General features: G+C 34.2%; 2 protein-coding genes across 3 annotated transcripts; both read right to left on the bottom strand.

Annotated features, from left to right (window-relative positions):
- Window positions 1-64,644: 64,644 nt before the first annotated feature.
- On the bottom strand, window positions 64,645-128,189 carry LFR (ARM repeat superfamily protein). 2 transcript variants are annotated; one of them, XM_089786380.1, is made up of 8 exons: window positions 127,841-128,189; window positions 98,529-98,698; window positions 86,247-86,389; window positions 67,828-68,078; window positions 65,849-65,957; window positions 65,477-65,615; window positions 65,243-65,370; window positions 64,645-65,120 (listed from the first exon to the last, which is right to left on the bottom strand). In XM_089786380.1, exons 1-8 carry the CDS (start codon window positions 128,103-128,105, stop codon window positions 64,865-64,867), a joined length of 1,461 nt encoding a protein of 486 aa, XP_089642506.1. In that variant the 5' UTR covers window positions 128,106-128,189; the 3' UTR covers window positions 64,645-64,864. The 2 variants fall into 2 exon arrangements, with proteins under 2 accessions (XP_089642506.1, XP_089642505.1); XM_089786379.1 differs by having other exon boundaries at window positions 98,487-98,698; window positions 127,841-128,185.
- Window positions 74,492-76,112, bottom strand: LOC149550815 (uncharacterized). Its single transcript, XM_089786381.1, has 3 exons — window positions 75,689-76,112; window positions 75,179-75,584; window positions 74,492-75,043 (listed from the first exon to the last, which is right to left on the bottom strand). The coding sequence occupies exons 1-3, from the start codon at window positions 76,100-76,102 to the stop codon at window positions 74,550-74,552; spliced, it is 1,314 nt and encodes a 437-aa protein (XP_089642507.1). The 5' UTR covers window positions 76,103-76,112; the 3' UTR covers window positions 74,492-74,549.
- Window positions 128,190-144,179: the final 15,990 nt, after the last annotated feature.

The raw sequence follows: 144,179 nt of genomic DNA, 5'->3' as shown, positions 1-144,179 counted from the left end.
TCCTCTACCAATTCCATCATTGATATATAATGGAACACTGATAACGTGGCCATTGGCCTTGTCACCAAACTCGTTAATGAGCTTAATCTCATGTTTCAAACATCTGAACATCTCACGGGAAATATTTCAGTGATGGGACGTACCATTGAAGGATATCATAGATAAATGGTATCCTGAGTTGATACCTCATAAGTGCTCTTAGCAACTTCCCTAGAATTGGCATGTAACGTGCAGACAAAACGATCGATTAGAGATGTGTTAAATCTGAAAATGAGGTGAATACAAAATATAAATTTTTTTTTTTGAAAGATTGAAGTTAGCATAGACACTCAACCTGTATAACATGTCACTGCGAATTCAGGATTCAAATGATAGTAGTAGGTAATAGTGCTCTAACCTTCGATGATAAACTTTGAATTTGTGGTGTTCAATGTGCATCTTTTCAAATTTATGTATATGAATCATTACCAATCTCTTTGAATTAGGAAAGATAAGTGGTTCTATGAAAAAATGATTTTATTCATTTGAAATTCGTGTGAGAAAGGGTAAATAATGAACTCCACTTCTCTGGAATGTGCCGCAAGACTCTATTCAATGAATTTTCTCAGTAATGTGGATTGAGTTAAGATTGTGTAGAACTAGTTTGGGGTTGATTAACTAGCAGAACTTATCCTTGTATATTTATGGCATTGTGATATATAAAACTTAGTCAAGAAACTAGATACTGATGTCTTTGAGCTCATAATAACTGGTGGCATACTTATTTAAATTCTTGGAAAGGAGCTACAGGTTCAATGTTTGTGAGGTTGTACTTTTAGAACTGCATATTTTTGTCTGTTGGTAGTATTACCTCGATCACTTACGCAATATGATAGAAGGAAGATTAAAACTAAAATTCTATAATGGCTTGAATCGACCAAAAATAATAGTGATAGGCTTCCTATTGATTGTCATTGAGAAAATAATTGAATAATGATGTATTTTTCACCATCAACACTCTAGAATTTGTTAAAATAGAATAGTTTAAATTTAGTTCATCAGTAGTTGATATAAATTCTGAAACTATTCCAAAATTTTACCACTGTAATTGATGCTTTTCTCTTAAAGGAAATTGTTACTTGTACTCTAGTAACAATTGAATTGATTTTATGCAAAGAGAATAGGGATATACTTAGTGCTTGACCACATTAGCTTAATATATTTAGAGAATATATGATTCCTTATATAGTTTTGCATAAGAAATTAGTATACAAGCTTAGAATAGTGTATATAAATCCAGTTGATTCAATCTATTGAATGACAAATATTTAAGAATAGACAATGAGTAGGACGATTTGAGATCTAGGTTAATTGTCAAAACTTAGTTGGCTTGAAATTTTGATCATTGTGTGATTAGATGGAAATTACCTTGTGGAAAAAAGTATGCTTAATCTTACAAACACTTTATGTTCCAGCAAGCATTTTAATTTGTGCACTTATGAATTGATAATAAGAAAGGAACAATTGATATTATGGGGATTGATTCTCAAAATGATGGGTACCTTAAATTGAAGACATCTTTTGAAATGCCTCTGTAGATAGCAGATTTGGATTTTAGATTTCCTTATGGTTGGATGTTCGTTGCACTTCATTGTGAAATATGGTGGTTTTTATGATTTGAAATGTACTTTGGAAAAATGTAATAATGTTTCTAATGTTTCTTTATGAGATGGATATGATTTCTTTTAACACATTTCCATTACCTCTCTTGGTTTTACCTGTTTAGATTTTCTAGTTGTCGGGCTGGGTATCTTTCATGTCAAGAAAGATTACAGGGAAGCTTAATAGCTTTGTGGTAGGGTGGTAAAGCACTCCTACAATATTCTCACCCTTATGTTTCTTAGATAGGTTTTGGAGCTTATGTCAAAAAGGTCGATATAATTAGTTCATCTTGGTATTTTGGTAACTGAATTATGGATCTTCTTGATTGAGTATATATGTATATGTATCGTTTCTACTAAGTTTAATAAAAATAAATCAACTAATGTTGACTTGTCAATATAACAATGGCTTTGACTCTCCTTGACTTCCGCATATTATGGGGATTGCTGATGTGGCATTGGTTTTGCAAGGAAAATTTGTAATGATGTCTCTAGAAGATATCATAAAACATAGAATGATGATAAAACATGGTATGATGAGAGTTAAAAAATAACCATATGACAACACATTCACAAGGCCGGTGAAGACTTTGTGATTTAAAGATAGAAAGCATGATTATAAGAAATAAAATATTGCAGAATGTGATTTCAAAGGCAATGACAGACAATTTCATTATCAATGGAAGCAATACATGCTGAAATGGAAGCTCAATAGCAGCAAAAAGACTAATGGAATTTGTAACAGTTCAAGCAAACTCTTCACAAACTCGCTATTTCTTGTGTGTCCAAGCATAACTCCCTACTCTCTCCACAATTATCATTAGAGATGAAACCTAAAAAGAAGATGTATGTTTTTTAAAACCATTTAATGAACAAAACCACTTCTATAACTTATTTGCAATTGAAACCACCACAACCTAATCAAATCGCTCAAACGTTGTCTTTTTGCTATAACTTCTATAGCACTCCTCTGAGTTCATTTTTTAAAACTTGTAACTATTTTTCTATTTATCATCTGAAATGAGTGGGGTTAATATGACTTGTGGATAAATAACTTCATTAAAACCATAACCACCATGTCATCCACGTTAACCCAATATGGTGGCGTTTGCAAATATTTTAGTTACCCATTAAAGCAACAAAGAGTTAATTTTTAATCTAAAAAGATAAATTTTAAAGCGATTTGTTTCCGGTACCCAACAATTTTCATAGTAGATTTGAACCCAAGACCTCCCCAATGAGAAGCTCACAATTTACCATTGCATTGTAGACTCTTGCCTTAAAGTGAATTTCCTTTTCATTTATGATATGGAAACTATAATTCAAATATTTGGCTTTCTAGAAAATATACACGAAAATAAGATTCATCCAAACTAAAGTTGATTTGTCTAATTAGACTCATTATTTTAACAAAATAATTAAACAACTATAATAAAATAATTAATTTCTAATTATAAAAACTTATATTAATATTTCTAAATAACATTATATAAAGACATAAATAATTAGTCATATTTTTAATAAATAATAAATTTTCTTTTAGCTATTGCTTGATGAATAAAATAAGTGTTTTTAAGTGACATTATGATTCTATCTCAAAATTATCATTCAATGGACATGCTATCTCCACAATGGACTTGATTATTAAAATATTAAATAATTGAAACCACTTTACATGTGCAAGTTAAGTTTTGTCTCTAAACTTATCATTATTGGATTGTGTATGAAGAAAATAAGTGTTAAAAAATATTTGAGTGAGATCATCAATAAGAATATTTATAATTTTATATTAAATATGAGTACAAATGATAAATATAGAATTTTGCTATTACTACTATGTAAAGAAGGTGAGAGTGGGATAGTTCTTGATATTTTTTATTTGTAAAACTAGATAAATGAGAAGCCATGATACTGCAATATAGTCATGCTAGCTCAAGAAATGTGCTTGAAATCACAGATTAAAAAATAAGTTCCATTAAATAACACTAAAAATTTATAAATCATAATATAAGAGTCTAATTCAACCACCAACTAAAACATCAAAAATTAATATAGAAAATGTATAAACTTGAAAATTGTCATCTAGTTTAAAAAAATAGTATTTACATAAAAGAAATTAAAAAAAGAAGAAGGATTCCTAATTGGTATATTAGAGCTCATTTAATATGTCACAACAATACTGAAAATTGACAATCAAGTAATAACAATTTTTTCACATTCAAATGAAACAACAAGATTCTATAATATTTGTATTCAACATAAAACTATGAATCATATAAAAGATTTATAACAATTGGACAAATACAACATAATTATAAACCTTATTTAAAAAATAACATATAATGTTTTCCTCCTAGTATCTTGTCAACATTTTGTTTTTAGGTTGTTTGCCTTTAAGAGGAGTCCCCTAGTGGTGGGGACCCTAGCAAAAGTATCACTTGAACAATTATTTGCAGCAAAGGAAAAGTCATCTGATAGTCCCTCATTCCCCATGACTCAAGTGACTATTCTCATGATGCAGGTTACTTTCCATATTGCTAGTTTGTTGTCAATGGTCTATTTTAAACCTTGTTGTATTTAGTTGTTTTTATTTTACCTTAGAGATGGTGCAAAGTACAACATACTTATTTTGTTGCCTATATATATGTGCATGTGCGTGTGTATTTATATGTATGTGCATGTGTATGTGTATGCATATATATATGCATGTATAATGTATATATATATGTCTATATATATACATATATGCACACGCGCGCGTGCACGCGCACACACACACACGTGTGTGTGTGTGTGTGTGTGTGTGTGTGTGTGTGCGTATCTATATATAATTTCTTTTTTAAATGCAAAAATATTTGAAGTATACAAGTTGAAGCACATCATAGCTAGTTACAATTTTGATGATGAGATTTGAACCCACAACTATTTGGATCTAAATCTTAATGTAGGGCTTTAGATGAACTCATCCATCTACATTCAATAAGTCCCATAAACCTAACTTGTTTAATTTTCATACTTTATGACAAAATTAGTCCTACTTATTGATGCCACTTTGAATAAACTTGAAACTTTCAACTCCACATTTTAAGGAAGTTGGTGGTATCATGAATTGATGCAGTAAGAATCTGAGGGTACCCCTATTGGAGGTAATCCAGATCCCTACAAATAACTACACAACATAAACACAACCCAAGATACGCAATCTGATACCAAATGCAACTCTTTATTCATAAAATAACTGTTTACATGCAATGTGCCCAACTATAAAGCCTTCCAAGTTTTGGCCAAATACAATAGAAATTACAAAATAGTTCTGCAAGATCCTTCAAGATCCAATCCCAACACTAGCTAGTCTAAATCCACGCTCTAGTAGAAACCCCCAAGGAAGATCTCAACTTGTGCTCATAAGTTCACCAAGCAATCTCCTTGCTTTTGCAAGCCTCAACTAATAGCCCTTCTCAAAATTCACTCTTCTGCCACATCCTCTTCTCCAAGCTGGATGATAATGACCAACGAGTCCACAAGACCCCCTACTTCTACCCAACTAAACTATAGGTTGGCCTAGCCAATTACAAATTAAATAAACCCTTACATTAAATACACCCCTCAAGCCACAAGTCGGCTCACAATATAAATTAAATACATATAGCCCACATTAAATGCATAAGTTAGCTGACCGTAGACAACTCAGTTAACATAGAACCAAGACCAAATTGAACATCAGCGAAAACCACATTGAGTGTCAGCATTCTACTAGACATAATCGAACTCATTCATTGGCCGAGCACTAGTATGTGTCGATTCCTCTAGAAGAAACCGAGCCCCTTCATTGACCGAGCTACCTAGTCAATACTACAACCAAGCATAACCAAGCCTTGTAGTATGAATTGAGATCCTAGTGTATGTCAAGTACCATAAGCATCACCAAACGTCTTCATTAATTGAGTTACTCAGTTAACACAAAAACTACCAACTACCCAGTAATGATCGAGTACCACCTCTTCACTGACTGAGTCCTCCAACTCCAAAGCCAGAACACCCCAACATGAAAGATAGCTAGACAAGCAAGGATGCTCCTACATCAAACATGCTAGGTTTGAAAAGATATTCTTAATAATTGGAAGAAAATCTTCTAGGATTCAACATATAAATCCCAAATTGGTTCTTCACATACATATCCTCTAAGTCCTCAACATGTACACTCTTTCTCTTGTTTTTTTGCTTCACATCCATCCTTGATGTCCTACATATCTGCCTTCTAAATTGATCTCTAACCCTCTAAAAACCCTTCAACTCAACTTGACTACCTAAACTTAGGTTCTTCCTATCAAGTGTTAAAGTTTGTAGCTGCGATAGAGATCTTTATCTCTCAAAATTTGGATGATATTACCGTTATTGTCATCTTCAGCTGAAAATGACACTTAAGTTTAATTTGTAATATTAAATGTAAATGACATGTGTCATTTACATGCATTGAGGCATGCATATTCAAAGAGTCATAATTAATTATAGGAGTTATGAGAATCTCAAGAGACCTTTGATTATAATGTGAAGAGTATCTCCTATTGTTATATATTCACATCAAGCAAAGGATATTGTACACTTGAACATTTCATTATCAATAAAGATATATTTGTGTTGTGTGATTGGGATTTTTCCTTCATTCTAGAAGGGTTTTCTCAAGATAATTTTGGTGTTTATAGGTTTAGTTTTTTCTCCTTCTTATTGTTGTTTCTCACCATTGATTTCTGTGCTAAAACTTAACATGGTATCAGAGCCAAGTTAGCGCTCATTCAAAATGGCAATTTCCTCCTTTAATCAAGCGTTGAGTCTTGTAACTTAATGAGTTTTCTTAGATAATTTTTTCTAGTATTTTGATGCATTTATTCCAGAATTAAAGATGAGTGGGTATAGAGATGTAGGTTCATCTTGGCATTTCATTCAACCCTTTCTACCATTTTTCACTCTGCAAATTTGTTCGTTGTGCCCTTATTCAATGAGGGACTGTGATTAAATCTCTGCATATGCTGGCTTGCAAGATAAAAGTGGAATCTATTCATCATTGCCCTGATATTGAAAAGGATTTTTTGAGTCTCTCCTGATGTTGCTAGCTTCTATGCATATTGTTCTTATTTGGCCATGTTTATTTTGATCTTTGTCATAAAAGGAATTTATTGAAAGTCCATACGATTTATGTTTTTTTTTTTTTTTTTCAGGTGTAGGGGGGTCTTGTTTTTACAATCAAATTTCACCTGTCTTGTTTGGTTCTGCTTTCTTATATGTTATCGTGAAAAAAAAAATTAGTTGCATGCATATCTGTACTTAATTGATTTTCTCTCTCAATCTGAGTTTAGAAGTTCTCCAAATTGAAATAGAGGACAAGTTGTAATTCAAAATAATGGCAAAGCAAGTAGTTGCTACAATTTTATGCTACACTCCAACTATACCGACATTAATCTAGTTAGACAATCCTTCTGGAATCATATTTGGAAAGCTTGTGTGACTCAACACATTTACCATATTTCTTGGCATCGAGTGAACGCTTGTGATATGCTAGCAAGATGGTTTGGTCATTGTATGTCTCAATCGGTATGCTTCTTGCATTATGGTTGATAGTCTATGTTCAATTATGAGGGCAATTGTTTTCTTTTAATGTTGCCATGTGCTTATTATAGCTGGAGTCTCTTGATGTGGATAAGAAACCTCTTAGTTTTGGCACTATTATTTTGCTTCTATGATATCGAGATTCATAAGTCATAAATTATAATGGAAGCTAAGCAAACCAAGTTAAGTATTTCTTTGTCGAGCCTATATATATATATATATATATATATATATATATATATATATATATATAGTGTTGCCATGTGTTTATTATAACTGGAGTCTCTTGATGTGGATAAGAAATCGCTTAGTTTGGCTAGTATTATTTTGCTTCTATGATATCATGATTCATAAGTCATAAATTGTAATGGAAGCTAAGCAAACCAAAGTATTTCTCTGTCGAGCCTGCATATATATATATATATATATATATATATATAGATATATATATATGTACATATATATATATATGTACATATATGTATATATGTACATATATGTATATGTATATATATATATATATGTATATGTATATATATATATATATATATGTATATATATATACATATATATGTACATATACATATATATATATGTATATGTACATATATATGTACATATATATATGTACATATATATATATATATATATGTACATATATATGTACATATACATATATATATATATATGTATATGTACATATATATGTACATATATATATATATATATATATATATATATATATATATATGTATGTATGTATATATATATATATTTATATATATGTACATATATGTGTGTGTGTGTGTGTGTGTGTGTGTGTGTGTGTGTGTGTGTGTATGTGCATATATACATATATGTACATACATGTACATACATACATACATACATATATTTGTTGGAATTCATTTATGATGAGATGCTTAAAGCTAACTTTTTGTCCTATTTCGTAGGAAACTTCCAAACTGAATGGAATTATGGGATGAATAATTTTTTAGTTTTTCTCAGTAATTATTGGTTAGAACCTGTGTTGATGTCGTATTGTAGTCCTATATATAAATACTGGTTATTAATCCTGCATGATAAAAGGAGATCATTCTACATTAGATAAGTATCTTGAGTATGTTGGTAATGTCTTCAAAGTAATTTTTTATTTTTTATTTTCTTAGAATGAAATTGCATGACAATATATTTGTATATTTTCAAAAATAGAAGGTGACTCAAAAAGCCACTATGCTCCAATGACACTTATCAAGTTTGTGTTAGCATCATATCTCCTTTATTGTTTCCTTGTTGTTGTTTATCATTAATTTCAATCCTTCTTGATTAGTTTAGTCCTCTGAAGGTAATCATGTCAAATATGTTGGAAACATTTAAAATTGCCTAATTTGGCAAAATATTGTTTGGGCCCACTTCTTACTCTCTAGTATCAATGAAGTTTATAGAGATCTTCTTTAGCATCCATATATGGAAATATAATCAATCCCATAGATGTTAGAAGTTGTTTGACAAGGAAAAGCGTTGATGATGGATTTTCACTGAAAAACAATCCATGTGAAAGAGATAAGTGTTTTATAATGTTTATTTCAAAAATAAAAAATCTTTTCTCTAATTTTTATTATAGATTTATTTAATCTCTATTGTATAAATACATTCAGATATGAAGCTTAGAACTCCATAAGGAGCTTGTGATCTAGAGAGAGGCTTCATAATTAAAGAGGGAGTGCTTATGAAATCCCCTTCATTCTCATATATGCTTGTGATGTTTGTGGTATTTACAAAATTTGAGGCTTAATTAGAATAAAGTCTTAGTTTATTATTGCCTATTTTATTCTTGTGTGAATAAATGAGATTGTAAAGGTTAGCTATGACAACTCTTTCGCTATGCGATAGTGAACATCATGTTGAGAGAGTCCATGATGTCATCACGTTGAGAGAGTCCATGATGTCATCATGTTGAGAGATTATGTGACGGGAGTTAGATGTCATGTTGAGAGATTCCATGATAGTTCATGTTGAGAGAGTCCATGATTAAAGGCTTAGCTATGAGTCTGATGCAGGAGCATCCTAGGATTTCCTATAATCTTGAATGTTTGAAGAGATTTTGGTCAAGTGTTGAGGAGCATCGAGCTTGGATTTTGGTGGAGTTATGTTTTCATGGTTAGGGATGTTTTGGAGACACACTGGGGAACCTTTCCTCATGATTTTATAGATATTGGATGGATTGAGTTGAAGTTTGAACTGTTTGAACCTTGCTACTGGAACTGTGTTTTTTCTAGTTTCTGGGTGCCTATTGTAGAGCATATAACTAATTATCCTTAATGAATGAGAATCTTCACACTTCAAGGATTGAAGAGAGACTATATAAATTCCTTGTTTCAATAGCTCAAGTCCTAATTCATTATAGGTTGGGAGATATGGCAATTCTCCTAGAGTATCAATTTTTGGCAATTTTGCATGATAGTCTATTGTACGTGACTTTCAGGATGGATACACACTTTTCCTTGGGGAATCAACCTTTTCAAATTTAAGGGTTTTATAGGACCTATATTTCTACCTATGGTTCAAATCATGAGTTCTAATTCAATTGGAGCTAGGAGATATCACAATTTTACTCGAATATCAATTTCTAGACATTTAATTGTTGTTGCAAGCCGACTTGTGGCATTTAATTTATGTATTTGTATTTAATTTGTGTTCTGGGCCTACTTGTCACTTAGATTAGTATAATTAGGGGTCTTGGGGATTATTTTAGTCATTATTGAGTGGGGATGGAAGGAAGGATAGATGCGAATTTGAAGAGCTAGAGCTGCGATGTAGGAACTAGAGGATCTCTTAGCGGACCTATGGGTACAAGTGTGGATTCTTCTTGGTTTTCTTATCTAGTTGTGTATCTAGACTAGTTGAGATTGGTTGTAAGAGTGGATCATATTGGATCTTGTAGAACTAATTTTTTAATTTTCTATTTGTATTTGGCCCTAACCTGGAAGGCCTTATAGCCGGGCATATTGCATGTAATCAGTTATATATCTATGAATCAAGAATTTTAATTTGGTATCAGATCTTGCATTATTATTTATTGTTTTTGTGTTTCCACTGTGTGGTTGTATAGTTGGGGGCTAGGACATCTCCTTTGGGGATTCTCTTTCCTTGCACTGCATTAGAGTCTTACAAATCTTTTCATGTTGAGTGATTCCATGAATGAGTAATTTTTATAGGTTTTCATGTTGAGAAACTCCATGAATTATGTTTTGAATTTGTATGATCAGAATTTATCATTGACATTTTTGGTTGTAGCTTTGTGTAACTGTTCAGCTAAAGATCTCTCTTGCTAAGAGGCAGTGTTAAAGTTTGTAGTTGCGATAAAGATATTTATCTCTCAAAATCTGGATGTTATTACCATTATTGTCATCTTTAGCTAAAAATGACACTTAAGTTTAATTTGTAATATTAAATGTAAATGAAATGTGTCATTTACATGCATTGAGGCGTGAATATTCAAAGAGTCATAATTAATTATAGGAGTTATGGGAATCTCAAGAGACCTTCAGTTATAATGTGAAGAGTCTCTCCTATTGTTATATATTCGCATCAAGCAGAGGATATTGTACACTTGAACATTTTATTATCAATAAAGATATATTTATGTTATGTGGCTAGGTTTTTCCCTTCATTCTAGAAGGGTTTTCCCGGGATAATTCTGGTGTTTATTGGTTTAGTTTTTTCTCCTTCTTATTGTTGTTTCTCACCATTGATTTCTGGGCTACAACTTAAAATCAATCTCTTCATTTTGCAAAGGTATTAGGGAATGCTTCCTGACACCTTTCACAATTGTAAACACATTCTTGACACAATCATGCACAACCATGCAATCATACTGCCAAGGTCTACCAAGAAATAAATAACAATTGTTCATGTCCACAATATCACACAACACTTGATCCTTATACTTCCCAATCTAGAAATCAACAAGGCACTACTCCCTCACTTCAAAAGCATGCTCACCTTGCAACCAACCAATCCTATAAGAACAAGGATGTCTTACTCTCTTCAAACCAAGTTTCTAAACCATCTCCTCAGCAATAAGGTTGTTTGTACTACCACCATCCACAATCAACTTGTAGACTTTACCACTAGACTTACAATGAGTCTTGAACAAATTATTCCTCTAACAAGATTCCAATGTCCTCTGACCAATCAATACTCATCAAACTAGAAAACTCTCTCCTTGCTCATGTTCACTGGTAGGGTTTTCAACCTCATTCACAACAACAACTCATCTGTCACTAGCTTGAGGACAATTATAAGCTCTATGACCTTCTTCATGAAATCTGAAACAAGTAACCTTAAACTCACCTCTACCTGTCCTTCTCTTCTGATCAACAGGTTTTGGCTCATCTTCTACACTCGGTTCAACCTTTGTTGAGTAGTCCTATTTTTCCTTCCCTTTGGAATTACCTTGACCTTTCCTCTTAAACTTATCTTCTGCCTTCAGGGCATATTGATAAGCATCCTCAACTGAATCAATTTCAACATACCAACCTCATCTTAGATATTGAATCTCAAACCATTAATGTATTGAGCTACCTTCTCCTTTGACAGTTCTCTATGTCCACAGCGAATAGTCAAATTTTAGAACTCCTCGGTATAATCTTTCATAGTCATATCTTTCTGTTTCAAATTTTGCAACCTTTTGAAAAACTCAGGTACATATTAAGCAAGAATGAACTTAGCCTTCAACTTAGTTACCATCAACCTCCATCTAGTGATCTTCATTTCACCTTCCTCATCTTTGTCTCTTTGTAGTTCCTTCCAGTAAAGAGAAACATGTCCTTTCAACTTAGTTTGTGCCAACCTTACTCTGAGTGGATCCTTAATATTCTCAAGCTCAAAGTAGTCTTTCAATTCACCAATACAATCAATCAGGTCTTCAAGATTCAAAGTACTCAAGAAATTAGAAACCTCCATCTTGTGCTTCAATTTCAACTGAGACTCAAGCCTAGCAAATTGACCAAAAATATTTCCCATAGGTCTCTCCACACGATAAACTCTTTCCTCACCACTCAATCCAATAGCTTCAAAGTCTTCAACAACTTCCTCATAACCGTCTTCAGTGCCCACATGCCAAGGTAAACCACCTATAGCACTTATGATCTCAACTATCATATCACTCTTCATCAATGCCATCTTCTCTGAGAGCCTTGCTTCCACAACATCGCAAAGATCATTAATCGCCCTAGGGTCCAATCTTCTTGGAGGCATCTTCCAAGATTATTTCAAGCCCAAAAGCAATAAATCCACAAGTCTAGAAGATCAATCAACTGCACAAGATCAATCTTCTCTTCCAGCGTTCACCCAAGTCCTAATGCAAATTGCCTCAAATTCAATGTTCGGTCTACACACTCAAGAACAATTGTGCTTTGATACCATTTGATGCAGTGAGAATTCGAGGGTACCCCTACTGGAGGTAATCTGGACCCCTACAAATAACCACACAATAGAAACACAACACAAGATACACAATTTGATACCAAATGCAACTCTTTATTCATAAAATAATTATTTACACGCAATGTACCTAACTAAGGCCTTCCAGGTTTTGGCCAAGTAATAACAATTACAAAACAATTCTACAAGATCCCTCAAGGTCTAATCCCAACACTAGCTAGTCTAGATCCATGCTCTGGTAGAAACCCCCAAGGAAGGTCTTCACTTGTGCTCGCAAGCCCACCATGCAATCTCCTTATTTTTCCAAGCTTTAGCTACTAGCCCTTCTCAAAAAGGTTTTTCTACCACATCCTCTTCTACAAGTTGGATGATAATGACCAAAGACTCCATAAGACCCCCTAGTTATACCCAACTAAGCCACATGTTAGCCTAGCCAATTAAAAACTAAATAAACCCTTACATTAAATACAACCCTCAAGCCACAAGTTGGCTCACAACATAAATTAAATGAATATAACCCAAATTAAATGCATAAGCTAGCTAACCACACAATTTGATTAACACATAACCAAGACCTAACTGAGCATTATAGAAAACCACGTTGAGTGTCAACATTCCACTAGGAATAATTGAGCTTCTTCATTGACCGAGCACCAATATGTGTCAAGTCCTCTATAAGCAACCAAACCCCTTCATTGACTGAGCTACTCTAGTCAACACTACAACCAAGCATAATTGATCCCTATAGTATGAACCGAGCTCCTAGTGTACATCGAGTAACATAAGCATCATTGAATGTCTTCATTAATCGAGTCACTTGGTTAACACAACAACTACCAACTACCTAGCAATAATCGAGTACCAGATCTTCATTGACCATGTACTCCAACTCCAAAGCTAGAACACCCCAACATGTAGGATAGCTAGACAACCAAGAATGCTCTTGCATCATGAATGCACTGCCTTTGTCCTTATGCATGGAAAAAGTAAGTAATAAAATAAAAACTTAGGTATTTGACAAGAAACAATAACATTGTAAGTTGGTGGAACAATTTTTAGCCTTGCCCCATTTTCATAACTTAGATGTTTGAAAAGTAGTAGCTAACATTCTAAGTTGGTTGAGCAATTTTTAGCTTCACCCCATTTTCACCCACTTCCTAACAAGTAGGATATTTTTCTTCTTCTAGAAGATTCTAAATAATCCTCAAGAAAATTCACTTTTCCTTGACAAAACCTCCTCTTCCTAAAAAATAGAAGCTTAATTACCACATGAGACCCTGCACTAACTAAAAATAAATTACACTTTTGCCCATTTTATAGGCACCACAACCATACTTTATACATTAAATATATCTTACATCTATGCTTTTTGATTGGGATTCCAAAATGAACTATCAGTGCGACATATATTAATTGCATAAGGCATAGTCCATGCAAAGCCTAAACTAGGAAAACATAAACATATATCAAAATAATGGTATTATCTATTGAATAAACAACACAAATATTATTTACAATATTGAATTATAAAAATAAATGAAAGGAAAATATGAGAGAATTATATATAAAAAATTGGATATTATGAAAATTTAAACCCTATAGTTTTTTTTAATTTTAAAATAAAAATAATATTAAAGCAACCAAAAATAAGGGGGTAGACCCATTACAAAAAACAAGACCACCAGTAGATTAGCATGTCATTAACAACACATTGATAGTAGAACATGCATTGAGAAGAAAACATGGTTAACAAAGAAACATAACACAAAGAGTTTTTCCCAACAAGGATGGTCAAATTCACACCCAAGACGAGGAGGGTGAGAGGTCTTTCTTCACCTTCAAATAATTGTCCAAGAAATATAACTTTAGGCCCTCCAACAAAATATTTCACTAGAGAAATTGTTAGAACAATGGCCAAAATGTTGAAGAAGTTAAGCATTCTCAACAATACCATGGCGTGACACAACAACAAAGGTGGAGGGAGTAGAAGTGCCCTGCTGAAAAAAGGGAAAAGCACCAATGATGACAGTGGCTTCAATAAGGGAAGATACAAGAACACAACTTGGAGCAACATCAACAATGTGACTACAATTTGCAACAGGGGCACTTTTAAGATATTTTTTAGTAGTTTCTTCTTTGTAAACAACTTGTAAATCCCTAAAGGAGGATTCAGAGAGGGTGTCAAAAAAAATTGTCCAATACTTATTACCAGAAGCCTTCCACCAAGAAGCAACACCTTTATAGTGAAGAAGAGCATATTTAGAAGCCATGTGACTAGTAGAGAAACAACACTAACATCAAAAGGGAAGGCTCTCATAATCCAATGCTTCAGTCAAGACCTATCCTCAATCATAAGCACCACATCCCTAGGGAGTGGCTTGGTCACATCCAAATCAACCAAGATACGAGTGAAAGTAGAATGTAATAAAGTCAATGTTGCTTTGTAATATATCAAGAACTGACCAATATAATGAAGTTCCCAAAAAGCTCAAAGCAAGACATCTCCTATAAATGAAATGGGAGACTAAGAGGGAAAACCCACACTGAACACACATTGAGTGGTTTAGTGAGAGGGTTTAAAGAAAATTTCCATGGTGACGCAAAAAGAGAATGATTCCTCAAACCCACAATTTTCTCAGGATCAAATCTCAATCTTCATAGGAGAGAAAGAAGCAATAAAAAAATCCTTAGCACATGAATAAAAGCTTAAAATCACTAGAGACTAAGGGTTTCCAAGAGTTGGTAACCCAATAGTATAAGTCTAAGAGAGAAGGCCGCATGCATGCAAATCTACCAACCCATGTTGTTGGTAGAAGCCAATATTCTTGCTACTTTAGGGCCGCAAAAAATCACAAGTGAAGCTTCTGCACAAGAAATGAGATGAATTCTCTTCTTTAGAGGGGAATATTTTACAACAACATAACTCTTACCATGAGAAGCCACAATAAAGTGGATCGTTGTTTTTTCTTTTTCAATTTAGTAATAATACAACGACTTCTACAATCATAGATCATCACAGGCGTCTAAAAGAGTTTAGGTTGGTTGATAAGACTAGCTATATATACCTCTATATATATTACGCCGAGAGTAATCGTTCTCGAGGCGCCTATTTTTATTTAATCCCAAAGTTATTTTAATCGAAGTTGGGATTAATGAAAATAAAAATAGGCGCCTCGAGAACGATTACTCTCGGCGTAATATATATAGAGGTATATATAGCTAGTGGCAGTCGCGGCGCAATAGGAAAAATATTTACTTTTTATTTTTTATTTTGATAAGGTTACTATAAAATTGTTAATTAATTTTTAATTAGAGTTGTATGAAGTTAGTATAAAATTATGCTTCAAAATATTTTTAAAAATTTAATATAAGGAGTTTAATATAGATTAAAAAAATATTTTTTATTTTTTGGATATTGTAATGTAAAATGTTATAGTCATACATAGATATATGGTTAGGGACAAAGTTACCATTATAGTTAATGTTAACCTTAGGGATAGAATTAGGGTTAGGGTTAGCATTAGAGTTAGGGTTGGAGTTAGGATTAGGGTTTGAGCTATGGTTAAGGTTAGGGATAGAGTTATGGTTATGGTTATTGTTAGAGTTATGGTTAAAGTTTAGATTAGAGTTATGTTTATGGTTAAGGTTAGGGTTAATGTTATGGTCATGGTTAAGGTTAGGGTTAGAGTTATGGTTATGGTTATGATTAGGGTTAGTGTTATGGTTATAGTAAGGCTAACGTTAGGGTTAGGGTTAAGGTTTGACTGAAGGTTAAGGTTAGAGTTTAAAGGGTTAGGGTTTGAGTTAGGATCAAAATTAAGGTTAGGGTTAAGGTTAGAGTCCAATTATGGTAGAGTCAAATCCAAAGTTAGAGTTATGCTCATGGTTAAGGCTAGGGTTAGGGATAGGGTTAGAATCCAATTATGGTAGAGTTAGAATTAGGGTTTGAGTTAGGGGTAGAGTTATGCTTATGGTTAATGTTAGGTTTAGAGTAATGCTCATGGTTAAGGTTAGGGTTAGAGTCATCATTATGGTTATGATTAGAGTTATAGTGGGGATAGGGTTAGGGTTAGGGTTTGAGTCAAATATATCTTTTAATTTAATATAAGGAATTTAATTTAGATAATTTTATTTTATTTTTGGGATATTGTAATGTAAAATGTTATAGTCATACATAGATATATGGTTAGGGACAAAGTTAACATTATAGTTAATGTTAACTGTAGGGATAGAATTAGGGTTAGGGTTAGCAATAGGGTTAGGGTTTGAGCTATGGTTAAGGTCAAGGATAGAATTATGGTTATGGTTATCATTAGAGTTATGGTTAAGGTTCAGATTAGAGTTATGTTTATGGTTAAGGTTAGGGTTAGAGTTATGGTCATGGTTAAGGTTAGGGTTAGAGTTATGGTTATGGTTATGATTAGGGTTAGGGTTCTAGTAAGGCTAGGGTTAGGGTTAGGGTTAAGGTTTGAATCAAGGTTAAGGTTAGAGTTAGGGTTAGGGTTTGAGTTAGGATCAAAAGTAGGGTTAGGGTTAGGGTTAGTGTCCAATTATGGTAGAGTCAGATCTAGAGTTAGAGTTATGCTTATATTTAGGGTTAGGGATAGGATTAGAGTCCAATTATGGTAGAGTTAGAATTAGGGTTAGAGTTAGGTGTAGAGTTATGTTTATGGTTAGAGTAATGCTCATGGTTAAGGTTAGGGTTATGGTTAAGGTTTGAGTCAAATATTATTTAAAATTTAATATAAGGAGTTTAATTTAGATAAAAATATATATTTTATTTTTGGGATATTGTAATGTAAAATGTTATAGTCATACGTAGATATATGGTTAGGGACAAAGTTAGGGTAAGGGTTTGAGCTAGGGTTAAGGTTAGGGTTAGGGTTAGATTATAATTATGGTAGAGTTAGATTTATGGTTAGAGTTAGGGGTAGGGTTAAGGTTAGTGTTAGGATTAGAATTAGGGTTAAGATTAGGATTAGAATTAGGGTTAAGATTAAGATTAGAGTTAGGGTTAGGATTAGGGTTATAGATAGGGTTAGGGTTAGGTTAGGGTAAGGTTCTGGGTTACGGTTAGGGCTAGGGTCAGGTTTAGGGTTAGAGTATGAGTTAGGGTTAGAGTTTGAGTTAGGGTTAGGGTTATAGTTTGAGTTAGGGGTAGACAGAGCATTATAATTTGGGTTAGGATTAGGGTTAGGTTTAGGGTTTGAGTTTGAGTTATGGTTAGAGTTAGGGTTAGAGCTAGAGCTAGAGTTAGAGTTAGGGTTAGAATTAGGGTTAGGTTTAGGGTTTGAGTTACCAATAGAATTAATTTTACAGTTGGGTTAATGTTAGAGTTAGGGTTAGGGTTAGAGTTTTGAGTCAAGGTTAAGGTTAGAGTTAGGGTTAGGGTTAAAATTAAAATCCAATTATGGTAGAGTTAGATTTACAGTTAGAGTTATGGGTAGGGGTAGGGTTACGCTTACAGTTAGGGTTAGAGTTAGATTTAGGGTTAGGGTTAGGTTTATATTTAGAGTTAGGGTTATATATAGAGAGAGTTATATCAATGTTAAGGTTAGGGTAAAAAGATTGAGTTAGGGGTAAGGTTAGAGTTAGGGTTAGGGTTAGGGTTTCGATCAGGATTAAAGTTAGGGTTAGGGTTAGAGTCTAATTATGTTAGAGTTAGATTTACAGAAAGAGTTAGATTTAGGGTTAGAGTTAGGGGTAGGGTTAGGGTTAGGGTTAGGGTTAGAGATAGGGGTAGACAAAGGGTTAGGCTTAGGGTTAGGGTTAGGGTTAGGGTCAAGGTTAGGGTTAGGTTTAGGGTTAGAATATGAGTTAGGGTTAGAGTTTGAGTTATAGTTAGGGCTATAGTTTGAGTTAGGGGTAGACAGAGTATTAGAATTCTAGCTACGATTAGGGTTAGGTTTTGGGTTACGGTTATGGTTACGGTTAAGGTTAGAGTTAGGTTTAGGGTTACAGTTATAGTTAGGGTTAAAGTCCAATTATGGTAGAGTTAGATTCAGGGTTACAGTTAGTGGTAGGGATAGGGTTACAGTTATAGTTAGGGTTAGGGTTAGGGTTAGAGTTAGAGGAAGGGTTATATTTAGAAGTTTTCTTATGGTCACAGTTATAGTTAGGAGGGGAGTACGCGTTGGGATTTTAGATTATATTTATTATTATATAAGGTGCCCTATATAATAATATGTATATTCCCACGCTCATGGATAAGGTTAGGGAAAGAAGTAGGACCATGGTTATTAGTGTTAGATTTAGAATTTCATTTAGGAGGGCATTGTGTGCTATTTTTTCCCCCTATATTCAACCCATCACTGATGTCTGATCTGAGAGACCTTAAATGGGATAGGTTCTTTGCAGAGGGTTAACATCGCTAAAGTTGGCGGCTAAAATTTTGTGTTGGCTCAGTTTCTTCATTGACCATGCTGGATAATTTTTTCTTGGTCAGGTTGATTCATGCTGCGAGATTCGATAACTCTTATTTCTTCGCGAGCTATCTTCCCATCTTCCCAAAAGTGCAAGATGTTGCCGTGCATTCCCATTCTAACGTTTCTTTATACGCTAGTGTCTTCGAAACACTCTAAAGCCTAGAATTGCACAAGATGCTGCCATGCATCTCCATTCTGATGCATCATCATGCTACATTGTTTCTTCAATTCTCTGAAGCCCAAAATAGCATCATGCTACCACGCATTGCCTTTCCAACATTTCCTCACTCCACAATGCTTTCATGAGTCTTTGAGACCCAAAATTGTGCCACATGGAGGGGGTTCACACCTTTTGTGCTATCTGCTTCGTTCGTTGGGAGGAATCTCTTCACTACATCTTAGTCATCCATTGGAAATAAAGCCAATCTTGATCGACGAATGTGACTTAATCCTTCATTGGGAGGAGTTTCCTCGTTGCATCTCAGTCATCCTTTTTGAGGGGAGAATCTACATCGATGGTTGCGACTTAATCCTTCATTGGTGAGGATTCACAATGCATCTATGCCATCTATTTCGAGAGGAAGACCTTCATCGATGACCGTCATTCATTTTTGGGGAAACCAAATTCCCCCTTGTGATCAACCTTGCATTTTTTGTGGGAGGTTAACACATCATGTTATCTCTTTTCATAGTTTTCTGCCAGCGACATGAATGTCTTTCCTCTTCTTTCCATGAGTCTCCATTCTAGCGCTTCCTTACGCTGCATTGTTTCTACAATGCTCTAAAGCCCAAAATTGCATCATGCTACCACATGTCACCTTTCTGACATTTTCTCACTCTGTAGTGCTTTCGCGAGGCTCCAAGACCCAGAATTGTGCCATGTAGCGGGGGTCCCCACCTTTCGTGCTATGGTTACAATTTAGATTTTAGGGTTATGGTTAGAATCAAGGTCAATTCTAGAGTTTATAGAATATTTAGAGTTAAGATTAGGGATTAAATATACATGAGGGTTAGCATTGGGTTGTATGATAATTATAGTTAGGATTGTAGTTAGATATATCATTTAGATTAGGTTTTAGTTAGGGTTTAATTAGACTTAAGATTAGGGTGAGGATCAAGGTGAAGTCTATATTAGGGTTCATATCATGGTAGGATTGAAACTAATGTTAGGGTTAACATTGAAATTATGATTAGGGGTAAGGTATATTTGGTCATGATTGTGGTTTGTGCTAGGATTAGGGTCTAAGCTATGATTAATTTTGTGATTGTACCTTTAGGGTTAGGGTTTTGTTTAAGTTTATGATTATGGTTACAACTATGGTTTATGGTTCAAGTTTAAAGTTGGGAATGTGATTAGGATCAGGGATTAGTAAAATTTTTAAGAGTTTGGTTATAGGTTTACACCATGGTTAGGACCTTGGGACTGGATTTAGAGTTTAATATCATGGTTATCCCTATAGTTAGGTTTAGGATTTTGATCAATATTCTGGAGTTTGTTTTTACATTATGGTTAAGGGTTAGATTTTAGGGTTAGGACTATAACCAATATTAGTGTGTAGGTTTTTGGTTTAGATTATGGTTTGGGCTGAGATTTTCTTTATGATTAGAGTTTAGAATATCAATAGGGATATGTTTTAGTGCTATAATTATAGTTTAATGTTGGATTATAGTTAGATTGTACATCATTGTTGGGGCTAGGGCTAAGGTAGGGGTTGTTGTTAGGGTTAACTAAGGATGACAATTAGGATGGTTTATCTTTTCAAGTAGAAAAAAAAACTCGTATTGATTCAAAAATAAAGAAATTATACTTCGAAAATATTTTTCTATGTCATAATAGATTCATTTATTTTAATTATTGTATTAGTTAATTAGTTGTTTGATGTTTCAAAGTAAACATGGCTTATTTTATTTAAATTTAAATAATATTATTGTTTTGAATTGAATTTAGCTTAATTGTTAATGATCATATTTATATTTCTAATATTAACTCCAATTTGATCAAAGACCAAATATATTTTTGGTATTTTTGTAAACGAACTTGCTTAACACTTCCCTATTTCAAAGTTAATAAAATATCATTTCTATTGTCTTAGATTTGAGAGTAAGTATATTAAATAAGTAATAATAAATGAACATTATGATTAATATATTTCTAAAATAAAAATATATTACTTAAAAACTTGTTTACTTTGAATGAATAAAGTACTCATTTACTTGTAAATTTTAAAAATAGAAATTAATCTACATATATATAAAATATTTATTCTTTTTCCTATTTGCATACAAATTAATTAAAATCTGAACTTTAAACTACATAAATATTTTTAAAATATATATCCATCAATAAATAGTTTAGAATAAAGTAAAATCTAAAAATTAGACACATATAGAATCTTTTTAATTTCTATATACATGTTTTTCTAATTTATTTCTACAAACATGCAACTGATATTTCTATTATCCATTTTTTTCCATTCTAAAAAAATCTAGATGTAAATAGAATTTTTTTAGATGCATGCAATCTTTCTAATTTTTTCTACATACATATATTAACATTTCTATTTTATATTTTGTTTTTACATTATGGTTATTTCAATCAAAATATGTAGATGTAAATAGAATTGTTTTCAAAAAAATGTATTTAAATTTAAATAATATTATTGTTTTGAACTGAATTTAGCTTAATTGTTAATGATCATATTTATATTTCTAATATTAACTCCAATTTGATCAAAGACCAAATATATTTTTGGTATTTTTGTAAACGAACTTGCTTAACACTTCCCTATTTCAAAGTTAATAAAATATCATTTCTATTGTCTTAGATTTGAGAGTAAGTATATTAAATAAGTAATAATAAATGAACATTATGATTAATATATTTCTAAAATAAAAATATATTTCTTAAAAACTTGTTTACTTTAAATGAATAAAGTACTCATTTACTTGTAAATTTTTAAAATAGAAATTAATCTACATATATATAAAATATTTATTCTTTTTCCTATTTGCATACAAATTAATTAAAATCTAAACTTTAAACTACATAAATATTTTTTAAATATATATCCATAAATAATTAGTTTAGAATAAAGTAAAATCTAAAAATTAGACACATATAGAATCTTTTTAATTTCTAGATACATGTTTTTCTAATTTATTTCTACAAACATGCAACTGATATTTCTATTATCCATTTTTTTCCATTCTAAAAAAATCTAGATGTAAATAGAATTTTTTTAGATGCATGCAATCTTTCTAATTTTTTCTACATACATATATTAACATTTCTATTTTATATTTTGTTTTTACATTATGGTTATTTCAATCAAAATATCTAGATGTAAATAGAATTCTTTTCAAAAAATCTAGATGTATATAGAATTCTTTTAATTTTTTACATACATAAAATCTTTCTAATTTTTTTCTACATACATAAAAGAATAATTTCTATTTTCCCCATTTTATCTAAGGAACCGAGTAATGTCACCAGTTCCTTGCTCAATGACCTCTGAGCCTCCCTTACCAATAGCTCTGAACCCTGCATCCCAAAAAAAATTATTTCCACGAATGTGAGAACGATTACTCTTGGCATAATATATAGACGTCTCTTCACATTCCACGAAATTCCACGAATATTTTCAGGAAACTGGAGATTGGCCATTAGGCTGATAATCTGCATTCCAATGCACCCATTAAATACACAATACACTGTTTGTTGTGGAGGAGAGCCAACCAAATTGAAATTAATTAAAATTGAAATCTAAATCAAAGTAGAATATTATAATTAATTTTGAATTTCAATTTACATCTACATCTAAATCTAAATGAAAATGTAAATAAAAAATAGAAATCTCACCTACAAAAATGTTACTCCAAAACTTCAATTTACTCCTATTCAAAAAGTCCAATCTAATCCTCCAATAACCTCCACCTCTTCCTTCCTGCAAAAACATAAAATGAAAATGAAATGAGGAGCCTTGGTTTTATAACTTTTGAGAGGCTCCTCATATCCCCCAACAGACGTCTCTTCACATTCCACGAATTTGTTTCAAATTCCCCCACTCCCCGCAAAAAATAAGCATTAATGTGCATGCAAAATTATATTTAACAAAAAAAAAATCATATTGAAATTATTTTGCCCCTATTTTTTCGGGCCCTATTTTTTCGGGTCCTACTTTTTCGGGCCCTACTTTTTCGGGCCTATTATTTTGGCCTCCATTTGGCTTCCTATTATTTCGGCCAGCTATTATTTCGGAAATTCTTTTTTAATATTTAATTTGGAAGTTTGTAACTGCTCCCAAATCTTTTTTATTGACAAGGAATCTTGGCATATTCCCGTGCTGCCATTGTAATATATTATAAATCAAACTACTTTTGTAAATGAAAATAGTAATCATTAAATTTATAAATCACTATTTTTAAAAAATATTGATATGGCGGCATTGCCATCCATATGAAATATTATAGAAAACAAAATACAACATTAATCTATAAAAAACATTGAAAAATATGAAAAAACAATAATCTACACAAATCATATCTAAATATATAACATGCAACTATATATAAATTATGCATGAAACATGCAAATGTAAATTTGAATACAACGATGTAAAAGCTAAGAAATCTAATTTTAAAAATAACTTACAACTAAATGTAAATAGTGTAACTACAATTTTTAATGCGGATAATAATAAATCAAACTACTTTTGTAAATGAAAATAGTAATCATTAAATTTATAAATCACTATTTTTAAAAAATATTGATATGGCGGCATTGCCATCCATATGAAATATTATAGAAAACAAAATACAACATTAATCTATAAAAAACATTGAAAAATATGAAAAAACAATAATCTACACAAATCATATCTAAATATATAACATGCAACTATATATAAATTATGCATGAAACATGCAAATGTAAATTTGAATACAACGATGTAAAAGCTAAGAAATCTAATTTTAAAAATAACTTACAACTAAATGTAAATAGTGTAACTATAATTTTTAATGCGGATAATAATCAAAATGCAAAATAAAACTTAATATAAACAAAAAATAAATAAAAAACTTACTTAGCTTTTTGATCTACTTGGTGATCTTCAAATGTAGAATGCTTTTCCAAATGATTTATCTCCCTCTTTTCTTCTCTCAACAAAAACAATGAAGCTTTACTGAAAACTTGTCTTTTGCAAATGTATTCTTTTACAAATGAAGAGAAAAATGAGAGGAGATGAGTGTTTAATAATGAGACAGAGAACTCTTCATCTCCCACGGAAAAAACTCTTCATCTCCCATTAAGAAACTCTTCAATTTCCACTAAAAAAACCTTTCAATTTCCACTACTCCACTCAAATTCGAAATTCAAATTAACATTAAAAAATTAAATTTTTTAAAAATACACATATCAAATGTGTACACGTCGCTACACATCGTCGTTGATAATAATTTTAAAAAAAATATTTTACGCGATGCATTTCGCATGCGTTTCATTTCAAAAAAAAATTTAAAAAAATTTAACTGAGGTGATTAAATGTGTTTCATTTCAAAAAAAATTTTAAAAAAATTTAAATGAGGTGACGGGCCACCACCCCCGCCACCCCATTCTTACACAGCCTGCGGCAATAACAGCCGCTGCTGTCAGCGGCAGTTACTGCCGGCATTGACATGTGTCAGTGCCAGCAGTAACTGCCGCTGACAGCAGCGGCTGTTACTGCCGCAGGCTGCGACCACCGTTTACATAATGTTTTGTTCTTTTTTGTTTTTTCGTTTTTTAAAATTTCTTTTTAAAATTTTTTTTATTTTTATTTTTTAATTTTTTTTTATTTTTAAAAATTTTTTTTTAAAAAATTTTTTTTTTATTTTTTTAAATTTTTTATTTTTTTTAAAAAAAACTTGACTTTAAAAATAATTAATTTCGTATTTTTATTTCATATTTTAAAAAAGAATATATGTAATTTATTAAAATTTATAGGAGCCTATTTTTTCGGACCCTATTATTTCGGGTTCCATTTGGCATCTTCTTTGCCAGCTATTATTTCGGAAATATTTTTTATTGTCTTTTATGTTGGACATCTATTATTTTGGCCTCCATTTGGCTCCCTATTATTTCGGCCAGCTATTATTTTGGGAATTCTTTTTTAATATTTAATTTGGAAGTTTGTAACTGCTCCCAATTCTTTTTTATTGACAGGAATCTTGGCATATTCCCGTGCTGGGCATTTGTGCTGCCATTGTATAGAACGCCTCTCAGCGTAAATATATAGATAGGATTTTTCTTTTTTTAAATGTTAATTTTCATTAGATAGAATGTTACATAGACACAAATATTTAATGGATAAATAGTATCTTACTAAAGATGTTTTAGCTATTATCTATAAATATAGAAAATAAACACTATCTCAACACCACCACATAATATTTATTTAGAGAAGATAATTACAATAATAATTTTATAAAGACTTCCTTGAAATGTAACAACTCTCTAAGTCTTGATTAGATAGTTTGACACATTTGTTAATGTATAATCCTTTCATAAATATGTTATAAATTTGACCTTTATTTTCACAAAACTACAAGTCTTGGTTTTTAATTAAGTCATCAACACAATGATGATGTGCTTCTAATGTTAAGATCTGACTTAATATGTAGGACTTTCATCTACCTTGAAATTGGTTTGATTATTACAATGTATAACAATTGGACAATCATGCGGAAGTTTTGCTTCATCATGTCATATCCAAAATCATAATGCTTCTTGAGGTACCTTGGATGAACCAACATATTCAAATTTTGTACATGATAATTTGACATTATTGACTGCCTCTTAATACTCCAAAAAAATAGTATTGGACCAAGATGAGAATTGATTTTGTATAATTAATGTTACCTACATATCCATCATCTATATAAGCTACTAGAATAAGGACTTCTCAATATTTTTTTTAATTATAAGTTAATAAATGTGTTTGATGTATTCTAGAGTATTCTTTCTGCTACTTCCTAATGTTAAATATGCAGGTTTACCATGTACCTAGATAAAATGTCAACTACATGTGCAATATTGGGTCTAATTACAGTGAGATACAAGACACTTTCATCAAATTTCCTATACAATTTTCCATCAATATTTGGAATGATCTTATCGCTCAATTTTAATTTCACTTGGTGTACTAGATTGTTTACAATCAAGAACATTAAACTTTCATAATATATTAAGGGCATATTTGGTTTGAGAAATAATACTCCTTCCTTCTTGCCAAACTTGTATACCCGAAATAAGTTCATCCTTTTTCTTTATTAAATTCATAAACATGTTTGAGTTGATCTTCAAAAAATTTATGTATCATGTGTAATTTTATCTAATAAATCATCTACATATAGTACAATAATATAAACTTTACTATCTTTATACTTTCCATACACATCTAGATTAGCGTTGCTTCTTTTAAATCTCACTTCTATAAGGTACTCATTCATTTTGAATTTGCACACCCTTAGAGCTTATTTAAAATTATATAATAATTTTTTTAAGTCCTATTGATTGTTTCATGCAAATTTCTTCCTCAATCATCACGCATAAATGACTTTTTATATTCATTTTTAAAAAATCAATTACATGATAGCTAAACAAAATATTGTACTAATGGAAGTCATTTTAGTGAGCAAAAGTTTCAACATAGTCAATACCTTATTTTTGTGAAAAACCTCTACCCACAAGCCTTGTCTTTTGTTGTTCAATAGATCCATTTTGTGTGAGATTTGTTTTCTAGGCCCACTTGTAACAACCAAATTTTTACCTTTTGGAAGAGTTAATGATTCCAAAGTTTCATTTTTTTACCAACAATTTGTTCTTATCTTGCATAGATAATTCTACTCATTTTTTAAACTCCTAATATCTACTTGAAGTGTTAATTTTTATTACCCTATCATTAAAGCATATTATGTAGAATTTTTGAATGCTTTTAGTCTTCCTTGTGTCTTCACATCACCTTCACTTGATACTATAACTTGCATTCCTTCTCCTCCTATCAAATATGACACATCTTGATTTGAATTATTATTATAAGTATACTTATCTTCTTCAATCACGATTATAAATGAGGACAATGTATGAGAATTATCATTTTTAATATCTTCATCAAACTATAATTTCTTCTTTCTATAGATTTATCTTTTTGTAGTAATATATAACCTATATCTATTTTAATTCTTCACTATATGAGATTATTATGCACTTCCACTCTTCCTATATATATATATATATATATATATATATACACACACACACACACACACACACACACACTTCTTTTTTTTTTCCTTATTTCATTAGGGATGTGGGAAGAGGCATTCATCTAAAGACTCAAAACTTTAAAATATTGCAGATTTCTAGCACTCCATACGTCCTCTAGTGTTATCTTCATAACTAGTTTTGTAGGCTTTCCATTCAAAATTCATGTTACAATGAGAATTACTTTAGCCAAAAAAACAAGCTTCTATATTTCTAGAGTATAGTGTACATATAACATTTCTATAATAGTCCTATTTTCCTTCTGCAACACCATTTTGTTGGAGTGAGTAGGAAATAGTTTATTCTTGTTTTGTACCATGTTATTTACACAAGTGTAAGGAAGCTATAAATTCATATATTTACTACCTCACTATGTACTTATAATCTTTGAACACATTCCACTTTGTTTTCTATAATAGGATGGTTGCATCATTTTTGTTATGGTTTGTTTCCCAAGTCATGATCTGAATTTGATGCCTAGGCTTCCACTTTTCCCTATAGTTGGGTTGGGTGATATAGTGGGTGTTGGGAATTTGTCTTTTTTCCTTGGATCCTCATCCTCTATGTTTCTTGTAGGCAATTCTCTTTCTAGTTTTGGAGGTTGAGGGATTTCTTCTTCTAGGACTATGAATGATGAAGTTCTCCACCCAAATAATGTCACTGTTGGTGGGAAAATATATGGTGTGCTGCTAAATCTATTACCACTACAAAGGATAAATCTTGATCCATTCTTTGTGCCAAGACATACCCTATGGGTACATGTAACCCAAATATGGTGGACAATATGGAGTTCTACCAAAGTCATGGGTTGGTTGGAAAATTTGCTAGCTTTTAGAGCTTTATCCTAGATCTGCACCATTGGGTAGCAATTTCTTAGAGACCTTTACTATTTGGTAATATTGAGAATTTCCCCTATCTAAAGCATTTTTAATATTGCTTCTTTTACTTTTTATGAATAACATGCTTTGGTTACTAAGAGTGTGGAGGATTCACTCTTTTAGACAAACCCTCGACAATTTCCTTGAATCCTCTTACTAAACCAAATAGTATGTGTTCAATGTGGGTTCATATCCCCAATATTTCCCTTCATTTTTGGGAGAATTATTTCTTTGAGGCTATCAAATACTCTATTGGTCATTTCTTAAAGGTAGATGAGCCTATGAAAATGGAGATCCTCTCTACCTTTTTTTACATTCAATTTGACATTGATATCTCCACATTCCTTCCAAGGGATGTGGTTCTAATGGTCAAAGATAGACCATGTACCTTGTTGGTGTAAATAAGTATTTACTCATTACACTTTACTTAATTTTACTTAGGTCAATCCATTATTTTATTATTTCTTAGGTGAGACACTTAGGAGTTTGTTTACTCTTATGAGTTGTCATGTTGACAACACTGGAGTAAGCAACTCTAATTCAACACATGGTGTCTACAACATTGGAGTTGGCATAATTAACTGAGTTTTCATGTAGGCAACATAGTTATTAGCACTCCTATTTTAACACATGGTGTCTACAACATAATTTTGCATGCTACACCTTTTTAGGCTTATCCTCTCATCATTTCACTTACTCCTGTTCTTAATGGAGGATAATCCACTCCTGGTGGACATGTGCTTGGTTGTAAGACTTATCAGTATATTGATTCCTAGGCATTCTAGAAGCATTCCAGAGGCCTTTATATACAGGCACTCCTAGTGTACTTACACATATTGAATTGAATTGAATATCGTTATTTTGATCATACTCTTTGATCTACTATTGTGTTTGTGCTTGATTTCCTTGGTCTTGGGTGAATTTTTCCCTAAGAAAAATTCTTACGTGGTATTAGAACTATACCAAATTCTTACATTGTATCAGAGATGAGGGAGATTTTCTTCACATAGTTGTTTGAGACCATTCTTGCTTCAACACCTTGACCCAGATTTAGAGAATCTATAGATATTAGGAGCATCTAGAGCCAAAGTGGACCTCACCATTGCATCTGGAATGTTGATTCGATGAAAATAGACTATAAATTCACCTATATTGGGCCATAATCGAATTTGAGGCAAATTTTTTTGCAAACTGGCACTCGAATGCTTGATTTGTAGAATTGGTATGATCATTTCAGATCTGCATATTTTATCATTTGAATCTCAGCTATTTTTTTTGGCCATCAAACTAGTAGGAGATATTTTTTGCAAGCAAAGATTAGAGCTTGCTGGTGCTAATTAGATATTGGCATCATATTCAAAAGGTCAAAGAACCGCCAAATTGACTTTTGTTTCATCAAAATTGGACATCTGAGGTGAAATCTAGAGTCAATTGATTCTTGGAGGTGTGACAACAACAATTTAGGAAAAATAACATTAGAGGTGATTTTTAAACAACGATATCTCCCTCATACAAACTCCTTTTTTGAGCAATTTTTTTTTTTGTTTTGGGGTAGAATTTCGTTATCTACACATTGGTGCAGGTGGTTTGAGATTTCATTATCTCTGTTCCTAAATTTTTTTGCAACTCACAAATCTCGATTTTTTCCACTTCAAATGCTTAGTACAAGCTCATCTGGACACATAATCAGGTTCCATTTTTTTTGAAAGTGCATAATTTTTTGTCTACTTTCCATATCTACAATCAAATTATAGGCTTGTGTGGATAGAAATACTAGTTTCAGAAATAGGCCCTAAATTGGCAAGTGGCTATAAAGTGCCTAAATCATCCATTGGAGGGGGGCATTTGATTCTCTCTTGCAATTTGGGGGGTGCATACATTCATTGATCTCATGGAGGAGTTTTGTTGCACATGTTGGCGAATTAGACCCCCATTGACAAAAAGGAACTATCACAAATGGAGTGCTTTAATCATTGATCATCTAAGAAGCGAGCATAAGGAAGTATTTCCTTATTTATGTTCCAACAAAATGATCTTTGACACTAAACAACAACCACCTATTAACAAACTTTTGGATATCATTATATTGAATATCAATTCAGATTGTTGGCCTGTCATTAAAAAGCTCATTCACCCTTATGTATGTGGATGGCTCTTTGGAAAGAATATGGAGATCCAACAGTTCCTCTATTTCCAGAGGACATTCTATCTTTAGTCACTTCAGTAATGGTTCCTCCAACTCCAGATGAGATCCCACCTCTTGATGCTCCTATTGCTACTACTAATCCAGTTCTAGCCATAGATGCTTCTAATTTAGTGCAGTAGGAAACACTATGTCTTCCTTCTTTAGCTTTATAGGATGAATTCCTTTCAAATATTGCAGGTATGTTTGTGGAGTCTCATATTGAAAATGTTAGAGACATCAACGATGATATTTTTGTTCTCTTTGTTGAGGCAAATACTTCATCCATAGCCATAGTGATAGGTCCAGAACAACAAGGTACACCTTGTCTTCCAGCTCCAACGTCAGTGGATGACTTCTTGACATATATTTTAGGTTTGTTTATGGAGTCACACATAGCAGATTTGTGAGACATCATTGATGATATACATCTTCTCCTTGATGAAGAAGATCCTTCTTCAGTTGTTGTGAGGGCTCACTTTGACCCTCTTGTCCATTCTCTACATGATCAGTCTTCATAGGTTGATGTGATTATGGATCCCTATGTATAGCAGTTGCATGAGGTCTCCTTATCATTTGAGGAGACAGGTGGTTCTTTGGGATAGGTTCTACATCCATCCTTGCTAGATCCAACATTGTTCTTTTCAATAGCATTGGAAGGGGCACCATTCAGTATTGACACAAGGACAGTTGAGTAGGTTTTAGAGACACCATTCATCATCAAGATTCTTTCTACACATAGGGAAAACATCTCATATGTACCTATGATATTGTTTCTTCCAAAGGGGAGGAACATTATTCAGCAGTCCTGGATCAACTTCTACATTGGAGCAGTTATATCTGATCAACACTCTACATTAGTGGGGGCAGACTATTTTGTCTCCTTTCTTCTCTCTCTTGTGGGGAGGGAATCTTTTCCTCCTTTTGGATTGTGTTCTTCTCATACTTTTCTATTGTATATACTTGGAGTATTTCATAATGGGGGGGTCTTGATTACTCCATCCATCCATGCATCATGTTTTTTCATCTCTCTTTTTGGGGGAGGGTTTTTCCCATGAGGTTTTTCCTCTTTCTTTGCTTTATGAGAGATTGCATTGCATTATGTACATGGGTACCTAACACGGCCTAGTAGTCGGGACCCATCTTGCATTTCATCCTAGCTTTTGTGAGCTTAAGTGCATTCCCCTAAGTTGCACTTAAGGGGGGGGGGGGGGGGGGGGGGGGGGGGGTTGTTGGTGTAAATAAGCATTTACTAATTACACTTTACTTAAGTTTACTTAGGTCAATGCATTATTTTATTATTTCTTAGGTGAGACACTTAGGAGTTTGCGTACTCTTATGAGTTGTTATGTTGACAACACTGGAGTAAGCAACTCTAATTCAGTACATGGTGTCTACAACACTGAAGTTTGAATAATTAGCTGAGTTGTCATGTAGACAACACAGTTATTAGCACTCCTATTTTAACACATGGTGTCTACAACATAATTTTGCATGCTACACCTTTGTAGGCTTATCCTCTCATCATCACACTTACTCCTGTGCTTAATGGAGGATAATCCACTCCTAGTGGACATGTGCTTGGTTGTAAGACTTATCGGTATGTTGATTCCTAGGCATTCTAGAAGCATTCCAGAGGCCTTTATATATAGGCCCTAAGGAAAATTCTTACATCCCTAATAATTGGATAATGAAGGCCTGTGTCATTTTGGCATCAATGATGCTTCTATACATGTCATCTAGTTACAATTTTTTCTCTCTCTTGAAGCATAATTGTGTTAGCACTTATTGAAAGGATGGGAATAATGACCATTTGATTGACCTAGCCTTTTATCTCTCCTCTAAATACTCTCTTCAAATTGATGTTTACTTTGGAAAGGGTGGTGCTCTTGTTGACTTGGCCTCCTCTAACCTAGTTGATCTTACTTCACCTCTTATTGCTAGTCTAATCCCCTCTGGAAGTGTGGGGCCTTCTCCAATGATTGTTTTTATAGTGATGCTCTTGCCTAGGGATGATGAGATTCTTCTTGTCAATACTTTGTTCCTTGTGTTTGTTTTGTTGATTCTCTCTCTCTTTGAGATTTCCTCCACCCTCTCCTTATGGTGGGGACCCTCTTGAAATTATTGCCTAGATGGTTATTTTTTGATGAACAAAAAATCACTCTATTGCCACTCATTCTCCTCCCCATGATGTGGACATGTTGTCTACTCATTCTTGATGTGGGCTACTAGTTGTGTTGGTAGTCTTCTATCAATGGTCTTTTTATGACTTTGTTGTCAATTATTGTTTTGATCTGTAGTGTTAGCACATTTGAATTGTGGTTTTTTAAGAGACAACACCCTTGTTTTGCTTCTTTTAATATAAAAAATAAACTTATACTCTTTAAACCCATCAAAAACTTCATTGTTCTTTTGTACAGAGAATACTAAAATTATCTTTGTACAATCATTTATGAAAGTAAGAATTCTCCTTAATGTTGCAAGTGAATGTGTTCTAATAGAACCTATTACATCACTATTTCCCAAATATAAAGAAGTTCATTTCCTTCCTGATAGAAAAATCAACTATGATGATTAATCCATTTCCTTCATAACACCCTAATAGAAAACATCCATACAAGTAGACATAAATAAATTCAAAGATCAAAGACATATTACAATATAACACTAGATATACTTTGGGAAAACCCTCATAGACGGGAGAAACCCATCCTGTAAAGGCATCAATACTCAATGAACTATTCATCAATGAAACATGATAATAGACATACACAACTTTTATGAACAACTGTCAAATATCAAGCATCTTTAGTACATCCTAAACATGTCCAGGCATATAACCACCCATCTCATGTAAATCATCACATATACACCCTTGAGGAAAAAAACTCAATAAAATGATATACTAGTCAAAATCTCAATTGCCAACCTTAAGCTTGTAAACATGTGTTTGTTTTTATAGACAAAGCCCAAACAAATACATGCAAGTGGTTTTTTAAAACCATTGATTCTACATTTAATATTGGGTACTAAGTTTTCACTTCAATAAATATCTTTCCCCATTTTTAAAAATTAACTACCTTTCAAACGTGTGACCCGTATAAAGTATATTACACAATGTTACATACAACTTTAGAAGTGGCCATAAATAATTATTTCATATGGATAAAAACATGATCTAGAATGAATAAGAAATGAATAAATATTCAATTACACAATTAAATAAATCAATGACACTTGCATTATGCGCAACACCTACTCCTAACATTTCCTTGTGAGAAATTTTCTAGGAAAACAACATCCTTCACATGTACCTTATGTTTGGAGAGATGTTTAAAAGGGTAACATAAAAGGTAAATGCTATTTAATAATTACTAATTAATTATTAAATGAGAATTCAAAAGGTGCATAAAGTGAAATCTTTAAGAAGGGAGAAAAGGTAATTCAATAAATTAAATTAAATTAACCTTTTTCTCTAACACCCTCCCTTAAGATGAGCAACAATGCAACTACAAACAACGCAAGGAAACTACAATACTGAAAGAAAACTTGGGTCCTAGCAACAAGGCCTGATGAGGTACCTAATCACAATCAAATCTCTATAAAATGCAAAAATAGAGAAAACCTTGTGGGAAAAACTCAAATCCAAAAAGAGATAGGAAAAAGATGTACAAATGAAACATCTCAAGAGAATCTCTCAAGACCATAAGTATAATGAAAGCCTCCATGATAGAAGGTTGAAACTCCATAGCCCCCTTAGAATGGCAAAACTCCTCTATCAATGAACATACCAATGTGGCTCCAATTTAATGTGTTGAGATAATAGGTGTTGCACACATTGCATAATATTGTTATATTATATTATTTTATTTTATTATGTAATCTTGCACCTAGATGGATGTGTAACATGTAAAGATTCCCATGGTATATACTTAATGAGTTGTATTGTAAAATTGTGATAATATTTCATGTAATTATTTAATATTGGAAAAAAGAATTAAATTTCTAATATTAAATGTGGGGTCAATGGGTTAGGTAGCACATGGTTTATGTAATACCACTTGGTGGTTTTGGGGACTTGCTACTATATAAGCAGCCACAAGGGTAGTTGTTGTTGGTGTGAGAAGACAAAAGGGAAAAAAGAGAAAGAGTCAAGTGGGACAAGACTTGACAGGTTAGCCAAGGGAGCATTTATGAAGGTTAAAAGTATGGCATGGGATGTGTGGATTCATGTTTATTCACATAGATTGCTTGGTTGTGACTATGGCTTTGAAGGCTTCCATGGTTGTATTACAATGGTGTTTTTGTTGAATAATACATGGTGACGGATGCTTTTGGAGGTTGGATTTTTGTCACAATTTTTGTGAGTATGTTGTCTATTCTCTTGCATGTAGATTTTAATTACATATTTATTTCAGATCTATTATGGGTTATGTGGAAATGGTTATATTCTTTGTTGCAAGTTTCTTTACGAGTGGTATCAGAGCTATGGTTTTATTAGTGTAACCCTAGATTGAATATATGGGAATGCATGGGAGGATAAAAGTAAGGGCAAGATATATGAGTTGTCATTGTAGATCTGAGCATTTTGGGTTTGATGTTATGATGAAATATTGGTGTATTTTGGGCACGTGAAATTACTAGACAAAAGGGTTTTTCAAATGTTTCATTTAAATGAGGGTTTTAGGGGAAGCTTGCAGAAATGACCTCCTAGGCAAAAATAGACCTCACCATTGGATCTGAGTTAATGCTTCCATTAATTTTGATATATAATATGCTCTATTTTTGCCATGTTCAGAGGAAATGAAAGAGTTATTTAGTTTTAGTAATTAATGGCCGTCAAATTTAATCTCGTCAGAATTTTTTGTTGCAAAAAAAAAAATCACCATAAAAATGGTAAAAATACTATCTTAGTAAAACATTCATAACTTTCTCTCAAGATATCAGAGTTTAGACATCTTACGGGCATTGGAAAGCTAATTTAGAGCACTACAACTTAGCATAGGTTTGGTTCTGTGATTTTGACATTTTTCAGATTGTAAGAGCTCAAAATTTAGATGTTTATTTTGAGCACAGATTACGGCATAACTTGGGCATATAGAGTTGAATTTTGGACTTTGAGTAGTCAATGGAAAGCTCTTGGAGAGCTCTATACATTGGTTCGGATTTGGTGCAAATTTGGCATGGTTTATTTGGTGATATATTAATCTGAATAGTTTATGGTATATATTGACTATGGTAGCATTGTGAGCTTATGACATTATATGTTTGGAGATTTAAAATTTGATATTATGAACTTCATATTGGTCTCATGATGATATGGTTATCAGTGTTTGATTTGGATATGTATGATGACTTGTTGAGTTTACAAGTTGTGTATTGTTGTAAGCGGTCTATACTTATAGATTGCATTTATAGCTTGGTTATGGGTTGTCTTTGCCCATTGATCTTTCATTATTGATTCATATTTAGATTGGTGGCTTGGATTTGGGTTATCTATGCCTTAAGTCACATTATTTTTTTATTTTTTTCATGTAGAAGGGATGAGATGTTGTTACCAAGTATAGTCATGGTGGAGGATTGTGGTTGACTATTTTATACATACATGTTGGACACTTTGAGAGTTAGATGCTCGATTCATGGATGTGATCATGGTGTCATGGATTTTGGCATGAAATGATTGGATATATAGGTACATCCTTGATGTTCATTGGTTTGGATTCCTGATTTCGTTATGGTGGTATATCTTCTTGTTTGAGGATCATGGTTATTTGGTTTCTTTTAAGGAGCTCATGATGTGCACTTTGAGTTATTTGATGGTTTGATGCCTTGGTTGATTTTCATGGTTAGATGATCATTTTTTTTATCATGATGTCATAGACAGCTTGGATAAATTTTTTAGTGGGAGCTTGTGATAGTGATGAGGTGGTAATGCAGGATTAGTTCCTAGTTTGGTTTGTATCTTCTTAGTTTGGAGATCTTGGTTTCACTTGGTATTGACACTTTGATTGTGTGTATAGACCTAGAGGATCTTCATGTAGGAGATGGATTTTATGATTCCATAAATGACGTGGTACCATGGTTGAGTGGGATTTTTTTGGCATTGATGTATTTATTGAGTGTTTGCAAATGTTGAAGGTTTGTCTTAGAACTTGTTGCTGCAGAAGCATCTTTAACATTTGCAAGATAAACTTGTTATCTTCATGGTGTGTGGATATATTTCTTCATGGTATGTGGAGATGGTTTTCTTCATAGTGTGTGGAGATGGTTACATCTTGAGGACTAATGGGTTCTTGGTAAAGGTGTGGTTTATGTTTTCATTTGACATGCTATCCTTGGAGTTAGAATGGTTTCATTTTTTTGTTGCAGTATACTTTTGATACACATTTAGAGTTTTGGCATGTTATAGTATGTTTGTATGGAGAATTTTATCTCTTTGGTTGAGATGGTAAGATCATGTTGTCATGTTTATGTTCCTGAGGCCATGGTTGGAACTTTGACATTGATCTTGGTTTAGTTTCTTGGTATTGAGTACATTGATCATAAGTTGGATACTTCATGATATTGCTATATTGCATTTCAAGTTGGCATGGATTGATTCATTATAGGTGCTCATAGATTCTTAGAGATGATGGTGATGTTGATTTCTCTTGTATTAGAGAAGTATTTGTTGGGCAGTTGATTGTTTCAATAGGAATTCCAAGGGGCATTCACCTGATATGGACTTGAGATGAGATTGTTCTCAGATGAGTCTTGGTTAGAGACTTTGATATCTTGATGAGCATTCTCATTCCCCACTCTTGGTCTACTTGGCAATTTGTTACTTGAGAGGTATAGCCCATTGTTTCTCTCAAGTGCATTATGTTTATGCTTTTCTTTTATGGATATGGATCTTGAGCTACAGTACATGATTTGGTTCTAAAGGGTTCATTTGAGAGATGGTTTAGCATTGTTTATCTCCATTTGCATATGTTGTTATGTTGGTTGAATTTGGGAGATGGTTTTATATTGGGAATATTCTTTTGATTAGGAATAGTTAATGAGTTTGATCTTCTTGTGAGAGGCCTGCATTTATGATTAGTTATATGGTATGGTTTGGGTGTTGTTGAGGCTTCTTGGTTGGGGTTTTATGGAGGAGATCATACTTGCACAATTTACATCTAGAGGTGTGTGTGGAAGGACATGATACAAGTTATGATTTGCATGGTTTCTCTTTGGTCTTAGTTATCTTCCTAGATTTTTGATTTTGCTTACATTGGATTTGAGATTGGTTAGAGATTTTGATCACTATTTTGTGCTCATGTATATCATGTGAGAGATGACATGGTTGTTCCTTTATCTCTTTCTTGTGTTAGTTGTAGAGAGCTTGGGAGACTGTTGGAGATTTTTTATGAGAGTTGTTCTTGTAGGTTATTGGTTTATGTGTTGTTGATGTCCTTGAGACTACATGGATTCACTTCTTTGAGATGTTGTGAGTGGATTGTTTATAGATTTGACATTATCTTTTACAATGGGAGCTTCTTGGTATATATGTGGTAGGTATTTCTCTTGAGGCTTGTAATTGCAGGTTACAGATTGGATATGTTGATGATGTGAGATTCACTTGGTATACCTTTGGAGGTATGCATAGCTAGATGGGTTTGGCATTTTTTGTAGGTGCTATTTCAGCTATGGATATTTTTAAAACTATGGGTACATGTGATTACCTTTGAATTAAGTTTTTTGTGCTTGTCATTTCAATTGGTACAGGATTTTATGATCTTCTAATGTGACAAGTTGGGTGGATTTCTCTTTGGATGACTTCTATGTATGTTTGGTGGCAGTGGCATAATATGAGGTGAGATCATTCATGTTTGAGAAGCTGGATACTTTGATTTTTTTGCTCGTACCAAGATGGAGCACTTGGTGTACTTTGATCCATGATGGTGGATGTGCTGGGAGGGATTGTTTCCTTGTTTCATTTATGTGGCTACAGATTGACCCCGTGCAATGTATACAACAAGTGAGAGATTGTTGAGATAATGGGTGTTGCACACATTGCATAATACCATTATATTGTATTATTTTATTTTATTAGGTAATGTTGCACCTAGATAGATGTGCAACATGTAAAGATTCCCATGGTATATACTTGTTGAGTCGTATTGTATCATCATGATAATATTTCATGTAATTATTTAATATTGGACAAAAGAATTAAATTTTCAATATTAAATGTGAGGTCAATGGGTTATGTAGCACATGGTTTATGTAATACCACTTGGTGATTTTATGGGACTTGCTATTATATAAACAACCACAAGGGTAGTTGTTGTTGGTTTGAGAAGACAAAAGGGAAAAAGGGAAAGAGTCAAGCGGGACAAGACTTGACAGGTTAGCCAAGGGAGCATTTGTGAAGGTTGGAAACATGGCATGGGATGTTTAGATTCATGCTTGTTCACATGGATTGCTTGGTTGTGGCTATGGATTTGAAGGCTTCCATGGTTTTATTCCAATGATGTTTTTGTTGAATAATACATGGTGATGGATGCTTTTGGAGGTTGGGTTTTTTCCTCAATGAGGGTTTCCGAAGGTATATCTTGTGTCACAATTTTTGTGGGTATGTTGTCTATTCTCTTGCATGTGGATTTTAATTACATATTTATTTTAGATCTTTTATGGGTTATGTAGAAATGGTTATATTCTTTGTTGCAAGTTTCATTACATGAAGGAAAAAAAGGCAGTGGACAAGGATGATGAAACCCATGTATGTGAGGTGCAGTTGGAAATCCTAGTTGATGCTCAAAAGAGAAAGGATGAGAATCCTAAAATGGAATCTTCAATGGAGGTGAGATAACAGGTGTGTTGAATCTATCATTTGAGAGGAGATGTGTATCCTCTGATATATTCTCAACAACTACAGTAGGTGACTTGATGACTATAGCTGCAATAGTAAGCAATGCTAAAGAGTAATCATATGCAAGAGATGGAATCTAAACAAGAGTTGGAGGTGTAGAAGTCACAACATTGGTCTCAGGAACAACACATAAGTTCAAGCGACCTAACTTCACCTCAGTAGACTCTCATAAATAAATAGAGTGAGTCTTTGATAGTGGAGATGGCAGACCAAAAATGTGAGAAGGAATATAGATGAGAAGCATGATCAACAATCCCTATAGCAATAATATTGCATGTCTCACTATCTCTTATGTGCATTGAATCCTGTGCAAACTCAACTATCTTCCATGTCCGACTATGTGTAATTTGATAAATAGAGAGAAGGTTAGAGGACAAAGATGAAACACAAAGTACATCATGAAATGTACCATCATCAATGTTAATGGAACCTTTCCCACATGCCGTCATAACAGTGTTGTTCCCCATCAAAATATGTGGAGTAGGAGAAGCCTCAAAAGAAGAGAACAAATCCTGAGAAGATGCCATATGGTGTGAAGCACCTGAATCTAGTTACCATCGAGAAGAATGAGGAATAGTAGTTGCACATAGTGCATGACCCTTTCCTACATCTTTACCATATGAGTGAAATGATGATGATAAAGAAGAACTGTGAGAAGTAGAAGGAATATCAATGTTACTCTTATGAAGGAGAGTTGTCAAATCATAAACCTATTTGGCATAGCCATCTAACTTCTTCCCATAGAAATTTGATTCATCATGATTAGGCTTATTACAACAAGAAAAATTTGGTCTTTCTGGCTTTGATTTACCCCCCTTAGGAGGAAGTGGCCCTAATGAACTATGAGTGCTAGAATCAATCTGAGACTCTGTAGAATAAGATTTTTGAGTCTTCTCCTTCGTCCCTGAAGATGTGTGAGCTACCAATGCATGAGCCTGTGAGCCTATGAGAGAATCCAATTGAGAGATCTTAGCTTATTCTTGAGTTAAATGATCACAAAAAACCTCAAAGGATGGCATGGTAAAGCTATTACCCAAAGCATCTTTGGTAGAATAGAAGGTAGAAGAAAAAAATCTAAAAATTTTCACGAAGTTTAAAAAGAATCAGGTAGATACACTCAATGTCAGTATTTGTCTTTCCACAACTCTACAATAAGGATCTCTGTTGATTGAACTTCGTAAAGAAGTCCTCAATGGAAGGAAACAAATTTGGTACAAGAGAGGTAAGTTATGCCTCAATCTAAAGTGTCAATGCCCTAAATTCATTCATTGTACCAAAGAAGCCTTCAAGCTTGGTCCACACAGCTAGAGGGGTATTGCACCTGTCAAGATGAAACAATAGATTGTTGAATAGTTGTAATGCAATCAACCCCATTGCCTCATCCATTTTGTTCTTGTGTTGCATGACCTCAAAAGGCCTCTGTAAAACTGGTTGCACTATGTCTAAACAAGACTACAACCCTTTTGACTAGAGAAGTTGAGTCATCGAGGTCTTACAAGTGTGATAGTTAGGATGGTTCAAAAGTTCTAGACAAGAAGAGGTCTCAGCTATTGTTTAAGGTGTTGAATGGTTTATTAATGTAGTTCTGGTTTATACAATTAAATAACAAAAACAATATGACAAAGCACCCCCCACAATGCAAAAAATTGAACCCCAACTACTAGAAGGAATGCATAAATGAGAGAAGAGCAAAAAAATTTTAGAAATGAATCACAAATACCTAGTAAAAAATACTGTTGAAATGACAGAGAATCTAGAAAGTGCTCGAGAAGATATTTTTGGTGCTTTTTTTGGATCGAAAAATGGAGCTATAACAAAAAAGTTATGCCTCCCAAAAGATAAAATTCATCAACAAACTTCAAGCACAATAACAGCTAGCAAAGTAGAAAAAAATCCAAAAATACCTAATCCATCGTCTCCGTCTTGAAACCAGTTTTTAGATGCTTCTTTCAAATTGAAAAACTACCCCTGTATGCTCAAGATATCCCACAACAATGAATAGGGGCCCCAAAAGCACTTAAGAAATACTTTTTTTATATAAAATAAATAATCAAAATAATCCACTACTTGGGTAGAGCAACGTTGGAGCGGTGGCCTGGCTGAGCTGCTGTCGGCAGTGGCTGGGCAAGAGGAGAAGCGATGGAGCTCGGGATGTTGATGGTGGCGGGAAGGAATCCAATGTCGATGGCCGGGAACCACAGAAGGTGGCCGAAGAACTGTAGTCATTCATCAAAATATATGCCTTGGCTAGAAAAAGAGCAGAGTGGGCTGAATTTTTTTAAAAAGAGGTCGTCGATTTGATTTAAATCGTAGTGGTGTGTTTGAAAACACCGTGCGATTTTAATTAAACCACAGCGGTTTTTAAACTACTTGACTATTTTTTTCTCAAAAAAAAGCATCTTGATCTACATGTAGGAGGTCGTACAGCCTTGTGGGCAATTTTTTTTGCCTCCCAAGTCAATGTTGTCCAAAATAGACAAATTTTATATGAAAATGGGAGTTTTGACACCTTCTAAATCCAACTATGAGGTCTATTTGGCTTCAAAGTGCTCCAAAAATTTCATACCCCCTATTTTCACAAGAAATACCTAAAAACACCATATTTGATCTATCAAACTTTCATTCTCCCTTTTCTCCAAATTAAATTAACCTTTTTCTCTAACAGTTTAGTGCATATATGCAATTTCTCTATAAGCTAAAGACTTCAACAATTGACGTCCCATAAGCTCATGCCACAATATACTCATACCATCATATTTGACAATAACACACATTCTCTATTCAATTAGTCATAAATTCTCAAAATTTATATAATCTATTATCAATTTTAGCAATTATAGTCACTTTATAATTATTGCACATGTTCTTGATTAAATATTTATCATTGTAGAACTTGATCTTATACCCCTGATTTATAATTTGAAAAATTGAAAGAACATTTGTTTCAATTTAGAAAAATAACTTCAAATTTTTAAACACACCAATATTGACTTGAACATTTCCTGTTCCTTCGACTTCTAAAGAGCTATTACTTTCTAATTTCTAGCTATATTTTTCTATAGATGGTGTTTTCATCTAATAATTCAAATCATTCCTTACTATGAGACGTGTTGTGTAAGACAATAATCAATAAATCTTTATGATCATTATTTTACATAGTGCAACATAGATCATTATTTTTACAATCAAAAGCTTTTGTAAACTTATTCGTCTTCCTTTCTCTATCTTCAATAAAATTCATTCTCTCTAATGTAGCTTAAACTACATTCCATCTTCTTTTATTTCGACCATCAGATGGATTATATCTAATTTCATACTTCCAATCTCTTTTGCCTAATTTTCTTGTTTCTTTTTATAATTTTGTTCTTCTTTATTACAAAGGCTTGATACTTATCACTAAATATTTTTCTTGCTTTGATTTGATTCTCTTCTTCTCGTACTAGTTTAGGACACAACTATTCGTATTTTATTTATTAGAAATATATAGTCATGTTATAAGTGGTTGATAGGAATTTGGAGGACCGTACAAGATTATTTGTACAAAATCCTTATCATCCATATCTTTTCCAAGAGAACTTCACTTTTATTTTCCTTTCATATGCTTAGACGGGGGACTAGCTTTTGTGAACTAGATAAATTGCATATCGTGAATTTTTCTGATGCGAGTTAGGATCCATACATCAAAAAAAAAAATCAAAAATCACATGTACTCTTCAAAATTTGTGATCCGTACTCTTCAAAATTCCCCATACTTTGATTCAATTTCATTCATTATGTACTTCTCAGTGCTCCACATTTTTTATATTACTTTTATCCCATTCTTCTTGATAGTTTTCTTGCCTTGTTTACAATAGATTACAAATTTCATAACAATTTTGAAGTATTAGAAAAATCTCCATACAAAACACCTAGTCATAATAAATTTGTTCATTTATTATAATTACAAATAAACAAACACCAATGCAATCTATTATTCTTAGTTCTCTCTTTTTAAAACAAGAATGCAACAAACTTCAGAATTCTCAATGAACAAATTCAAAAAAAATTAAAATCTCTCATAATTTTTTAAAATATATTTTTCTTCTTCTTTTGTTGATATTGTTTACTTCCTTTACTTATAGGTGTTGCTCAGAACCACATCAGAACCTTCATAATTCAAAATTTACACTACAAAACTCACTAATCACTATCCAAGATTTATTTAAAAATATCTCATACTAATAAACATTATGTCCAACAATATTATATGAATGAAATGGATTGATATGTAGAAGAGGTCCATGAATAAGAGAAAATTTTAATGTAACAAGATTATTTATTGTAAAAGATAATTAAATATGAATGAAATGGATTGATATGTAGAAGAGGTCCATGAATAAGAGAAAATTTTAATGTAACAAGATTATTTATTGTAAAAGATAATTAAATAGTGTTGTAATTTGACCAATGAAGGTGTAAATCAACACTTGTTAAATATTATAGCTATAAGTGTTATGTGAGACAACTTGGGAAAAATGGCATAGGCTAAGCTAGTATGCTAAGTAGGGGCATATTTTGCTACAATTAAGTTGTTTAATAGCGTGGTGAAATAGGCATGCAATTTTTCCAAATGCCACCATTGATTTTCATTTTACATTAACACCGCTATCTTATCTTGAATTGAATTTAAATGACTTCCATGAGGCTAGTAGTCTAAAGGAAAAATAATTGTATCCTATGTCATCTACGTGTTCTTTTCGATGTTAGCTCTCTCGTTATGGATATGTATTAGGAAATCGAGAAATTTGTGAAACCTTATTTCCTTAAAAATTTAGGTTCTCATATTGACCACACATATCTTAGTAAGCAACACCTTCAAAGATAAAGCATCATTTAATTCAAACTAGTCCTTTGTTGGAGAAAATGCATGTTATTTCTTCCACTTGGATATCAATAACATATAAACATATTTATTAATCATAAAGGCATTATTATACTTATTTACAAGCAAATGGATGTGACTGAAATATTTAAAGGTGTAGAGATAGTGAAAAATCATTGTAAGATTATTATATAACCATATATAATATTTTTAGAAATGTGCATAATAGTGGTGAATGAAAATGACTACTCAATAGATACCCATGAAAATAATACTTGAGTATTAGGATATACTATGTAGGGAAAATGACTCAATAGTTGAACATGTCCCAATAGTAATTAGAATGGTAATATACTTTTCAAAGTCACATCAAAATAACAAACAATCATATAGTGATTTATAACAATTAGAAAGGCACACAACCACTCCCCTATTGTTCATGGGTAACCATGTGGACGAATCCTAACCACAATAGGCCTCACAATTAGGAGATGCTTTCAAACTTGAATGTATAATAGTATAGGTCCAACCCAAAGAAATGCAGTTGTTTTTGGGACAACTATACAAACATAAAATGACTACATCATCAACACCTAGAACTCCAAACAATAGCTTTAAGCTCTTAACTAAAATTTAACTATGCTGAAATCTGGTCTAAAATATTCGATGTGCTATTTAAAATTTTGATGTACACAAGATTATGTGCATAGTACTGGATCCTCTACTATAATAATTTTATTTATTTTTAAATAAAGTTAAATATCTATCTCAAACGTAAGCTCTTTCCATCGCATCCTCTTATATATTAGGTATATGAGATATAGAAAGAGGGATCTTTGTTGGTGATACTTTTGTAAGAAACTTTATCTACAAGTATATTATAATATGTTGATTTTTTAGTAATATATTAGAAAAATTCAATAGTTTGGAGTTTCTCACCAAAAGACTTTCCCCATATAAATAATTGTGTTGTAGTGTGCATGGTTTTGATAAGAAAAGCAGGTTTTACAGGGATCTTGAAACCCAAAAGTTAAAACAAAAAACCAAGGCTGATAATAAGCATAAAATGCCCAACCAAATAAAAATAGGTCAAACGGCTGATAATAAGCATGAAAGCCCAACCAAACATAAAGGCCAAAGAAAAGGCCAATTCAACTTACATCAAAAAAGCCAGTACAAGCAAAGCCAACTAAACAAAAAATAGTAGTAAACTAACAACTAAAGACAAGAATAAATACAACATGATTACTCTTTTTTCTTTCACTCAAGCTCTTGCATCGTCTGAGCTGCTTCATAGGCTTTGTGAGTCTCCTCAGCAATCTGCTCCTAACTCTTATGGGCTTCCCAGTCCAAGCTGTTGAAAGTAATTTTAGTCACCACATCCTCTTCCCCCCTGGCTTTATCCCTATCCCTGTCCTCACTCTCGTCTAGCAAGCCTCTCGCTTTTAACATTCCAGTATGGGATAGAATGTTTTCATTGATAGAATTGAGGATGGAGATCATTTGGTTTGCTAGATTGTGATTATAGTTTTCTAGGTTTAGGATTCTCTTCTCAGCTAGACTGATTCTATCCTCCTCGTTCTTTTGCTTCCCTAGACTTGGCTCCATCCTACTATTTTCCATTTGGCCAATTTTTCCCCTAACCTCTTCCAATTCGTGGTAAAGCCATTTGATTGACTTGAAGTTGTCAATCATACTATTATGAGCATTATTCATCAAATTCATGCTCGTTTCTCTAGCATTATCCAGTATTGCCACCATAGCTGGATCAATGAGCTCTTCAAACTGGATGTGGCCCTATTTTTCTTCTAGTATTTGGGGATTCATAGTCTCCTTGACTATGCCCGTCTTGGATGTTCTGACATTAAAATTTCTCCAAGCATTTCGCTTATCCTTAATAATCACTTCTCCACCCTCTCCTCCAATATTATCCTTCTCCTGCTCCTTGGGATGAATAGGGGAAAGAGGAATAGAAGAGACATCCGGCCCTGACCCTAAAACCCCCTCTGCATCCATATGTTTTTCCTTTTTCCTTTTCTTTGCAACTAGTTCCTCCCTCTTAACTTTTGTCTCCTCCTCCTTGTCATCGTCAAATTTTAAATCCTCGCCTTCCTCATTGTTTTCTTCATCACCCCAGCCTATAATTTTAGGCCCATGTCCTCTAGGACTCTTCCTACTAAGGATTATTGGTGAGGGCGGTTTTTTCTCTGACTCTTTAGCCTTCTTACCAGAGGAAGTTTTTTCCTCCCACTCTGAACTAATACTTTCAATATCCTCAAAGTCAGAGGAAAAACTAGAACTTCCTGAGTCCTCAAAGGCATTTGCACCACATTGAGGGGACTTGCTAGTGTGCATGTTATTTATGTTTACTTCTATTAAATTTTGGCAACATTTGTTAAGATATAAGAAAACTTTCACATAACCCTCCTCTCAAGATTGATAGTGTAGGAAGTTATTTTTAAGCCAATAGGCTTATATTGGAAGCTTTGCTCCCAATTTTTACTAGTTTTCATTGGAAAATTGTCAGCCCTTTCCCATTTTTTATTTTTTTCGATAAGAATTAGTTGCTCATATTCCATTTGTTAATTGTAGAAACTATCCAAGAGCTTCCAATTTTTACTACTATCTCTATTTTTTAGCTCCTAAACTAATGGATTTTTTGTCTTTCAGAAACAAACTTCTTCATTAAATCTTGAATAGAAAGCTCTTATTCTAAGATTGCTATTAGATGATTTCAAAAAATATACTCATTCATTATATTGAATACATTTTAATTTTCATGGATCATCATATTGTAATTCAATTTTTGTTTAGTTATTCACATATTGCTTGTATACTTTTATAGTTTAGATTTTTTAGAACTACTTATTATTGATTCACTGGTTGTGATTTATGTTTTTTTTTAAAATTTGATAGATCTAGATATCCTATTTCAAATATGTAATATTTCTTATTTATTTTTTGCAATTCTAGGAGGAGTTGAGTCTAAGCTATGTGCCTTATTCCATGATTTAGATGTGATGTCAATGTGATTTATTTTGTTATACCTAGAGTGAAAGCATATATCGACAATTACCAGTGCAAGGCTGATGTGCCCAATCTTGAGATCAGATCATTTTGTTTGATAATAATATCCTGACAATATCAATAAGCTTATTGTTGTCTTTTTAATAAGTATGTGTAAAAGAGATAAAAAAAATTAATTCAAGAAAGAAATAATGTATTCTATTAGATTTTGTAATAGAAGTATACATGATACTAAATTGATGACTTTCATAGTTGGAAGACTCTATATGTCAACATTATTGTTCTTTTACTAATATTGATATCATATTATTACCATGAGAAATATCCAAATAATATAGTATCGTTATTTGTTTAATAAATATTTGAAACAAAGATACCAGATATGAAATATAACAAATTGTTAAAAAAATGGCAAAAAAAGTAGTCTTTTGAAAAAATCACTCTCGAATATATCAAAAACCCTTCTGTAGTAAAAATAAAATTTCCAGACATGGCAAAAAAACAATAACACCAACCACAGAACTAGTTGGAAGGCAGGTGCACCCCTGCATTCCATTTAGGAACAAATTTGATGCGTTAGCAGATGGCAATCGGAAGGAAAAATCTGCATGAAATATGGTGAAAGAGTATAAAGCTCAGACATCTGAAGAAGAACCCAGAACCAAACTTTCTTCTCAATCAAGGATAAGAAATTTGAAATCAGTCAGACAGTAATTTGATGAATCAACAAAAATCCAAGGGTATCAACAAAAACCTAGAACACCCAAAAAATCAACGGGGTTTGAAACCCTAATTCGGCTTCATTCCAAATGCAATGCAGCCATTCAAAAATCACATAATAGTAAGAACCAATAGGCATGGAAGACTGTCATCAATAAAAAGAAAATGAGGCAAGTGTATAAAAATAAGAATCCAACACTAGACAAAAGGAACGAAGGCATCTACCAACACCTCAAAGATCAAGAGGTATTTTTCTTCAAAACAAAATACCATAGCAAAGTAGAACAAACAACTCCATGGAAACAAAGCAATAATACAATTTAGTCCCCTCAGATTTTTGAGCCAAACAACATACCTATTGGCCACACCCTAGTGTAGATTGGGATCCTACAAATAAGCAAGAAGCCGATGATTCTAGGTAAAAAAATGTGGAATCAATTCAACAAGGAACCAAAGCAAGATCAAGATTAGTCTACATACCATCCCATCGAAAGTTGAATAGTATATCAAAAAAGTCGAGTGAAGGAAAAAAAAACCCTAAAGCAACTCTATGGAGGAGGACTATACAAACACCATAATCATTAGTAATGCACACAGTGAAGCTAAATGGAAGGAATGCATAGAAAAAGGTGTTTACGTTTACTGGAATGACCCAGATAAATATAGAGCCAATCTGGAAATGTATTTAGCAAATATCTCCCAAGCACAGGTAAGTACCATATTATCCCATGATAGGCATTATTGGTTTTTACAATGTCTAAATATAGAATCTAGAAATGAAATTTTGGATTTAACAAATTGTTATTACAAAGGATATCACATAGATTTCTTAGAATGGAAACCAAATTTCAATGTAAATGATTATAAACATAAACAGGAAACCAAATGGATGGAATGTGTAAACATACCACCAAAACTAAATGAAAAACACATTCTAAAAAGAATAGGTCAATCCTTGGGAATATTAATAAGGTTTGAATCAAGCAAACATGAATCACATATAATTAGATTTCTAATAAAAACCAATCATAATGACTCTATAAAAAAGAAAATTATAACAAATAGATCAATATATAACTTAACTTTCACTAAATACACAGGAGAAATCAACAAGATAATAGGAACTAATTTTAGGAAAACAACAATCAAAAACAACATTAAGAAGTTACCAAGGGCAGGCAAAAAAGAGGATGGGAGACTTGAGGAAAATAGGATAATAAGGTCAGCAAAGAAGGTCACAGTTAAAGATGCAGGAAAAGTAGAAAGAGAGCAAGAAATCCAAACTGAGGATGTAGAAAGGATAGAAGAGGCAGAAGAAGGATTGATGACAAATATAGACCATCAATATTCACTCGAGATATATAGGAAATGTCGAGATTGTAAAATAGAGCTGGATTCAATAGATGAGATTGAAAGCAATATCAAAAAGATAAAGAAGCTCATTCATTACATTTTGCTATTACAAAATGATTTGGAAGACTGGTAGATCATAGTAGAAGAAAATCATAAAAACATAAAGGAAAAGGTATTTTGGAGACTGAGGTAGAGGAGATACCAAACAACAGTAACGTACATTTTACACAAGTAGAGGAAGAAATTAGTAATAACCAATTAGGGAAAGAGAACCACCAAGAAGTGAAACCAGAACAAGGAAGTATCCTAGAATAAGATCAAACAATGAGGAAGACAAAGAAAAATCTATGCATCTCACTAGCAGACTTAGCTCAATGGAGTAACATAACCATTAGGAAAAAAGAAAAAAAAGAAGAGCTACAAATTCTGGCAAATGCCAAGTAATGGTAAGGACATGTTCAATTAGGATGAAGAGGATTTCAAGATAGAGTCAGATATAGGTAAAGAGGCATCAAAAACATAACATATAAGAAAGCAAACAATTATGCAAGAAGATGTATAGGAAAATCAAGCAGTGGAAATAAGGGAAGAATATGGTCTCTTGGTGGAAAGCTATATTGGGAAGAATGAAACAAAAAAAACAAGGCAAGAGGAATATAGACAAAATCCAGAAGCAGAAGAGGACCTAATGAATAATCTTCTTATCAAAGAAATCCTAGCAGAGGATCAATAGCTACTAGATGTATCAGAGATAACAATAAAAGTAATCAACCAAACAAGGTTGGAACACTTGGGCTTAGCAATGAATCAACAAGGCATAAAGACACCTATATGTGGAAAGAAAAAATAAAAAAGAGGACAAAAATCATTGAAAGAATTGAGGGAAGCAACAAGGCAGGTAAAGGATCAAACTAAAATAAAGAAAATTCTGCAAGGAGGGAAGGGGAAGAACCTTCCCAAGGAACAATGAAAATCACTACATGGAATGCTAGGGACCTAAATGCCCCTAGCAAGAAATGCTTATTAAAGCATAATCCAACAACTTTTAATACAAAGATTCTACTAATCCAAGAAACAAAACTAAGTAAAGAAGAAGTCATCAGACTGGGGCAAAGACTAGGAATATGGAAATCAAAATTTAAAACATTGTAGGGAGCCTCAGGAGGGTTGGGCATTATTTGGAATAATTGTAAAGTTAATGTGGAAAACACTATTTCTCACTCAAATTGGATGGGTAGCAGAGTGTCTAGCAATAAGACAAACCTACAGCTGATAGTAATCAATGTCTATGGACCTATAAAAACAACAAAAAAATCAATAGTCTAGAGTGAGATAACTGACTACATCAGAACATTACAGGAAGAAAACATCATTGTTGTAGGCAACTTTAATGCAATTTTAAAGAAAAATGAAAAATATGGTAGAGTTAGAACAGTGTCTAGAGCTACAGAAGATTTAAAAGAATGGACAGAAAAGAATTCTCTCATTGACATTCCAATATCTAATGGAATATATACTTGGAACAATAGGAGAAAAGACTTTAACTACATTGCAGAAAGATTGGACAAATTCTTCTTCAAAGGAGAATTAAACAAGCTGAACAGAGAAATCAAGGCAGAGATATTATCTATGGCAGGATCCGATAATTTTTCGATAAGAATCAAAATTAATGAACAAACTAAACCAAGCAAAAACCCATTTAAATGTGAAAAGATGTGGTTCATGGACAAATTTTTTATGAATAATATAAAAAACTGGTGGCAAGAAGAACAATTTTAAGGATCTAAAATGTTTTGCTTTGTGTCCAAACTTAAGAGCATAAAAGAAAAAAATCTAAAATGGAATAATACACAATTCAAAAATATCTTCAAAGAAAGGATAGATATAGAGGAGAAACTGGAAAAATTAAATAAAGGAGTTATCAAAAATGGAATGAATAATGAAACCTACCAACTTGAAAAAGAATACCTAATAAAACAAGAATAAATATTGGCCAAAGAAGAAATATTATAGAAGCAAAAATCTAGAGAAAAATGGTTGGCAGAAGGACACCATAACACAAAATACTTTCATAACAATACATTGCATTATAGGAACTATAATAACATATCAAAAATCAAAGACAAACAAGGAGAATCTACTGATAATCTAGATAGCATAGAAAATATCTTCATAGAACACTCCAAAGATATTCTCAATAATTATGAAGCATCCAATAGAACCAAGCGGGAAGAATTGATGAAAACTATTCCCAAGCTCATCACACCTGATGATAACAAAATTCTTAACAAACCATTTACGCTACAAGAAATCAAAATAGCCCTCTTTAATATCAATCGAGATAAATCTCCTGGACCTGATGGATTTCAAGCATTCTTCTTTCAACAATGTTGAGAGATAATAGGAGAAGATTTATGGAAAGCACTAGAAGCAACTAGGAATGGAGGGAAACTTCTAGCAGAAATTAACCACACCTTTTTAACCCTCTTACCCAAGAAAAATGAAAGTGTAGAACCAGGAGACTTTAGACCTATAGCTCTCTGTAACACTATTTACAAGGTATTCTCCAAAACTTCAGCCAATCATCTTAAAATCCTTCTCCCTAAGCTAATATTAGAAGAACAAATAGGCTTTGTACAAGGGAGATCTATCCTAGATGACATCTCAATCATCCAAGAAACAATCCATTCAGCAATCAAAAATAACGAAGCATGCATGTTACTAAAACTAAATATTCAAAAAGCTTAAAATAAAGTGGATTGGAGATTCCTATGTAGATCTCTTTAAGCTTTCATTTTTTCAAAACAATGGATAAACATCATATTTCAATGTATTTCTACATCAAAAATTTCGATCCTCGTCAACAGGACACCAAAGGAATCTTCAATATTTCAAGGGAGATCAAACAAGGTGACCCTATCACTCCTTTTTTGTTTATCATTATGGCTGAATCCTTCAGTAGAGCTATCAAATCAGCACATCTCCAAAACAAAATCACAAGAGTAAAATTCACCAATAATGTAGAAAATACCACCCACCACCAATTTTTTGATGACACAATTCTTGCTGGAGTAAGTACTAAAACAGAGATGGAGAACTTCAAAATTATCCTCAACAAATATTCTAAAGCTTTGGGCCAAAAAATCAATGCAGAAAAATCAATTTTTTTTTCTTAAATACAACAAGGGAAAGAGAAGGTTATATATGCAATAGATTTGGATTCAAAAAGGGTACAATCCCCTTCAAATACCTAGGAATACACCTGGAAAAAGGAAATCATAGCAACCAAGGCTGGAAACAAATACTGGAAAAAATAGACAAACAAACTGAAGCCTGGAAAGGAAAATGGCTAAACAAGGAAGGGAAAGCCACAAAAATCAAAGCAGTGCTATCAACCTTACCTACTTATCATCTTTCCTGCCTACAACTACCAAAGAACATGAATCAAAAAATTGAAAAGAAGTTTAAAGATTTCTTCTGGAATGGTTTATAAGACAAAAAGAAAGCGGCATTAATTAGATGGGAAAAGATATGTAGACCTAAAGAAGTAGGAGGTCTACCTAGAATGGAAAAATGAAGTCCTAGGAGCCAAACAAGTTTGGAGAATGTATCAAGAAAGGGACAAAAAATGGGACAGAATCCTTTACAATAAATATTTAGAAATAGAGGAAAGCACCTCAATATTTAGAACTAGGAATCCCCCCAAAGGCTCGGCAGCATGGAACTTCCTCGTGAAGTGTCGCCCCCTCATAACCAAATACATAACTTGGGATGTTGGTAAAGGAGACAAATCGTTATTTTGGGAAGATTCTTGGAATGGACATCCCCCCCTTGAAAACTCAGGTTTGAATCATAAGATCATTAATCATTTAAAGAACAAATGGGGATCCAAAGTTCAAGATTACATCATAGTAACTCAAACTTCTATGAAAACTTCCTAAGAATGGAAATCCTTATCCGATTACAGCCTAAGTCAAACAGATCAAGAGTTCCTAGAAGAACTTTTGAAAGACGATCAAAGTTTAAAATAGGGAAGATAGGCTAATATGGGCAGCATCCAAAGATAGAACTTATAAAGTCAAAGAAGGATATAAACAAATAACTAACTCACAAAAATGGGAAGCATTAAACATCCCAATGAACCTGTGTTGGGACCCAGCAGGGCTTCCCAAAGATGGCATCTTTATATGGGCAGCCATACAAGAAAGAATCCTCATAACAAACAGAATTAGAAAGATGGGAATAGAAGGACTATCAAGATGTGTTCTATGCAAAGAAGAATTAGAAACTTCTGAGCACCTCCTTTATCAATTCAAGTTTGCGAATGAATGTTGGACCTGGCTCAAATCAAAGCTTAATTAGACAGCCCCCCACCAGAAAGTTGGCGAAACCACATAGCCGGATGGCCAAAACACACTAACAAAAGTGTATATGGAAAACTGCGGAATATCACCCCAGCAATCTTAGTATGGGAAATTTGGAAAGAAAGAAACAAATAGATTTTTCAAGATAAAGAACTTAACTCAGTAAAACTTTGCAAAAAAATTGAAGCAAATATAGTGGAAGTTATGAATCGTGACTTTAGAAAAAAGATGATAGAAGAAGGCAAATTTACTGAATGGGATGTCGAAATCAAAAAATAATGGAATCTTTTAATAAATCCACCCCTAATATACAAGAAGAACAATAAAATGGCTAGGAAAGAATGTAAATGGAAACCACCCCCGAAAAGTTGGAAAAAACTAAACTTCGACGGGGCCTCCAGAGGCAATCTTGGCAAAGCAGGAATAAGATGTATACTTAGGGAAGAAATGAGAAAATGGATCGTGAAAAGAGAAAAACCATTGGGAGTGACATCATACAATATGGTAGAACTGGAAGTAGTAGAAGAAGATCTAAAGATATGCATAAAGGTTAGAATTTAAAAAATTATAATCGAAGGAGATTCACAGATCGTCCTAAATGCTCTTAGAAAAGGAAAAAACCCAAATTGGATAATAAACTCTCGATTGGAAGCTACCTTAAAATTATTGGAAGAATTCGAAGAAATAAGATTTTCTCATATTTTTAGAGAAGGCAATAATGAAGCAGATCAACTAGCAAATGTAGGTACAGATGGAGAACACATCTTAACTTTTAATCATAGTTAAATCACAAAGTATCGATCATAAAATACTAGGTGTCATGATTTCCCAAATCAGCACATATTTTAGCACTTGCCTCTATGATTACACAAATGCATCTTCTTGAAGTTTAATCACCAAGTTGACATTTCAATGACGACTTAGAGGGGAAATTTTCATTTGACGATCTTAGATATGGTGTCATTATGCAAAGTTCTAGATCCTTCACTCCGGGGGTATATTATACCATCCTTGAAACTAGCCTCCTCATTTCTACTCTCCCCTTTTAGCAATTAGGCCAATATAGCCATTGCATTATGGATACTAACATATGCCTATATAATGCCTTTGAAAGCAGAACGATGGAATTCTGTGGTCCGGTCAAGCCAGAAAGATGGAACCGGTTGTTTCAACCAATTGACAACATGAGTAGAGTAGTTGTTAGTAGGGTCCTGGGAGAAGGGGTATTCAACTATGAGCATTCGTGGCAAACAAACAGTGATCTATTAGGGCTTTGGATAGGATGTTTAGCTAGGGCAAGAGTAGCTAAATGGGACATTGTCAAATTACGCCTCAATATATTCGACCCTAGTTAGCTGGTAGGATTAGAGGAAGTTGTCTTCAATATTGATGCCAAGCTTAAAATTCCCTTGCTGGAGGCCTATATGGAATATGAATTAGGCAGCCCTGAACTCATAAGAAGCCCAAAACGCCCCTGCTTGGTGATTCGAGACAACATCCTCTTTTATAGAGTGGCTGAAAATGGAGGCAAGTGTACATTTTCTTCTGTGGTGGAGAGCAATCATCGAGGACCCAACTAAAGACTGGCTCCTGAATTACCTTTAAGCTTTTGATGCCTACATCCACCCAAAGGTTAATTTCGCTGATTTGGACATTATCAAATTCTGCCTTCCTAACTATGAGAGGTCAAGTAGGGTGAGGAACACATGAATTTCCTCTGGGTTCAAGGGCAAAAAAATTTGCAAGAAGCCACGGAGATTATTATGGTCTTCAACAAACAAAGCTAGGCAGATTTACTAAGCCAGTGGGTGTCTTGATGTCTCTGCTATGTTTCACTTTTCCCTCTTTCGACAATATAGCCTCGTAGATGATAATTTTGTAGTTTATTCAAGTTTTTGAGATATGTTTGTTACTTCTGTGTCAACGTAAATGTATTAATCTTAGACATGAAATGGTTGCATTTTATCATGGCAGCTCATATACTGTATAAAGTCGAAAAAATGTCAAATTGAGTCGTTTCTTACCAGCTAGGATAGCTTTTTGGGTTTTCTGGAATGTAAGCTTGTATTACAATATTTTGGACTATATTAACGTAAAAACTATTTAACATATATTGTCTCAAAAACTGTCTTTAACTAGCATGATCTCTGGCAACAAAATCTTCAGTAGGGTGTATGTTAATCATTTTTTGAACTGAAACACATTTAACTTTGCCCGAGTTTAAAGGCAAAGATGCAGCACGAGAGAACAAGATTTCATGACAAATAAAGACTCCATGAATTAAAATTAGAAAATGGACTCGTTAATCAAATTAACATTAAATCATCGCTTCCTCAACACTTCCCAATGCATACAAGTAAGCATGTACACTCAAACTTAACTATAAATTCAATTAATTGAGTCAAATATATTTAAATTCCCTATTTATAGGAAACCTAGGAAAGCATGGAACTGCCTAAATTTGTGCACTCAATTTTATATTATTAATAGACATTAAATCAACTTGGCTCCTTTGTGACTAACCCCTCTAGTTGTAATAATATGGCCTTTGATTAGATTTTATTTCAGAATTAACAATTGACATTGTATGGTGGTTAGTTGGTGGTGTTCTTATGTACGCAAGGATGATAATCAAATGAGGCGGTAATCTTTGGAGTACAGGAGAAATGTGAACTTTAAAATCTATCAAGTATAATGCAAGATACCCATTTGTTGGTTTCTTTATGGGGGTATGCCCCTTTGATTCATGTATAATAACAGACTATGATCCTAGGCTAGACTAGAGGTTTTCTTTCTCCATTCTTTCCTACTTGTGCCCATCAGAATGGAGACTTTTGTAATACTCATTAATTTTAATATAATTTAAGACTTTGGCCGTTTATCGATCTCTATATATATATTTGAAACAAATATATACTTTTATTTTTAAAATAAATATTTGAAACTATTATACATACAACTAATTATAAATAATATTTACACAAAATTGAGTTAAATAAATTAATAAATTGTCAAATAAATATTTCATTATGCACACATGAAATTAATTGTATTTTAGATTAATATGGTATAAAATAATAAATCTGTTATAATATTCTATGAGATAGTTTTCCATGCAAATCTCTTAAAAGTCATTCTTTAAAGAAAAGGCTAAAATAATCTTTAAAGACTAAAAGTTTTTAGATACAAGAGCAAGGATCATAGCTTTCCATTCAAATCTTTTAAATGCTAATCTTTAAACAAAAGACTAAAATACTATCTTAAAAAATGATAAAGATTTTTAGAAACAAGAGTAAGATAGTTTTTTATGCATATATTTTAAATGTCAATCTTTATTCAAAACATTAAAATACTAGCAGTTGCATGTTTTTGTGCATGCAACGAGGAGCCGATAGAAATTTTTTTTAAGAAACTAAATAAATTTATAATGAAAATGTTACTTAACCGATTGAAAAAATGGAAATAAAAACATAGCAATTATTTAAAATTTGTCATCTTTTTATTTGTTTGCTTATTCTTTAAACATAAACTATCTTAAACATTTTACATTTTGTAGAAATAGAGGGAAAATTAGAAACCTACAAAGAAGAACGAAAATTTAGAATAAGATTGATAATGTAATAGGAAACTTAATTTTCTAAAAATAATTTTTTTATCATAAGAAAATCCTAAATAATCTTTTTAAGAAAAAAGAGTAATTTAGACTAAAAACTTAAAAAATTAGAAACTTTCCTCAACATTGATAGTGCAAGAAAACTTGAATTTTTAAAAATGATTTTTTAACATCATAAAAAATTACAAATAATCTTATTAAGATAAATTTAGACTACAAAATTACATTAAGACATTTTTACTCAAAATTTTGCACATAAATTTATTACCATTCCAATTCCCTGTTTTCAATATTTTATTATCTTAGAAACAGAAATTTATGTAATAGTTAGATCAGTCTATTTCCTTTTTATCTAGGTTTTGAAGAAATATGCTACTAATGGTAATCTAATTTTTAATATTAAAATATATTAAATGTAATAAAATTAAGATAACTATTTCATTATATATTCTTTTCTTCTCAAACTATACACTTATACAAAATTTCTGATAATAAATGTTCAATATATAAAAATAACTAACAAAAAAAATTTAAAAAACAAACAAACATAATATTTGATAATTTATGAAAAATCAAAAGAAAACTATCCAAATTAAACACTTTAAATAAGATTCTATTAATATTCTTTGCCAAAGGCACTCAAAGATTTAGTAGATCAATTGAAAAATTCACCTACTAATTCATTCTTTTAAAACTCTATACCCTATAAGTTAGCACCATTTAATTTGAATGAACATATGCACAAAGGACACAATACTTAGAGTTCACAAGATCAAACAAAATGAACAAATTAATTCATAGAACGAAGTTGTGTATAACATTTGAAAGATACGGTGATTAAATTATAAGTTGTTGAATAAACCCACAAAGGAATTATAATTGGAAGATTCAAGACCATTTTTTTTTGTGGGAAATTGATCATAACAATCGAGATAAACATAATTCCATAAAGAAGTGAATGCACAGTGGTTAAACTTAATAAAAATCATGTTTCCTTCATAAAAAATATGCTTTTACTCACTTTACATCCATAGACTTTTCATGTTTTGTAGGTTTTTTCTATCTTACACATTTCCCATAGAAAATAAGAAACATATTAGAAAGAATTCAGTAGTATGCATTTTACATTTTCTCTAAACATGTTATAGAAATAGAGAAAATTAGAAACTTGTAAAGAAAAACAAAAAATTAGAAATATTTTCTAGGATTCATAATACTAAAAGAAAATTTAAATTTCTAAAAACGAATTTTATCATCTTTAAAACAGATAAAGTCTTACAATATTTCTTTTCAAAAAATAAATTTCTTAACAAAAAAATTCAACATGTAATATAACTTAAATACTGATTTGAGCATCTATATCAAGTTCAATGAATAAATATTTAAATATTTGAAGATATGAAATATAATAGTGACCTAAGTGTACAATATTTTTATCAATGTTATAAATGAACACATGAACATCTAAATATAAGAACATTAAAATCAATAAATAGATAATTATGTATAAGACATGTAATTAGATAATAAAATTACTTGTTTTAAAATATATATTTAAACAAAATAATACAATAGTCCAAAAGGCTCAATTTAACTGGGACCCTTATAAAATTAGATCCAAAACAACTATAACAAACTCAAAACTATCATTAAAATATGTATTACAACTTCAAAATTTCTTGGTCCTCTTAGAGAATATAGTCATTTTGTATACTATATTTCTGATGAATATGAATCATTTCTTGGTCTTTATGTGCAGCAATGTCCTCCCTCAGAATTTGTTATCATAAATTAAGAAGACTCAAAATGTGAAGGTAATTAGATACCTGAACAAAACAATTATTTCATAAATAATGTAAAGGAAAAACAAGAAAGGCAACAGATAATCAAAATGATCGCATGAATCATTTGGGAACAAACATTTGAGATTCAATATAATATTTTCTATATTAGACAATAAGTGCATAAAATTTATCAAAAATATTTGCCAACTTTATGAGATCCTCAATACAACTTTTATCCCTTCTATGGAAAGATTCTTTATTAATTATGAAATATTATTTTTTGATTTTTCCTATGGAAAGAATAATATTTCAATTTTAGAAATTTTCTAAAGTAATTGGTTTTAACCATATCATTGGAAAATCAATCGAAAAGTTTAAAAACCGGTGAGTCTTACAACATTTCCGTCAGAAATTTAAAAAATTGGGAGCAAAGCTCCCACAATAAGCCTATCGGCTTAAATATCTAAAAATTGATAAAAAAAAATTTAGAAACAAGAGTATGACTCATAAATTTCTAAATTAATTAATTTTATTATTTTTGAAATTTTTCATAATAAATTTATTTCCTCCTTGATTTTTGAAGTAATCAGTTATATATTTTTTTTTTTTTTTAAATATTTTATTTAAAATAAAATTAAAACATTATTTTATTTCATTTGAAATTTAATATAAAATTCTTAATAATAATCAGACTTAAAAGATATTTTCTTTTATTGATAAACACATATTTTTCTTTGAAATATTTCTTCTCAAAATAATATGTAATTTATTTTTTTCATAACTTTTTAAATATACCATAAAGTATTTTTAAGTGTTTTGTTATGTTATTACAATTATTTTACTATCAATTACTAACATTTATTTGTGGTATTATGCAAATTATCAATTATCACATAATCATCTATAATTTTTATATTTCTTTTTTACATTATTAATAGATATTTTACATTTTTTATTGGCACATCGTTGTATGTACAAAAGCAAGCAACTACTAGTACTATAGTTTCCTTGCACTCAACGCTTTCACTTTCAATGGTCCATTTTGCCTCTTCAAAGTCTACAAACTAGAGTCTTCTCCCTTCATCAATCATCTACTTTTTATTGTAGCATGAAAGAAATTTTATACATGCTTCTTGTTTTATTGAACAACAAATATTATAAAGATTGTTACCAACTCCAATAGCCACTCTTCTAAGTAAAATGAGTTGTTTTAATAATAATTTTACTAACTACTCTGAGAAAATATTCCTATTACACACGCCCACCAGCGATTTGCCAAATGGGGATAAACAGGAAAGCAACAAATATCGTTGTCAAAGGGCTACGAGACTATGGAGAACAGGAGAAAACAACGGATTTAGTTAAAGACTTCTTTAAAGACCAATTAGATTGGCATGGAACAACCATACAAGCTCAAAGAATCGGAAAATGGATTAGAGGAGGCAAAGATAGACATGTTAGAGTGACAATGAAGAATATAGGAGATAAAAATAACATTTTCAGCAAGAGGAAGTTTCTTAGAGGCACACGCATATATCTTGATGATGATCTCACCGTAACTCAGCAAGAAGAAAGGAGGAAGGAATGGGAAAAAGTGAAAACAGCAAGAGGAAAAGGAAAGTGGGCGTGGTTACAAGATGGCAAAGCCCAAATCAGCGACAAAATCACACGCAATAAATAGGAACTCGGGCCCACCCAGGAACATTTAACTATAGTTAGCTGGAACTGTAGAGGTTATCCTTGGAGAAGAGGACCTGGGTTAGGGCCGATAGCTAAAGATAATGACATCATTATGCTTACCGAGACTCATGAGCATGATGGATGTAGAGTTCCAGATTTTGAAGGATATAAGAAGGTATCACTGTGGAATGAAAAGATAGATAATGGTAAGGGGCATGGAGGCATCACCGTTCTAATAAAAGAAACTTGGAGCAGATTTGTAAACTTAGAGAAAGAAGATGTAAACAAGCAGTATATTTGGATAAAAATAACAGAGAATCAGATTTCTACAAGGGTGGCTATATGTTACTTCGCTCCAAAAGGCTCAAAAGTCTATAAAAAACATAGGTTGGATCGAGAAGATCCGTTTGTTGCGCTAAAAAAAGACATAACAGCCTTTAGCTCTTTAGGGGAAATAATGTTAATAGGGGATTTCAATGCTAGAACAGCAAACAACCAAACTCTCAATCTTAAGGAGAGTTACAATGAAAACAGAGATCCAGTTTGGCTCGAAGAAGAAGGGACACAAAAATGGGAAAGATCTTCGCAGGATAGCATGGGAAAGATTAATCATTTTGGTGCTGAATTACTAGGATTATGCTGCCTATACAACATGGTTATATGCAATGGTATGGAAAAGTGGCCTAAATCAGGAGGCATCACATGCAAAAGACACAATGGACAAACTGTTGTTGATTATGTTATATGCTCGCAAGACTATGTCGCAAAGATAATTAACTTTGACATAGAAGATTGCCCCATGGAGTTAAAATCTGATCATAACCCCATCTTGATAAAGGTGACTACTCACTTCAAAGATCAACATATTGTCCCAAAACTTTTACAGAAGAGGAAGATGATTCCGACTGGCAAAGTTTTAATGACACAAGAAAACCATGATACTTTTCAAGACTCTCTTTTGCGGCTGTCTAGGGTTCCGGGAAACCATCTAGAGTCTGAAAAACAACATTTCATGGACAAGGATAATCTTGTTCTTACTATCATTAAAGCATTGGAGGAGTGTAAAAGATCTAGGGCCACAAAAGAAGCCAAGAACACTTTTCTGGCCAATCCTTGGTTTGATGAGGAGTGCAAAATGGCAAAAAGGAATTGGAAAAAGAACATGAACAAAGAAAGTAGAAAAGAGTATAATCAACTGATTAAAAAGAAGAAAGAAGAGTATGTGAACAAGAGAAGAATAGAGTTGGTTAATCTTGGTAAAAACAACCCCAGAAAATTTTGGAAAGAGCTTCAGCAGAGAAAAACTCAGATAGTGAATAACATAACAGGAACCAAATGGCTGGAATATGCCAAGACTCTCTACAAATGTGATCTAAGAGAACACAGTATCATGGAAACAGAGACTACGGGGGAGTTATTCAGTGAAAATGATATTATTCAAGGCATCAAAAGGTTAGCTGTTGGTAAAGCGCAAGATATAGATGGGCTACAAGCGGAATACTTAAAATGGGGTGCTGAAATCCTCACACCACACATCACTAAGATTTTCAACAGTGTCAATAGAGAGGGTTTCCCTGTAAAATGGACTACAAGTGTGGTGATCCCACTCCACAAAAGTGGAGATATAAACAATCCTTCTAATTACCGAACCATCATGATCAATCCACTATTTGGCAAGTTATTTGGTAGTTTGGTAGAACAAAAAATCAGCAACTGGGCTGAAACAGAAGGCAAACGTGCAAAAGGGCAAGCAGGCTTTAGACCAAAACACTCTACTATAGATCACGGCATCACTCTCAGGCATTTGATAGAGAAAGTTTGGGACACTCCGGGGAACGAGGCTTTTTGTTGTTTCGTGGACTTTAAAAAAGCTTTCGACACAGTGCCACGTAATAAATTATGGGATAGAATGGTAGAGCTGGATGTCCCTAAAGAACTTACGTCAGCGGTTTACAGATTATATGAGCAGGTCAAAGCTAAAATCAGAACGACAGAAGGGTTATCAGAAGATTTTGATAGCAACATCGGGGTTAAGCAAGGGTGTCCGCTTTCTCCCACACTATTCGGGCTTTATATTGACAAGTTAGAAGAGTGGATAAACAAGACCAATGGTGAGGGGGTGCAGCTGGCCCACTTCGTGATAAGATTGCTCTTATATGCAGATGATCTCATTATTCTTGCTAGAACAGCTACAGGTTTGAAAGAGCACTTGAAAGCACTAGAATTTTTTTGCCATGATGTAGGAATGCAAGTTAACACTAGCAAAACCAAAATTATGATCTTCTCACTAAAGAAGAATAGGGGCATACAAGACAAGTTTCTGTTTGAAAATAGTCCCCTTGAGATTGTGGAAGAGTACAAATACTTGGGCATCGATTTTCATAACAAACTCAACTGGGATACTTGTAGATCGAAAAGAATCCAAGGGGGCTGGAAGGCGTTGTACTCTTTACAAAACAAGTGCAGGAACGCAGAATTATGGGATTGGACGACCATGAAAACTCTGTTTGGCTTGCTGGTCACTCCGGTTATTCTATACGGATGTGAAGTGTGGGGCGGTAGTATGTCCAAACAGAAATGGCGGCAAGTAGAAAGAATTCAAAAACACTTTATCACATGCAATCTTAAAGTCAAGACCACAGTTCCGTATGAAATCCTTTTGGCGGAGGTGGGTTCCTTTCCATTAGAAGCCGTCGCATTGACCCGAATGCTAAGCTATTTAAAGAAAACTCAAGGTCTAGAAACACATCGTTGGCCCAAGTTGGTAATAGAGGAAAAACTTGTGAGGCGGAAAAGCACATGGATGAAACAAAATGACAAATGGATGCAAAAATGGGACATCAACATCCAAGCTTGCCTGGATAACATTAAAGAAATAAAAAAGTTTGTCAATGAAAAATTTCGCAATATTCTGTGGACAAGACACATAGGGAGGAAAAAATCTTATTACATTAAAGAATTTAATCCCACTTCTAGTCATGATGAAAAGGCCTATATAAGGGCACCTATTAACTGGAAAGCAAAAATGTTGATGGCACAAATTAGAACTAGTTCACATCAGCTGCGATGTGAAACTGGTAGATGGCAAGTTCCAAAGGAAGAGTGGGTAGACAGAACATGTTTATTTTGCAATATGGGAACAGTGGAGACAGAGCAACACTTTGTCATGGAATGCTTGGCTTACAACGACATCAGATCTGATTATACAAAAATTCTGCAGAACAAGGACTTCAACTATTTATTTGAGGAAGATCAAGTGAAGAGAACAGTGGAGTTGATTATCAAAATTCAGAGAAGAAGAAACAAGTTAACCAAAACTTTGCAACTGACTAGTTTGGCTCCTGACTCGGGAGGGCGATTGCATGGGTCCCATAGACTACTTTAGTCTCGTGGACGTCATTAAAATCTATCATATCATATCATATCATACTTGATGGCATATGCATTCATTAGTTCGCCAAAATATAAGGTATGCACAGCTACGTACACGTTTACTTAGGATAAATAGGAGTGGGAGTCGCTCACCATGCTCCTGAACATTATCCAACAGCAACGCTTATTGTGCAGGTGGATATCTTGAAGTGGGACAAATTCAGCACACCAGACTGGAAAAAAAACAGTTTTTTGATATCCAAAAAATATCATCTCTGCAAATCTTACCACTGATCAACACACCTCTCTCATACAATTGGAAAACAGTTGCACGAACGGCTTTCCTCTGTTCTGGTCGTGGCTTCATGATTACTCCAATTACTCTTTCTATATGATTTGAATTGATTGCAAAAAGTTTAATGATATGGCTCAATTTCAATGCATGAGAGCAATGCAGCTCACTAATAAAATACTAGACCAACAACGCAATCACAATTCCAAGACAAAAGTCACAAAATTTTATATATTCTTTGTTGATGAACAAATACATGTTTTGTTCATTTTGAGATTGTGTGAAGAAAAGAAATTGCAAGATCAGCAACAAATAAAATCAGATTATTTAATTATATGGTTCAATAACAATGCTAGAGGAATACACAGCTCACTGAACAGATTACATACTAAGACCAAAACAACATTTAAAAGATTACACAATCTACAAACCCCACACTCCCCTAGCAGTCGCTAGTTTGGAGTTAACCTTTGATGTTAGCTCAAACAAAATTCTTGCAAATGTATCAGAGAGTCGTGCATCTGAGAAAGCAATTTCGGCAAATGTACTTTCATAAGCCATTAGCTGAGATTTGTTTTGAGGTTCACATGCTAAATTTTCCAATGTCAGTGCTGCTTTCCTGCATACTTCTAACAGTGGGTGAGGTGTTTGTATTATCTTCAGTAGTCTTCCTATTGCCCTGCAAACATAAAGTGCAAAGTATTATCCCTAGAAACTTAGTATACATCCAGTGCTAATAGTCTCCATGCTACCTCAGAGTCCAAATTGACTGAAGATATTATTTCAAGATAAGTAAATTACCAGCGCTCATTAACAAGCCTCAGTCGACAATCCATATTGACCTCTGCAAAGTTGTACAGAGCCGCCACAGCAGCCGCCTGTGCATCTGCTCCTAGAAAACTCAGAAGATCGACTAAGCGTTTGTATATCTGTAACGTGCACAGATACAAGACAGAAAATAATAGTCAGGAAGTGAACATGGCAGACATAGCAGACAATGAGTACCGAAGAGGTGAAACATCTGCACAACCCAACCTGAGGTACAAAAGGAATAATGAAAGGTTCGTTATCTGGATTGACTATTAGTCTTCCCAACAGCTCAGCAGCAGCACAGTGCCAGGCTTTGACTGGCGACTCCAGCATTCCCACAATTGCTTCAACTGCTTTCTTTTCACTGTTAATGGAACATACAAAGAAACAATCAACGTGCTGACTTCTGTTAACCTTTTTTCTTCATTTAACTAAGCCAGCCAAAGCATCTATTAGAATTAAGAAGCAAAGCATTTTCAAATTCCTTAAGCTGAAAAAACATTAAGGTGATTTCAAGTTCAAAGCAATCAATGATGTTGGAAGACTTGTTTTTCAGCACCATGAAAACAATATATAGAACGTAGAATAGTTACCTACGTTATGTGGGCATGTTGTGATGGCTTTGATGAACTGAAGATTCGCAAATTCAAAAATGGTGCCAGATTGACAATTGTCTCAATTGCATTTGTGACAAGTTCCTCGTCCTCTTAATTCATAGCAAAAGTTGAAAAAAAATTCAGATACCAACCAGAAAATGTAAGAAAAAGCTAGGCCTACGTTCGTATTTAAATGAGCACCTTGGTTCTCACAAGTGAATAACTTCAAAAATGTAAAAAGGGTAACATGAGAGTACAATTTTAAATACAATACATAAAATGCTAGTCATAACAATAACCATTCTGTAATTAAATGATAGTCTTCAGAAAAAACTGTATTTTGGCCGATTCTCCCATCAAATATTGCTTATACTTTATTTGGATGATGGAAGCTTGTATTACTAAAAAGGTTGTAAATGTCCTGCTCTCCCATCAGACAAAGCATTTAGCTGCAAATGAGTTGTGGAGATTGCAAAAATATAGTGCAGTAAAATTTTCTTGGCTATTTCAAATATGTTATAATTTATTTCTAAGATACAGCTGTAAGCTTTATTGGATCTTGATAAAACTGTTAGCAACAAAGATGCAGTTATTAAAATATGGTATGTGCTTCATGTCAGCAATTGATGAGTACTTGGTTTAGGATAAAGAATATAAAGATCGCAAAAATTCTAAGTGTGCCTCAGCAGTTCACAAGCATCTATTCTTGGAATGTAGTAGTAATACAAGTTTCATGGCTTCAACAAAAATATCTGGCTTGCAAGCTACTAGGCTACTCCAGATTGAAGTCTTGTTTGTCAGATCATGCCTTCAAATCAGTCTCTTATGAAAATAATTGATTGAGATCTTGATGTGTTACTAATTTCAAATTTACTATTAGGTCCCCCTGTATGGCCTCATTATCCATACTAGATAATAGTCATGGGTTGAGGGTGTCCAGGGTTATCCTGTATTTGTCAATGATGTGAGGCACAATCTCAGTATTCCCCAGAGTTCTCAAGACAACCTCATATGGCCTGCCTAGGCTATTAAGTAGAAGATCGTTTTTAATTATTGAAAGTGAAACAAAGGTACAATAAATTAAAAACACAAATTACTATCTACCCAAAGTTCCTCAATCCTTTTAAACCATGTTGCAGCAGTAAAAAGATCAAAGGGTCTAGCTCTGCCCATCACATTCATTTGTGACCTTTTAAATGAGTTATTGATGCTGGAATCAAGCAGTGCAGAAATTTATTTGAGATCAAATAAATTGACAAAATCAAATAAGTTTTGAATTAGAGAAGATACAGATGTTGGCTTCACCGGATCCATCTAATGTTGTCATTAACAAAAATTTACTTGGGTTAGGAAAGAGGACACATTCGAGTTAGCAAAAAACAAGTTGCTGGATTGGAATAAAGAAAATGATAAGGTTACACCTCCTATATAGAAGACTTCAACAGCAGAGAAATATCTTTGGGACACAAAGTCCTGGTCACTCTTCCAACAAAATAGTCAGTTTATCAGCAAAGCTTGAGATTGGAGGCTCATTTTGTCATGTCAAATTCCTCACTTAGCTTCTTGTGAGGAGAATTGGCAGAGAACTTAATATTTACTTACCACCACATTGTGTTTTCCGGTTCCCTAACAATGTATTTCCTAGTGTATTATTCCCCTCCACGGCTAAACTTCTAGATTAATATGCTAGTGTTCCTGAATACATTTGTCATACTGTTCCTATCTAGCACCACCACAGCAAATCAGGTCTACAGGTCATGTTCAATACTGACATGCAATCTTTCACTAAATTTTTTCCAACACGATGTCACTGACAAGAACATTACATTATCACAGAAATTAGATTACAGAAAATTATCAGAATCAAGTCATAATGACAGACATTTGCCACAATCTCACGTAATCCCAAACAGATAATTTTTTTTATTGTTTTCTTGTTTAATTTTGAAGTTAAAGACGGTAAAATCCATCATTTCTTACCAGTGCCATGGTCTTCCATGCAAAGAATTACAGTTTCAAGACAGTGGCGATGTTGAGCCATTACCGTCTCATTTTCTGGCATAAAAGAAAAATTGCGTATAACATTTGAAGCAGCAACAGCACATTGCTGCCTCTCTAGACGACCCTCCTCATCTAGGTTGAACAATCCCTCTTCATCGTACCACCAATCTGAACCCCTGCTTTCAGTACCATCTCCTGTATTCTCTGAAGTCACAGCATCAGGTCCTAGCCTGTCAAGCCCATCAAACAACCCATTGTTATAAAAATTCAGTAGCTGCTAGATCATGAAAACAGCAATGAGTTTCATTTCTACATCATGATTTGTTAGTAGAGAACCCATGTTCATGTTTAGTATCAAAGCTACTGAGGAACAACTAACAGATCTATTTTTAAAGAAATAAAAAGTTTGTAAATCAGAAGATTGAAAGACATGCATTTAATTATTAGTTCCTTTTTACAATTATAAAAGGACTGAACCTTAATTGGAATTTGTTTTGAAATCATATCTAATAAATTAATAGGAAATTAGTTCAAATACTTCCTAGCATAAAGCATCCTATAACCTAATTCTGGCACAAACCACCATAGTCTGCAATCCTAGTTTCCATTCGCTTATCCGAAGGTACCAGTTTGGGTGCGGATTCGGATGCGGGTACATGAACCCAGTACATGGATATGTGAAATATTCCCCGGGGGGGGGTGCGGGGGTGGTTTGGTGCGTTCAGGCATGTTTCTATACACACACACAATATACAGAATTAAATCATTTGATAGTATGATACTTCATCATTGCTCAAGGTAAATATAAAATGCGAATTGATAACTCACAAATATTCAAATAAGCCATATTATATATGTCTATGTTCATGATTCCAATGAAAATCAGACAATCATTACAACTACAAAATCAAAATGAGTTCATGATTCATCAATAAGGATTCACCAATCAGAATCATAAGGATTATCAAAAAAATCATCTTTCAGGATCATTTGAACACAAAGCGGTTCCACTTGCACTAGGTGCACCATGTCTCAGGATGTAATCATCATCATCATAAGCTGTAGTGAGTCTAGTAAGATCCTCAATGGTTACATGCAAGGGCTACATCCCAAAGCTTTGCTGCCCCATCCTTCTAGTTTGGATCCTTATATGACACAAGACATAAGTTGAAATGAATATAAACCAAGTATTCAGCTTTTTTGAACCCAACCGGTTATGCTTCACTAAGTGGATAAAGGAGTATGTACTTCAATTTCATTCAGCAGCAAGAGAACTTGCAACCTAGACAATGTTCGCAAAATGAAAAATAAAAAATGCAAAGCAAATTAAAGAATGTCAAGTACTAAATTGTAGAATAGAAGTGGTTAAAAATAACTTGTGAGAGGATTTTGATTGCAAGAGGTTGTAAATACTTATGTTTGACCATGGAGGTAACACCGCGTGATAGCTTCCGTGTCATAATGATCTTTAGTAGCTAGTGGACTATGATTCCTTCCTGAGGCAAACAAGCCAAATTTTCTTTCTGAGGCAAACAAGCCAAATTCTATCCTAATTGTAATCTACGCTTCTTCATTTGGGAAGAGTCTTTCAAAAGCTTCCTTGCACCTATTAGCAACTTCTTCCTCTATATATGGCATTAATTTCCCTGGCATAGAAAGTACTTCCTTGCTATAGTACCTCGATGATGGGGCATTTGCAAGGAGGTGCAACGGGTTGGTCATCTTTTCCCAACGATGATGAATGATTCCACCTTATTGCATATGATTTCACATTTATGGGGTCATTCTTAGGTTTTTGTATTGCAAATTTTGGCTTCTCTAAGATTGTGTCCATGTCATCATAAACATCCCCCATACAAGGTGCATCCATCAATAAATCAGGGCATAGTCACAATAAGCACTGTAAAATCCAATACATATTGCACATGATCCCACCAACAATCATCCAAGACCAATGTCTTGACCTTTTGGGCCCCCCTCTAAATATGAAGCTCCCATACACCCCATTGGTTGGAAATAACCATTTAGCTCAATGTCTCACGCACCTTGAAAAGTTGTCTCAGAACAATAGTACGAGTTGCAAATCAAGGTCTTTCAAATAACAACCCAAGTAATTTAATATCAATGTCAATAAATACTAAGCATATTTATATACAAAAAGATAATTGAACATGACATTATATTTATTAAACCTAAATAAATTAATTAAATTTAGTAATTATAATTTGCCTTCAACAACTCCAACGTCAAGAAAGTTCTAAATATTCCTTGTGACATTTCGTGGCTCATCAAAAACCTCTAGATCTCCTCCCCTCTTGGCAATATTTGTTTTACCCACTCTATTTGAGTTCCAATTTGTTGCATCACCAAATTAAGGGACTTTATGGTGGTGTACGGTGTCCAAAAAATGTGGTCATATTAGCCCTTAAACAAAGCATCTGCACACCTACAATATTTTGCATTGTCTGTGATTACCTGAATCACATTCTCATCACTCACAATCTCTATGGACTCGAGAATTCTAGGAATAAATAAACTATGCATCTTCACTTTTCCTTTTCAATCAACTGCCCTAAAAAAACATTGTTCCCTTGGGGAACACTAAAACAATTCTTGGATAGTTTCCATCCATTAGAAACAATAGAAACACCTAAATTAATCCAAGAATCTCTAATTGGTTGAAGAGATTGCTCTATATCAATCCTCTCTTTTTGCAATGTGGTGGTACGCACATTTTCATACCAAGAGCTTCTGTAACCAGCCAGTGCACTATTGATGGCCAATACCATTTCCTTCCAATATGGCAACTCACCAAATTGAAAGGAAGACTATTAGCATAGAGGCAATGTTCATTGGCTTGATCAACAATGTCTCTTGCCTCCATTTTAAATGGCATGTCCAATGGACCTATTTCACAAGTGGTAATTACTATTTCATCTAAGAATGGATTTGTGGATAACTACAAATTTTTCCTTCTAGGTAGACCAACATAAGAAGTTTTGTTTGATATTTTAACCAGTCTATCAGCCTCTTCTTCTTTTACAAATCCTACCATTCATATAGGAGACATCACCTTCTTATCTTTGCCTTTGCACATTCCTATACCTTTACTAGTAGGGCCCATAAAGCGAACTCTAACTCAAGAATATGAGCTAATTTTTGGTTTACTATCACATATATTACACTTCCAAATATATGACCCACCTCTTGCAACTTGTGAAATCCTTATGGTATGTCTCCATAAAGGAGATCCTACATCAACTTTTAATTTATCAACTCCTTGCCCTCCCATTGAACTTTCACTACTGGACATTCTTGCAATCTGATTTCCTTTTATTATAATAAGTTGAATTAACTTAAATTATAAAAAAACTAAGAAACTCAAGCATACCTGTGCAAAAAAGACACATAAAATAAAATAAAAAGCTAAATTAGTTTCTTCATCTCTTAAAACATGGATTTTTTCAGATAAATTCCATCCCAAACTTTTATAAAAATCATCAAAATCATTAAAAGAATAAAGAAAAGGGTCAAATACTTACCTTAGATGCTTAAATCTCCTTTGTGGAAGCCATTTGGCACCCAAAAAATGTTCCTCTTCAAAAAATAATCACCTCACTTTCAAAATGCCAAAATGGAGACTAGATGAGAAGAGAGCAAAGTAGCAAACAAAATGATATGCTAAAACAATGAATGACCTCTTTTAGGGTCATCTTAGGGTTTTAGTGAAAAAAAAAAAAACTAAAAAAACTCAATAAACACATGTTGTAAGTGAAATATTTTAATTTTTAAAAGTTCCTTGCTGTTTTTTTTTGTGTCTAGGCGTCTAGAGGCATCTGGATGCATTGGATGTGCTTGGAAGTGCATAGGAAGTGTTAAAGCTCTCCAAGAGCATTTGCATCCGCCTTAACCTCCAACTAGTCACTAAGTGCACCCGATTACTTAGCTATTTGGAAAGCATAAAAAATGGTTTAGTCTATGTGCATGAATAAATAAACTATATAACCTAATCACCATAATAAAAGATTGGGAAACAATTGAATTATACGAGTGTCCAAAGAATTTGGATAAAATAATTGTGGACTTTACGTATGTCATTCTACAGTCTAGTCCAAACTTTGTAGCAAGGTGGATGAAGTATAATACTGTTATAATTTTAAGGCAATTGTCAGAGTTCTATTTGAGAATACTTCTATAAAGATTATACAAAAGAATATCTTCGACCATCATAATCATTTATTGCATATCTTTGTCAACATACCCCTGAATTACAAGTTGAAAAAGACAAACAATAATAGAGTCTAGAATATTTTCCCACCATTCCTTTAATTCTTAGTTACCTTGTTTTGTCACTTTGACCTCTGGACCAAGCCTAGGTTCGAATTGGTAGGTGATTTGGGTACGGTTCGACCAGAGTTCGAAATTTTGTCCCCAAGTTCGAACTAGTCCCATTGCGCATCAAACTCGAGCGGACTTGTTAGGCACAGATCGAACCAACAACAAATTGTGCCGAAGTAGACCCTACAGAAGGTGATAAAAGTGACATTTTTTTGCATATTTTATAATATTTTGAGTTCCTTAACCCTAAAAAGTGGAAGTAAACAACCTTATATTGGCTTCTAATACTCATTTGTGGTGTGCAAATAGTTTTTTTTCTCTTCAGCAAAAGCAAATAGGTGGTTGAGCAAGAGTTTGTTTGTGCAGGGAGTTGGCATAATGGTTTGTGAGCTATCTTTAAGTGCTTGTGCCTCCTTCCTACACCTTTGCAAGATTCCAATGGCAAGAAGAGGTAAGTCCTTGTTCCATTTTCTTTTTATTTTCTTTAAGCTTCTTTTTATTTTGTTCATTTATCTTTCATTGCCAATAAGGTCTAGCCATTGTTTTCCCTACAAATTCATTCACAATATGTATATAATTTCTTGCCATAGGAAAATGAATTTCAATGGGATCTACCTGTTCCTCAATAGGCAATACCCAACAAAGAATAGATCCCCATTCTAATTCTCCTTTGTGGAAGTATGTGGATATTGTACATCCTTTTCCAGGTGGTGGTGCTTTCCGTTGGAAATGTCGAAAGAAATAGTTCATATTTTTGTGTGGTGGGCCATTTGTGTGGAAACCCTGTGTTACATCCCAATTTTTTACCTAATTTAAAATGTTCATATAGCCATTGAGGTTCACATGAAGTCAGTTGACAATTAAATTTGTTATAATCTTGCGAAACGGTAAGATGATTAGTCCTTATAATTTCATGTGAAGATAAAATGCTAGTTGATTATTTATTATGAATTCACGGAATTGAAAAGGCGGTTAGTCGTTATGATTATTTATAATTAAATAACTTGTTATGATAATATGATTTAATTGTGGAGAATTTCCTTGTAGGAGGCATGTCGAGAGGTGGAAGCATTGTCAGAAAATAATTGGGCACAGGAGCATCACCAACACTAGGCAAATGGGTATGAATCGTGAATCGTCATAGTTGAGGACTTAGCGATTTGAACATCAAGATACAATCGATGAAACCACATGAGCTATTAAATAAATAATTTAAAACATACAATAATTTAATTAAAATATAATACGTACCTCCAAAGATTTTAAATGATCTTTCACTATATTATTATAATATATACCTATGTACTTACACATAGATATAGATAAAGTGAAACCATAATATTATTTTCTTTATAATAAAATGATGCCACCTCATTATTATATCTACATATACATAAATAGATATAAACAATAATATTTCTGAATTATAACCTTCAATCTTCTTCCATCTTTTTATTATTTTTCTTGTTTGAAAATTGATTGAACACTTGGCTCATTTATTTGGAGTCCAAGAGCCAATACATTTCCTTAAGTTACGGCTTCTTGGAAGCCAAAGAGTTTTTTAATTTTGTTTTATAACATGAGGTCAAGAGAGACGAGAGACAAGAAATCACATTTCCAACTTCTATTTTTTTTTCTGGTGTTTTCCTAGCTCATTCTAGCTTTTTTTTCACAACTGATACTTTGCAAAAACCAATCGATCTGCTGCGATTTCCAATCAAAAACCTTTGCATTTATAGCAATGTCGTTCTTAATACAGACTGCTGCATGTTATTCCTTCTATGCTGAAGATTGGCGTTGTATTTACATCAAAGTAACAAGAATCGAAATCAGATCGGAATCGGCAAGGCCGAATCGAATCGTGAATCGGCAATGAATCGACAATAAATCGGCAAATTTGAAAAAACCCTTTAAATTTAAAGATTTTAACAATTTAAAACTTATTTCATGCACCCTTTATTGAATATAACTTAAACACACTATAACATCATCAAATAGAAGTTAAAACTTAACATACATAAACATGGAACATACAATCCATCACATATGTAACTATGTTATCTAAAATGTAAATTGTAGGCTAGCTGAAGTAAATAGAAATCAAATGATCACAATGATTTAAATCATAGAATGTATGTAAGATGATCCATAAGACATCAAATCATAAATGTATGTAAGAATCTAAGATGAAGATCCATGAAAGTTTGAAACATATGTCTATCAATGATTCAGTATCAATATCTGTAAACAAAATATAAAAACAAGGCTCTAGCTCAAGCCTCAGACTCATAGTCATCATCATGATACTCAACATCATCCTGAAGCTCGGCTGCAGCCTCAGCCTCAGCCTCTGAGTATCCAGTCTACCTAGTAGCAAGGCGTCTAATGTAGGTCCTAGAGGACTGCCGAGCCATATCTCCCGCATGTAAGATGGGCTCATGAACGTCGCTAGGGCCTGTGCCTGTGCGTGCACGTGTGCGTCTACCAATGCCTGAAGAACGTGCTCTAGCTGCCTCAGCCTCTATATCCACCTGGTCAACCCACACACGGTCTTCCTCAGTGAAGACTGGATCCACAACCTCTGTGAGCCACTCTGATTCTGGATCAATCTCCTCTAGAATGATCGGAGAGGAGTCAGTGCCCAAAATATGTCTGATCCTAAGACGGAGGTTGTAATGAACAAAGACATTATCATTCAACTTCTGCACTGTCAACCTGTTTCTCCTCTTCGAATGGATGTGCTCGAACATGGACCAACTGCGCTCACATCCAGAAGCGCTACTTGGCTGACTCAGAATACGAATGGCAATTTTTTGAAGTTTTGGGGTTGTGGCCCCAAACATTTGCCACCATCTATCTACAATAAGGGAAAAATTGAAAATAGAAACAATTAGTCTCATTTACAAATTACAAGTTAACTCTAAAATTACATAATCAACTTTAAGATTAGAATCTAGATTCATGAACATTGAATATATTATTTAATTTTTACCTGGCTGTAGTGTTGTCTGAGCATTTATGGCCATCCTGCTAGAGAAAAGTGGCCCCTCTTTATTGTTGAACTGGTCTAGCTCAACAATCGCAACAGCGCTATCTTCATCGCTACTCAACCTTTGAATCACTGTGAATAAGCCAGTGAGAACCTCCGCATCCGCCTTGAACTCAGGACGGAAACGATATGCCGGATTCAGAAAGTAAGCTGCTACATGGATGGGTCGATGGAGCTGATTCTGCCATCTCCTATCGATGATGTCCCAAATAGGGCCATACCTCTCCTGCACTCCTGCATATTGGGCTCTGATGGCCTCCTTGGCCCTATCCATGACCTCATAAATGTAGCCCATAGAGGGCTTCTCCCCATCAGCAGTTCGTAGCAAAGCTACAAGGGGCTCAGTGACCTACATATAAAGTAAAACAAAAAACTTGAGTCAAAACTTAAATATAAAATAATATAACTTAAAGTAAAAGTAAAATACTAAATGTTAAATTGCAATAAATTTACCTGCAGGATTTCTCTAGCGGGTTTCCAAAAACCATCCTCATCAAATATGCAATCCGCCACATCTATCCCTACAGTGGTCGTAGCATAGGAAGAGGAAATCCACTCCCGCCCAACAAACATGCTCCTCAATTCATCCCTTGATGTCAACAAGGACTGCAAGGTGATGAAATTCGAGGCAAACCTCGTGATACCTGGGCGAGCTAACTCTTTTCCTTCTGTGTACTTCCTCATTGTGCTAAGGACAAATGAATGATTATAAATGAATTTGCATATGTTTTTTGCCCTTTCCACACATGACTTGACAAACTCAAGTTTGCCAATTTTCTCCAACATGAGGTCAATGCAATGTGCCGCACAAGGGGACCAAAATATGGTGATGATGACTATGAGTCTGAGGCTTGAGCGGCACATCATGATGTTGAGGATGATGATGATGACTATGAGTCTGAGGCTTGAGCTGGAGCCTTGTTTTTATATTTTGTTTACAGATATTGATACTGAATCATTGATAGACATATGTTTCAAACTTTCATGGATCTTCATCTTAGATTCTTACATGCATTTATGATTTGATGTCTTATGGATCATCTTACATACATTCTATGATTTAAATCATTGTGATCATTTGATTTCTATTTACTTCAGCTAGCCTACAATTTACATTTTAGATAACATAGTTACATATGTGATGGATTTTATGTTCCATGTTTATGTATGTTAAGTTTTAACTTCTATTTGATGATGTTATAGTGTGTTTAAGTTATATTCAATAAAGGGTGCATGAAATAAGTTTTAAATTGTTAAAATCTTTAAATTTAAAGGGTTTTTTCAAATTTGCCGATTCATCGCCGATTCATTGCCGATTCATTGCCGATTCACGATTCGATTCGGCCTTGCCGATTCCGATCCGATTCCGATTCTTGTTACTTTGGTTTAAACACTTCAGATTTACTATTGTATTATAAAACAACAATACAATAACATGCATAAAGTCTAATCTTACAAACAACATTAATAGTCAAATTGGAAACATATAAAAAGAACTAGTAAGCTCAGTGTGAACTCTGCCTTGAATCCACTGCAGTGATGAACCGAGGCTACGTCCAATCCACCAGAGATGGCCTGAAGGTTTGCGTCCTCAGGTCTAACATGGAATATGCAAACTCTCCCAATGTTTCTCCAAGAAAAACTCAAATTCTCTAAACAAGACAATAATCCAAGCATGCCCAAAATGAGTCTCCCTTCCTTCTTCTAATGCATTAAGTTGTGACTCTTTAGTTTTCACTTCTTTGTCTTTTGTCATCTTCTTTTGTCACATTTTAACTCCCTTTATAATACTATATTGACCCATTTTAAAACTTTGCTTTAAACTCTCGTGAGCCAAATTTAATATTATATGAATTTAACTTCAGAATTCCTAATGTACCAAAAAGGGAAATTATGATGCAGGAGCAACTTGGTTGTAAGGGCAATCTTGCATCACCCAAAAAAAATTTCTATTTCCAATTTGTGTTTTCAACAAGGGTTATTCTAATGCAGAGTTGCTATTTGTGGAAGCTTGCTAATTTTAATAAGTTGGTCTTATGAGCTCACTTTGTTCTAATTTAATATCTGAAGGTTCATCTTTGATACATCAGTTTGCCAAATGAGCTTCATTGCCATATCATATGTATGTGTAGTTACTGTAGATTTTCGGTATGAATTTTGGCTATCCAAACTTCAGGCTCGACGATGAAGGCCTAAATGGCTCTAAAAGGAGGTCAAACCTTGGCTAATGGATGCTTGCGTAATCAAGTGCTATAAAACAGAGCTTGTCATTTCCAAAAAGGGGTTATAATAGCCCATTAGGTCAACGGTTTGTTAGTTATGGTCTCCAGAAGTAGGTTGTCCAATAATGTAAATTGTAAATTGTTTTGAGCCGATTCTATATAATAAAGTATAATAAAATTATATAATTTGAGGTTTGTCGGCCTCAAGAATTAGGGCAAGAAGTAAACCAATTTCTCAACAAGGGTATTGATTCCTTCTACAATGTGTATGATATCCTTGGTTCTATGATCATGTCCTTCATCTATGCGAGTGGTTGTTATAAAATTCTGATTTTCAGCTTGATATAAGGAGTAGTTTTTCATACTCGGTTGGAGACAAAGCTCATCTATCTCCTCTTTATCTTCAGCATGTTTGTAGCCATATCCCTGTCTTTGAGCAGCTTCAAATAGTTTGATTTAATTCTTTCCAATGCCCTTTTAAGAGTGTGAAGGTATGCACTATTGATTCCATTTGTTATTCTCTTTTCCCTTTCAACATTATTAACCTCCCACATGGCTTTTTCAATGTTTTTATGGGTTTGGTCAAAATGCACTAAGGCTGCAATGACCATATTATTTGATACTTTCAGCTTATCCTCCAAATTATATGCTCCAAAATCATCAGCCTGAAATGGAATTTCTGATTGGTCCTTCAAATCAGCTCTTATAGTAACATCATCTTGTTCTAGATTTTGAATACTAGAATCAATTTTTGTTGTACTGTTTTCAGAGTTCTCTTCTATCTTCATTTGTATTGTCTCATCAACTATTACACCATTGTTATGAAAAATTTCATCCTCATGGAGAGGTCTTTTTCCATTTTTAGACATTATGTAGATAGACATTCTCATGAAAGTGCTTGTTAATAACCACTTCCAAATCACCAAATAAAATGCTAGAACAATCCTTACCAATAACCATAGAGGAACTGCTCTCATAATCTTCATCATTTTGAAGTTGGACTAACAAGCCCTTAACTTCCTCAAAGCTGATCTGTATTTCTTGAGTTGACTCTTCTTCCTTCTTACCGTCACAAGTGTGATCAAGTGACCAGTTATGCTTGCAAGTGAAACAAACCTACTCTTTCTTCATTTGGTTCTTGCTCATTTTCTAAGATTCTACAACCTGTAAGTCCCTTGCCTTTGTTTCTTGTTTTGCCCATTGCTGTTTGTACTTCTCAATTCTTGGCTCACATTATTTGACCACCCTGTTGAACAGCTTATAAGCCCTTTGTGAAGCCTTTGGTTTTCTATTTGAAATTGCTAACAACATTTGAAGTAGTGCCTGGGAAAGAATGCCACTCTCATTAATTGTCATAACAATAATGTTTTCCATGGCTGCAATAACATCTGCATTGTGTTCTTCTTCAATTGTGCCTAATAGATTTTGAAACATTGTATGTATTAAATTGTACAATCCCATGTCAAGCATAAGATTGCATGATCTGATTTCTGCAAATGACTTCATTATAGCAACCCTTCAAGTGAAATGACTACTACTGCTATCCTGAAGATTTTGAAAACTATCAACAATAAGTTGTATTACCTCCTTCATGACGTCTTCTTTATAAGGTTCTTGTGGTGCTAAAATTCTTACAACCTCCATTAAACCAAGAAGTGACTACTAGTTTTATCTCAGCATCTGAATGTTTCAGCCACTTGTGTTGATTCAGCCCTGTAACCGTAGGAACAAGAGTTGTTTGCAATAAATTAGAGGGCGATTGCTCTACCATTGCTAAGCATCTTTCCAATTCAGTTAATGTGACAAGGACCTTTCCCCTATTTATAAATTCCACTTCAAGTTTGCTACATGTTTTACAGAGTACTTTGGCCAAATTGTTTTCTGATGCCATTTTAAGTTTGTCTCGTCACTTCTCTGCCCGTGAATGGAATCTCTACTATAGTATTGTGATTGATTTACAATCCTTTAATTGGCTTGCCTGCTTCTGCCAGATGGTGGAGTTTGCAAATTGATATCTCAAAAAAGATGACATTCGAATGTCATTTGAACATCCAAAACAGCTAGAGATAACAATATAGCATATCTCAGTATTAGCAAAGGTTACTTATGATACTTCGTGCCTAAGGGAGTAGTTTAGGCCAAATCCCTTATGCACCTCCTTCAATATAACAACTCATAAATTCATCCAAATGCATGTCGGATTATTCTCAGTTCGATATTTAGACTTGACAAATTTGCTTCACTGTATGTTGACTCAATAACATAGACTTTTACTGTCGTGCATTAAGTCTCTTTATTGCCATTGCTACAGTTCCACGAGTTTCAACTTAGCCTCACACAAACATTCACAATGCCCTATCAAGCCAAATAATGGCCCAAGCTCTAGTCAACAGAAGGAATGTTGAAGTCTATTGCCAAATATTTTTGCTCCTCGCAATGCACGCATCACCATTATTAAGTGATAACAAAACTCCGATGTATTTTCTTTTAAATCCCTGTAAATCTTATCAACTCAAGAATAGTGGATGTAGTTCAGAAGGGAGAAGTTTTGTGTTGATGGTGCAAACTATCCTTTGTAGTTAATAATCCTCTTCATTACTGTCTTGCAGCAATACAGATCAATAGAAACTCTTACCCTGCCTTTGTGCATTCTTTGCCAATATCAAATCATAGTTGTCTCTTTTGTGAATCAATGGTTCACAGAATATTCCAGCTCATCCAAAACTTTATGACATGATACCTTACAACCGTGGTTTGGTGGTTCAACTTGTGCGATTACTAAGAATGGCCTTGATCATGAAGCTAACCATGCAATGCCCAGAATCTTCAGAATTCTTGAAGCTGCCAAGAATAGTGTCCCAAAGATCTCATGGTAAGCATATATCAGAAGTTTACAGACTTGTGACCCGCACAATGCATTCACTATCTTCAGCGGTTGTAATTAATCTTCAAATGTTCCTTTCTTTGTTTCTCAAGAAGCTTGAAACAACAGAAAATCTGCAAAGATCCCTTTTGTAATCAGAAGTCTCGTGGATTCCAATATTGGAAGACAATCTCCGCTCAATAATCATTTAATGATCCGCCCTAAACTAGAGTTTTTTCCACCTGTTTGAATGCATCAGTTTCTTCCTCCATGTGTTGAATTCCCTCAAATCTTGTTTGGTGGTCACGATTCCTTTTCTCCTCTTCTTAAATGACTCCATTCATCTCCATCCAGGTAGCCTCCTGCCTAGCATCCCTCTCTGAACAGCCACTAACAACAAAATAGAAAAGAGTAGTTTTGACTCACTACACTAGAAATGCACCGCCTTCTCTTGCAAAATATTATTCTCTGATTTACTCCACTTTTCTACACGTCTGCCAAGAATTGATAGTTTCCCCAAGAGTGTTACTATCTGAGCTTCTACAGTTATCCTTGCCTTTAGCGCCACCTCGAGATGCTAATGACGCTTCATTCCAGAATGACTTCTTTAAGTATGCTCCCATACAATCATTCTGAATATTGTCACCCACAATATCTTCAACCTCAACATATTGTATAACAAGAAGCCATGACTTTTTTCCTCAAAGCTTGTAGGCACGCTTCCCTGATGATTGAACTTCCATAAAGGTTGGGTGAATAGCTTGTAACAGCTACTGCTTACACTATTGCACGAGATCACACACCATTCTCGTGGGTCTACGAACTTGCGTGTATAATTGATATGTCTATCGCACCTTCCCTATGTGAAACTCTTCAAGTCTGTCTCCAACACAAAGGCTTCAGGCAAGAACATCATCGGCATCCAAAATTGATATATTGCACCCTTGTATTGTCATTGTTTTGTCTTCTGCAATTTCCAACGACTATTCGCTTCAATAATATTTTTGTCTGACCAGTATTTTCCAAGCCACCTTGCTAGTTGCTTGCAACATTGGTGGTGATATACCATGTAGCTTAATGCTCGAAGGGCTCCTCTACTGCCAAATTTTATCCATGTCTATCTAGAAACAAGACTTACAAGGGCTCGTGTAAATCAAAACATCACTGTGGATCCATCCATTAGAGATACTCACGCATACAACAATTGTATCCCACTGTCAAATTGCTATGTTTCGCGCTAAGTATAACGCCAAAAACTTAGACTTGATGCCTCTACACCATCAAGTCCGACCTTTTTGAGAAGCTCCTATGTTTTAGATGAATTTGATCCGACAGAGCAGCGTTGATGTAATTCCTTACTATAGCCTTCTTAAATCAATATTTCAGCATTGTATTCGGTATAAGGCTTACGACACAAAAATATTTATATTCCTCCCAAATACCCATCCACAAGAACGGCTCTGTCACCACCACTTCCAGCTAAGAAGAATACGTAGAGCAGCCAAAAAGCTCACTTACAAATACAGCCTGATAATATTCACTCTTTCGTCTTTGTTCCAACTCCTTAATGCATAGGCGTTTCACAAAGAATGAAATATGACAATAGTATTTGTAAGACAAATAATAAATAATTTCTTTCAACTTTATTATAAATATTACTTATGGTTCCAAAGATATTTTCTCTTTTGCAGATACTATTAGGCCCCAAAAATTTAATTTTTGTAAATTTCTTCCTCACATAAAGCTTCCAATGAAACCCCTAGTAAATTTGTTAAAAACAAGCTCCACAAGATGGTAGGGTCAAAGCTCTGATACCACTGCAATATCCAAGTAGGGTATTATCTCCAAATTTCTCACAAACAGTTTTCAAAATATAACAAATAAAATATGCAATATAACCCAACAACACAAACCAAGAATATGAACCAATATGCTCAATAAGAGACTCAGTTTAAACACTTTAGATTTGCTATGGTAATATAAACCAACAATAGAATAACATGCATAAAGTCCAATCTTACAAACAACATTAACAATTAGATTGGAAACATATAAAAGGAAGCTATAAGCTCAGCGTCAACTCTGCCTTGAATCCACTGAAGTGATGAATTGAGGCTACGTCCAATCTACCAAAGATGGCCTAAAGGTTTGCGTCCTCAGGTCTGAAATGGAAGATGTTAACTCTCCCAATGTTTCTCCAAGAGAAACTCAAATTCTCCAAACAAAACAATAATCCAAGCATGCCCAAATTGAATCTCCCTTCCCTCTTTAAATGCAGCAAGTTGTGACTCTTCACTTTCCACTTCTCTATCTTTTGTCATTTCTTCTTTTGTCACCATTTAAGCCCCTTCATAATATTAAATTGACGCATTTTATAACTTTGCTTTAAACTCTCATAAGCCCAATTTGATAATATATGAATTTAACTTCAGAATTCCTAATGTCCCAAAAAGGGGACATTACATGTTCACCAAGTACTCTAAGTAATGGCCACCAGAATATCAATTTGCATAACATTCACCAAGTACTCAAAATGTTCATAAGGTATGTGCATGCATATCCTCAATAATACCTAAGTAATGGCCTCCAGAATATCAATTTGCATAACATTCACCAAGTACTCAAAATGTTCATAAGGTATCTGCATGCATATCCTCAATAATACCTACCATATGAACATTCATGGTCTATTTAAGGAGCTTAATCCACCATGCAAAATATAATCTATCATGATTTGCTTAGACATCATTAAATATCCATCATAATAGACGATTAAATTATTGTAAGATCGTCACCTTCCAATAACTTTAACAAATATAAATGATAATCATTTGGAAGCCGTAACTTCCTCGTGATGTGCACAAGGCCCAAATAACATTCATGATGAATAAATTAGTTTCATTAATACAATTAACAAATATGATGAACTAAGTTTACCTTGGAAGTGATTTGCCTTCATTGTGCAAGAGGCATGGTGTGGATGGTAAATCGTGAACTCCATCTTAATCCAAAATTTCATGAAAAAGTTTGGATATATCTCAGAATACAAGTTTCTCTAAATCCAAATTTGAATTACTGACTTCAACGAAGGAAGCTTGATGTTTGAGTCTGTCAGGACATCTTCTTGTAGTGCGGCCATAGTTGTCACACCTCTAACATTGTATTTTAGAATAATCTTTTTTATTCTTGAATGACTATTTACCATTTTTTCCTCCTTTCCTTTTCCAATAGTGGTGAGAATCTGAATGTCTTCATTTGTGGATCCTGTGTCGATTCCTCTAGATATTAGATTACACTCTTCTTGAATGCAGTCATCTTTTAGTCGATTAAAGTTAGGGAGCTTGGAATGAGCACTCATTCCTTGTCTAAAGTTTTTCCCATGAAATAGGGAGTTCATCTAATGTTACCATAGTTAAATCTTTACTATCATAGATGTGACCAATTGTTGAGACTCTGTTTCTTAATTCCGTTATCCTCATAAAGTATGAGGTGATGATCTCTCCTTCATTCATTTTAATATTAGAAAGTTGATTTTTAAGAGTGAGAATCATGCTAGTGTTGTTGATCTCAAACATGTTTTCCAGGGCTTTGAACATATTATATGCAAAGTCCAACTTTGTAATAATAGGTAGTAGATGATCTTTTACTCCATCTACTAATAATTTCATTGCTCTCATGTTGTCTTTTTCCCATTGACTCTTTTCATCATTTTTATTAGAGTTCAAAGGATTTTCCACAATTGTTTGTAATTCATTCTTTCTTAGTATTAGCATCATTCCTAATTTCCAGGCTTCAAAATTTGAAGCAACTTCAAGTCTAATTCGAGTCACCATTTTGATAGATATAAGATTTCAAAAATTTAAGCGTATATCAATTTGCAAATAAATCTGATCTTTGATCATCTCTTCAAACCTGCTCTGATACCATGTTAAAATTTTGATCAGATTTGTATTTACAATTAAAGTTTAGTTCACTGAATTATTAGATAAATTGATGCAAGGGTTCTATCTATATATATTAATGGCACTTGAACATGAAAAATGACACTTTGTATTTAACATATTATATATGCCAACTTTGTTGCGGAGCGGCAGTTTGTGCTACGTCAGTGGATGGCAGTTTGAACCACATAGATGACTGGTATATAATTATGTGTTCAACGGTGTTTTCACTGCATGTTTTACACCCCACTTATGAAGAGTGTCGAGGAGTCACGACCCTAATGAGATTGACTCTAGCGTGGACTCGCGTCTCATTGGGTCATGACATCCACGACACCATATAACAGATCACTAATTAATTACCGTTTAAAGCTGATTATGAAACAAACAGTCTATTATATTATTATTACTATGCAATCAATTAAATATGATTTTGAATAAACTTACAATGGCATATGTGTGTGTATGTGTGTATGTATATATATTTTCAATAAAAATTTATCCGACTTTACTGTAACATTAAAAGTTTTCTTTGTCATATGTTTGCTGGTATTTTTTTGACAACATGAAAAAAAATCATGGGTTTTTCCCCTTTTTTCATCAAAATAAAGATTTTTGCCAATTTTGTATAATGAAATTTTGAGACTTTTGCAATGCATGAATACAATATATAAGGTATTTTACTTACAATTTTATTGGCAACTAGGGATTTATGAGTATCACGCTTCTAACTTCTTATTATTATCATGAGTTTGAAGTTCTGAACCAATGATGAATGAACACTGAACATTGAACATGTATGAATCTATGATGTGTGTGTATATATGTATATATATATATACATATAAATACATAAAAATATATATACACAAATATTTATATTCCCCGTGGTACCAGAACTTGGCCAAAGAAAAATTTTGCTGACTCTGCGAACAAGAACCCAAATCTGTATCAGAACCAGGATCAGTAACTTAGATTTTAGTTTTAGGTTTTATTAATTTTATGTTGGTTCATCAACAAAAATCGTAAAATAGATTTTGTTAATGCACTCACATCTCACACTTTGCTTCAACTGTAGTTATGCCTCTCCGCATAATAAGACCTAAATAATGTTTTGAGTGGCCAAATCTGATTGGGTCCACTTAAAAACACTGAAAGGGGATAAGACAATTTATGAGTATCGGGGAGCATAGCATCTATATCAAATATTCAATATGCAAGTACATAAATCCAAAGGAAGATAGAAGCATCCAATAATGTAGTATTTTCACTGCAGCACCGAGCAAAGTGCACCAGTTGGCCATCCCTCTCTGTCCTTTCAACATCTCAGCAATTAAACTGCGCATCCAACATAAATATAAAAAAGAGCCCTGGAATTAGTGTAAGTGGTCAGATGTCAGCATATGAAGCACTCCCTCAAAATAAATTGGCACCTTTGTCACTCAAGGGGACACGCCAACAATAGCATGAGAATTCACTTGCTTTTGTTGTCAGACATAGTTTCAACAGGCTTCCACAATATAAAGGTGGACAAAACTCAGAGAGTGTCAGTGATACAAGTCCACTAGATAATCAAAATGCAATTTCATGATTTCCATTGAATAACAGATTTAAATCATATTCTGGCTTGTCAAGTCCTCATATATGTTACCTGGTACGTTTATCAAGTAATAAAATAAGAAAACCAACTCATCAACACACTATTAGCCTTACCTGAATAAGAATATCTACACATTCGGCATTTCACCCATTTCTCTTTGGTTAGCATTGCACTTTTCATTATGTTATGCAAAAGTAAAGCAATCTTTGAGTAATTATAAATTAATTACACACACGTGCACACAGATATATACTTAAGGCATAATCCATCGGCATATCAAAATCTTCCACCTATGCATAAAGCTTCTTAAAAACTAAATTAGGTCTTAATAATGATCCAACATCTCTTTCAACTCAAAACAAAACCAATATAAGGAGAAATTTACCTGACTCGAGATAGTGGATCATTTGGACTTATTGTTTCATATTCAAATCCAAATCCTGTAAAGGCACTATTTGCTCCCAAAAGCCTAGGTCTTATCAGTTTTGCAGACATCCTTGGGCGTGCAATATCACGCCAATCATCAATCTGTAAACAATCAAGACATAGATATAAATAGAGAACACCAGAAAACAAAAATTTCAATAGAAGACTAACAGTAAATCCAATGATTAAGATTAAAGGTTTGAACAATTGCAAGAAGTAAATCAGCTTATGCAGAGAATTATAACATATAGAAGAATTCTAACAACATTAAACACAAACTCAAAAAGTCTAGGACACTACAATAGATGTTGATTATGAAAATCTCAAGCAATATTGTTAGCTTAACTGCTACTATATTAGACTATTATTAAATAACATAATAGTATAACACCTATTACAATTGTCAGTTGTAGTCCTCTTCAATTTGAAATCATTATACCTCTTGTAACTGTCCTCTATTCTTAAACATTATTCAATAATTTAAGGCTAAGATCTCCTAAGGAATCATGCCTCTTCTCTAAAATTTCATTCATTTTCTCAAGCTAGCATTGCTGTTAAAAACACCAACATTCAATAAGCGAAAAATTGTGAATAGAGCACTGCTAGGGTACAAACTAAATATAGCAAGTTACAAATCATAGATGGTGAACTCGATCAACACTTGTAGTAAATACCTGAGAATTTCTGGCATTTTTTGATGAGTTTTAACAAAAACTTAAGAACCTGTGCTGCCAACTAGCAAGATGCAGTAAGGACACAGGACATGACAAGGATGCACATTTTCAGGCACATTTGAAATGCAAATTCAAAGAATTTTAAGAACAGGTTAGTGCCGTGACCTTTTCACACCATCACCCATTGCAAATCAGCACGCCCTCTTTTTGCTTGAAAATAGAGTAGTTAGTTGTCATAGACTATAACTGACAGTGATGTTTTATGTCCCAAGTTGATGAAATATAAAGATTGAATAAATAACATAATAGTATAACACCTATTACAATTGTCAGTTGTAGTCCTTTTTTATTTGAAATCATTATACCTCTTGTACCGTCCTCTATTCTTAAACATTATTCAATAATTTAAGGCTAAGATCTCCTAAGGAATCATGCCTCTTCTCTAAAATTTCATTCATTTTCTCAAGCTAGAATTGCTGTTAAAAACACCAACATTCAATAAGCAAAAAATTGTGAATAGAGCACTGCTAGGGTACAAACTAAAAATTGCAAGTTACAAATCATAGATGGTGAACTTGATCAACACTTGTAGTAAATACCTGAGAATTTCTGGCATTTTTTGATGAGTTTTAACAAAAACTTAAGAACCTGTGCTGCCGACTAGCAAGATGCAGTAAGGGCACAGAACATGACAAGGATGCACATTTTCAGGCACATTTGAAATGCAAATTCAAAGTATTTTTTCAACAGGTTAGAGCCGTGACCTTTTCACACCATCACCCGTTGCAAATCAGCGCGCCCTCTTTTTGCTTGAAAATAGAGTAGTTAGTTGTCATAGTCTAGAACTGACAGTGATATTTTAAGTCCCAAGTTGATGAAGTATAAAGATTGAATAAGTCTGAAAGTTAAGCCGATGTCTAGGTGCAAAGGTGAATAATGAGGAGAGTTTGTGGTTCTCTCGTCAGGCTAGGATCCAGAAAATAGTGAAAATCTTGGATCGTCTTCAAGTGGAACTTTCTTGCACTTGCAAAATCCAAAGCTTTGACCGAACTCTGATTTGCAAATTGATATTCTTACTTATGTAAGAATCATGCTCAAACAAGAGGTAGAGGATGGTGAGGATATAGATGTGGAGCAGTTGAAGGAAAAGATAAAATCCACCTACTTCAAAGATGCAAATCTGATTACATCAGAACACTTGGATGATGCCTTGGCATTTTCAAACTTCATGGCCATTTGCAAATCTCAAGAATGGGAGAAGACATGCATTCATGTGCTACAGACTTGGAGTCCCTTGAATACAGGATAGAATTTGCACCAAACATACCCATAGAAGAGCTCAACACCATCATGTATAACTTCATTGAATTTGCAATCACAGAGAAGGACAAGAGAAACAATCTTCTATAAGAAAATTTATTGTAAGCCCATGTGGCAAGGAATTTTCTCATTGATTCTTAGATAGGTGTTTTATTGCTATTGGTCAGCATGTAACACTTGTAACTGGTAGTTACATTAGGGTTGTGTTGGCATAATCTTGGCCATTGATCTCAAATCAATCTGTGTACATGGAGCCTCTATATAAGGACTGCTCAAATCATTTGTAAGGGGAGACTTGAAGAAATTGTTGCCAAAATTATTCCTAATTCGTCTTTGTTTTCATGGTGAATACTTGTGAAGTTTTGGAGTGTTGCATGGTTTCCATATTTCTCACTTAGTTTAAATTTGCTATTAAAAAGTAGTTTAAATTAGATAGTTAATGAAGGATATTGTTGTTGTTGAAATCATGGTGAAACTAGTGTTTGTACCTTAGTACTTGTTGATTGCAAGTAATAGTGTAAGGTTGGTCCCAACCTCATTGCAAGCACTTCACTTCAATGGATTAATGTTTACTGATTTGCACAGTTTATGGTTTCATAAGTGATTTGGAAATCATACACATGCCCTTAGAAGATTGCATCCTCCTCACTATAGTTGATTTGGCAAAGCTAGCACTAGTTTAGTCTCACCACAACTTCAACATTGTCTTGCATTAGTAGGGTAGAAATAGTAGCTTAGTTCTCTAGACCTTTATTTCATTTGCAATTTATTTCAAGTTCTTGTAAGAAGTAGTTGATGCACTTAAATGGTCACATCATTTGCATTTAGAAAGTTATGAAAGTTGATAGATCCTCCACAAAAGGATAATGTGAAGAGCACATGATTATACTGAGAGGAGGGGTGGGGGGGTGAATCAATATAATAATGATTTTACCAATTTAAAACTTTAATCCAAACAATTAACTTCAAATGCTTAAATGAACAACTATGCACATGAACACAATAACACAAGATTTACGTAGAAACCCAATGCGGGAGAAAACCACGACAAATAATTGCTTTATATATAAACTTGTTCTTTTACAATAAATCTATAGGCTCCAACCTACTTAAGGCTCCGACCCCAATGTTTATGAGCACCGACTCACTGAAAGCTCCAACTCCCACACTTCGCAGGCTCCAACCTACTGGAAGCTTCAACTCCCACACTTTGTTCTCGTGAGCACCGACCCATTTTGCACACACTTCTATTCCACCCTGATAATGTTGCTTACCCAACTGATGATGGACAATTAAATCATGCCTATATTCTCTTCTTTATATTTTGAATAAATCTTCTTTGTATCTGCATATACTCTTCTATATCTATATTGACATAAATATCCCTTTTACAAAATCTGCATAAATCCTCTTATATTCTCTTCTATCTCATGCTTTTAATATATAAAACAGATCAATAAATCTGTATATATATATTCTGTCCTTTTCACTCCACTTGCATATGTTTCATACTCTTTTCTTTATACATACTTCATATCCCACACACACTCTTCTTTTATTTTCTACACACCATCTCATCCCTCACTTTTTCTAAATAATATATTCTCTATTTATATCCTACTCAATATAACATTCAATTTTTCCCGGGTCTAAAATAACATTTATCATACTCAAAGAATACAGTTATTACTTCGTTTCATAGGAAGACAGTTATATCATTCATGTTCATGTGAATAAGATTTACTACTAAAATCAGTCAGACAAAATTTCTTAACTTTAAAACTTGAAATATCATCAAATGAAATTATTACAGAAACTGAAAACTACATACCTCGGAAAACTGAGATCGAATTCAAACTAGGGATGCTTCTGCAACCACCCAGGTTAGTCCACAAATACACTATAACAATTTCACATAACGACTATCATCTAAAAACCGCTATCTTAAAATCAAATGATAATTACAATTAAATACTTATATATTTTAAATTAGGGCATCACATACCACTGTATCAATTAGGGCATCATTTACCATTGGTTCATTTAGGGCTTCTGATACCACTATATCACTTAGGGCTTTCGCTACCACGGATTCAATTAGGGCTTCTGATACCACTGATTCAAATAGGGCTTCCAATACCACAAATTTAATTAGGGCTTCCGATACCACTATATCATTTAGGGTTTCAGTCATATCTCTTAATCAATTAGGGCTTCAGATTCCTTTCCTTTCGATTACTTAACTGTGATAGTATCTCAAGATTAGAAAATATTTTTATATTCATTATTCATGAAAGTAAAATGACAGTAACAATGAAATAACTCAATTTAACTTACCTCCTATATAAGAGTGATAATACCTGTTTCCGATAGACAATTGAATGTATCACTTATCCTTGTCCAATGCACGTCTGACAACTTAAGGAGAGGTGAAACATTGTCAGGGGCTTTACCACCCAACCTTGGACCAAATCTTATCCCCAAACGATCTCTAATGAGAAAGGCCCTCCCTACCCGGAATAGACAAGGGTCATCTTGCCATCCACTGGGCATCCTAGTATTTAACACACCATACGACTTGGCAGCAAGAGAATACAATATCTGATCAAGCATGAGCTAACAAAAATAATTCATTATTCAAATCTAATTTCTTGATTTTGTTTATAGGTTAAATCTTCACCTCTTCACCATTCTTTGGCCTATCTGCCAGGTGAATTCCTCGGTGTCAATATATTCTAATTTCTTGCCTGGTAATATGTTAAAGCTTTGCAATCATATGGATTCATTCAAGATTATCTCAGTTTCAATGGACTGTGTAATTGGTGTAGGCTCAGGATCATTTAAATGATTGGATTCATAAAACACCTCGAATATCATTTCTATTCATTTCTCTGCTCAAATTAATCACCAGAACAAAGATACTTATCTGCATATATGTTTCATCAAGCCAAAGTCTCATAAAGCCTATGTAACGCATACACTATTTTCTCTTAATTTATTCCTCTTCACCTTTAATGGCATCCTTGCCGGTGAGTTCCTTGGTGTTTGAACATTATGACATCTTTTACACTTTTATTAAATGCATGGAAAGAAATATAATATGATAGATAGGTTCTTTGATTCATGGATTTTAATATTGTTTTACATCTTCTATATAACAAAGACATTCTCATGATTATTGATAGTAAATAAGTAGCATGATAACGAATTCTTGTAAAGCTATGTCTAAGGATCTCTGTCTTATTACATTTCGTCCAAAATTTTGATCCGACAACAGTATTTGACTCTATCAAGAATAAATGAAATAAATAAATAAAAATGCAGAGCTCGGATCTGGTATGACCTTCAGTATAAAAGACAAAACAGCAAGTATTAAATAGTATTTAATCGTGACCTGTAGCAAGGGATTTCTTACTCCCGCGGCTGGATTAAAAGATTATCCATGGAACCCTTTTGCTCTGAATTGGTCGACGGTGAAGAAGAGAATAATGGAATTCATCCTTCGGAGGACTCTAAGGTCGGGTACAAAAACCCCGCAGCTTGCTCTAATTTCCGCGGCCAAGATGGAGAGATGAAATCAGTATATGCAGTAAAACAAACGGATTTGATTTCAGTCGTTCAAGAAGAGAGTTATGAAATTGCAAAATAGGAAAAGTTGTATGGAGAGCCTCCGATAGCAAGGAAAAATTATGGAAAATGATTGGATTAATATGATTATGAGACTCTAATATAAAGTTTTAACTTGACTCGTCAACTTCCTTCAGTTACAAGAATCCATTCGAATTCCCAAGAAGTCTATATGAAACATAAATTCGATTAAACATGCCAAACAATAATCGGTTAAAAGAAAGAATAATAAAAAGAAGAGAATAGAATTGGAAAACTAAAATTTGAAAATTATTATAATTTGAACATTATTATAATCTTAAATGTAACATTACTTATTAATTATTAAATTATAATGGTGCCAAAAATCATTTTATTTATTAAATGCACGTATATAAATTATTATTAAAATAATATGACGAAAGATAAATTAAAATCTTTTAAGATACGTTTTATATTTTAACTCAAATTATTTTAATTAAATTATTTATTAAATAGCTCATGTGGGTCCCACAGATATATTTCGTTCCAAGTCACTAGGTCTTCTACCCATCTGCCCAGTGATGGTGATGCTCCTGCCTAATTCTTTTCCGACAATGCTTCCACCCCTTCGACATGCTCCCTGCAAGGAATTTCTCCATAATTAAATTATAATTTATATAATCATAAATAATCATAACAGTTAACCTTTCATCTTAATCCCATGAATTCACGATTAACGATCAACTAACACATCACCTTCACTTGAAATCATAACAACCATCTTACCATTTCGCCAAATTATATCAAATTAAACTGCCAATTGACTTCATGCGAACCTCAACGGCTATATTTCAAGCTAGGTCAAAAATTGGGATGTAACACTCAATGAATAGTCACATCTCTTTTTAAACTTAAACAACACCTTTTCCTTAAATAATCGAACTACTTTATTTTGTTTATTTTCTTCTTAATTATCTTGTATGATTCATGAACATTATTATTAATTTCTTTGTTTTCATCAAGGGAAATTTTAATTGCACCACTTCAGTTTAATTTTCACGACTTCATTTCAATTCTTTAGATCGCACCATATACTCAGATTATTATTTGTTGTCCACCGCTGGTTACTGATAGTCTGATATATATTTACTTATACAGATCGCTTTGACTTCATCCTTCATAATAAATACTCTATATTAATCATCTTTATCTGATGGTTTTCATTATATCATTACCTTGGTTTTCACAGTATAATTTACTCTTCTTCATATATTGGCTGTGTAGGTCTTTGACATAGCTTTGTTCAAACCTTCGTATTTGACTCCAATATTTATTGTTGCCGTTGTCCGTCAGTCCACTTATGTGATCGCTGTATAATGTGGAACTTCTTCCTTATATTATAATGCTTTTCATATGCAAGTCATTGACGGCTCGATTATTTTATTTTTCTCATGCCATTATTTTTTATTGTTTGATGAATCTTTTCTTCGAATACTGCTGCCGAACTCCTATTTGTTGTTTCTCTATATGTTCATTTGGGATATGATTCCTCATACATTTGATCACTTTATTTGGAAATATATACGTCGCTGCAGATATATTTGTATTTTCTATTTACAATCATTTGTTTGATATACATGCATTCGCTTGGACTTATTGTGTCACTGCCATATATCTCCAAGTGATGACTCAGCAGGGCTGGCAATCTTATTCTGTATTTGATAGAGAGTTTGCCCTTATTTCCACGCTGCATCTTTGACAGTACCCATTATCGTCAACACGGAGTTTGCTATGTTACTTGCAACTCATAGCAGCTGCTTAGTAAGAGTTAAACGCTTATTTGCAACGGGTTTGAACTCATCCCTTCAATCATGCTGACCTGTTACTGTCTCTTCCATCATATACTCAATCGCTTTGTCCGTCATGTCAATTTCTGCCAATATTCATTCCATCCATCATTCAATTGATTTGGATAACTTCACTCAAATTTCTAATGCTGAAGAATGCTCTCAATTTTATTTTAATTGCACACATTGGCTTATCACAAATCATAGTTTCGTACGCATCTTATACATGATTCAGTTCATCATCTAAGTTTCTGTAAGCCATCAATTCAAGAATACATATAATGTTCTGTTTATCGAAACTCCCCAATTCAACGGGCTTTGTTGGTTCAATCTCTACCCTCCATATTATGTGATGTGGAATGGCATATCATTAGCTGACTCAGTTTCCATCACTTGTGCTGCTATTAATCTCCATCTGATCTTTGTCCAACGTTGACTGTTCAAGTTGGTAGCAATACATATTATTTGCGACTTGCAAGCTTTCCATGTCAGCGGCATATAGATCTCTGACAGATTTTTTCTTTAACGACATCTTTGATTTGCACAATCTATTGCAGGCATGGCAGACACGTAATTTGCTGACTGTGTAGTCCTCCATGGCAACAGAGTATGCTTCTTCAAATAACCCCCGAGTGTTGTTCTCCTTCATCGCTATTCAATACCTTTGTTTGAATCTGTGTTACTGACAGTGCTATTAAGACTCTTTTATCTTTTAGTCCAACTAATATAACAAAATGACAGATTGTATAGATCTCTGTTTTTCATTGTTGTCTCTAATGATTGTTGTTTTAGAAGTATGATATCATCTTGCTCATTTCTTCTTAATATCATTGTTTAAATCTTTAATTTAAACAATCTCTTCCATATTTATTTATTTTTTATCAACTTTATATCCATCCCTCTTCATGATATGTTCATCCTTTGATATCAATGATAATTCTTCCACCATAATGCACATCCCCAAGTGATTATCAGCAGATCGCATCATAAAAACTGAGTTATGTCCAACAGAAAGTCACAAGTAGGCAATGTAATCCTTGGGGTTGCTTTACTTGATCACATAATCATCCACATTTTTTTTAGCATTTAGAGCTTGCTTGTTCAAGAGAGGAATAGATATTTGGTGTTTCATCTTGGAATACTGTGTTTTATCCTGCATGTTGGAGTGGTCACAAAACTCATATCAACAGTTAGTTCTCTTTATTTATTTATTTTCTTAGCATTTAAATCATTTTAGCTGCTAAAATCTAGCATGTAGATTTCAAACAATTCATAATTTCATAGTAATTAAGAATTTACTTCCCAAAAGTTGAATTTATGATCATTATTTGTTAATTTATCCTGATATTATGAAAGAAACCCTTTTTTTACAAGAAAAATATTTTTTATAATTATTACTATTTTTACTAGAAGTTATCTTCTAGTGCTAGAAACCCAAACTTGGAAATATGTCACATTGGAACTGACACCTAGGACAGACATTTCATAAGATGTCAGTACTTATATCATGGAGGAATCAATTGCCTCAAATACCATCTTGCAAGCATTACACATCATGATGTCAAGCTTTGTGACAAGACCAAGAAATAGATAAGATGAGAGATAAATGGACACCTTGTATAGACGAAAGAGGGAAAACTACAAAGGGTGAAGACAAGAGCAGCCATAGCAGTGTCAATAGCTGGTGGTCATGGTCCTCAATTGCAAGCGAAAACAGAAGATAATATAGCATGAAGGCATAGTGAGCTCCATTTGTGGTCCACATGTACAAAGCACATCGACATCCACCTCATCTACTTTGAGTGGAGTGCCTACATAGACACTGCATAGCAATTTTATAACCAAAAACATACTTTGAGCACAACCATCATGGGAAAGTAGAAGGTGGAACAAGAAGGTGCACCACAAACCATATAAGACATGTGCCAATTTTTGGTATTTAATTTTTTTTAAACTTAACTTCAATGTAGCAAAACGCCTCTAGTTCAAAAATTTGACAACTAGATTGATAGTCACAAAAGAAAGTTACAAGGCACTCTATCAAAAACACTTAAATGGAAGTCGCTTGTGGATGTAAATGAAGATGCAAAGTTGTCAAAAAACAAAAGAAGCAACAGAAAAAGTACGTTTGCACCATTCTTTTAGATGGATGGAAAAAAAAAAAGAGAATCGTGCCCTTATCAACTTTTGGTACTTTTATACGATGAAGCAATTTTTTAAGTCAAAAAAAGCCTCTAATAAAGTAAAAAATGTAGAAACATTGAATCTAATGTTGGAGGAAGTTGTCAACTAGATTGGTGTTAAAAATGTAGTGCAAATAATAACTGACAATGCAACAAAATATGTAGAAGCTAGGAGATCAGGAGAGAGGCATATGTTACTCGTTTGGACTACTTGTGCAGCATATCGCATTGATCTTCTTTTGGAAGGAATATAAGCAAAATTAATTGGATGAGACTAATTGCAAAAGATGCAAGAAACATAATAATTTATTTGCAATCACCCTTGGGTTCTTTGTCTGATAAGGAATCATATCAGAGGGAAAAGCTATTGTGATCGAAGATCACAAGGTTTGCAACGATCTCCCTAGATTGTTCACTTCTTTGAAACAATTGTATGCGAGTCAAGTGTAGTAAGGCTCATCATATTCAAGCAAGCCTAAAGGAGAGAGGATCACAAGGATAGTTTCTGATAATTTCTTTTCACAAAGAGCTATAGAGATCATCAAGATAACCTCAAATTTTGAATAATTGGCATAAACCAAAACTTATTCATTTATGATGTGACAGTAAATGACAAAGGATACACTTAATACAGAAGGTTGATTATAAATCCAACAAGCAGACCAAATACCACTTGCATGGTAGCATCAAAAAAAAATTTGCACATAATATGAATAAGCTTGATCTTCTTGTGACTGCAAAACAGTTATTTCTCTTATGTTGATGTACTTAGTTTCAACAACATGAAAGTAAAAAGTAATTGTACAGCAGGAAACACAACCTGAGATTTACTGAGGTAAACCAAAAAGGTATCCAAGTTGAGATGGCACTCTGTGGCGTCCAAATATATGTTTGAAAATTAGTATAAACAAACTTTCTCAGGGTGAGGTGTCTGATAAAAATTACAAAATTATTTTCTGCTGACATTTAGAAAAAAACATTTAGTTTTGAATATGGCAATCAATTAATACATTCTAGGTTTCTTTTATATAGAATAAACAAATTAAATCAGTCCTATGTGTAAAATGTTGTCAGATTGCAACAAGCATTTGTTATGGTAAATCAATGTTGTAGTTGTATTGAACAAAGGAGATGCAAACTCCTTATATAAATTTACAAAGACAATGTTTTTATAAGAAACAATTGTGACCTAAAGATGGAGATAAAAACTACTTAATAAACAGAAAACTTAACCAAGATGACCATTGAAGAAACATTATAATATTCTAATACCCTCCCTTAATGGTCATTGTCTAATTGTTGTGCTATACAAATTCTTCTGGAAACATTTTGTTGCTGTTGAGACTTTCCTTGGATATGCAAAATGTTAATGACCAAGAAGCCAAAGTTCGTCCACATCAGAGAAGGGTATCCCCTTCTTCTAAATGCTTTGCAACATGAGACAAGAGCCTGCCACTGAGATGAGTCTGCCACTAACCCTCCTAGAATCAATAAAACATCTGACAGAAATCATCATGAAATATCCAACTTGATGTTAGATAACAGAGTTGCTCTTCCCTGGAGACAGAGATGAACACTAAAAATAGCTAGCACGATTTTGAGGAAAAATCGACAAACCCTCCAAACTTTGCAAATGAGCATGATGCCCCAAAACAGACTGCAAAAGGTCATTTTTTAAGGAGAAAAATCGAACACGATGTTTGAGGTGAAAAATCGATCAAAACCCAACATGATTTTTGAGGTGAAAATTTGACAAGACAAAGCTTCATTTTTAAAGAGAAAATTATAAACCCACAAAAGAATCCCTCACAACTTTACGAATTCTAGAATCAGAAATTTTTAAAGGAATAATGTATGAAAACCCAATAGATAATTTTTAAATGAAAAAATTATGAAAACCCATCAGAAATTTTGAAGGGAAATAGTTATGAAAACCTATCAGAAATTTTTTTAATGGGAAAAAGTATGAAAACCCACCAAAATGTTTTAAGGGTGGCATAATAAAAGACTTCGCATGGTAAACCAGCACATGCAACAAACATGCAAGTATATACAACCCTAAATAACCAAAGACTTTTGCTGTAAACAAGAAATCGCGGGATCAAAACTCCTAACCAAGCTTGTGATTTCCAGCAAAAGTCCTAAAAGACAAACCACAAAAGTTCCATAAAATACCTCTAGTGATTTTTATTTCTAGAAATCAAAAAAACAACTTTCTCCAAAAAAAATTCCAGATCAAAAGAGGCTCGATTTTTTCTTAAAAAATCTGCTAAATTTTATGAAATTTCATCGACCAACTTTGATACCATGTTATGGTAAATCGATGTTGTTGTAGCTGTATTAAATAGAGGGGATGCAAACTCCTTATATAGATTTACAAAGGTGATGTTTCAATCCTGAGCTAAAGACGGAAATAGAAACTACTTAATAAACTAAAGACTTAACTAAGATGACCATTAAAAGAAACATTATAATATTCTAATAGCATTTGAGGCAGACAATTTGGGCATTATTGACAGATTGACAAATGTTTAAGTAAATTATGAATATGGCATACTCAGAAATGCATTATTTGTCACAACCTCACCCAAACTAATTTATTGAAATTCTTGCAAGTTATAGTGCGTACAACTTGTAAAAGAGCATCCAAAACTCCAGATAGCTTTGCAAGAGGGGTAGCATCTTTTCGAACATCATCCTTTTCTTTGAATGACAATAATGTGAGACTGTTTAAGGCCCAAGTCAGCTCGCTCTTTAATCCACTCTGCAATGCCATGACAATTCTTTTACTGTTCTGATCTGTAAACAAGAAAAAAGCAATCTCTTTAGTCATAAATTTATAATTTTAAATAAAGTCGCCTGTAACAAAGTTGCAGAAAACTCACTATTAAATTGTATTCAAGTTCAGCAGATTCGTTTGTAATCAAAAATGAATATGTAATCCTGGGTTGTGCAAAAACAAAAAACAAAATCTGTCACATTAATGCCAATTTTCCTTGACTATGCACCTGATTTAAACCAGCTTATTCATGATTCAAATTTTTCAATGGTATCAAGAATTATAAAAGGAATTATAAAAGCATTATTCAGACACTCATTGACAACACCAAATATACCAGAAAGAGTGACAAATTAATTAAAATCCCCAGACCTCCAGATGATAGTCTATGAAGTGTATGAGCCCAATTTGCATGCCGAAACTATGTGATTGGAAGGACAAAGGAATGGAAATGGATGAAAATAAGTCAACAAAATAAAACTTCTTACTTCTTAGTAACCCTACTATTTATAATCCAACACAAAACTGAATTTTCCCTACCCATGCATAAACCCTTATATTATTACGAAGTAATTGGTAAAATACTTGTTTGTATTAACAGAGACTGAGAGGTCATTATATACAAAAGAATGGAATGATGTTTCCTTAGGAAATGATCGTAAAGAATAGAAACATTCTATTCTAGCTGAAAGAAAGCTAAAAAAGCTACAGCTAACTAAAGCTAATTAAATATTTACAATAGATTACCATTAACTAATAATAGATGATTATCTATTATCATAACACCCTCCCCTAATGGTTAATCTATCTACAACACCAAGTTGTCATCTAAATTTAACAAACTTATCAGGACCAAAAGGCTTGGTGACAATGTCTACAGTGTGATCTGTAGTAGGAACATACTACAAATCTATTGTCCCGTCTTCAACCAATTGTCGTATGCAGTGACAACGAACATCCACATGCTTGGCTCATTCATGGAAGACTAGATTGCGTGCTAACTTGATGACGCCTTCATTATCAACAAACAGAGTAGTCAGTTCAATTGGTGACATCTGCATATCCCCAAGCATCCGAAAAAGCCAACCAACTTTACATCCTGCCTTAATAGTCCCTTTATATTCAGCCTTTGTAGAGGAGAGAGAAACTACCTGTTGCTTCTTACTAGTCCATGTGACTGCACCACATCCCAAACTAAACACATATCTAAAAGTTTATTTTTTATCGTCAACGGAACATGCCCGATCTAAATCTGTGAACCCACTAAGTGTAGGATTAGAACTTTGAGAGTACAGAAGTCCATAATCTGAAGTGCCTTTCACATAACGAAGCCATCCAATGATCAACCTTGGGAGTTGTTATAAAGCATGAGATGTAGCCGACAGCGACACTTATATCAAGCGTAGTAGCATAGAGGTAGATGAGGCTACCTACTAGTTGCTTGTATGTAGTATCATCAACAGGAGGAGAATCAGACTTTATGGATAACTTGAGACCTTTCTCCATAGGTGTAGATGCAGGCTTGCAATCCTACATACGAAATTTGTCTAATAGGGCCCTAGCATATTTGGACAGAGACATGAATATACCAGAAGACTGTTGTCAAACCTCAACACCTAGGCAATAATGCATGAGCCTAGTCATGTCAAAAGAATGGCATAAATTATGTTTGATTCCTTGAATCAAAGATGTTGAACTGCCAGTGATGATCGAATCATCCACATAAATAACCAGAAGGATGATGTCACTATCAGTAGTCTTGATGTACAAATTTGAGTCTGAAGAACTCCTCTGGAAGCCTTGATCACTGAGGTACTTATCATTTTTTATGTACCATGCCCAAGGGGCCTGCTTCAAGCCATAGAGAGCTTTCACCAATCTAAGAACCTAATGGTCTTTACCAGCAACCTTGAAACCAAGAGGTTGCATCATGTAGATCTCTTCATGAAGATCACCATTCAGGAAAGCACTCGAAGTTCATCTGATGGACCTTCCAGCCAAATTGTGCTGCCATGGCCAGGACGAATCTAATGGTGCTCATCTTTGCAGTAGGAGCAAAGGTCTCCTCATAATCAATGCCCTAACATTAAGAAAAGCCCTTCGCAACTAAACGAGCTTTGTACTTATCCAAAGTACCATCCAATTTGTATTTGATTTTATAAACCCATTTCTAGCCAATGGGTTTCTTCCCTAGTGGAAGATCAGAAAAGACCTAGGTCTTATTCTTTAGCAAGCTCTGGTGTTCGTCATGGTTTGCTCCCACTCTGGAATTCCTTTAACCTCAGAGCATGTTTAAAGTTCAAACCAAAGTAACAAGAATCGAAATCGGATCGGTTCAAACACACTGTGAATGTTGGCCATGAGAGCAAAGTTGACAAACTTTGTAGGTTTGCTCTTTTTCTGAGCAATTCTCCCATCAATGAGCTCATTATCACAAAGATCAACAAGTGTCTTAGCCCACCCCTTAGGCCGAAGAGGAGAATGACCAACATTAGTATCAGGAGATGCTTGGTGATCAGGTTCCTCATCAGAAGAATCTAGATAAACCTCAAGTGAAGCATCTATAAATCGAGGTGATCCTGCAAGAGAAGCTTGAGATTTCTATACAGGGATCACTGGTATAACTAATCTGCAGGAGCTACTGAACCCCTCCCATCAAGTGGACCTAATGGAAGCCTGACTCCCAAATCATGAGCCTTCATAGGCTGGTCTATTGGATCAGGAACAAGAGAAACGGGCATGAAGGTCCTCATTGCTCATTAATGACTACATCACGACTGTAGATGAGACGAGATGTCCCAACATCGATTAGACAGTAGGCTTTGTGAAGACTACTGTATCCGGCAAGCATGAGTTTCTGACTCTTGGCATCCAACTTGGTGCATGACGTATCAAGGATGCAAACAAAAGCAAGGGAGCCAAAGCCATTCAGGGGGCTGATTTTGGGCTTGCAACCTGACCAAGCCTCTTCGAAAGTTTTACCTTTGACCGCTACTGTGGGTGAACAGTTCAACAAATAAACTGCAATGTTAACTGCTTCTGCCGAGAACTTCTTCGGAACATGTCTATGTTCGAGCATGGATCAAGCCATCTCAGTGATTGTTTTGTTCCGTAATTCAACGACACTATTCTGTTGTGGGGTGTGGGGTGTGGTTAACTAGCATTTGATGCCATGAGTATCCAAGAAGCTAGAGAAAACATTAGAACAAAATTCCCCCCATTGTCTGATCTAAGACTAATAATAGATTTCCCAGACTTTTTTTCAACTAAAGGTTTAAACTTCTAAAATACAGGAAATGCATCTGATTTCTTTTTAAGGAAATACACCCACATTTTTCTACTGAAATCATCAAAAAACAACAGAAAATACCTGGACCCAAAAACGGAAGGAGTGGCCATAGGGCCACAGACATCGGCATGAACAAGTTGAAGTACCTGAGAAGCTTGCCGTGAATCGCCACTTGTGAATGGTGTACAATGTTGCTTCCCAGCCTGGCATGCATCACAAACTCCAAACTGTTGAGTCTGAATCACTGGCAATCCAAGAACAAGCTTATCCCGAGCAAGTTGTGGGAGATAATGCACATTTAAGTGCCCATATCGTTGATGCCAAAGTGTGCTAATAGAAAACTGCTGAGCAGCCATAGCCAAGTCTCGAGAATCACCAAAATCAGTAAGTCTAAAAAGACCATGATCCTCAAGACCCACTGCAATAGTAGATTGAGTCGCCCGATCAATAATGGTGCACTGATGTGTACTAAAGGTGACATCCAGGTGTGGAGAATGTCGCAGTAACTAAGAGTAGATTTAGTTCCATCTGTGCAACATAGTACACATCAAGGAAAATGAGATTCCTACCAGTAGACTGAATTTGAATGTTGCCTTTACCGACAATAGTGTACTCTTCTCCACCACCAAAAATAACAAAATCGGAATAAGGTTGGAAGTCAGTAAACTAGTCTCTACGATGAGTGAAATGACGAGAGGCACCTGAATCAATGTACCAGGCAGACGATTTCACATGATCTGCAGGTCTTTTAGCCATTAAGGTGTAAAACACAGATTCTGTCTGCTTAGTGTGCTCTACATTGTTCACTTTGGGCTAAAAACCTAAGTGCTTAGATTGTGTAGCTAAGCGTTTCCGACATTCAACCTTCATGTGTCCAAACTTGTGGCAATAGTTGCATTGAATTTTCTTCTGGGAACCATCTAACGCTAGAGCAGAAGACTTCTGCTGAGACAGTTGCTGAAACTTGCCTTTATCCTTCTGAAAGGTATTTAGCAGCAAAGGCTTTCTTTGTGAAGGTGGAGCTGGAACTGGTACTAAAACTTCTATTGTTTCCACCGTTCTTGCTGAAGCAAAAGTGTGCAAAGATCAGTGAACTTCAAATCAACACCAGAAGACATGATGTTGAGAGTCTCGATAAAATGCTCATGGGACTTTGGTAAACTCCGAAGAGTGATAACCAAAATGTCCTCTTCCTCCATCTTGTGACCAATGGCAAGCAACTAATCACAGATTTCCTAAATCCTATTTAGGTGTGCCTGGAGCGAGGTTCGCTCATCCATGACAATAGAAACAGAGTGTTCTTCAAAAAGAAAGCTTTGCTTTTGTCAGAAGTCTCATGAAGACCTTTGAGATTTGTCCAGATCTCGAAAGTTGTCTTACCGAATGGAATCTGAGAGAGCTGATCATCAGCCCCAGAGAACTTGAGAAGCATCACTGCCTCCTGATTATTCAGATCCCATGTATCCTAATCAAGGGCAAGGGTAGGAGTAGTCAGACGCTTCATAACACCCAGAACAAGTTGATCGGTGTTCCGATACTCAAAAATTGCAATGATTTGCTTCTTCCAAATGTCATAATTTTGACCATTGAATTTGGACTTGTGCTCGAGCAGAATGTATGTTAGAGATGCCATGGCACGTTTTTCAATGAAAACGTGAAAATTTGTGAAGGCATGTTCTTTGAGGCAAAAAATGGAAGACCCAAAAAAATTGGAAAGTGACGCAGAAGAGAGCTCGAAAAACCCAGATGGAAAATGTCAATTTCTGGATCCAATGGCTCGAAAATCGAGGCACCCTGAAAAACGAATGACAACCTAGTTGAGCTCTCGAAAAACCCATCAAGAATCAAGAATCAAAAAAAATTCGAGCTCAAAAATTAGGGTTTTGAAGAAAACCCTAGTCGACAACCATTGAAGGTTGAAATTATAGAGAAATGGAGTTTGGGAGGCTAAAAAATGGACATTTTTTATAGAAAAGAGGCGTCTATCTAAGGCGGTAGAAAGAACGAAGATAGGAGGTAAAAAGACAAGTTTCTTCAACCAAAAAAAACCATGAATGAACGAACATCAGACCTCAGAAAATCGCAACTTGTAGAGCAAAAACGTGAGATTTTCCAAGGTTTGAATGCCACGATTTGCAAAGAAACTTGATGTACAGAAAAAAGCCCAAGGAAAAAATGATCTGAACTTGTATGAGTTGCAAGAGAACATCCAAAAATGCGCAATTTGGAGACCACTGTGAATGTCATTTTTTAGAGAGATCGTATAGAGAAAAATCGAGATTTCCAGACCTAGCCAAGATCCAAGTGTGCAAAGATGATTTCCTAAAAAAATGAAACCCTAAATGGCATTCAAAAATACTTTCGAAAATTTGGAGCAAATAATTTCAAAAGAAATTATAAAATTTTCAAAAAAAATTGAAGTATTGGCTCTGATACCATATTACAAAGTAATTGGTAAAATATTTGCTTGTATTAACAAAGACCGAGAGATCATTATATAAAAAATAATGGAACGATGTTTCCTTAGGAAACGATTGTAAAGAATAGAAACATTTTATTCCAGCTGAAAGAAAGCTAAAAATGCTACAGCTAACTAAATATTTACAATAGATTACCATTAACTAATAATAGACAATTATCTATTATCGTAATATATATCCCTATGCTCAGGGCCCTCTACTTTAAAAATTGTAGTTGCCTACTTACAGTTGGCCATGGAGAGCATAATTCCTACATCCACTCTTTGAATAGTCTCCTCAGTTCCAAAAGAATGAAAGCCAAAACACTAACAAATATACAATTGAAAATTAGAGTTGGGCAATGACATTGTCTTGCCTTTAAGTCTCACTCTTTTGGTTCAGATGTGTTAGCTTGCCAGTTATTCTTTCTAGAACAGAACATTTGAAAATACTCACAAAAAAGTTGGCAAAATGCTACCACCAAAAAAGGACTTAGCAACATGATTATAGCATCAAAGGACCTTGTCAAATGATTCAAAACAAACAAAGAGTATAAAGTTAAAGCATCTAGCATCAAAGGACCTTGTCAAATGATTCAAAACACACGAAGAGTATAAGTTAAAGCATCTAACCTACAATCATGTCCATTGCTGAACTGTAATTTTTGAACTAAGCTACAAGGTATGGAAAATGGCAATGGTATATACATAAATACAAGGTTTACTTTAGTGGTGAATCTCACTCATTGGCGACCCTGAATTTGGCAAAAAAATTTGCACTTTTGGGATGGGGACGTTGCACGCACTTTAAGAAAGCTGGGTCCCATGCTCAAACCAATCGCCAATAATGATAGATAATCATTTTTATTTTGACGATGACTTCGCCAATGGAATCTGATCTTTCCACATGGTAAATTAAATATTTTCACCCATAATTTTTGAGGCTTGTCTTATTCGATGGTCGCATTCGCCAATATATGATAAAACTTTAAGTTAGGTTATATGATAAGTACATATACTTGACACATGTCTCTATTCTAGATACTTTCCAAGTAAATTTTCATCCTTTTAAGCTTTGGCCTGAAATGGATCTGACTGTGGACAGGTGTCATTACTCCGGAGATTTTTTGTAAAACTTGTTGTCCTTGAACATTTAAGCCCGAAATAGGATTTATATTATTGATTTACGATCATCTAATGGTTATTAAAACATGTTACTATGTTTTAAATGATATTATATGTTAGGTTATATGATAAGTACATATACTTGACACGTGTCTCTATTTCGGAGCCTTTTCGTTGAGTTTTCATCCTTTTAAGTTTTGGCCCAAAATGGATTTCACTGTGGACAGGTGTCATTATTCCGGAGATTTTCTCTAAAACTTGTTGTCCTTGAACATTAAAGCCCGAAATTGGATGTATATCGTTGATTTACGATCATCTAATGGCTATTAAAACAAGTTACTATGTTTTAGATGATATAAAATATGGTTTCTAGGTATTCACACTTTTAGTCAAGATTTTCTTTCATAATTAAAGATTCACCAGGGTTTTACAGAATTTTCATACGACGGAAAAAAAATTGCCAATGAAATTAAATTTTTTCCATGTATTAAAAAAAAAACACCACTAGAAATTAACTTTTCCCCCTAAAATAATGTTGGATTCACCAAGATTTTATATTTTTTTCCAAAGAAGTTTTCTTAAAGTTATCCCAGCATAAATACATTGGTGTGGAACATGGCCAACTACACACACACACATCCTAAGACTTGTGGAGAAGGACAAAACATCCCCTTGCCACAAGGCACATCCCTGCCATTACTAAGGGCACCCCTGCCTACAAGTGACACGTTAAGGGGGTGGGGCAAGGGACTCCCTGTTGTAACCCCTAAACCCTACAAGGGCAACTACCTCTCAACCTCCTTATAGTCTCTACCTCAAAACCCCTTAAAGGGGCACTCTCCCTCAACCTTGCTAGGAGCTCAACTCCATACCCTACATTTTTTTAAAGCATTTTGGACCCATGTTTTGTCTGTGTAACAAGTCTAAGGATGCTATAGACCCACATTTGGAGATAGTTTGGGAGTGCTATCAAAAGACTCGTGTTCACAGATAAAATTCAAAACAATTTTATTGATGGATAAAAAAATTGACTAAATTTGAACCATATAAATCTCCACTTTTTTATTTTAACTATTAAAGTTTTAACAATTTTAAAAAACATTCAAACTTCAAATAAATTTATATACTTACATATATAAATTAGACAAACAAAATTTGCATAAACTCTACAAAGCCCTATACCATACCTAAGAAGTCATACTGAATTTATAATTATTATAATATTTTTATTTAAGAGTAAACTTTATATAAGAATATTTCACACTATAATTTACAAGTAAGGTAAAACTTATAACCTTACATTTATAAATATTTAAGCTAGCACAAAATTATTCTAAACATTTATAATTACATCCTCAAGTTAGTTGAACCATAGTTTTCATCTCCAACAAGGATTAGAAATCAGATAATAAATGTCTTCCCAATATGCATCTTCCTTGCTTGGCTACTCTAAAATAGCATTTTACTCAAAAAGGCATAAACATTAATTACAATAATAGTACTCGGTATTTTATTTGATACACTTTGATGATGCCATATTATTATGGCCTAGTTTTAATAAGCTTGTGCTATCCTTTCTTTATTCTATGTCGTCCTTTGTTATGACTATGCTATGTTTTAATATGTTGCAAAATGTTTTAAGAGGGTCTTAAACTATGTGGCATGTTGTGCATACATGATTAGTTGGACTTTCAAACAACCACATAACGTCCCCTTTCTAGAATTAGATTTAATAATAGATTATTGAATAAATAATAATAAATTATATTATGATTAATAATTTATTAAACTTTGAGATATTGGGGGAAGAGTACATTTCTTAAATGGAGTCGTCATCTTGCTCAAAAGCTAGGGTTTTTTACCTTGTACCTTAAAGGTCGATCAAGCAAGAAAGCAAAGCGCAGTTGGGAGATATGCGCTTGGAAACTAACAGGAGAAATGAGGAAGAGTTGAATTCAGTTAATGCCCACGGGCAATAGTGAGATCATAAAAAAAGGCAAGATTTATGTGAATTGGAAGGACATACGGACTATAGCAGATGGTAGGGACAATGCTTGACATCAAGACGTTAAAATAAGTGTAAAGGCCGCTATTCCAAATAGGTATAGTGAAGCCCTTCGCAAAAATGGAAATGACCTAAATGGGCCTTCAGCGTCCAAAGCGGTGGATCTTCCACATTTGGTTGTGCATTTGGCAACAACACGAAAGCCCCGAATGGCCATGGCCATCACGGTAGATTAGTTGATGAAGTCAAAATGGAAGTGGAGCATAATGTGTCAATTTTCTCTAAACTTGGTCTAATTAGTTGTTTCCAAGGCTTGTGGCCAAGTTTATGTGTGCTCCACAATCAAATTTCAAAGAACTAGGAGTAGATTTTTTCATTGTATTTTTTGAAAATATTCAGGAAAAGAATAAGATCTTATGTGACTGCATCTGGAGTTGGGAGAATAAGCATCACCTATTGTCAAAACCCTTGCATTCGGCTTTCTGTCCAGCGAAGGAAACTTTTGACAGGATTCCACTATGGGAAAGACTCTTGAATTTGCCATTACACTTCTGGTTTGATTATTGTTTAGAAGTTGCACAAAATTCTTTAGGCATTTTTTTAATGGTTAATGAAGAGTCTTCAAATCTCTTGCATTCAACCTATGCACAAATTTTGGTGGAGATGAACATGGCTATGAGACTTCCAGCGGAAATTACACTCAAAACTTCAAAGGGTTTTTGGGTGCAGCCTTTGAATTATGAAGGATTCCCATTTAAGTGTAGGAGTTGTTTTAACTTTTCAGACTAGGCATATGGCTGCACAATGTGTTAAACAGAAGCAGGTCAAACAAGCCTCTTGGTGGAAGGATGATTCCCACCTTCATTATACGACAGAGAAGAAGGGTAAAAACAGAAGAGTTTTTCCCAAGCAAAAAGTGGGGTGTTGTCGTAGCATTTATGTGAGGATGTGAATAAGAATGCACATCCAATATTGAATAGCATTAAGGTTGGATCTTCTAGTTGTACCAAGGAGCCTGTGGTTAAGAAAAGCTATTGCTAAGCTAAATGGGAAGGGAAAATAGACCTGTAGATGCTCGAGAGGAGGATAATAATTCTGTCACTAGTTGGAATAATAATTCTGTCACTAGTTGAAATCAGCAAGATGGAAGGACTGAGAGGGATCTGAGGATACCTGATTGTAATGCAACATAACGACAAGATGAGGCAGCGGTGGTCAAAGAGTGTTGGATTGCTGAAAAGGGCAAAGAAATAAAGAAAATAAAAACTTCTTTTGATACAACTCTGTGCTCTCACGAGAAGGTAGATGGTAACATGAAATCCTGATTGCGATCAGATATATTGTTTCTTAGACTTGTTAATGGGTTTCCATGGTTTATGCAATTTATCTGGGGAGATGGTTCCCTCTTGTAGCCATCCATGGTATAGGCAAGGTTCATTTTCCCGGTTTATCAATAAAATTTAAAACCTTACTACCAACCAAAAAATTAAAATAAATTATAATATACTTTTTATCAAATTAACTATATGAATGTAATATATTAACTAATATAGTATAATACAATATTATATATTAATGAATAAATAGTAATAACAAAATAAAATATTACCATTATTTTAAAAGATTATATACAATATATCAATATATTAATATAATGATACCAATACGATATATATACATTGATATTAGAGCAAATGATGAGTCTCGACCAAGAGACTCCCACCGTTGGACAAACCATTTTGGTTGACAGTAATAGAAGATTCAATTTGGCACAAAACGACATTCAAGGACAATTCAAAAAAACAAGAACAATGATTACTTCTGGATATCCATTCCAAAAAAATCCATTATCGAAATAGCAGATGGGCATCTACAAAGAATCAACAGGACATTATACTAATATAGAACCACTTCCGAATAGAGTTGCCTACAGTTGCAATTTGAGTTGCAGCTACACCTCTCCACTTGACTATAATTTGCCACCATATAACCGCTTATTTAATGTCTAAAATATTCAACTATACACATGATTTAAAGGATTAGTGTTGGGAGTTACAAAGAAAAGAGGTATCTACCAACATGGAATAAAGTTTGCAAGCTATATATGATCTATTGGGAGGAGTCTTAAAACAGAAGACTTGGAGGATATCACAATCGGCTATTAACCATAACCAAATGCATGTATGAGTCACCATCACCTATGATAAAGGATTTTCTCAAGACAAACTTATCAATGCCTATATATTCCATCTGTCTTATTGATTGTCGAGTTTGACAAAATCTCAATTTGGGAGTACTAAAAGGAGTAGCATAATCAAAGGTATCATATAAAATGTGACATCCATTCCTCAATATGCAATATCCATAATTCACCTGTTACTTGAGGATATTGTGTCTCCAGAGAAACTAATATAACTATGAAGAATGGTCAAATGCTTGACTGAATACTAAAGGCACATATACCGTTCCCATCTTTTATCAAGTTATAGAGAACATAGGCAGAGTCATGATTGTGCAAGCTTGTCCTTGAAGCACCAATATTGATTGGCGATTCCTACTATTCATTCATAGAAGACAAATCCGTTGATACTATCAATTCCTTATTGTCACAGTTCATCTAGGGGAATTGATACTAAGATGCAAGACAAATCTATTGATACTATGAAGAGATTTCAAAATCCCAACTTCAGTGCTTCCATTTCCATGGTTGCATACCAATCTATTAGCACCACCTTCAAGGTATTCCATTGGTATGCAAATCATTTCAGCTCTAACAGAATCACAATTTTAAGTCTAAAATAGGAAATACTCTAACGTTCAATGTAAATCCTTCCCCATAAAACCTCCTTTAACAAATCGTATTCTCTAGTAAGCCTCCCATTATTGTTCTACTCTTCTTATCTAAGTGAGTGAGTGTACCACTTTATGCAAAAGCCCAAGATCCTTTCTATAAATGCATTCATGCTTCAACAACCTACCAACAACAGGAGTAAAATACCCACCAAAAGCATGTCTAATATTTGCATGATTCAGACCACAATTGTAGCTTGGAACGTCTAGTGGCAGCTGCTCCTATTCATTTGTCATCAATAGATTCATAGCTTTGACAAATGAAATGAACTACATAAGTCACTTTAAAAGTGTCTATAACATAAGTTGCAGGGTTCAGACCCTATCAGCCAAGATCAAGTTTGGGTTTGTCACAGGTTCAAATTTGGGTTGGGTCCATGCAATGTCCACACCACAAATTGTGGGTCCGAGTGGGTTTCGTATATACAGACCCACAATTCGTGGTGCGGGCCCATGAGAACCCACGGCCCATGGGGCCAAAAAGTAGCTTAAAACACATTTGATTATTTTTGGTTGGTTGTCTCTCTAGGTTGCAAGCTCTTTTGTTGTTGTGCAGATTCAAATTACATACTCCTTTATCCACCCAATGACGCATAACTGGTTGGGTGACAAGAAAGCAAAGGACTTGGTATTCATTCACAACAAATTGCACCTCCTGTCACACAAGGATCCAAAATACAGAAAGGGCATAGAGAAGTTGTGGGATGTAGCACCCAAGTCTACTGACTTGGATATGACCATCCAGGATCTAGCTAGAGCTACCTTGTTGGATATGGATGATGATGGTGATGATACAAAACTGTTTGGGGCTAGTGGAACCATTTTGGTTTCCAATGATGAGGATCTTGATTAGTTGCAATCGAGGATGAACCCATTGATCCCTCATTTTTTGATGACCCATTTGACCCTTAATGGGCCTCGATATAGTGATAAACTATTAAACACTTGCCAGTATTATCATTATGTTTCAAAATTTATTATTTGATAAACTAGTCAATGTTTTGCAATTCAGTAATTCAATCAATAATTTTCTTTAGAATCGTAAAAATAGATTAATGAGTGAGTATTTAATGTTTATCTTTGACATTTGGCATTGAGCAATGATCAAGGAACATATATTCATAGTATGAAATGATTTAGTTTAGCAATTATGTATGATTCTCTTTTTTTTTGTATATATAATGCAATATATATACTCACGTACCCCCACCCCCCACAAACCCAAACGAAATTTGTTTTGCCCAAACCCACAAACCCATACCTGAATTCGAACCATTCCCCAAACTAGAACTGACAACTTAGCCTATAACATATTTTGCATGATTAAAATAGACATCATTTTTAGTTGGCTTGCATTTTTGGTGTTAAAGTTTGAAATAATGATAAACACCAATAAAGAAGAACAAAAAAGAACAAAAGACAGGACATTTATCCTAGGAAAACCCTTCAACTTGAAGGGAAAAACCCAACCACACTAGAAAAATATCTCTTTTATTGATAATAAAACGTTCAAGTACAATGCTTTCCACTGAATACAATATATATAAAGAATTGAGAGACTCTTCATCTCACAACTAAAGGTCTCTTCATTTTCTTAAACCAAGTGTTTTGATATTTCCAAATGCATGATGCATGATGTGTGACATATATAATATTATCTCAAATAAATATCTTCTTCCGCTATAAAAAAAATATATAGGCATTATCTTGATTTTCAACATAAAGCTAAATCGAAGATAAAGATCTTTGTCGCAACTACAATTTTCAACAGTCTTAGCAAGAGAGATATCTTTAGTATGGAAAGCACACATAGCTGCAACCAAAGATGTCAATGATAAATTTTCATCATATAGATTCTCATTAAAACATGTTATCTCAACATAACACAGTTCACCATAGATACTTCATAAGCCCATAAAATTAAAGTGGAGTCACACACATAACTACCACCATGCCTACTTGCAGAGGGTGGTCCACAATAGCTACTCGCATAGGGTGAAACAAGGACTTTCACCTCAAACTTCTCCACCATGCCTACTCCTAGAGGGTGGTCCACCATACCTACTTACAAAGGGTGGAATAAGGGCTTTTACTTCAAACTTCTTCCAAAGAAGAATGCATTTCCACCACACCTACTCGCAGAGGGTGGAATGAGGGCTTTCACCTCAAACTTTTCTAAGAGAAGAATGCACTATACTAACATATATAAGAATGACTAAGATTATCTCTCAATAGATACCCCCTCTCAGCAGAGACAACTTTAATCCCTACAATAAGATAGTTGATTCCAATTTGATCAAACAGGGAGTAGTTACACTGCCCCATAAACTTGCAAAGAGTTAGGCATCTTCCTTGTTAGTTTTATTGGGTCTCTGATAGATAAAACAATTACTCTATGTTCCAAGGGGACGTGTCCCCTATGCTTTTTGGCTCATACCCATCCTGGGGACAAAACTGGGACGCGGGGATGGATTTTTGCCGTCCCTAAAGCTGTCCCCTTTTTGCCAAATTTGGAAACGTCCCCGAAACGGCAAAAAAAATTGGGCAGGAAACTTGGGGACGGCCAGCAATACTGGGGATGGCTTTGTCATCCCCTAGCCATCCCCGAAACTTCTAGTCGTCCCCGAATTTTTTAGCTAGTCAAGTAAAGGCAAAACGGTAAATTTTACTTTTTATGTGCAGGTCCGTAATTGTCTTAAAGACATAATAAAAATGTGCAAACCATATTTGTCCATTAAAACACTAACTCTTCTACTCATTTTAAGATATGATGTATTCGCTAAGAGAGAAAAAACATAGAGCAACAGCAGTAGCAGCAGTGAGGAAAGATTGTATTTAGTATTTCTATTTACTACTTACTATTTTAGTTGCACTTCTCTTTATTCTATTCTGATTTCATGCATAATACTTGGAGACTTTAGGCATTTTGATTTTACTACATATGTATGTGATATGTTATAATGGAGGTACTTAATATTTGTCATTTGTTAATTTTCCATGTATTGATCTTCTAAAATGTCTATGGTGAATGGTTTATCAATGTTATGATATGCATACTTAAATTTTGTGTCTCTATAAAAAAAATCCCATATGTTTTTAATCGTCATCCCCTAAATTTTGGCTTTGACCTGTCCCCGTACCGGAAACACGTCCCTGTCCCCTACAACGTCCCCATCCCGGAAACTCTGTGGAGCATAGCAATTACTACAAAAATAATGTAACTCTTACTTGTATTACTGTTGACCAGCCTTGTTCTTTGAACATTGCAGATCTCTGGGACTGTGGGTGCAGAGTTGACTTCCTTGTCTTCTATTGCTGATGATTTGAGATGACTTCTTGATAACCCTGCAAATTATATATATGAGGAGAATTGTTTATGATAAACTGGGTGCAGACTGCTGAGACAAGATGTCGTGGATTGATGATGTTATTCAGCGATCTGCACTTTCTTTATATACAAAGCGCAGAGTCATGACCCCTGAAGAGTCAGACATGCCTCTTTGGTGGCATGATTATTGTCATGTTTAGTTAAGACAAAACAAAACATAAATGTGTGCCCGTATATGATATATCAAGGAGCCCGATCACATATCATAATGTGATAATATAAATGTGACTGCCAATATGTATACTGTTATCTGCCAATGATTATATTGTAAATGTATATTATCCAAAGCACACATACATATATACATATACATACATACATATATATATATATATATATATATATATATATATATATATAAAAAATCAGCAGTAACAACTTTATCTGTTAAAGATAAAGTTTAAACAGCTGAGTATATCAGATAAACATGAATTACTTCTACTGATGCTAAAACATAAACATTCCTCTGTCACATAAGCTCCCTCAGAAGCTGAATATACTTCCTTCGAATTTTTTGTATCATCAATTCAGCACATGAGTAAATGCAACATCCTCATGTTCATGAATCTCTCATTGTTTCATTGATGCATCCTACAATGAAGAGAGATTAATAATAATTCATAAAATCAATCTATCATGAAGAGATATATAGAGATTAATGCTCAAAGAAAATACTATTCCCAATGTTGTAACAAAAATTCAATATTCAAGATATAATCATTGGATATATATCTCTTTCATATAGACTCGGCTCTGAGAAAGACGGCAACATGTCCTTTGCTCAACAACAAGTCCAAGAGCTTACTTATAGGCCATGCAACTAGAAAACAGATCCAAATAAGCACACAAACCACAGGTGCCACTTTAGCACCAACTGCTAAGTCATACCGAGGACAAACAAATTGAAGTATAATCTCTCCAAATAAGAGTATCAGAGTAACATATATTACAATAGCACGCTATGGTGACACTATGCCATCCTAAAAAAATAGGGAGTGTCTCCATAGTATGAGTGTTACATATTAGAAGCGATCTTGCAGCTTTCAAGACTTGCACAATATCACCAAGTCAACCAAATAGAGTGACATGAGGCCGAGCGTTAGCCCAGACATTAGTAACACAAAAAGCACCAGCAAGAAACATATGCCCACATAAATCCAGAACTTTGAAGCACAACATTTGTACTCCACTGCCATCCTCAAACTCTTCGCAGCTTCAGGTATCACTCAAGATCAAAATGATCAAATATCAATGGTTCTACTTAACAGCTGTGTATTTCACAATCAAAAGCTTTCCTCTCTCACTTCCCTTGGAATCAAATGCTTTCCGAAGCAACTATCATTCAATAAGTTAAGAAGGAGATGCAATATTTGTGAAGAATCACAGACCACGATTTGAAGAGAAGCACATGCAACAATGGAAGACCAATTGTAATAAGTGATTGCAGCCAATCTGCTATTGGCCCAGTTTAGTCAAGCCACTTAGTATCTACACCATTATGAGATGTTTACAGCAATCTTGCAACAGAACTCAATCCAAGAGATTTGTTGTAACTACAGAAAGATCAAAGAAATCTCTTCCATTGATGCAATTCAAACCGAGTCAGAATAGGAATAAGCTTATGTGTTTAATATGGAATATTTCCATTCAAATATATTAAGTCATAGTCTAATTGATGGCATCAAAATCAAAGCTTCAATCTTTTGCAAAAAAACAAAATAATGAGAACTCTCGATTGTAATCTTTCAGCCACAACATATACGATTAGTAACCAAAATAGAAACTTCCGTGCATGCAATAACAGTCGGATACAAAAAGAACTTGTGAGCCAACACAAACAAATGACTTTCTTGAATAATCACCAACGAAAGAAAAATAATTATTCCTCCTTCACAGTCTCATTGCCTTCTATCATAATGCAAACAAAACTTATTACAAAATGAAATCCAAAAGGTGTTGTTTCCTTAACGGATATCCAAGAACCTGTCACGCCTCGATGAACATCAAGGAGCTGCGACTTAGTAATTGTTGATGACCATCTTCCTTTCAGACGTGATAAGCACACCAGAAAATGTTGAAAGAGCAATTGCATAATGATGAACCTTTAAATCATATATATGGGAAAGGAAACGTTAGAATCAGAAGAAAAATCGCAAGAAAAACTCTTCCTCGTCCATGCACTATCGCGATCTTCTATTCACATGTAATATGTCAACAAAAGAAACAAGAATACCTAGTTAACCTGGCAACACCTAGAACAAGCAGAGTAGACAATCTGCCTAGAACAAAAATGAGCAGTGACAGCCATTTTTTATTGCTGTTGAATTATGTGCTTGTCGACTGAGCCCCGTGATGCTCAGCTTGCAGGCACAACTGCCTTTGCTCCACGTTCTGCAAGTGCAGCCAGTGCTTGCACACTAGCCCATAAATGATCTTCTCCTTGCCACCCTCCAACATGGCCAGAATGGCTCTAGGTCTGTCATCTGTCAGCACATTGTTAATGTATATATCAATGCTCTCCATGGGCTTGGCAATTTGGAACTTCAGAATGTACCTTGCCTTTATGTTGTTCAAGCCAAACACCCACTCCCACTTTCATCAAGACACCTTGACATGTTCTCATCATCATCTATTACTTGTTGGGCTAGCCTATTCACATAAATACAAATATCTTATACATGAGCCATATTCTGAAGCATCTTCGTTTACACCAAACTCTAACTGTTGTTATCTAAGCTAGCTCTGATACCATGTTAAAGTTTTGCCCAAAAACAATGATAAACGTCAATAAGAACAAAAAGAAACAAAAGAGACAAGACATTTATCCTGGGAAAACCCTTCAGCTTTAAGGGATAAATGTAATGTCCCCATTTTAGCAGTTGACCAAGTGTGTGTGCGTTAGCCTTGTTCTACATGGTCCCGAGGGCTAACAAAGGGTCTACATTAAACGGAGAAATAAGAGGTTGAATGCAAACTGTTTGACATAATTCCTTTCAGCAATTTGGTTTAGTTTTTTGGGACATTCAGGGGTGCTCATTACAGTGGTATCAGAGCTATAAGTCTTGCCATCCTGTGGAGGTCTTATAGGGAATTTGGAACAGCCGGATAGAGGGAAAAGTGTTTGACGAAATGTCAAAACACTAAAATCAAAAATAAATAAATAAAAACACAGGCTAAGCATTTATGTTTGAGCATGCGACAAGGGCCTTATAATTTTCGCGATACCAGAGCAAGACAAAATAGGATTTCAGACTTGCAAAGCAAACAGTCTAGTACATCCGTGCAGGTCGACATTGAATCCAGCCATACAAACACAGAGGAGATATTCTTTGATCAGGACAACAATATGGGTGATCGAGATGACAGGAATACAGGATTAGGCGGAGGCGGGAATGCCGGTCCAGATCAGGGGGAGGTAATGTTCAGACAATTACTGGATACATTAGAGCAGGGGCAGCGTATGCAGCAGGAGCAGAATAGGCGAATGGACATGATGTTGCAGCTCATGGCTAGACAGATGGGTGTCAATATTAATCCAGGTGATGCCAACAACAGAAACAATAACAATGAGGGAAACAATAACAATGGGGGAAACAATAACCATGGAGGCCAAGGCAACAACAATGGTCCTGAGAATAACATTAATGGTAATAATGGACACGACAACAATGGGAATGAGGCTGATAACTTTAGACACGTTGCACGCCCAGCGCGGACTGCGAGCTCAAGACCTCTTCTACCCACTTTCCCACCCAGAGATCTGGTTCAACCAGTAAACGAACCACAGATTACCGAATTACAGGATCAGTTCAGGAGGGACTGGGAGGCTAGTGGACCAGAGTTTCAGGCGGATATTTCCCTCAGAGATTATATGGACTTGAGGATGAGACACATGCCTAAAGTAGGAGGGAGGAATCAAAACTTTGAGCTAAGAAAGAAAGTTGGAAAACTTTCTTTACCTTATTATGATGCTTCAGGGAAGATGACTGCACGAGCTTGGGTGCAGAAGGTAGATACATACTTGCAGCTAAATCCTATGCCTGAGGAGGAAGCTATCAAGTATGCAGCTATGCACTTGGATGGCGTTGCACATGAATGGTGGCATCATGGCATGGTGACTTTGGGGCATAATCAAATTACATCCTATGAGGAATTCACCAAAACATTGATTGAGAGATTTGACACTAGGGATCCCAAGTTACATTTCAAGGAGCTAGCACAGTTAAAACAGTCAGGTTCTGTGGATGCTTACATTGCCGAGTTTCAGCGCTTGTTTGTACTTGTTACTGATATCTCTCCTAGGAGATTGGTGGTGTTATTTTGTGATGGTCTTGCCTATCCATTACGAGGTTGGGTGAAGGGACATGATCCACTCACCTTAGCTGAAGCAACTAAAAAGGCACGAGATTTAGCCCCTTCGGTATACAAAGGAAAAAACCATTCAACAGATTCTTCCTACCGCAAGGACAAAGACAAAAAACTGTTTCAGAAAGAGTATAGCAAACCCAAAGAAGGATCGAAAGGACTAGACAATGAAACCTTGAATGAACTTCGAAAGAAGAAGCTGTGCTTCCATTGTAGAGAGCTTTGGGACTTATCTCATAAATGTTCTCTCAAGGCTAAGGCAAATCAAATGGAGTATTTTCCAGCAAAAGAGTCAGAGTCAAAGGGGGAGGATCAGCACTCCGATTCAGATGAGGGTAACACTATAGAGGAGAGCAGCATTCCTAAGGATGATAGATCGTTGGCACGCTTGACAGGGGCCCAAAAGGCAATCACATTTAAGGTCAGGAGTACTATCCAGGGGCAGAAAGTGATATCTCTTATTGACACTGGGGCTACACATAACTTCATAGATGCACAGTTGGTAGCCAAGAGAGGGTTACAGACAGAGGAGCATGATGGGTTTAGAGTCATGGTGGCTAACGGTGATAAATCATTATGCACTCGGAAGATATCTAATCTTCGCATCAGGTTTGGAGATGGCTACGAGTTGGAGGATGAGTTCTATGTTGTGGACATAGGAGATTATGATGTCATCCTCGGCATGACATGGATGGCTTCACTAGTTGAGTTCACACTCAACCTAGTGAAATTGGAGATGAGATTCCAGCATGAGGGCAGAACTGTGGTACTTAGAGGACTTTCAGATGGAGGTTGCAGAGTAGTGTCCTTGAGGAGAATGTAGAGACTTTTTCGTCATGATGACATAGAGTGGCGGCAGAGTGCTACATTATGCCAACTTCACCAAAGCCACAAGAAAAGAGTCATCCACTAGATATCCAGAAGATACTTGATAGACACGCTAAAGTATTTAGCGATATTCCTCATGGGATTCCTCCTAACAGAGGGATGGAACATGTTATTGAGCTCGAGGAGGGAGCCAAACCAGTTATGATTACTCCCTATCGTCATCCTAAGAAACACAAGGATGAGATAGAGAAGGCGATTAAGGATTTGTTGGAGATGGGGTATATCAGGCCCAGTAAGAGCCCTTTTGCTTCAGCAGTAGTATTGGTAAAGAAAAAAGATGGGACGATGGGCATGTGCATCGATTACAGGGCACTGAATAAGAAAACAATTAAAAACAGGTATCCCATTCCTAGGATTGATGAGCTGATTGATGAGTTGCATGGGGCATGCTTCTTCACCAAAATTGATTTGCGATCCGGCTACCATCAGATCAGGATGAGAGTAAAGGACATTGAGAAAACAGCCTTCCGATGTCACTATGGCCACTTTGAGTTCATGGTTATGCCATTTGGTCTAACCAATGCACCCGCTACATTTCAGAGTTGTATGAACCAGGTATTCAAGAAGCAGCTGAGGAGATTTGTCTTGATCTTCTTTGATGACATCTTGGTCTTCAGTAAGACCTGGGAGGAGCACTTACATCATCTGGAGGAGGTGTTATCTATTCTAGAGAGAGCGTCATTATATGCCAAGGAATCTAAATGTGAGTTTGGCATGACTGAGCTCCTTTACCTTGGGCATATCATTAGTGCAGATGGCGTTCGGGTTGATCCCGAAAAGATTAGAGCTATTGTAGAGTGGCCTACTCCCACAAACCTTACACGGCTTAAGGGATTCTTTGGCTTATGTGGTTTTTATAGGAGGTTTGTTAAGGGATTCTCACAGATTGCTACACCCTTGACAGATCTTACCAAGAAAGGAGCCTTCGTGTGGACAGGGGCAGCACAGAGGTGTTTTCAGCATTTCAAGCAGGTAATGTCTTCATGTCCAGTTCTAGCTCTACCGGATTTCATGAAGCCTTTTGAGCTTCATTGTGATGCATCAGGTGATGGGATTGGAGCAGTATTGATGCAGGAGAAGCATCCCATTGCATTCGAGAGTAGGAAGCTCCAAGGAGTTGAGAAGAGTTATTATGTCTATGACCGGGAGATGTTGGCCATAATGCATGCATTGGCCAAATTTCGATCATATTTGGTAGGTGGACGTTTTGTGATCAAGACTGATCACAACAGTATTAAATACTTCATGAGCCAACGTGATCTTAATGACCGGCAACAAAAATGGGTGACTAAATTGCAGGCTTATGACTTTGACATAGAGTTTGTCGTAAGAAAAATGTGGTGGCTGATGCCTTATCTTAGAGACCTCACTTATGTGCTCTGGCAGAGATTTCAAGAGATTGGAGAGATCGAATTATAGCAGAGTATGTCGGAGATGCTTGGGCTTCTGGATTGATTTCAGGTACCATACAGGATGATCGCTATGAGGTGATAGATGGATTGATCAGAGTTCAGGACAAGGTTTATTTGATTCCGTCATCACATTTGAGAGAGGCGATACTGAAGGCATTTCATGATGCACACACAGCTGGACATCCGGGGGTCTTCAAGACCTACAGGCAAATCCGAGAGCGGTTTTTATGGAAAGGGCTCAAGGATGATGTTCAGAGGTATGTCAGGGAGTGTGTTGTTTGTCAACAGATTAAGGGAGAGCACACATTTCCTACAGGTTTATTACAGCCCTTGCCCATTCCTGATAGGAAATGGGAAAGTATTTCGATGGACTTCATCACTAGTTTACCACGAGTGCAGAGAAGGGATTGCATCTATGTGGTAGTAGACCGCTTGACGAAGTTTGCTCACTTCTTTGCTATTCCGTCCACTTACACAGCAGCACAGGTGGCAGATCTTTTCTTTAGAGAGATATTCAGGTTACATGGGCTGTCCAGATTCATTGTCAACGACCGGGATAGTAAGTTTATGAGTGTTTTTTGGCAAGAGTTGTTTAGGTTGTATGGTACAGATCTTACACCTAGCACTAGTTATCATCCACAAACAGATGGGCAAACAAAGATTGTGAATAAATGGGTGGAAGGATATTTGAGGAACTATGTAATTGCACAACAAAAGGCTTGGATCAGATGGTTGCATATGGGAGAGTATTGTTATAACACCACTTATCATATGTCCATCAAGATGACTCCTTTCATGGCACTCTATGGCTACGAAGCACCTAGCTTCATGGATTTAGTTTTGGGGGACAGTAGAGTGCCCAAAGCCAAAAACTTATTGTAGGATAGTCAAGACATCCTAAAAGTGCTCAAAGAGAATATACAACAGGCCCAGAATCAACAGAAATTGTTTGCTGATCAGCACCGAATAGAGCGTAGCTTCGAAGTAGGGGATATGGTTTACTTGAAGCTACAACCATATAGACAGTCATCGCTCAAGAAGAGCAGAGCTGAAAAGTTGAAACCTAGATTTTATGGTCCCTACAAGGTGATTCGCAAAGTGGGCAAAGTCGCCTATGAGCTTGAGCTTCTAGAGGGCAATCGAGTGCATAATGTGTTTCATGTGTCTAGGCTTAAGAAAGCCATTGGTCAGAGTGTAGTGTCTTCTGCAAATTTACCCCCTTTGGATGAGGAGGGGAAGCTTGTGTTAGTACCCGAGGCTATTCTGGACACCAGAGAGAGGAAGCTTAGAAATAGGATAGTGAAGGAGTATTTGGTCAGATGGAAAGACCTGCCCGAGGAAGATTCTACATAGGAGAGTGAGCAGGTTATTCAGCAGGTTGGACTGAGATTGCTTGAGGACAAGCAATTTCAAGGGGGGCAGACTGTAATGTCCCCATTTTAGCAGTCGACCAAGTGTGTGTGCGTTAACCTTGTTTTACATGGTCCCGAGGGCTAACGAAGGGTTTAATGGGATCCTGGAGTGTTTTGGCCTAGTCATTTCTAGTTTGGGCCAAAACGAAATTGATTTACTCAATTTCAGGCATACTTACTATTTTTAGTAAGTCGGCAGGACACAGTGCAGGTCAATTTTGGTGATTGGATTTGATACTCCTCGGTGAGAGCTTTTTGATGAGCTATCACTCACATTATTCGGAGTCCGATTGCTAATACATTTTAGTGCCTAAAGTTTTATTAAAGTAACGTCTAATTTAATTGTAAAATATTAAAGTGTTACTTTAATATTTATTTTATGGGGATGTGTACCCAAGGGAGACATAAGGGGTACTTTAATACATGTTTTATATATTACACATCTTTTATCCCACATTGCCCATATGAGTTGAGCAGACCCTTGGAAATAGAATAAAAGGAAGCATTTGTGGCTTCATTAGACAGGTTGAATATGAGAAGAAATTGGTGTGTGAGTTGCAACTCCATTCTTGGCATTTGAGGACGTTTATCCTCTATTGTAACATTCTAGACGTCATTCCCTTGGGGTTTGGCCTTTGGAATTCTTTGTTATCGGCTTCATTATCAGGCAGTTTAGTTGCATTTCCAACTACAGGCAGATTTGGTATTATGCTCATATCTTCTTCACTACTTGTCCAACGCTTATGCCGCTCTGAGGGAATGATATTACGAAGGTAGTGGACTGATTGAAGGACAAAGTACTGTAGCAGCACTGTTCATGTGGGACTATTCACGCAGCACTATTCACGCGGCACTGTAGCAGCAAGTTCGAAAGCATGGGCTGGAGTATTATGTCAATAATGCTGAAGTAATTAGTGAGTTGATAAATCTGCCATGTATTTGGTTTTATGAATTCTGAAAATAACATTTTATTGGCAGCAGTTCATTTCCACTTTGCATATTATTGTAGTTTCTTTCTTGTTTATGTTGTATGATACCAATTTCCATACACAAAACACAACAAACAAACAAATGTTTGATTTCCAGAGTTATAAGGGGTTTAAAACATTAAACGGAGAAATAAGAGGTTGAATGCAAACTGTTTGACATAATTTCTTTCAACAATTTGGTTTAGTTTTTTGGGACATTCAGGGGTGCCCATTACAATAAACCTGACCACACCAGAAACTTATCTCTTTTATTGATAACAGAATGTTCAAGTACAGTGCTTTCCATTGAATACACTAAATATAACAAATTGAGAGACTCTTCATCTCACAATTGAAGGTCTCTTCAATTTCAAAAACAAGTCTTTTCATATTTCCAAATGCATGACACATGACATGTGTCTCTTCATATAATATTATCTCCAATAAATATCTTCTTCAGCTGTAAACACAATATATAATTATAAGTATTATCTCAATTTCAACATATAGCAAAATCAGAGATAAAAATCTCTGTCGCAGCTACAATCTTCAACATTTGGAAGCAGTTATCATCCTCTTTTATGTAATTTGTTTTCTTTGTATGCCATCAGACCTTTAAAAGCTGATTCAAGCATTCTCAGATAGATTGCAGTTGTCAGTTTCCAAAGATGTAGAGCTCCCCTGGCCTTATGAATTTGCATTTTCCCTAAATTTGTCATCGACCTAATTACAAGCATTATCCCTGTTATATCCCCTTTGCCCAGGAGAGAAACTATTAATGTTTTAAATCTAATAAAATATAATATAATCCTTTCTAAACACTACGTAAATAATTTAATAATAATAAATATAGAAGTAAACTTGATTTTTAGTGGGCCATTTGGGCCACTGTGACCAATTCTGAGAGGGGTATTTGACCGACTTTTGTATCTCATTTAGCAGGGGCAGTTTTATGGATAAAATTTGGTTATTGCAACCATGAATTCTGTTTCTGGTGTGGTGAATGTGATGAAATGCAGCAGGAAGACAACTATCCTGCATAATATTGCTTTGGGAAGTGCTGAAGCTCAAACCAAAACAATCAAGTGCAGACTCGTGTCATTCGTCCCCCATTCAAAACTCTCCCTATTAAATTGTAAAAAGGTATCAAAAGATCAACCTAAAGTGACAACGCAAAAGAAGAGCATCTATATTGATCAATAATCAATTATTATAAAGACAACTCATACATGTTAATCTATATCGAATACGCTATATGGCTCGATGAATAAAGCAGTTCCCTGGTTATTAATTGACTTAGACTCACATACGATTTGTATAAGTTGCATTGGCAACAACCTGATATAAGTAAAGATACATCCGTTGACAATCCACCTTGATATGCCAAAGGAAAACCAATATGGCATGGTTAATGAGTTGCTATTGGCTTGTATTTAGCATCACAATAGGATTGAAGACTCTAAATCAATGTTCGTGAGTGTAAGGGAAAAAAAAGTACAATACATTTGCCACATCATAAGGTTTCCATAGAGAAAACAAATTCTCCAAAGTGACAACAATTATCCTCCTTCAAACACATACTTATGCCACCAAACGATAATTATTGGGCACATGGACTCCTGTTGCCATATCCCTCCTACAATGAAGGTCAAAATTAGCAACACACCACTGAGGGATGTGTATACCTTGGTTCGAATGAAGCAATCAATACAATGAGACATAACTTCTTCTACATTTGACTTCTATAAGGATGTCATTAGAAATAAACAATGGTTACTAAAGTGTGAATGATGGCAATTGCTAAATAGCACATAAACCAAGGCAGTCATACGGATAAAGTAATCCAATTGCTAAGCAATGACTAACATGCATAATCCAAACAGCAAAAAGGCAGTGATTCCAAAATGGTGAAAGAAAGGGGATCTATTAAGAGCACTAATTAGGGTTCAAACCAAAAGGCATGATCTGCCCTTTTTACTAATAAAAACTTATGTTGTGAAGAGGTGTGATATAAAGAGACAAACCTCTTTGAGTGCCAACTTTCCCATCAGGTAACATATAAAGGGAAGACAATATACAATCCCCCAACATCACCAGCTAAGAGAAATATAGGAGAAAGCAGGCAAAATAATTCAGGCTATTGATCCCTTGGTATGAGTATCACTATTATCTCACATATGTAATCGATAACAAGTATTTTTACAACTATTCTTTGCTTGGACTTTGTGTACATTTTAGAGATATAATTTTTAATAAGCAATTGTTTATATGTAGACATTCCTACAGACTTAATTACATCTGCATACCAATGGTTCAATACGCATTTTATAATTATCCAATTTAGCAATAATAGGTATGTTGCTGTTTCAATGACTTAATATAGAAAGTACATATAAGATATTATATATATTTTCAGTGTTCCACTGGGTTCGACAATGTTTCCTTGGGGGCAGTGGAACGTGTTTCAGAGACAGGGGTACTTGGGGCCTAAGTTTGGAAACGTCAGGGAGACAGCAATGGGGCAGCAGTGGCGGGGCCATAGGGGAGCGGTGATGACATAATACATATAGTATTAATATTTGAATAAATAGTTTTAAAAAGATAAAGATGTATAATATAATAACTAGAGACTAGTATTAGTATTTGAATGACAGCTTTAAAAGTTGAAAATATCAAAAATAGACATTGCAACAAGAATTTTCAAAATTTTAAATTTTCCATTTCACAATCATATTAATCACGACCCAATGTTCATCAAATCAACTGCTGAAGTTATCAAGATTCAACAGTGTTCAAACTTCAAAACCAAAATACTAAATAGTAAATACTAGAAGTATAAAATCTAGAAAAGTCTAATGACTCTAAGCATCCCCATGCTTGTTGCCTAACTACTCAACATCCTCAATGTCTCTTTTATACTTCTATTAGCTTTAGCCAAGTTAGGGTTGTACTTTAATAAAAATAAAATCAGAATGTGACTTTTTGCAGGAAACATTTGCGAGTCCCTTGCCCTATCGAGAGACATTTGGGAGTCTCCGAATGGCATCCGTCCTAAAAGAAACATCTCTTCTTGTGTAGAAAACATGGGAAAAGTCTCTTGATTGACTGAGAAACACGGTAGAGGTAAGAGGTGTGGTAGAGAAACATTTTAGACATGAACCCCCATCCCCAAGACATCCTCATCTCAACAACCTCATGGTTGTGACCGAGGAGTCCCCATGGGGCTAACGAGGGACTAAGGGGACTGCTTTGGGCTTAAGAGGGATTGGCTTTCAAGTTACCCTATAGTGAATGCTCCTCACAATCCCTACCATAGAAACAAGTTAGGTGTGGCGTGATGAAGGAGAACCGTGATAGGAGCCCACACTAGGTACGCCACCTCATATGTATGGTATGGGTCACATGAGACCAAGAGGGAAAATATATCTGCTCTTGGGCCTACTCTAGGAGATTTTTTGGGGGCACCTCGTCAAACCATCCTACCTTATCACTTCTATGGTTAAGTCACCTTAAAGTTAGTTCTAGCAATCTATTGATTTTATCCAAATTTCCTCATATTTGTTTAAGTCTAATTAAAGAAATCTAACTATGAGTTATAATTATAATTGAACCCTAACTATGTTACAAGGCTCTTAATCAAAGAGGAAGGTAAGATTTAAAAATCCTACTTGTTTGACCAAAATTCTGATGTAGGACAAAATTTGGATACTCATAATTTGGGGAAATTACAGTTGGGCTCGTTAACTAAACCTATAAGGTATAACATCAACAAATTGCAATTCAAATCAAACCCACCTTGTTCAATCAGTTTCCAACAATCCCTTGGTGGCCTAAAGCATCAACAATAGAAGTAGCAATTGTCATCTTAGCACAATGAAGTGGCTCATAAATCTAGGTGACATGTGGCAACAATGTATTCATTTTAAAAACACACTTACACAAACATTTGATAAGCTTGACGACTAATAATAATGGATAAATTCTAGCATGACACATTTTTACAAATCTATAGCAAAGTAGTTGTGTAACAATTATAGGATCCGTTCTTGCATAACAAAAGAAGAATATAACCTTGTTACGTTTGTGTACATAATTGGCCTACACTCAATTATGTCACAAGGTTACCAATTCAAAAAAAGAAAGTGATGCTAGAGATTTTATTATCTTGTTTGGTTTGAGGCAGTATCCCTAATAAATCCAACTGCAGGAAGCTCCGTGATGTCCATTTTTTTGATGGAAGTCATCCACAAACAAGTTTTAGGTACCCAATACAGGCCCACACGTGCCTAAAACCTCCTCGGCTAAGAGCCAAGGACTAAGGAGCATCCACACTGCCAAATTTGCCCGGGGCACAATCCTGGCCTCATCCCTTATGATGTCATTGGACCTTGCACTCAGCAAGAGTTGATCCCTAGTGGGCTCTTTGTGAACCATTCAACTTCACCAGTAGACCAAAGGCCCATTGACGTGATGTCCATTTTTTAACAAGGGAAGAAAAAAGAGATCGTTGTTTGGCTTATGTTCGTCTTCCGTGTAAGGTTACAATTGTTACAATTTGACAAATTAAACAAAGAAGATGATAAAGATTTTTTTCATGTTTGGCTTATATTTGTATTCGGCCTAGGGCATGGTCAAGTTCAAAATTTACCGCAAGAGAGAGAGAGAGAGATGTTTTGTAAGTCTAGGTGGCAGAAATATAGGGAATATTCCAAGGGACCTGTTGAGTAAAGAAAGGAAAGAGATATATTGAATCCCACTTTCACCTGTTCACTTAATCAGCCCAGGTTTGAGCAATGTTGTAAGTTAACATACTTAAAAAGGAAAGAGAGAATGTATCCCCACACCGCTTAACATTAGATAATGTTCCAAATCAACAATTGATAAAGGAGGGGAGAGAAGAGATAGATTGTAACTCTGTTTGACATGTGCTAATCGGTCTAAACTGCGTGATGTCCCAGATTCACCAATTCAAAAAAAGGGAAGCAATAAGAGAGATTATAACCTGCAAAGGAGTTCTGAATCTGAAGAGTTGGACCCAATAGAACCGGAGGTGTTCCGGTGGAGCCACTTTCCCCGTTGGCTCCTCCTCCTCCCCCTGCGGCATTTGCATTGGGATTAGCAGCCCCTCCAATTCCTCCCCCTGCTCCCGATGCTGCTGCCGCCGCCGCCGCAGCTGCTCTTCCCCTTTTTCCCCCTCCTCCCGTAGCTGGTGAAGATGACACTCCAATTGCTGCGCCAGTTCCTCCTGCTTGTGCTGCTCCTGCCATTTTTACTCACTGAAACCTTGCTGTCAATTTCCCCTTTTAATCTAGTTGTCTGTTAACAGCAAATTCAGCCCCCTTTAATTTATGTGTCTGTTAACAGCAAAGTAAGCTTAATCTTTAAATACCATTACCGTCGGTCCCATCATCACCTATCTCTCATTGCTTAATAAGGGAAGTTATTTTATTTCATTTATATGGTAATATATTTTTAGAATTATTAGTTCGTGCGAAGGCAGCAACAAGAATTATTAGTTCGTGCGAAGGCAGCAACATTTATGCATTCATGTCAATGCAAATATGACATTAAAACTAACCAATCAAATCAAAGAATTTAAAAGATTATATGAGATTTCAAATGTTTATATTTTTTTAATTTTTTATTATTTAATAAATCACATTTTTCATTTGGTTCATACTATTTTTGGTGGGGGAGAAAATTAATTTTCTTCAACAAAAAATATAAATATTTTTTAACAACTTTATCTTTCATTAATGAATGTATTAATTACAACTTTATTTTTTTCACATTTGTGACAAGTTGATAAGATTTTATTTTTTCAATCATTTTATCTTCCACCTCACACAACATGTCTAATCAATATTATCACAATATATTAAATATTTTTTATTTTTTATTTTAAATATATTTATTGTTAATTTTACATTGACGTTTATTTTTTACTATTTGATATAACTTGTTATTAAAACTTCATGTAATGCATAAGTTCAAATTATATATTCCAATTTCTAAAAAAAAAAATTAATTTTACTTTTTTAATAAAAATAGTTAAATTATTACTATTATTTTACTTTTATAAAAATAAATTAAAAAATATTATTTTTTAATTATATTTTATAATAGTGTTTGTAATATGTATAATTGATAAGCGTTACAATTTATAAATTATATAATTTATTATTATTAATATTTTTTATTTAAACAATTTATTATTTAGTTTAAATACATTTAAAACTTAAATATATATTTTAATATTAAATTAATAATTATATTTCATATAAAAAAATACTAAAGAAATAACCACAAAAATTAAAAGATATATAAATTATTATTATGTTTCTATAAACTATGTATTAAAATTAAATAGTTATATTTTATTTCTTAATTATTACATCATATTTATTCATCAACATCAAATTTATATGTATTAAATCTATTTATTATTTACAAATGTACATATTAAATTATATAGATATTATTTTATAATTAAAAATTATTTAATTTTATTAAAAATTTAGAAATACAAAACATTAAATAGTAAACATTCTCTAATTGTGTAAAATTAAACAATTAGTTTTACTTATAAAATATTTTTATATTTCAATACATTTCATTTTTTCTTATAGAAATGTGAGTTTTAATATAAAAATTAAATTCTTAGTTTTATTAATTTAAATATAATATATTTTAATTTTTTATTATAACCATGATTTTATTTTGACTATTTGTTTTATTAAGAAAAATAACACACTCTCTCTCTCTCTCTCTCTCTACGTGTGTTGTTATCACTCTATCTTACTATTTTATCTATCTTCCTCTTCCTCCTCTATATTATCTATCTTTTTTTTCCTCTACATTTATGTTTATGTTGTTATTGTTATATATTACTATTTATCTCTATCTATATCTCTATCCTAGTTTTTGTCTAGTGCTAATGATTAAAAATAGTATGAGTTCCATTTGATAATCAAGATGAGAATAATACATAGTTGGGGGAGTTATTCCAACTACTTATGGTTCTCTAGTAGCATACATGGTATGCTTAAACATATAATGTGATACTCCAAATGCTTCATCACTTCTTCAAGTTCTATAATTCAAATATTGGTATGAATATCTTTCCTTATTGCACATAATTTAAGTTGTCAATGTAGAAGGTGCAAATTTGTCTAAAGCATATGTATTGATCATAGTATGATATTAAGTACTTAGTGCCATATTGGGGACTTTGGCCTCTTATTCTTGGGCTTAAATGCCCAAAGATATAATAATATAGCACGAGAACTTAATAACAAAATATGAGCCATCATATCAAATCACAAGTGCATTTCTAGGACGAGAATTTAACAACAAAATATGAGCAATCCTATCAAATCACAAGTGTATTTGTAGGCAAAAATTAATGCATTCACAATGTTAATTTAGATTCTCACTCATCTACACTTCTACAACCATTATGCGTTAGGCATGAACTATGACGCATTGCATCTCTTGTTTCATACTCATTTTACTTTTACTCTAAGTTATTATATTATTTATTTAAATTTGTTTTTTTAATTGATAGTATATGAGATTTTGTAATGTGATTAAGTTATGGAAAATGGAAAATAGAAATAAAGAATTAGAGGAGATATGGAAGGAATATTGAAAAGGGATAGAAATATATGTAATAGGTAAATATATAAAGGTGTAGATGAGAGAATTATATTTATAAAGATTATATAGATATAATCAAAGTGAGAGTTGGAGAGATAATTAAAATAGGTTTTTTTTAAATAATTATTAATATTATTATGAATAGTCCTTTTCTGTAAATAAATAATATACTAAGAGTCAATATCGATCCATGGAGCGTGAGTGGGAGTGAAATCACAGAGGGCAGCAATGGATACTAGCAACTTGGGTAGGAAAGGATCGATGGCGTGCAAATGCTCGTTTAGATTTCAGACAACACAAAGGGTGGTCTTATGGGCAGCATAGCAAAAATCATCGGCCTTTGAATAAAAATGATCAAACAAGGAACGAGAGAACTGAGCCCTTCTCACAAAGATGTGATCAGTTCATCCAACCATGAAGACGTTATAGACAAAAATGGGGGAATGAGAGGAAATGGGGAAAACAGACGCAGGGCCAAAAGCTAATCTACACAAAGTTTGATAGATTCGACTTTACAAAAATAGCTCACAAGTTTTACAAACCAAAGCTACATCAGCGAGCAAAGGTAAAGGAGGCAGAGATGATCACAGTATCTCCCCAAAAATCACACGATCACATCACCTATGAGGTAACATCTTCCATTCATATTAGTAATGCAAAATGGCAAGAAGCAATTGTAGAGCTACAAGAGAAAGCGTTCTTTTTTAAATGGCTTGGGCCATGGCCCTCTGTAAATATGATAGAATGGGATGCAAAGCAATCTGGGGAAAGGAATGTTGGTTAAAAACCCTAACAAATGGTTTTTATATGGAGATTGCTCCTAGTAAAGAGGATAAAAAAAGACATCCTAAACAATGGCCCTTACGTCATAGAAGGTCGAGGAATATATTTGAAAGACTGGGAGCCAAATTTTGATCCAGTTAAAGAAAAGTTGAAAGTTTTTCCTATATAGATAAATCTTTATAATATGCCTGTTGAATACTGGGGGGAGGAGGTGTTAGCACAGATCAGAAATATGATAGGAATTTTTATCAAAGCAGAGGAAGTTTTAAACTTAAAAGACTCATCCTCTCACCCAAGGGTTCTTTTAAACATTGAGGAAGGAAACCCTGTCCTAGACTTTGTCACCTTATGCACGAATAAAGGAGTATGGAAATAGCCTATTGAAGTATGGCAAGGGGTGGAAAGCCCGATTTGTGAAGAGTTGATAAAAAATAGCAGGCTCTTAAAAGGGAAGGGACTAGAAGCTGACAAACTACTAGATGAGCTTGAATGGCAGGAATGTCAGAGAGATATGGAGAAAAGTCTAAAGGAACAAAACTCATAAATGAAGCCCAACAAGATACAAGAGGGCTTAAACCCAAATAAGGCAACAACCTTTATGGATAGTGATATAAGGGTGATTGAGGAGAGAGAGCACGGTGATAACAAGGTTTCTACTCAAGTGGTCAAAGAAACTCCTATGGAACAACGACAAGGACTAGAGGGAGTTGATTCACAAACGAAAGTCATGGACCCCCAGAAGAAGACATCTATGTCATAAAAGATATGCAAAACTCCTTCAAAAATCCTTGTCAATGGAATTCTCGAAGATAAGAGTTCACCTATAAACATATAAGCATACTCTAGGGAGATTTCAGGAAAGTTCATAGAGGCCCCCTTGATGATGCAAGCACAAGGGGAGGAGGTAATGCAGGAAGATAGTAATAATATCTATAAGGATATAGAGGTCTCCCCAATTTGAAACCTCTATGACTCTTTTGGGGAAGCTTTGGAAAGTAGTAGCATGAGGGATGTAGGGGAATCAACCCAAGAGGAGATAGAAGGGGAGGATAACCTAAATGACTTAGGTTTCTTGGAGCAACTAGGAATTTTGGAAGAAAGATCTATTGAACAAACAAGCTCTATCAAGTTGAAACCAAATGTGGGGGGCAAAAGGAAGAGAGGTCCTAAATCCATCGAGACAAAGTTGGAATTAGTAGGCAATGCAACAAGTCAATAAAAAATTTTAAGATCAGGAAAAGGTTTAGCCTTTTCTCAGGAGCCATGAAAACCCTATCATGGAATGTCAGGGGTTCCAATGCCTCTGACAAGATATGATTGATCAAAAGGTGTCTTGATCAATTGAAACTAGATTTGGTGCTATTACAAGAAACAAAGATTAAGGAGGAGGATATTGTAATGTTTAAGAGGAAATTTTAGAAGATGGGATTGCTTGCTGACAAGAGCTCAAGGAGCATCGGGGGGTATGGCTATTTTATGGTGTTCAAATCTTTTAGAGGTAACTACTATCCATCTTGACACAAACTGGCAATGGGTAAAGTCTATGTCAAACAGCTCCACTGTTCCTTTTCAATGATAAACATTTATGGTCCAAATAATAGTGCTCAGAAAAGGACCTTATGGCAGACTATAGCAAGTGAATTGCGAGGCATAGATAATGAGGTGGCAATTCTAGGAGGTGACTTCAATGCAATATTGAACCCTAAAGACAAAAGAGGTGGAAAAGAGTGGAGCTCAAAAAGCCAACAAGATTTCAACAACTTTGTTATCGATAGTGGCCTAGTGGAAATTCATTTCAAGAAAGGTGAATTCACATGGACAAATAGAATAGAAGATTTTTTGAATATAGTAGAAAAGCTAGATAGATTCTTTGCGGTAGGGAATTGGACGAAGGCAAACTTGACATGTTCTACATAGATTCTTCCTTTTCATGGATTTAGATCATTTCCCTATTTTTTAAGAATTCAAGATGAGAATACTCTACACAGATGCCCTTTCAAATTTGAAGCTATGTGGTTGAAAACATAAGGCTTTGTAGATTTGATCGCTAAATGGTGGAACAAAGCTCCAAAAAGAAAAGGTAATAAAGCTTTCATTTTTTTTCAAAAGCTACAATTTCTTCAGAATTAATAAAAGATTTGGAATAGAGAACACTTTGGTAATGTTTTTGATAAGAAAATGGATATGGAGGAGAAATTAAAAACTTTAAGCCTTCGATTCATCGAAAATGACATGTTTGAAGAGGATTATAAGGAAGAGAAAGCCTTGAGAAGGGAATTAGATGAGTGTCTAGCCAAAGAAGAAATTTTTTGGTGACAGAAATCAAGGGAAGTATGGTTAAAGGAGGGTGATAGGAATACACAAATTTTTCACAATTCAGCAAAAACTAAAAGGATAGCAAATAAAATTTTTGAGATTCAGAATCTAGATGGGCTTCTCATCCAAGATAGTGAGGGGATCAATTTAGAGGTAGTGAATTTTTTCTCACAAAAGAAATAGTAGGTAGAACAGAACCCTAACAAGGTTGAAGAGGTCTTGGGTGTCATTCCAAACAAAAAACTACGGAGATTCAAAACAAAAAACTAATGGCCCCAACTACGGAGTGTGAAGTATTTGAAGATTTGAAGGGTTTAGAAGGGGATAAAGCACTAGGCCTGGATGGGTTCCCGACAATGTTTTTTCAGAAATTAGGGTTTATTTTCCAAAAAGAATTGTGGAAAGTGGTTGAGGAATCAAGGAAAGGGAGCTTCATTCTCAAAGACTTCAACAACACTTTCATAGCTCTAGTGCCAAAAAAAGCCACACAAAAAACCTATGAAGATTTCAGACCAATATCTTTACGTAACACAATATATAAGATTATTTCTAAGGTGATGGCTAACAGACTTAAATAGGTTTTTGGTTCGATCATTTTAGTAGAACAAAGTGGTTTTTTGCTAGGAAGATCCATATTTGAGGGAGTTGTTGTTGCACATGACGCAATCCACACAATTCAAGCCTCAAAAACGCAAAATATGATGGTTAAACTAGACATAAAATGTGCCTATGGTGAAGTAGACAGATGCTTCTTACTTAGTTTGTTAAGGATGTTTGGGTTTGGACATGCATGGGTGCAATGGGTGGAAAGCTGCATATTTACCCCTCATTTCTTAGTTTTGATAAATGGTAGAACTCAAGGTTTTTTTGAACAAGAGAAAGGCATTCGATAGGGGGATCCCCTATCCCCTTTATGGCAGAGGTATTGGGAAGGTTAATTAATAGGCAACGTGAACAGGGGTTGTGGAAAGGGATCAAAATTACAGAGGTAGTGGAAGCCTTAACTTATTTACAATTTGTAGATGACACCTTTCTAGCAGGAACAACACATGAATTGAAAGCTAAAGCAATGAAGAAAACTCTAGAACTTTATGGTAGAATATCAAGGTAGTTCATCAATTGGAATAAATTGAAGGTTTTCTTCTTCAATACCCCATAATGTGTCAAAATAAGAATTTGTAGGATCTTCAATATAAAAATTGGATTGATGCCTAGTAAGTATTTAGGGATCCCTTTTTTTGATGGTAGAAACAAAGCAGACCTTTGGCATAATTTGATAGATAAATGCCAGAAGAAGACGGAAGGCTGGAAAGGTAAATAGTTGTCATTAGCAGGCAGAATCTTAATGATCCAAACAATAATATTTTCCATGTCAGTGTTTGCAATGATGTGCTTAGATATTCCCAAGAAAGTAGTTCAAATTTTGGAGCACAAAATGAGAAAGTTCTTTCGGAGCACAAAATGAGAAAGTTCTTTCGGAATGGGTCTAATGAAGGAGATAAAATACCCTTACTTGCATGGGAAAAGATATGCAGACCTCAAAAAAAGGGTGGCGTGGGGACTAGGAATTGGAAACTTATGAATAAAGCCCTAGGAGCTAAACTAATATGGGTGATGTATGAAAACCTACAACTCTACTAGGTGAGAATTCTAAAAGGAAAATATTTAGATTCAGATGATAACCATAGGATTTTCTCGGTGCAAGATCCACCGAGAGGGTCAGCAATATGGAATTTTATGAACTCTTACAAGCAGATTATTGTGAAACATATCGTTTGGCATAGTGGTGATGGGAAACAAGCAAAATTTTGGAAGGATCCTTGGAATGGCCATAAAGTTTTGGGATGTGATGAAAACTTTAATGAGCTAAAAGCCTACTTCAAAGAAACATGGGGGGAACTTGTTTCCGATTATGTGGTAGAGAAGGAAGGGTTAGAGGGGATGGAATGGTGCTGGAAGAATTTTTCAAGGGAGGAGTTGACAACATAGCAAAAACAACACATGTAGAGCATCTTAGATGAAAGAAGATTTCTCTTGAGCACAAAGAAGGATAAAATCATTTGGTTTGGGTCCCTTTCAGGTAATTATTTAGTGAAACTCGGTTATAATATCCTAGCTAAAACAAACATTGAAGCTTTTACTTCAAAAGATCTTTGTTGGAACAAGGATATTCTACCCAAGGCAAGAGCCTTTGCATGGTTGGCATACAATAGGTATAATAGAACTGTCAAGATGCCCATTGTATGAAGAATGAGGAAACACTTGATCACCTTTTGGTTCAATGTAAGTATGCAAGGAAATGTTGGGACTCTGTCCAATTTAAATTGGGATGGTCAGGGCTGAGAGCCCAAAATGTTAAGGAGGTGTTTGATGGATGGCCAAGGGAGCAAAGAAAAACAACTCTCTCAAGCATATGGTTAGTTGCCTCATCACTGATTATATGGGAATTGTGGAAGGAATGCAATAGAAGAATTTTTCAAGGTGAGAAAGAGACTCTGAGAAGATGCTTAAGTAGAATCATCAATGCTATAGAGGAGACAGTTAGTGCCTCGCTACAAAAAGGCAAGCAATGCAGATCCCATATACAAAGGAGGATAGTGTGTTACAAACCTCATGGCTAGGGATAAGGTTCAAATCCCCCTCAGGTGCACTGGTGACTCATAAGAAAAAGTTGAATTTTGAAAAGACAAAATGGAGAGGCCCAATGGAAGGATGGGTTAAAGCAAATTTTGACGGAGTTGCGGGTGGTAATCCAGGGGCTTCGAGTGTTGGGGTTGTTTTGTGAGACAATGTAGGCCACATACTTTTGAAGGGAGCAAAAAAGCTACCCATAGGCACTAATAACATAGCAAAGTGCCAAGCAATGCTGTTAGTAGTAAGGCTAGCCAAAAAGGAGGAATAAAAAAGTTACATTTAGAAGGTGATTCCCTCATAGTGGTGCAAGCAATATCAAAGTTGCAAATTAATGCATTACATCTCCAAACAGTAATTGATTTAATATTGCAAGAATTGAGCACTTTTGAGGATTATATGATTACTCATATTAGGCATGATGGAAACATAAAGGTAGACACTCTATCAAAATGGGCAACCATTTTAAATGATGAATTAGTGAGGATAGAGTATTTTGATTTTAGGGAGGAATTGAATCACTCAATCCAATAATTACTCAATGCAAGAAACATCTAATGAAATTGACTCCCAAGGATGGAAAAGCCAAAAGTGGGAGATGAATGCAACTTTCAAAGGAGGGTGTGGTCCTGTTGTTTCGTGTTTGAAGTACAAAGTGTGTGGCAACATAGGTGACTCTAATACAGATAACTAGTGCATTAAAACAAAACAGAGCCACATCTAATTAGAGCATGTGAAAGGGTCTTTTAATAGAGAGGTGGGTAGTTTATCAATCCAAAATTCTTATTGTAGGAAAGAATGATTGCAAAGAGTTAATTGAGCCAACATTTATCTTCAAAACGGAGAAGCAACATAAGGCATTGTTTGGGAAGGTGGCGGACAGGTGTCTCAAACAAATGGTGAGATGCCCTTCAGAAGATGTAATTTGCACGATATAGGAAACCCTAGGTCCCCTCTTTCAAGAGGTAGACCATCGATGGAAGCTACAAGTTGATATTGCAACAATGATGATGACATGGGGTTTACAAGTTGGTGACCATGAGCAGAATTTTGCATGGGCAATGGAGGCACTTTTTGAAAAGGCCTTAACACCAAATATGGCAACACTCCTAGAATGGGCACACCCTAGATGGGCTTTTGATTTCAATGAAGGCTATGAAGACGAAGATGAAGGGAGGGAGAAAGGGATTTTCCCTTTTGTCAACTGGCCATGGATGCAAGTTGATAGAGAAGCTTATGTAAATGAGCATCGCCAGGCATAGGGAAGATTGAAGGATGCAATTCAGCATTTCCACGAGCAATAAAGGAAGGCCACAGTTCCTATTGGCTTCCCAAAGAAAAAATGGTTTGCAAGGATAACTGACAGAATTTAAAGATGGAAGGCACTCAATTTTGATGAAGATGGTGCGAACCCATTTTGTAGAAAGGGTGAAAGTGTTGGATGGTTTCTTGTTGGTTACTCTCACATGGAAGAGGGAATGCTTGCGAACCCATTTTGTAGAAAGGGTGAAAGCGTCGGATGGTTTTTTGTTGGCAACTTTCACATGGAAAAAGGAATGTAGTTCTCTCTTGATGCCATTATCTTTTGAAATGAGGGGTGTCTTTGATGCTGACGTCAGAGCAAAGGGGTAGGTGTTTCATAGGAAAAACCCCCCTTTTTGTTTACAAATTGGAAAGTGACAAATTGAAGTGTCATTTTTTGCAAATGGGGTTTGTCTGCAAGTCAGTAATATGGGGTGATATGGTTATGTGGGTAGTTTTTATGTTTATGTTTAGGCTGTTAGGCTAGTTAAGAAAAGAGGATAGTAAACCTCTTCAGTCTGGTTTATATGAACCTTTATAATGTAATTTGTTTCAAGTTTTAATAAAATTGACTTATTACCGACCAAAAATAAAGAAATAAATAATATACTAATTACAATTCACACATACATTTGATAAAATGACAAAAATTGTAACATGTTATGTTAATGTTGTCATAGATGTTGTATAGGTAGACTAGTAGATGAATGTATATATAAATTTGTAATTAATTTTTTTCAAGTTATTATGTAATGATTTAATTTGACATAAAATATTATGATTTTAATCCTTCCAATTATTTTTTATTAATTAAATTTAAAATAAATAATAAAATGTTTAAAAGTTGTAATTATAATTTAGAAAATTGAGGAGATATTGATAGTAACGTCAATAAATAACTATGTGATCTAACAATCCACAAAGTTGTAAGCATAAGTAAAATAATACATTTTTAATATTATATCATACTTGTATCATTTCTTTGCATGAGTGAAGTCTAGATTAAAATAACATGTTTCAAATGTAAATATTATTTAAGTTGTTTTAAAATATATAAAAGGGGCATACTCCAATATTTTAATCCACATCTACGATGTTTTCTTCCTTGATATATTATAATCTCTAAATCTTTGATATAATGTTATTTGGAGGCAAATACAACCTCTACATTAGTTTATGTCTCTTGATCATATTCAAGATTATCCACTCCCCATCTCTATTATGCTTTATGCTTTAATCATATTGAATGTTGTTGTTGCTTTGCAAACACAAACCACTTCAAACTTGTTTTGAAAGTTAGTAGTGACTGTAAATAGAATTTATAGCTATCTATGTTGTAATATATTTTAATCATTTATAGTATAAGAAACAAGCAAGAAGGGAAGACTATTTAACATTAATAATATTTCTAAAAAATTTGCTAATATAATGAATTATACCGAGTTAGATCCTAACCAAAAGAAAGTATATTGTAGTATCTACTATGATTAGACTATTAATATATAGATCTCCTAACTTTGTGCATGTTATATTAGTATGGTCTTTTTGTCATCCATGTTCAATTCAATTTAGTAGTACTTGATATTTTAAGTATTTTAATCAAACATCCCATGTTGTTGACAATCTAACTTTAGGTGTTTTGCCAAATTACACATGAATCCAGCTATCGATTAATCTTATGGGTCCTAATGATTAAAAGTTCATGAGTAATTGTCCTATATTGCAAAGAAGACCATTTCCCCAGAATTAATTTAACAGATATCTTCTGCCTTATTTCAATTATTGGAATGTATCAGAATCTTAAGGAATAAACTACTCAAGGGTTAAAGCTAAATCTACCAATGCGTGAAGAATTTCAAATGTACCCTTTAAACGAATTGATTATATTTAGACAATGAATTTACATAATTTGTTGATAACCAGGCTGCAACTAAAAACAAGGTAATAGATCCCAAAGTTCATCAGGCTAATACATTTACCTTATATTACAGAGAGAGGCGTGAAAGTTTTAAATTCCATTTAAGAGCTAGTAGATTAACTAATATTGGTAATCTAAGCTTAAGATGGAAGAAAAATATGAAGTTAAAAAGGAGAAACTAAGAGGGGATGATTGAAAGAAACCAGTGATCAAGTCTTCCCCACCATTGTATTCTAAAGTAAATATACTTCAAATTAAATAGCTATGAAAACATAAGAAAGAAACAATTAGGATACACAAAAAACCTTCATCATATATTCATTACTATATTTTATATACATTACAGAAAACTGGCTCTAACCTGAATAGAAGCCAAGTTGTCTAAAGTCAAAAAAGGAAACTATAAAGAAGGGCGAACAGTAAAGCTAGGATGCGGAGGCAAACACATTTTTAATATAAAATATTATACTAATAATCTTAATGTTATTGAAATTGACAAAACTTCTAAATATTATATATGCACAACACAATGAATTGACTTGAGTTTGAATAAGGATGACAATAATTTTTTACTTATTACCTCTTGCACATGGAAAATATTTCAATGTTTAGAGCCAAATCAAAAACATGTTTCAAAGTTAAAATATTTAACAAAACATGTTGTGAAACATTCTAATGTGCAAATACCATTATATATAGCAATTATCCATCTAACAAAGTGTAGATTCATTATAATCAATATAAACCACATTGGTAATCAATTTGGATTTTGATGAAGAAGAGAACAATGTCTTTGAAAGGAAGAAACATAGAAATATAATGTCATTTTGCAAAAGGGTTGATGCAAGTTGCAAAGAATCCTTGCAAAAGCAACTTGTAATTAATGTAATTTATTTCTAATAATATTTGTTCTACAAAATACAAAATTGGTAGCGTGTACTTTATATATATAAAGTAAATACAACTCGTTTAAATTTTTATGAACATTTAAGACAAACAAATAATTGTACACAAACAATTAGCAACAAGAGAAACTAGATGTGCTTTGATAAACATCACAAGTTGTCTTGAGAACAAAAAAAATCAACGACAACATCATAGCACTAGACAAAAACCTTATACATTCACATTTCATTTATGATCTAACCAAACAAAAATTGCTTATTGTGAATCATAACTAGATCTAGTTCTCCATCATTCTAGTCATAGAAATGTCTTATTCTTAACTAAACTAATTCTCCAATGTATAATATAGTGATTTAATATAGGCCACTCACCAATTTCACTATTCTTAGATAATGATGTCCACAACTATTGATTGAGGCATGTTGTTATATTTTTCATTCACTACTAGCTCTCGTGAATAAGCTCACATTTCCTAGTACAATATTTGATTTCTACAAAACCTAATAACTCTCACCATCCTTTACATTTCCTAGTATCATATTTGATTTCTACAAAACCTAATAACTCTCACCAACAATCATAACACATGTGGGCCTACTCTTTTTCTCCCAATTTTGTGCATTAAAATTAATAATCAGTTGGAAAATCACAATTGGCCAATTAGTCAACTTTGCAACAACAAAAAAAGATAATTATTGAACCAAAAATGTTAGCTCCCTTCCTATAGGAGCAAAATTACACCCTTCAAGTGAAAAAAATATCTCCACTTTTGAAAAGTTTATAAGCCATTGCTCAACCAACAACATTAGTTTGTTGCCTACAAGGGAATTGACTATTAATTTCAATAGCATTATTTTCACTATCATTAATTTACTTTACATTTAGCATGAAATATGTTCTTCATACATGTTCACAAATATTTATTTATTTTTTAATGTTCATCATCATCATCATCATCACATCATGTTCACCCAACAACACAAATAATGCAAGCTAAAACAAATCCCACCAAAATTAACTTTGTCACATATATTCCTCGATTATTTAAAATGACATCTAAAACAATGCAACATCGAGTAAGAATATTATGGACAAAGCACATGTAAGCCATTTTTCCCACTTAAACACTTTAAAATTTTCAAGACCACTAGGAAAATTATAGCTAACTAATCAACTAATTTTACAAAATCTTTCAAAATAGTATTTTTTAATAAAAATGTACATTCCCCAAACTATATTAAACATATACCCGCTTACCCAAAATTTACTCATGTCTTTGAAAAATTAATGTCACTACTAAACCATTAACATTAGTTTCCTACCTATTTTAGCATAGATCAATGAATACATGAAAAAGGATATAAAGGAACAAGCCTAAAAGAAAACTAATAATCACAATTTGAAATTCTACTTGTCATTTCTTTAAAAGAGAGAAAAATGTATGAGCATTTATGTTACTCTTTGTATGGTATCCAATACTTTGGTTTGCAAAATATAATTTACATGAATTTTGGTTTTTTCCTTACATGCCAACTATAATTTTCTAGGCATGATGCATAGCATGAACAATAAAAATCTATCCATTGGGTAAATCTAACAATACAACCAAATAAAATAATCACCAAACATAAAAGTCCTATGTGACCTATAAATCCCCCATTAATTAACTTTTTCTTGCACATTGTTCACATTGCAATGCAAATAACGGAATTGAAACAAATCTGTCAATTTTGACTCTATCACAAATATTTTCTTACCTAAAAATTACAACATCTAAAAATGTACCAACCAATAAATGTATCATGGACACAAAATAGCCAAGGCTTTTTTCCTTCCCTGCGTTTTGCATTTTTTTTGAAAGCACCAAGTGAATTACAACCAATTAACTAGAAAAAAAAAATGATACCACAGAAAATAATGTTTTTAAATTTAAATGTAACATATTTTTTTTAGAAACTATAGTACATGACCCAAAATTTACATCTAAGAAATATTAATAAAGAAATTGAAGAGCAAGCCATGCCATGACGAAATCAATGTGACAATGGCAATGAATAGTACAAACAACAAAACATTGTAAATGCATATGGATAACAAAGTATATGCCTTGCTATGAGGAAGACTCTGAAACAAAGCAAGACGCGGGAAAGAGTTTTGAAATATGATAATTGTTTTTCTTGTCTTCATTACTTTGCTTATCTCTGGTCAAATGCAAAAAAGTAACGCCCAATTAATGGATTATGAGTAGAAAATAGTTGAGGATTTTTCTCTCCAACAATTTTGCAAAGTAAATTTTTTTTAAAACTATCATGAAAATTATAGCCATCCAAGTAGAAAATATTATACCGATTAATCAAAAATTAATATTTGTCATTGAAACAGTAATAGGTAATTTCTTAACCAAACACATTAGTTGTTTTTGTCTCTTTTGTGTTTCAATAAGGGCACTCATAGAAATGGAGCGAGGTCCAAGCAAGGAATGTGTGAGAGTCTATTGATGAAAGGAAATATTGAGCCATACTTCTAGAGATTGTGGGAATTAGACTTTTGATTTGTGGGGTTTCTACAATTTTTTGCTATGTTTCTCTATTAACTTGACCCACTACTTTTTTCCTAATCACAACTTAAGTATAATATCTTATTGGGTGTATGTTGGATTTGTAATACATTTTCCCTATGGTGTGTTGTTTTAGTTGTGACATTCAATAGCTAAGGAAATACCACTTACAAAGTTGAATTTGATGGGCTTTATTTTAGTGTTCAATATTGCATTATTGCGTAAAGAAGGGCTTACGAAAAAAAGGAGTGACAAATAAGCTATAGGTGAGGGAGGGTTTTGAGGTATGATGATTATTATGTTTTGCCTTCATTCCTTGATTTATCTATTGTAAAAACGTTACATCTAAAGTAAAACAACACTCTAAATGGTTTATGAACTGAAACATAGTCAAGTGATCTTCTTGTTGACTAATTTTTCATAATTGAAATTTAAAAAACTGTCAAGAAAATTTTAGTTAGTCAAGTTACAATATCATACACATTGGCCAAAAAATTGTCTTTGCATTTGGAGCATTAATATATTGTTGCTTAACCAAAAAGTTAGTCATTTTTTCTAGACTTAACCAAAAACCAAACATAAACAACTTCAATAGCTAAGTAATAATGATCAATACACTAAAGACCAAGCTATATTACAAATAATTCCACCAATAAATCAACGAAAACCTCTTGTTATATCTCAAAACCCTCCTTTCACTTCTCGCTCAAGCATCACACCATTCTTCCTCACACTCTCTTCAAACAATAACATAAATTATGGCTACATTGATCTAAGTGTACAAGTAAGCAATGAAAAATGAATGCACTAAAGATAAGTTATTCCATAGATAAACCTATCAATATAAAAACAAAATTGCTCGCCATACTTAAAAACCCTCCTTCAACTCTTGCTCTATTCTTGCAGAAACTAAACATTGTAAGTTGGGGAAAATTGCATCAAATGTACGTCTATGACATATGTTTACTCAACCTATCATTAAACATGTTATAACCACAACACATGTGATCTCTTATTTGTGCTCTCCCAATTTTGCACGTCGATAACTAAAATTATTAGAAGAAAATTGTAAGCAACCAATTAACTAATTTAACAAAGTTACAAAAAAATAAAATAAAATATATCCATTCACCATAAAATTATCTCTTCCTTTGAAAAGTAAATAGGTTGTTGCTCAATCGAAAACATGAGTTTTGTATGTATAAGGGTAAATACTAATAATTCATGGTCATTAAAGAGGCATTATATTAATGTTAGGTAGGTGAATAT

This window comes from Cupressus sempervirens, chromosome 6 (assembly GCF_028749045.1).
Source record: "Cupressus sempervirens isolate cs-2001-9-10 chromosome 6, ASM2874904v1, whole genome shotgun sequence".
Lineage (NCBI taxonomy): Eukaryota > Viridiplantae > Streptophyta > Pinopsida > Cupressales > Cupressaceae > Cupressus > Cupressus sempervirens.
This window is presented reverse-complemented; position numbering and strand designations above follow the sequence as displayed.

What these genes read in the sequence shown, in the direction of transcription:
- LOC149550815 (XM_089786381.1), bottom strand. Translation starts at nt 76,102, where the DNA reads ATGATGTGCCGCTCAAGCCTCAGACTCATAGTCATCATCACCATATTT. An exon ending in CCGCTAGAGAAATCCTGCAG is followed by an intron (nt 75,585 to 75,688) that starts GTAAATTTATTG and finishes CTTTATATGTAG; the next exon opens with GTCACTGAGCCCCTTGTAGC. An exon ending in TCAGACAACACTACAGCCAG is followed by an intron (nt 75,044 to 75,178) that starts GTAAAAATTAAA and finishes CCCTTATTGTAG; the next exon opens with ATAGATGGTGGCAAATGTTT.
- LFR (XM_089786379.1), bottom strand. Translation starts at nt 128,105, where the DNA reads ATGGCAGGAGCAGCACAAGCAGGAGGAACTGGCGCAGCAATTGGAGTG. An exon ending in GATCCACTATCTCGAGTCAG is followed by an intron (nt 68,079 to 86,246) that starts GTAAATTTCTCC and finishes TGGGCTTGACAG; the next exon opens with GCTAGGACCTGATGCTGTGA. An exon ending in TTATTCCTTTTGTACCTCAG is followed by an intron (nt 65,371 to 65,476) that starts GTTGGGTTGTGC and finishes TGCACGTTACAG; the next exon opens with ATATACAAACGCTTAGTCGA.